The 137935-nt window shown below is 38.1% G+C and overlaps 10 protein-coding genes, 1 long non-coding RNA gene and 34 other non-coding genes across 47 annotated transcripts; 40 read left to right on the forward strand and 5 right to left on the reverse strand.

Annotated features, from left to right (window-relative positions):
- Positions 1–30373: 30373 nt before the first annotated feature.
- Positions 30374–39271, reverse strand: LOC149708887 (uncharacterized). The gene is made up of 4 exons (XM_089864373.1): positions 38797–39271; positions 37424–37814; positions 33176–33326; positions 30374–31385 (listed from the first exon to the last, which is right to left on the reverse strand). The coding sequence occupies exons 1-4, from the start codon at positions 39164–39166 to the stop codon at positions 30441–30443; spliced, it is 1857 nt and encodes a 618-aa protein (XP_089720499.1). The 5' UTR covers positions 39167–39271; the 3' UTR covers positions 30374–30440.
- A 1079-nt stretch (positions 39272–40350) lies between these two features.
- Positions 40351–42526, forward strand: LOC149708888 (uncharacterized). Its single transcript, XM_089864376.1, has 2 exons — positions 40351–40756; positions 41281–42526. The coding sequence occupies exons 1-2, from the start codon at positions 40469–40471 to the stop codon at positions 42445–42447; spliced, it is 1455 nt and encodes a 484-aa protein (XP_089720502.1). The 5' UTR covers positions 40351–40468; the 3' UTR covers positions 42448–42526.
- A 460-nt stretch (positions 42527–42986) lies between these two features.
- LOC149708889 (acyl-CoA synthetase short-chain family member 3, mitochondrial-like) lies at positions 42987–47815 on the reverse strand. Of its 2 annotated transcripts, XM_089864374.1 has the most exons (16): positions 47204–47813; positions 46951–47139; positions 46623–46757; positions 46422–46565; positions 46312–46361; positions 45977–46100; positions 45812–45922; positions 45665–45705; positions 45493–45596; positions 45318–45413; positions 45183–45246; positions 44578–44659; positions 44357–44479; positions 44166–44265; positions 43487–43662; positions 42987–43421 (listed from the first exon to the last, which is right to left on the reverse strand). In XM_089864374.1, exons 1-16 carry the CDS (start codon positions 47324–47326, stop codon positions 43338–43340), a joined length of 1746 nt encoding a protein of 581 aa, XP_089720500.1. In that variant the 5' UTR covers positions 47327–47813; the 3' UTR covers positions 42987–43337. The 2 variants fall into 2 exon arrangements, with proteins under 2 accessions (XP_089720500.1, XP_089720501.1); XM_089864375.1 differs by lacking the exon at positions 42987–43421 and having other exon boundaries at positions 43506–43662; positions 44176–44265; positions 47204–47815.
- Positions 47816–55022: 7207 nt separating this feature from the next.
- Positions 55023–56599, reverse strand: LOC149708890 (uncharacterized). Of its 2 annotated transcripts, none has more exons than XM_089864377.1 (2): positions 56278–56599; positions 55023–56193 (listed from the first exon to the last, which is right to left on the reverse strand). In XM_089864377.1, exon 2 carries the CDS (start codon positions 56155–56157, stop codon positions 55720–55722), a length of 438 nt encoding a protein of 145 aa, XP_089720503.1. In that variant the 5' UTR covers positions 56158–56193; positions 56278–56599; the 3' UTR covers positions 55023–55719. The 2 variants fall into 2 exon arrangements, with proteins under 2 accessions (XP_089720503.1, XP_089720504.1); XM_089864378.1 differs by having other exon boundaries at positions 56274–56599.
- A 2176-nt stretch (positions 56600–58775) lies between these two features.
- Positions 58776–58847, forward strand: TRNAE-UUC (transfer RNA glutamic acid (anticodon UUC)). Its single transcript has one exon. It is a non-coding gene; the product is annotated as a tRNA-Glu (tRNA).
- Positions 58848–58925: 78 nt separating this feature from the next.
- Positions 58926–58997, forward strand: TRNAE-UUC (transfer RNA glutamic acid (anticodon UUC)). Its single transcript has one exon. It is a non-coding gene; the product is annotated as a tRNA-Glu (tRNA).
- Positions 58998–59378: 381 nt separating this feature from the next.
- Positions 59379–59450, forward strand: TRNAE-UUC (transfer RNA glutamic acid (anticodon UUC)). The gene has a single exon. It is a non-coding gene; the product is annotated as a tRNA-Glu (tRNA).
- Positions 59451–59529: 79 nt separating this feature from the next.
- TRNAE-UUC (transfer RNA glutamic acid (anticodon UUC)) lies at positions 59530–59601 on the forward strand. The gene has a single exon. It is a non-coding gene; the product is annotated as a tRNA-Glu (tRNA).
- Positions 59602–60213: 612 nt separating this feature from the next.
- TRNAE-UUC (transfer RNA glutamic acid (anticodon UUC)) lies at positions 60214–60285 on the forward strand. The gene has a single exon. It is a non-coding gene; the product is annotated as a tRNA-Glu (tRNA).
- Positions 60286–60817: 532 nt separating this feature from the next.
- Positions 60818–60889, forward strand: TRNAE-UUC (transfer RNA glutamic acid (anticodon UUC)). The gene has a single exon. It is a non-coding gene; the product is annotated as a tRNA-Glu (tRNA).
- A 230-nt stretch (positions 60890–61119) lies between these two features.
- TRNAE-UUC (transfer RNA glutamic acid (anticodon UUC)) lies at positions 61120–61191 on the forward strand. Its single transcript has one exon. It is a non-coding gene; the product is annotated as a tRNA-Glu (tRNA).
- Positions 61192–61270: 79 nt separating this feature from the next.
- TRNAE-UUC (transfer RNA glutamic acid (anticodon UUC)) lies at positions 61271–61342 on the forward strand. Its single transcript has one exon. It is a non-coding gene; the product is annotated as a tRNA-Glu (tRNA).
- Positions 61343–62024: 682 nt separating this feature from the next.
- On the forward strand, positions 62025–62096 carry TRNAE-UUC (transfer RNA glutamic acid (anticodon UUC)). Its single transcript has one exon. It is a non-coding gene; the product is annotated as a tRNA-Glu (tRNA).
- Positions 62097–62175: 79 nt separating this feature from the next.
- On the forward strand, positions 62176–62247 carry TRNAE-UUC (transfer RNA glutamic acid (anticodon UUC)). Its single transcript has one exon. It is a non-coding gene; the product is annotated as a tRNA-Glu (tRNA).
- Positions 62248–62476: 229 nt separating this feature from the next.
- On the forward strand, positions 62477–62548 carry TRNAE-UUC (transfer RNA glutamic acid (anticodon UUC)). The gene has a single exon. It is a non-coding gene; the product is annotated as a tRNA-Glu (tRNA).
- Positions 62549–62627: 79 nt separating this feature from the next.
- Positions 62628–62699, forward strand: TRNAE-UUC (transfer RNA glutamic acid (anticodon UUC)). Its single transcript has one exon. It is a non-coding gene; the product is annotated as a tRNA-Glu (tRNA).
- A 231-nt stretch (positions 62700–62930) lies between these two features.
- On the forward strand, positions 62931–63002 carry TRNAE-UUC (transfer RNA glutamic acid (anticodon UUC)). Its single transcript has one exon. It is a non-coding gene; the product is annotated as a tRNA-Glu (tRNA).
- Positions 63003–63533: 531 nt separating this feature from the next.
- On the forward strand, positions 63534–63605 carry TRNAE-UUC (transfer RNA glutamic acid (anticodon UUC)). The gene has a single exon. It is a non-coding gene; the product is annotated as a tRNA-Glu (tRNA).
- A 79-nt stretch (positions 63606–63684) lies between these two features.
- Positions 63685–63756, forward strand: TRNAE-UUC (transfer RNA glutamic acid (anticodon UUC)). The gene has a single exon. It is a non-coding gene; the product is annotated as a tRNA-Glu (tRNA).
- Positions 63757–63836: 80 nt separating this feature from the next.
- On the forward strand, positions 63837–63908 carry TRNAE-UUC (transfer RNA glutamic acid (anticodon UUC)). Its single transcript has one exon. It is a non-coding gene; the product is annotated as a tRNA-Glu (tRNA).
- Positions 63909–63987: 79 nt separating this feature from the next.
- TRNAE-UUC (transfer RNA glutamic acid (anticodon UUC)) lies at positions 63988–64059 on the forward strand. The gene has a single exon. It is a non-coding gene; the product is annotated as a tRNA-Glu (tRNA).
- Positions 64060–64290: 231 nt separating this feature from the next.
- TRNAE-UUC (transfer RNA glutamic acid (anticodon UUC)) lies at positions 64291–64362 on the forward strand. The gene has a single exon. It is a non-coding gene; the product is annotated as a tRNA-Glu (tRNA).
- Positions 64363–64440: 78 nt separating this feature from the next.
- TRNAE-UUC (transfer RNA glutamic acid (anticodon UUC)) lies at positions 64441–64512 on the forward strand. Its single transcript has one exon. It is a non-coding gene; the product is annotated as a tRNA-Glu (tRNA).
- Positions 64513–64591: 79 nt separating this feature from the next.
- TRNAE-UUC (transfer RNA glutamic acid (anticodon UUC)) lies at positions 64592–64663 on the forward strand. The gene has a single exon. It is a non-coding gene; the product is annotated as a tRNA-Glu (tRNA).
- A 217-nt stretch (positions 64664–64880) lies between these two features.
- Positions 64881–64952, forward strand: TRNAE-UUC (transfer RNA glutamic acid (anticodon UUC)). The gene has a single exon. It is a non-coding gene; the product is annotated as a tRNA-Glu (tRNA).
- Positions 64953–65636: 684 nt separating this feature from the next.
- TRNAE-UUC (transfer RNA glutamic acid (anticodon UUC)) lies at positions 65637–65708 on the forward strand. The gene has a single exon. It is a non-coding gene; the product is annotated as a tRNA-Glu (tRNA).
- Positions 65709–65787: 79 nt separating this feature from the next.
- On the forward strand, positions 65788–65859 carry TRNAE-UUC (transfer RNA glutamic acid (anticodon UUC)). The gene has a single exon. It is a non-coding gene; the product is annotated as a tRNA-Glu (tRNA).
- Positions 65860–65938: 79 nt separating this feature from the next.
- Positions 65939–66010, forward strand: TRNAE-UUC (transfer RNA glutamic acid (anticodon UUC)). The gene has a single exon. It is a non-coding gene; the product is annotated as a tRNA-Glu (tRNA).
- A 230-nt stretch (positions 66011–66240) lies between these two features.
- TRNAE-UUC (transfer RNA glutamic acid (anticodon UUC)) lies at positions 66241–66312 on the forward strand. The gene has a single exon. It is a non-coding gene; the product is annotated as a tRNA-Glu (tRNA).
- A 78-nt stretch (positions 66313–66390) lies between these two features.
- Positions 66391–66462, forward strand: TRNAE-UUC (transfer RNA glutamic acid (anticodon UUC)). The gene has a single exon. It is a non-coding gene; the product is annotated as a tRNA-Glu (tRNA).
- A 79-nt stretch (positions 66463–66541) lies between these two features.
- TRNAE-UUC (transfer RNA glutamic acid (anticodon UUC)) lies at positions 66542–66613 on the forward strand. The gene has a single exon. It is a non-coding gene; the product is annotated as a tRNA-Glu (tRNA).
- A 217-nt stretch (positions 66614–66830) lies between these two features.
- On the forward strand, positions 66831–66902 carry TRNAE-UUC (transfer RNA glutamic acid (anticodon UUC)). The gene has a single exon. It is a non-coding gene; the product is annotated as a tRNA-Glu (tRNA).
- A 229-nt stretch (positions 66903–67131) lies between these two features.
- TRNAE-UUC (transfer RNA glutamic acid (anticodon UUC)) lies at positions 67132–67203 on the forward strand. Its single transcript has one exon. It is a non-coding gene; the product is annotated as a tRNA-Glu (tRNA).
- A 232-nt stretch (positions 67204–67435) lies between these two features.
- Positions 67436–67507, forward strand: TRNAE-UUC (transfer RNA glutamic acid (anticodon UUC)). The gene has a single exon. It is a non-coding gene; the product is annotated as a tRNA-Glu (tRNA).
- Positions 67508–68038: 531 nt separating this feature from the next.
- On the forward strand, positions 68039–68110 carry TRNAE-UUC (transfer RNA glutamic acid (anticodon UUC)). Its single transcript has one exon. It is a non-coding gene; the product is annotated as a tRNA-Glu (tRNA).
- Positions 68111–68189: 79 nt separating this feature from the next.
- TRNAE-UUC (transfer RNA glutamic acid (anticodon UUC)) lies at positions 68190–68261 on the forward strand. The gene has a single exon. It is a non-coding gene; the product is annotated as a tRNA-Glu (tRNA).
- Positions 68262–68340: 79 nt separating this feature from the next.
- Positions 68341–68412, forward strand: TRNAE-UUC (transfer RNA glutamic acid (anticodon UUC)). The gene has a single exon. It is a non-coding gene; the product is annotated as a tRNA-Glu (tRNA).
- Positions 68413–68491: 79 nt separating this feature from the next.
- Positions 68492–68563, forward strand: TRNAE-UUC (transfer RNA glutamic acid (anticodon UUC)). Its single transcript has one exon. It is a non-coding gene; the product is annotated as a tRNA-Glu (tRNA).
- Positions 68564–69256: 693 nt separating this feature from the next.
- LOC149708925 (synaptic plasticity regulator PANTS) lies at positions 69257–76019 on the forward strand. The gene is made up of 5 exons (XM_089864380.1): positions 69257–69407; positions 71332–71417; positions 72324–72369; positions 73001–73119; positions 75801–76019. Exons 1-5 carry the CDS (start codon positions 69401–69403, stop codon positions 76017–76019), a joined length of 477 nt encoding a protein of 158 aa, XP_089720506.1. The 5' UTR covers positions 69257–69400.
- Positions 76020–76053: 34 nt separating this feature from the next.
- Positions 76054–78632, forward strand: LOC149708926 (uncharacterized). Its single transcript, XM_089864379.1, has 2 exons — positions 76054–76892; positions 77956–78632. Exons 1-2 carry the CDS (start codon positions 76054–76056, stop codon positions 78584–78586), a joined length of 1470 nt encoding a protein of 489 aa, XP_089720505.1. The 3' UTR covers positions 78587–78632.
- Positions 78633–100706: 22074 nt separating this feature from the next.
- On the reverse strand, positions 100707–102269 carry LOC149708927 (uncharacterized). Its single transcript, XM_089863884.1, has one exon. The coding sequence runs from the start codon at positions 102267–102269 to the stop codon at positions 100707–100709; it is 1563 nt and encodes a 520-aa protein (XP_089720010.1).
- A 42-nt stretch (positions 102270–102311) lies between these two features.
- On the reverse strand, positions 102312–102761 carry LOC149708928 (uncharacterized). The gene is made up of 3 exons (XR_016380036.1): positions 102684–102761; positions 102508–102608; positions 102312–102449 (listed from the first exon to the last, which is right to left on the reverse strand). It is a non-coding gene; the product is annotated as an uncharacterized LOC149708928 (long non-coding RNA).
- Positions 102762–102794: 33 nt separating this feature from the next.
- LOC149708929 (vascular endothelial growth factor receptor 1-like) lies at positions 102795–111741 on the forward strand. The gene is made up of 10 exons (XM_089863885.1): positions 102795–102815; positions 103822–104074; positions 104335–104454; positions 104510–104693; positions 104908–105025; positions 108492–108614; positions 108692–108762; positions 109727–109867; positions 109946–110051; positions 111126–111741. Exons 1-10 carry the CDS (start codon positions 102795–102797, stop codon positions 111375–111377), a joined length of 1389 nt encoding a protein of 462 aa, XP_089720011.1. The 3' UTR covers positions 111378–111741.
- A 3144-nt stretch (positions 111742–114885) lies between these two features.
- LOC149708930 (vascular endothelial growth factor receptor 2-like) lies at positions 114886–116940 on the forward strand. Its single transcript, XM_089864382.1, has 4 exons — positions 114886–115154; positions 116108–116235; positions 116313–116502; positions 116611–116940. The coding sequence occupies exons 1-4, from the start codon at positions 115007–115009 to the stop codon at positions 116922–116924; spliced, it is 780 nt and encodes a 259-aa protein (XP_089720508.1). The 5' UTR covers positions 114886–115006; the 3' UTR covers positions 116925–116940.
- Positions 116941–117516: 576 nt separating this feature from the next.
- Positions 117517–126050, forward strand: LOC149708931 (vascular endothelial growth factor receptor 1-like). Its single transcript, XM_089864381.1, has 13 exons — positions 117517–117558; positions 117637–117941; positions 119196–119342; positions 120022–120575; positions 120678–120930; positions 121031–121150; positions 121203–121386; positions 121543–121660; positions 122375–122497; positions 122575–122645; positions 124678–124818; positions 124909–125014; positions 125737–126050. The coding sequence occupies exons 4-13, from the start codon at positions 120120–120122 to the stop codon at positions 126016–126018; spliced, it is 1854 nt and encodes a 617-aa protein (XP_089720507.1). The 5' UTR covers positions 117517–117558; positions 117637–117941; positions 119196–119342; positions 120022–120119; the 3' UTR covers positions 126019–126050.
- The last annotated feature ends 11885 nt before the right edge of the window (positions 126051–137935 follow it).

Here is a 137935-nt window from a genome sequence, read left to right on the forward strand (position 1 = left end):
AGCTAGAATTTATGGAACTGAAGATTCAACAAGTAACTTCTGAGTTAGAAAAACTAAGGATAAACCTTCAAGATGCAGAAAATTAAAGAGAGACATTTAAAGAGGAATTCAAAGCTGAGATGAGTAAAGTTGCTAATTTTGAAACAAATTTAAAAAAGTTATGTCATGATGTAGAGTTATACCTAGGAGACAATGATAAAGTTAAATTTTTTACTAGGTTAGAAAACTTTGATTACTTAAAAGCAATATTTCAGGAAGTGGAAGCTTATTTGTTCGCCTGCATAGATTTTTCGGGTTTGTCGAAAACGAGGTGGCTTGTTATAACCGACAGTATAAATCGCGTTTTAATACAGTGGGACGAGCTAAGATTATACTTTGCGATATTTGTTACCCAAGACAATGAAAACGATGCGCGAGCGATACATGGTATGTTCAGCGACCCGTTAACTCAACTATATTTGGACTTATTGCAACCTAATTTAATATAGTTGAAAGGGCTGACATAATTTTCTCAAATGGAAAACCATTGAAAATATTTAGCGAATTTCAGAACTTCTATGGCATGTTTTGGTCACGTACTTAAAACCAGGAATTTTTAGATTGAACCAATTCAGAAAAGAAAACTTCCAAGAATATGAAAACCATATTTCGATACGTGAACAACTGTGACTTGGGCCCGACTTTCATTGAGTACATAAATTAAAAAAATGTCAGTAACAAAAACGATGTAACTTTATAAAGGCTGTTTGTATACAATGTCAAATAAGACTGCCAAATGCAAATAGCTTTTTAGATGTTACGGCGAATATCGATCGAAACAAAATTCTGTCGGGAATCGAATCTTTAAAAACACTACCCAAAGAATTTTTCAACACTGACTTTCTAAACTTAGAAAACCAAATAAGGACTGTAAATTCTCTGATAAGGGTAAACAAACAAGACCCAATAGAGTTTTGGAAAGAGGTTTATGTGTTTGAAGATGCCGCCGGGAACACCATTCTCAGAGGACTCGCTGAAGGTGCAATAAAAGCACTATGCATGCCAATATCAAATGGTTATGTGGAACGCGTTTTTTCACAAGTGAATTTAGTAAAAGATAAACATATAAATTGCATGGGACTAGACTTGCTAGAAATCCTCAGATCTCCTTTCGTCATCCTCAGATGATGAAATTTATCCCATCGATTTATCCACAAAATTCCGGCCAGAACTATATTTCTAGATAGACAAAATATCTATCCGTAAATCTAGGAAATATAAGTGTATTACCACAGAATATAATGTTAAATTCCGTAACTTAGAAGAACTAAAATTAACAAAAATTCACGACCAACTATCCCAAATATTGAATTCTCTCATAAATCAAGTCACGCTAAATAATTAAGAGTATAATTTAATTAGATTCGCCATAAGCCCCGACGCGCTAGAGAACCTTCTAAATTTAAGATTCCTTACGATAAATTAGTTAACTCCAGAAACTCCTGATCTACTACTATATAGCATTGAAAAGTTAGTTCAGTCCAAACGTAATGTTTTATTATAGGTTCTCTGAAAATTGATGTTATTCTTTTAAAATGTAATGTTCCAATGACAGGTAGAAAAGCGGTGCATAATTGAACTATAGCTGAACTGGATAAATATATTGGTCAAGGTTATGCTTACATACCTATTAGAAATAATTATAGTCTATGTGTTTCTAGAGCCTTAGCCGTGGGTAAAAGCCTAGCTGATCGAACTTATTTAAATTCAATAGGAAAGCTAAACGAGTTTAATCAATGGACTTTCCGATTGATTATTAAGAAATGTGGACAATCGTTCCCAAAAACCGTGGCTTTAGAGTTACACGCATTAGCCGAAGTCCCGGAGGGTCCTGTAGATTTATTGGGTGTTCGAAAGTTTCAAAATGTCCTGACAGATTATCAAATTGTAATTTTTTCCGCAGAAGAGAAGTTTGAGAAAATATTTGTAGGTCCTCACGAGGATAAAAACTTTCCTCCTCAAAGTTGGGAACCATATGCATGTTGTACGGTCTTATATCTCAATGTTCGCGGTTAAGGCCTCTTGTCAATACTGTTACACACTATTTTACGGTCCGGATGAAAAATCTACTCATTCTTGTACGGAAACGGCCAAGTGTTACCGCTGTCAAACAACGTAGGCTTATCATGAAAAAGACTAGTATAAAGTCATCCGATGCGAGGGGTGTAATAGATATTTAAAGGGAACCGAATGTTTCAATAACCATAAGAGAAACGAAACATGCGATTCTTTGAAACGAAGCGGAAATTGCGCTCGCGAAATAAAACCAAAGTCTGATACAACTTGCAAAAATTGTAGAATTACAAATGAAAAAAATCATTGTTGGGTGATGCCCCTAGATATTGATTATCCTCCTGTACGTGTTCTATACTTCGATTGTAAAACAATCCCTTTAAATAATGAACACACTCCAGTAGGTTTCCTCTGCGCGAGAATCCGTTGATTCAAAAGAATTTACCATTCGTGTCTTCAGGGGTTTTGATTGTATAAAGGATTTTATAGACTATCTTTTCCTATGTGAGACAAGAACTATTAGAAGGGAAATAAGAAAGTAAAGGTTGCACAATGTTGTTTTCCGATGTTGTCTGCTGCGCTCATAACGGGGCAGGGTTCGATTTTTTCTTTAGATTGAAAGGACTATAGTTCCTTAGTTAGAATATCTGAACAGGCGCACTCGTAGTGATGATAGTACGGACCTAATCGTTAAAGAACTGGCCATAACCACCATCGAGTCAAAGCCGGCAACCGTTTCCTGGACATTCGTGCCATCGTACAATAAATCCCACGTAGCCATTTCAAAACAACGCCAGAACCAATGGGTGTCGCGTAATCTACACCTACTGGATTGGAACGCTGGGTTAACATCTTACAGCAAAATCGACGAATGCCTCGCCGCTGGTCTTCAAGGGGTCGACTTGATCTTCTCCATGGGCGACGCCAAAGTCGCCTTTCTGTCGGATCGCCTTAACAGAACAGTTCACGATCTGAACGATTTTAAGTGTCCGAAAGCCGCGATCGCGGACATCGCTTCTCTTCCCGTGCGCTGCTTATACCCACACCCTGTCGGTGAGCACCAAACGACTTGTGTCTTTGAAAAGGCTTCAATTTACGCCCAATGGGCTCATTCTAACAAAGCCGAAATTAATATTTCGTGCAACCTAGACATTCTTAACGAATTTTATATGTAAAAATTAATAAATGTCTTCTAGTTCTAGTTATAGGTATAGTTTGAGTTTAGTTTTTTTTGGTCGGTTCTTGTTAAAGTTAAAGTTACCATCGGGCCTCTTTCAGGGGGAAGGAATTGTCCAATAGAGAAGAGGGCGAACGAGTCTGGGCATGAATTATTTTAGCCGCTAGGCGTGTGGTGTGGGGCTACATGTTTTGTCCGAATTATATAAGTTAACGGGAAAGACCGTCGGGGTTCATAACCTAGTATGAACGCCGAGGCGAAAAGACGTGAAAGTTTCTATCACTGGAAAGCACCGTATTCAAACCCCAGAGGTCAAGCTAGAGACGGATGTTTTATTTATATACATATGGTCACGATACCGCAGAGTGTTATTTTTGTCACGGTATATTAAACGATTGGAAAATTCGGGACTCTGTGCACGAAGAACACAAACGTCATTTTCCTAGTTGTCCCTTCATCTGCAGACCTCCAACAAACAACGTACCGATCGAAGACTAACTGCACGACGCTCCACCCACCGCCAGCTCTGACTATAAGGAGTTTCGCATTCCAAAGATTGTCATTCAAAAATTTACTTTTTGTCCTTTAACCGTAATATATATAATACCCTACGAGGATCGTTTTAACTATTATTATATCGATAATTCATCCCCCCTTTGCTGCCCGCGGGTATAGAGGCTTATTATTCTCTCCCGGTAGATATTCTAGAAATATATCATTGAACTGTTCTTATATTGTTATGTTTAAAAATCCTAGTGATAATAACCAGGTTAGATATTTAAGTCATCAGCTTTTTCCTACAGAGACTAAACGCCTAACAGAAGCGTACGAAGAGTGTACTGAAAAAGCGTATTCTTACATATTAATATATTTAAACGAAAATACTGATAATTTTATTAGACAACTATATTTTATTAGCCATCACCTCTTCTTTACTCATTCCATTAAAAGTCTTCTTAATATAAAATTATAAAATTTAGGTATTTTTCTAGTATTTTAAAACGGTTAGACAATAGTAACCCTTATTTTCCTGTCTTTTAGTTTCTAACATCTCAACTTCGTTTCGTTCTAAAATTTAAAAATATATATAATGTACGTATTTTTCTATTAGATTTAAACCCTTGATTAAGAGATACATTTTTAAATAGGGAGTCTCTCATCTTTATAGCTGTAAGCTTCGCCATCGTTTTTTAGTCGTAGTAGAAATCTACGTTGTAGGTTTCTAGTTAAAGAGGTATTAAATCTTAACTAATATTTTAAAATTTTTCCTTATACGTGTGTTTTCATTTTATTAGACAGGATGTATACACGATAACGGAGAACGTAGTGCTAGGAATTTTCAAATTCCTGAGGAGCAGTGTTTCCATAGAAGGGATAACACAATTATTTATAACAACCTCAGACATTCTGGTTTGGGGAGTGATGGTGAATACGGTCAAGACGAGATCCGAACCGTACTTCAACAACTAACCCAAGGTTGTGCTACCGCTTGCATAAAAGGGCCTGATTAAAAAGAGTTTTTAAACTTTTTTGTTAGGGTTGAGGTCTTTTTCATCGCTCAAGAAACGGCAGCTCAGGTTTGGGGTTTAGCTGAGGCTTCGGTTTCGCTGGCACCCAATCATAATATAATTCTCGCCGGCGCTGAATCTCCTTATTCGTGGGAGAGTAATTAAGGTGACGATAGTAATTATAGCGTCATAGACATACCCATTTTACGTAACGTTAGTAATACCCTAACATCCTTCCTCCCGGAGATCCGCTTGAGAAAATAACTCATCTACCCCAGGCGCTCGTTAAATCCTACCCGGTTTGACTCTCGATAGGGGATATGCTAGAAGTAGGAAAATTTTCCCAATAGAAAAATCTCTCTCAACCTGAACACAGAAAATACATAATGTTAGGGTAGAGCCTAAAGAAAGCGTTACTTTCAATTCTCCTTTGAAAAAAGAAAGTCTATCTTATACAGTTAATTTACGGTGTAATAGTTTATTTTTTTTAAATCAGCGTAATTTTGAGTATTTTGTATTGAATATAATTTCTGATTTAAACAGTACAAATAGTCGTTTCATGATAAATGGCCGTAAATAGTGTAACATGGCTGCTTGATCCCATGGAGTTTCCACTCCTTGGATCTGGCAGGACCTATTGCCTCCATGTTGCATGCCACTCCGCCATCCCTAGAAGTAAATTTTTGTGATAATTTCAATTTTAGACCGTTGTTAGTTCCCTCCAATTCTAAGATCCTGAAACTGGCGTGCACACTAATCGAATTGAAGGTGCTTGGGCGCAAGCCAAAGCTTCTTTACCGAGAGGGGGTCGTTGGAAGCAATTCATTGCAGGGTATTTAGCGATGCATATGTTCAGGCAAAAGGCCAAGAAAGGAAAAAAAAATATTCCTAGCATTTCTTGAAGCTATTGCAATAGTGTACAATCCAGAAAATCATGAAAACCTTCGAGAAATATTGGAAGTTGAATAAACTTCAACATTATTATAGTTCTTTTCTAGTTTTGTATTAAAATATTTCATTTTCTGTATTTTTCCAAGTTTTTTCATTTTTTGTGTAAAATTAATAAAACTTGGAGTTTTCGAAATTTACAAATAGAACTGTTTACTGTCTTGCTATTTTTCCCCTTTCCCACCCTTTTATTACCTTTTCCAAAACGCTCATGTTTACAGTAGGTTAGGTTAGGTTTGGCCGAAAATAAGCAGACATTTTTATAGCATAAATTTGCCGTCTTCTGCCCTGGGCAATTAAAATTAAAACAGCTCTATCTTCCTTAATAATTGTTTGCCCCAAAATATTTTTCACCATAATTTGTGTTGCATTTTTGTCTTTCAGAGGAAAAAAAATTTTAAAATCCGTCATCGGGAGCTATTCTTGAAAACTCCCGACCTCGGGAAGAAATTCCCTTTATCAAGAAATTACCTAAGGAGGGTTACATAAATGGCGTACGGACTTTAACCCTGAACCGTTAGGTTAAGAGCCTCCTCTTATCCTCCACACCAATCAGGATATGCGAGCTTTCCTTCAGACAAGAAATAAATTTTTAAAACTTTACAGCGCAACGGAAGAATGGACATATAGGCAAATTGATTTAAAGTAAAGCAAAAAAATGATTATTTAAAAATTCAAGACAATAATACATTTTTTTACAGTGCTATCTACCCTTATCCTACATTCTGTTCTTATTGTTTCTCCTCCCAAACAAATTGTCACACCCTTTTTCACACCAATACATCCTCCTATATATTATACTTTTGCTCTAATCCTAATTGCAATCTCTTCCAAACTGTCATTTCTCTTACCTGGGACCAGTGTAATTTCTATTCTATTAACATTTTCCTAGACACCCTTTTTCCTTTCTAAATATAACGAGACCCGGCTTCCAAAAAAACGAAAAAGATCTTCAAATTGATTTAAAGTAAGTTGAAATGAATCTTATTTTATATAAAAAAACTAATTTAACCTTTTTTTATAGTTCAACCTACGATATTTCTACTCGCTGCCCTCACTGCAATCGCCGTTCTCCAAGCCACTACACTATCAGGGAAACATTTTTACAATCTACAACTGTCTTCGAGCTTTACTTCTGTCCTACTGAAGAGTGTCCTTTACACCAACACCTCAACTGTTTCAACGATCGACAAAAAAATCATCCTGTACACATTTTAAATAATTCTCATTTCTGTTATCTTATTTCTCGTAGACGTTTACCTACATTATTATCCCAAATGAGATCGCAATAATAATATTTATAACGAAACATGTCTTATCTTCTTATATTAAGCTTAAACAGTCTATAAGGATCGCCTCTTTAAAAGACCGTAGCGCCAAACATTTCTAGTTTCTCAAAAAAGATGTAATCCTTGCCAACGCCCAATAATAATTCTTTAAATAGTAGATATCTCGGGGAAAACTTTACCATTTTCTTTTAACTCTTCATTCGAGAAACAGTCTTTAAAAAAAAAAACATGGGTCTGCCTAACGATATCGAGATACCTTCCGAAAACTAGTACGTTATTCTATCTAGCTAGTTTCTTATAGATTTTAAAGATTCGTCTTTTATTCTACAGTTCTCAAATTCCGGCTATTGATATTTTAATTCAAAATGAATTGCTTATAAATGAATTGGAAGGGGCTAGCATCTTTCGGTAAGCGAAAATCTCTTTTACTATAAATTTAAAAATTAATAGTTATATACATTTTGTAGATATAACCGTTTCTTTTATAAACAAACGCCTTGTTCTTTCTGTTTTTCGTCAGAATACCATCTTGTAACCTATACATCACAACGAAATTGTTGACGCGTATTATTGCGCTAATTTTAATTGTATCTATCATTTAAAAATATATTGTTTTTGTTTTTTCAATTATTTTTATTTTCCTTATCGCGGTTATATTGACGATTACATTACGCGAGTGGTTCAAGCTTTGGGTTTACCATTATTTTTTAATGTTTAAATTATTTTTCTTATTAATAAAATATACATTTTTTAAAATTCAATTAAGCAGTACGAAATCATTTGCAGAATACTTAAAACACATTGAATATTTTTAGGATTACGTAAATTATTTTCGAATGATTTAAACAGATCGTTTAAATTTAAGGTTTTTTTCCTCCCAGTAAGCCGTTGTTGAACGTGGTTTTTTTCCCTCCCAGTATGCCGTTGTAGAACGTGGTATTTTTACTTCCAGTACGCCATTATAGAGCGTGGTATTTTTTATCCCAGTACGCCGTTGTATAACGTGGTATTTTTTCCTTCCCAGTACGCCGTTGTAGAACGTGGTATTTTTACTTCCAGTACGCCGTTGTAGAACGTGGTTTTTTCCCTCCCAGTACGCCGTTGTATAACGTGGTTTTTTTTTCTCCCAGTACGCCGTTGTAGAACGTGGTTCTTTTCCTCCCAGTACGCCGTTGTAGAACGTGGTTCTTTTCCTCCCAGTACGCCGTTGTAGAACGTGGTTCTTTTCCTCCCAGTACGCCGTTGTAGAACGTGGTTCTTTTCCTCCCAGTACGCCGTTGTAGAACGTGGTTTTTTTCCTCCCAGTACGCCGTTGTTGAACGTGGTTTTTTTCCTCCCAGTAAGCCGATGTTGAACGTGGTTTTTTCCTCCCAGTAAGCCGTTGTTGAACGTGGTTTTTTCCTCCCAGTAAGCCGTTGTAGAACGTGGTTCTTTTCCTCCCAGTACGCCGTTGTAGAAGGTGGTTCTTTTCCTCCCAGTACGCCGTTGTAGAACGTGGTTTTTTTCCTCCCAGTACGCCGTTGTAGAACGTGGTTTTTTCCTCCCAGTAAACCAATGTGGAAAGTAGTTTTTTTCCTCCCAGTACGAAGTTGTAGAACGTGGTTTTTTTCCTCCCAGTAAGCCGTTGTTGAACGTGGTTTTTTCCTCCCAGTAAGCCGTTGTTGAACGTGGTTTTTTCCTCCCAATAGGCCGTTGTAGAACGACGTATTTTTCCTCCCAGTACGCCATTGTACAACGTGGTATTTTTTTCCTCCCAGTTTTTTCTTCCCAGTACTCCGTTGTAGAACGTGGTATTTTTACTTCCAGTACGCCGTTGTAGAACGTGGTTTTTTCCCTCCCAGTACGCCGTTGTATAACGTGGTTTTTTTTCTCCCAGTACGCCGTTGTAGAACGTGGTTCTTTTCCTCCCAGTACGCCGTTGTAGAACGTGGTTCTTTTCCTCCCAGTACGCCGTTGTAGAACGTGGTTCTTTTCCTCCCAGTACGCCGTTGTAGAACGTGGTTCTTTTCCTCCCAGTACGCCGTTGTAGAACGTGGTTTTTTTCCTCCCAGTACGCCGTTGTTGAACGTGGTTTTTTTCCTCCCAGTAAGCCGATGTTGAACGTGGTTTTTTCCTCCCAGTAAGCCGTTGTTGAACGTGGTTTTTTCCTCCCAGTAAGCCGTTGTTGAACGTGGTTTTTTCCTCCCAGTAAGCCGTTGTTGAACGTGGTTTTTTCCTCCCAGTAAGCCGTTGTAGAACGTGGTTCTTTTCCTCCCAGTACGCCGTTGTAGAAGGTGGTTCTTTTCCTCCCAGTACGCCGTTGTAGAACGTGGTTTTTTTCCTCCCAGTACGCCGTTGTAGAACGTGGTTTTTTCCTCCCAGTAAACCAATGTGGAAAGTAGTTTTTTTCCTCCCAGTACGAAGTTGTAGAACGTGGTTTTTTTCCTCCCAGTAAGCCGTTGTTGAACGTGGTTTTTTCCTCCCAGTAAGCCGTTGTTGAACGTGGTTTTATCCTCCCAATAGGCCGTTGTAGAACGACGTATTTTTCCTCCCAGTACGCCATTGTACAACGTGGTATTTTTTTCCTCCCAGTTTTTTCTTCCCAGTACTCCGTTGTAGAACGTGGTATTTTTTCTTCCAGTACGAAATTGTAGAACGTGGTTTTTTTTCCTCCCAGTGCGCCATTGTATAACGTGGTATTTTTCCTCCCAGTACGCCGTTGTAGAACGTGGTATTTTTCTTCCCAGTACGTCGTTGTAGAACGTGGTATTTTCCCTCCCAGTACGCCGTGGTAGAATGTGGTATTTTTCCTCCCAGTACGCCGTTGTAGAACGTGGTATTTTTCCTCCCAGTACGCCGTTGTTGAACGTGGTTTTTTCCACCCAGTACGCCGTTGTTGAACGTGGTTTTTTCCTCCCAGTAAGCCGTTGTTGAACGTGGTTTTTTCCTCCCAGTAAGCCGTTGTAGAACGTGGTTCTTTTCCTCCCAGTACGCCGTTGTAGAAGGTGGTTCTTTTCCTTTCAGTACGCCGTTGTAGAACGTGGTTTTTTCCCTCCCAGTACGCCGTTGTAGAACGTGGTTTTTTTCCTCCCAGTACGCCAATGTGGAAAGTAGTTTTTTTCCTCCCAGTACGAAGTTGTAGAACGTGGTTTTTTTCCTCCCAGTAAGCCGTTGTTGAACGTGGTTTTTTCCTCCCAGTAAGCCGTTGTTGAACGTGGTTTTTTCCTCCCAGTAAGCCGTTGTTGAACGTGGTTTTTTCCTCCCAGTAGGCCGTTGTAGAACGACGTATTTTTCCTCCCAGTACGCCATTGTACAACGTGGTATTTTTTTCCTCCCAGTTTTTTCTTCCCAGTACGCCGTTGTAGAACGTGGTATTTTTCCCCCCAGTACGAAATTGTAGAACGTGGTTTTTTTCCTCCCAGTGCGCCATTGCATAACGTGGTGTTTTTCCTCCCAGTACGCCGTTGTAGAACGTGGTATTTTTCTTCCCAGTACGCCGTTGTAGAACGTGGTATTTTTCTTCCCAGTACGCCGTTGTAGAACGTGGTATTTTTCTTCCCAGTACGCCGTTGTAGAACGTGGTATTTTTCTTCCCAGTACGCCGTTGTAGAACGTGGTATTTTCCCTCCCAGTACGCCGTTGTAGAATGTGGTATTTTTCCTACCAGTACGCCGTTGTAGAACGTGGTATTTTTCCTCCCAGTACGCCGTTGTAGAACGTGGTATTTTTCTTCCCAGTACGCCGTTGTAGAACGTGGTATTTTTCTTCCCAGTACGCCGTTGTAGAACGTGGTATTTTCCCTCCCAGTACGCCGTTGTAGAATGTGGTATTTTTCCTACCAGTACGCCGTTGTAGAACGTGGTATTTTTCCTCCCAGTACGCCGTTGTATAACGTGGTATTTTTTCCTCCCAGTTCTTTCTTCCCAGTACGCCGTTGTAGAACGTGGTATTTTTCTTCCCAGTACGCCGTTGTAGAACGTGGTATTTTTCTTCCCAGTACGCCGTTGTAGAACGTGGTATTTTTCTTCCCAGTACGCCGTTGTAGAACGTGGTTTTTTCTTTCCAGTACGCCGTTGTAGAACGTGGATTTTCCTCCCAGTACGCCGTTGTAGAACGTGATATTTTTACTCCCATTACGCCAATGTAGAACGTGATATTTTTACTCCCATTACGCCAATGTAGAACGTGATATTTTTACTCCCATTACGCCATTATAGAACGTGATATTTTTACTCTCATTACGCCATTATAGAACGTGGTATTTTTCCTCCCAGTACGCCGTTGTAGAACGTGGTATTTTTCTTCCCAGTACGCCGTTGTAGAACGTGGTTTTTTTCCTCCCAGTACGCCGTTGTAGAACGTGGTTTTTTTTCTCCCAGTACGCCAATGTGGAAAGTAGTTTTTTTCCTCCCAGTAAGCCGTTGTAGAACGTGGTATTTTTCTTCCCAGTACGCCGTTGTAGAACGTGGTTTTTTTCCTCCCAGTACGCCGTTGTAGAACGTGGTTTTTTTTCTCCCAGTACGCCGTTGTAGAACGTGGTTTTTTTTTCTCCCAGTACGCCAATGTGGAAAGTAGTTTTTTTCCTCCCAGTAAGCCGTTGTTGAACGTGGTTTTTTCCTCCCAGTAAGCCGTTGTTGAACGTGGTTTTTTCCTCCCAGTACGCCGTTGTTGAACGTGGTATTTTTCCTCCCAGTACGCCGTTGTAGAACGTGGTATTTTTCCTCCCAGTACGCCGTTGTAGAACGTGGTATTTTTCCTCCCAGTACGCCGTTGTAGAACGTGGTATTTTTCCTCTCAGTACGCCGTTGTAGAACGTGGTATTTTTCCTCCCAGTACGCCGTTGTATAACGTGGTATTTTTTCCTCCCAGTTCTTTCTTCCCAGTACGCCGTTGTAGAACGTGGTATTTTTTATCCCAGTACGCCGTTGTAGAACGTGGTATTTTTCTTCCCAGTACGCCGTTGTAGAACGTGGTATTTTTCTTCCCAGTACGCCGATGTAGAACGTGGTATTTTTCTTCCCAGTACGCCGTTGTAGAACGTGGTTTTTCCTTCCAGTACGCCGTTGTAGAACGTGGTTTTTCCTCCCAGTACGCCGTTGTAGAACGTGATATTTTTACTCCCATTACGCCAATGTAGAACGTGATATTCTTACTCCCATTACGCCATTATAGAACGTGATATTTTTACTCTCATTACGCCATTATAGAACGTGGTATTTTTCCTCCCAGTACGCCGTTGTAGAACGTGGTATTTTTCTTCCCAGTACGCCGTTGTAGAACGTGGTTTTTTCCCTCCCAGTACGCCGTTGTAGAACGTGGTTTTTTTCCTCCCAGTACGCCAATGTGGAAAGTAGTTTTTTTCCTCCCAGTACGAAGTTGTAGAACGTGGTTTTTTTCCTCCCAGTAAGCCGTTGTTGAACGTGGTTTTTTCCTCCCAGTAAGCCGTTGTTGAACGTGGTTTTTTCCTCCCAGTAAGCCGTTGTTGAACGTGGTTTTTTCCTCCCAGTAGGCCGTTGTAGAACGACGTATTTTTCCTCCCAGTACGCCATTGTACAACGTGGTATTTTTTTCCTCCCAGTTTTTTCTTCCCAGTACGCCGTTGTAGAACGTGGTATTTTTCCCCCCAGTACGAAATTGTAGAACGTGGTTTTTTTTCCTCCCAGTAAGCCATTGCATAACGTGGTATTTTTCCTCCCAGTACGCCGTTGTAGAACGTGGTATTTTTCCTCCCAGTACGCCGTTGTAGAACGTGGTATTTTTCTTCCCAGTACGCCGTTGTAGAACGTGGTATTTTTCTTCCCAGTACGCCGTTGTAGAACGTGGTATTTTCCCTCCCAGTACGCCGTTGTAGAATGTGGTATTTTTCCTACCAGTACGCCGTTGTAGAACGTGGTATTTTTCCTCCCAGTACGCCGTTGTATAACGTGGTATTTTTTCCTCCCAGTTCTTTCTTCCCAGTACGCCGTTGTAGAACGTGGTATTTTTCTTCCCAGTACGCCGTTGTTGAACGTGGTATTTTTCTTCCCAGTACGCCGTTGTAGAACGTGGTATTTTTCTTCCCAGTACGCCGTTGTAGAACGTGGTTTTTCCTTCCAGTACGCCGTTGTAGAACGTGATATTTTTACTCCCATTACGCCAATGTAGAACGTGATATTTTTACTCCCATTACGCCAATGTAGAACGTGATATTTTTACTCCCATTACGCCAATGTAGAACGTGATATTTTTACTCCCATTACGCCAATGTAGAACGTGATATTTTTACTCCCATTACGCCATTATAGAACGTGATATTTTTACTCTCATTACGCCATTATAGAACGTGGTTCTTTTCCTCCCAGTACGCCGTTGTAGAACGTGGTTCTTTTCCTCCCAGTACGCCGTTGTAGAACGTGGTTCTTTTCCTCCCAGTACGCCGTTGTTGAACGTGGTTTTTTTCCTCCCAGTAAGCCGATGTTGAACGTGGTTTTTTCCTCCCAGTAAGCCGTTGTTGAACGTGGTTTTTTCCTCCCAGTAAGCCGTTGTAGAACGTGGTTCTTTTCCTCCCAGTACGCCGTTGTAGAAGGTGGTTCTTTTCCTCCCAGTACGCCGTTGTAGAACGTGGTTTTTTTCCTCCCAGTACGCCGTTGTAGAACGTGGTTTTTTCCTCCCAGTAAACCAATGTGGAAAGTAGTTTTTTTCCTCCCAGTACGAAGTTGTAGAACGTGGTTTTTTTCCTCCCAGTAAGCCGTTGTTGAACGTGGTTTTTTCCTCCCAGTAAGCCGTTGTTGAACGTGGTTTTTTCCTCCCAATAGGCCGTTGTAGAACGACGTATTTTTCCTTCCAGTACGCCATTGTACAACGTGGTATTTTTTTCCTCCCAGTTTTTTCTTCCCAGTACTCCGTTGTAGAACGTGGTATTTTTACTTCCAGTACGCCGTTGTAGAACGTGGTTTTTTCCCTCCCAGTACGCCGTTGTATAACGTGGTTTTTTTTCTCCCAGTACGCCGTTGTAGAACGTGGTTCTTTTCCTCCCAGTACGCCGTTGTAGAACGTGGTTCTTTTCCTCCCAGTACGCCGTTGTAGAACGTGGTTCTTTTCCTCCCAGTACGCCGTTGTAGAACGTGGTTTTTTTCCTCCCAGTACGCCGTTGTTGAATGTGGTTTTTTTCCTCCCAGTAAGCCGATGTTGAACGTGGTTTTTTCCTCCCAGTAAGCCGTTGTTGAACGTGGTTTTTTCCTCCCAGTAAGCCGTTGTTGAACGTGGTTTTTTCCTCCCAATAGGCCGTTGTAGAACGACGTATTTTTCCTTCCAGTACGCCATTGTACAACGTGGTATTTTTTTCCTCCCAGTTTTTTCTTCCCAGTACTCCGTTGTAGAACGTGGTATTTTTACTTCCAGTACGCCGTTGTAGAACGTGGTTTTTTCCCTCCCAGTACGCCGTTGTATAACGTGGTTTTTTTTCTCCCAGTACGCCGTTGTAGAACGTGGTTCTTTTCCTCCCAGTACGCCGTTGTAGAACGTGGTTCTTTTCCTCCCAGTACGCCGTTGTAGAACGTGGTTCTTTTCCTCCCAGTACGCCGTTGTAGAACGTGGTTTTTTTCCTCCCAGTACGCCGTTGTTGAATGTGGTTTTTTTCCTCCCAGTAAGCCGATGTTGAACGTGGTTTTTTCCTCCCAGTAAGCCGTTGTTGAACGTGGTTTTTTCCTCCCAGTAAGCCGTTGTTGAACGTGGTTTTTTCCTCCCAGTAAGCCGTTGTTGAACGTGGTTTTTTCCTCCCAGTAAGCCGTTGTAGAACGTGGTTCTTTTCCTCCCAGTACGCCGTTGTAGAAGGTGGTTCTTTTCCTCCCAGTACGCCGTTGTAGAACGTGGTTTTTTTCCTCCCAGTACGCCGTTGTAGAACGTGGTTTTTTCCTCCCAGTAAACCAATGTGGAAAGTAGTTTTTTTCCTCCCAGTACGAAGTTGTAGAACGTGGTTTTTTTCCTCCCAGTAAGCCGTTGTTGAACGTGGTTTTTTCCTCCCAGTAAGCCGTTGTTGAACGTGGTTTTTTCCTCCCAATAGGCCGTTGTAGAACGACGTATTTTTCCTCCCAGTACGCCATTGTACAACGTGGTATTTTTTTCCTCCCAGTTTTTTCTTCCCAGTACTCCGTTGTAGAACGTGGTATTTTTTCTTCCAGTACGAAATTGTAGAACGTGGTTTTTTTTCCTCCCAGTGCGCCATTGTATAACGTGGTATTTTTCCTCCCAGTACGCCGTTGTAGAACGTGGTATTTTTCTTCCCAGTACGCCGTTGTAGAACGTGGTATTTTCCCTCCCAGTACGCCGTGGTAGAATGTGGTATTTTTCCTCCCAGTACGCCGTTGTAGAACGTGGTATTTTTCCTCCCAGTACGCCGTTGTTGAACGTGGTTTTTTCCACCCAGTACGCCGTTGTTGAACGTGGTTTTTTCCACCCAGTACGCCGTTGTTGAACGTGGTTTTTTCCTCCCAGTAAGCCGTTGTTGAACGTGGTTTTTTCCTCCCAGTACGCCAATGTGGAAAGTAGTTTTTTTCCTCCCAGTACGAAGTTGTAGAACGTGGTTTTTTTCCTCCCAGTAAGCCGTTGTTGAACGTGGTTTTTTCCTCCCAGTAAGCCGTTGTTGAACGTGGTTTTTTCCTCCCAGTAAGCCGTTGTTGAACGTGGTTTTTTCCTCCCAGTAGGCCGTTGTAGAACGACGTATTTTTCCTCCCAGTACGCCATTGTACAACGTGGTATTTTTTTCCTCCCAGTTTTTTCTTCCCAGTACGCCGTTGTAGAACGTGGTATTTTTCCCCCCAGTACGAAATTGTAGAACGTGGTTTTTTTCCTCCCAGTGCGCCATTGCATAACGTGGTGTTTTTCCTCCCAGTACGCCGTTGTAGAACGTGGTATTTTTCTTCCCAGTACGCCGTTGTAGAACGTGGTATTTTTCTTCCCAGTACGCCGTTGTAGAACGTGGTATTTTTCTTCCCAGTACGCCGTTGTAGAACGTGGTATTTTTCTTCCCAGTACGCCGTTGTAGAACGTGGTATTTTCCCTCCCAGTACGCCGTTGTAGAATGTGGTATTTTTCCTACCAGTACGCCGTTGTAGAACGTGGTATTTTTCCTCCCAGTACGCCGTTGTAGAACGTGGTATTTTTCTTCCCAGTACGCCGTTGTAGAACGTGGTATTTTTCTTCCCAGTACGCCGTTGTAGAACGTGGTATTTTCCCTCCCAGTACGCCGTTGTAGAATGTGGTATTTTTCCTACCAGTACGCCGTTGTAGAACGTGGTATTTTTCCTCCCAGTACGCCGTTGTATAACGTGGTATTTTTTCCTCCCAGTTCTTTCTTCCCAGTACGCCGTTGTAGAACGTGGTATTTTTCTTCCCAGTACGCCGTTGTAGAACGTGGTATTTTTCTTCCCAGTACGCCGTTGTAGAACGTGGTATTTTTCTTCCCAGTACGCCGTTGTAGAACGTGGTTTTTTCTTTCCAGTACGCCGTTGTAGAACGTGGATTTTCCTCCCAGTACGCCGTTGTAGAACGTGATATTTTTACTCCCATTACGCCAATGTAGAACGTGATATTTTTCCTCCCATTACGCCAATGTAGAACGTGATATTTTTCCTCCCATTACGCCAATGTAGAACGTGATATTTTTACTCCCATTACGCCATTATAGAACGTGATATTTTTACTCTCATTACGCCATTATAGAACGTGGTATTTTTCCTCCCAGTACGCCGTTGTAGAACGTGGTATTTTTCTTCCCAGTACGCCGTTGTAGAACGTGGTTTTTTTCCTCCCAGTACGCCGTTGTAGAACGTGGTTTTTTTTCTCCCAGTACGCCAATGTGGAAAGTAGTTTTTTTCCTCCCAGTAAGCCGTTGTAGAACGTGGTATTTTTCTTCCCAGTACGCCGTTGTAGAACGTGGTTTTTTTCCTCCCAGTACGCCGTTGTAGAACGTGGTTTTTTTTCTCCCAGTACGCCGTTGTAGAACGTGGTTTTTTTTCTCCCAGTACGCCAATGTGGAAAGTAGTTTTTTTCCTCCCAGTAAGCCGTTGTTGAACGTGGTTTTTTCCTCCCAGTAAGCCGTTGTTGAACGTGGTTTTTTCCTCCCAGTACGCCGTTGTTGAACGTGGTATTTTTCTTCCCAGTACGCCGTTGTAGAACGTGGTTTTTTTCCTCCCAGTACGCCGTTGTAGAACGTGGTTTTTTTTCTCCCAGTACGCCAATGTGGAAAGTAGTTTTTTTCCTCCCAGTAAGCCGTTGTAGAACGTGGTATTTTTCTTCCCAGTACGCCGTTGTAGAACGTGGTTTTTTTCCTTTTTTTTGTTTTACTCCCATTACGCCAATGTAGAACGTGATATTTTTACTCCCATTACGCCATTATAGAACGTGATATTTTTACTCTCATTACGCCATTATAGAACGTGGTATTTTTCCTCCCAGTACGCCGTTGTAGAACGTGGTATTTTTCTTCCCAGTACGCCGTTGTAGAACGTGGTTTTTTTCCTCCCAGTACGCCGTTGTAGAACGTGGTTTTTTTTCTCCCAGTACGCCAATGTGGAAAGTAGTTTTTTTCCTCCCAGTAAGCCGTTGTAGAACGTGATATTTTTCTTCCCAGTACGCCGTTGTAGAACGTGGTTTTTTTCCTCCCAGTACGCCGTTGTAGAACGTGGTTTTTTTTCTCCCAGTACGCCGTTGTAGAACGTGGTTTTTTTCTCCCAGTACGCCAATGTGGAAAGTAGTTTTTTTCCTCCCAGTAAGCCGTTGTTGAACGTGGTTTTTTCCTCCCAGTAAGCCGTTGTTGAACGTGGTTTTTTCCTCCCAGTACGCCGTTGTTGAACGTGGTATTTTTCCTCCCAGTACGCCGTTGTAGAACGTGGTATTTTTCCTCCCAGTACGCCGTTGTAGAACGTGGTATTTTTCCTCCCAGTACGCCGTTGTAGAACGTGGTATTTTTCCTCTCAGTACGCCGTTGTAGAACGTGGTATTTTTCCTCCCAGTACGCCGTTGTATAACGTGGTATTTTTTCCTCCCAGTTCTTTCTTCCCAGTACGCCGTTGTAGAACGTGGTATTTTTCTTCCCAGTACGCCGTTGTAGAACGTGGTATTTTTCTTCCCAGTACGCCGTTGTAGAACGTGGTATTTTTCTTCCCAGTACGCCGATGTAGAACGTGGTATTTTTCTTCCCAGTACGCCGTTGTAGAACGTGGTTTTTCCTTCCAGTACGCCGTTGTAGAACGTGGTTTTTCCTCCCAGTACGCCGTTGTAGAACGTGATATTTTTACTCCCATTACGCCAATGTAGAACGTGATATTCTTACTCCCATTACGCCATTATAGAACGTGATATTTTTACTCTCATTACGCCATTATAGAACGTGGTATTTTTCCTCCCAGTACGCCGTTGTAGAACGTGGTATTTTTCTTCCCAGTACGCCGTTGTAGAACGTGGTTTTTTCCCTCCCAGTACGCCGTTGTAGAACGTGGTTTTTTTCCTCCCAGTACGCCAATGTGGAAAGTAGTTTTTTTCCTCCCAGTACGAAGTTGTAGAACGTGGTTTTTTTCCTCCCAGTAAGCCGTTGTTGAACGTGGTTTTTTCCTCCCAGTAAGCCGTTGTTGAACGTGGTTTTTTCCTCCCAGTAAGCCGTTGTTGAACGTGGTTTTTTCCTCCCAGTAGGCCGTTGTAGAACGACGTATTTTTCCTCCCAGTACGCCATTGTACAACGTGGTATTTTTTTCCTCCCAGTTTTTTCTTCCCAGTACGCCGTTGTAGAACGTGGTATTTTTCCCCCCAGTACGAAATTGTAGAACGTGGTTTTTTTTCCTCCCAGTGCGCCATTGCATAACGTGGTATTTTTCCTCCCAGTACGCCGTTGTAGAACGTGGTATTTTTCCTCCCAGTACGCCGTTGTAGAACGTGGTATTTTTCCTCCCAGTACGCCGTTGTAGAACGTGGTATTTTTCTTCCCAGTACGCCGTTGTAGAACGTGGTATTTTTCTTCCCAGTACGCCGTTGTAGAACGTGGTATTTTCCCTCCCAGTACGCCGTTGTAGAACGTGGTATTTTTCCTCTCAGTACGCCGTTGTAGAACGTGGTATTTTTCCTCCCAGTACGCCGTTGTATAACGTGGTATTTTTTCCTCCCAGTTCTTTCTTCCCAGTACGCCGTTGTAGAACGTGGTATTTTTCTTCCCAGTACGCCGTTGTAGAACGTGGTATTTTTCTTCCCAGTACGCCGTTGTAGAACGTGGTATTTTTCTTCCCAGTACGCCGATGTAGAACGTGGTATTTTTCTTCCCAGTACGCCGTTGTAGAACGTGGTTTTCCTCCAAGTACGCCATTCTACAACGTGGTTTTCCTCCAAGTACGCCATTCTACAACGTGGTTTTCCTCCAAGTACGCCATTCTACAACGTGGTTTTCCTCCAAGTACGCCTTTCTACAACGTGGTTTTTCTCCCAGTGCGCCACTCTACAAAGTTATTTTTCCTCCCAGTACGCCACTCTACAACGTGGTTTCTTGCTCCCAGTACGCCATTCTACAAAAGGGATCTTTCCCTCCCAGCACGCCATTCTACAAAAGGGATCTTTCCCTCCCAGTACGCAATTGTTGAACGTGGTTTTTTTTCCTCCCAGTACGCCATTCTACAAAGTGTTTTTTTTCCTCCCAGTACGCCATTCTACAAAGTGGTTTTCCTCCAGGTACGAAATTCTACAACGTAGTTTTCATCCAAGTACGCCATTCTACAAAGTGGTTTTTTCCTCCCACTACGCCATTCTTCAAAGTGTTTTTTTCCTCCCAGTACGCCATTCTTCAAAGTGTTTTTTTCCTCCCAGTACGCCATTCCTCAAAGTGGTTTTTTTCCTCCCAGTACGCCAATCTACAAAGTGGCTTTTTTCCTCCAAGTACGCCATTCTACAACGTGGTTTTCCTCCAAATACGCCATTCTACAACGTGGTTTTCCTCCAAATACGCCATTCTACAACGTGGTTTTCCTCCAAATACGCCATTCTACAACGTGGTTTTCATCCAAATACGCCATTCTACAACGTGGTTTTCCTCCAAGTACGCCACTCTACAAAGTGGTTTTTTCCTCCCAGTACGCCACTCTACAAAGTGGTTTTTCCCTCCCAGTACGCCATTGTTGAACGTGGTTTTTCCCTCCCAGTACGCCATTCTACAACGTGGTTTTCTCCTCCCAGTACGCCGTTGTAGAACGTGATTTTTCCCTCCCAGTACGCCGTTGTAGAACGTGATTTTTTCCTCCCAGTACGCCGTTCTAGAACGTGGTTTTTTCCTCCCAGTACGCCGTTTTAGAACGTGGTTTTTTCCTCCCAGTACGCCATTGTAGAACGTGGTATTTTTTCTCCCAGTACGCCGTTGTAGAACGTGGTTCTTTCCTTCCCAGTACGCCGTTGTAGAACGTGGTATTTTTCTTCCCAGTACGCCGTTGTAGAACGTGGTTTTTTCTTCCAGTACGCCGTTGTAGAACGTGGTTTTTCCTCCCAGTACGCCGTTGTAGAACGTGATATTTTTACTCCCATTACGCCAATGTAGAACGTGATATTTTTACTCCCATTACGCCAATGTAGAACGTGATATTTTTACTCCCATTACGCCAATGTAGAACGTGATATTTTTACTCCCATTACGCCATTATAGAACGTGATATTTTTACTCCCATTACGCCATTATAGAACGTGATATTTTTACTCCCATTACGCCATTATAGAACGTGATATTTTTACTCCCATTACGCCATTATAGAACGTGGTATTTTTCCTCCCAGTACGCCGTTGTAGAGCGTGGTATTTTTCTTCCCAGTACGCCGTTGTAGAACGTGGTTTTTTTCCTCCCAGTACGCCGTTGTAGAACGTGGTTTTTTTCCTCCCAGTACGCCAATGTGGAAAGTGGTTTTTTTCCTCCCAGTACGCCATTCTACAAAGTGGTTTTTTTCCTCCCTGTACGCCATTCTACAAAGTGGTTTTTTTCCTCCCTGTACGCCATTCTACAAAGTGGTTTTTTCCTCCCAGTAGGCCGTTTTAGAACGTGGTATTTTTCCTCCCAGTACGCCATTCTACAACGTGGTTTTCCTCCAAGTCACCATTCTACAACGTGGTTTTCCTCCAAGTCACCATTCTACAACGTGGTTTTCCTCCAAGTCACCATTCTACAACGTGGTTTTCCTCCAAGTCACCATTCTACAACGTGGTTTTCCTCCAAGTACGCCATTCTACAACGTTTTTTTCATCCAAGTACGCCATTCTACAACGTTTTTTTCATCCAAGTACGCAATTCTACAACGTAGTTTTCATCCAAGTACGCCATTCTACATCGTGGGTTTCCTCCAAGTACGCCATTCTACATCGTGGGTTTCCTCCAAGTACGCCATTCTACAACGTAGTTTTCATCCAAGTACGCCATTCTTCAAAGTGTTTTTTTCCTCCCAGTACGCCATTCTACAACGTGGTTTTCCTCCAAGTACGCCATTCTACAACGTGGTTTTCCTCCAAGTACGCCATTCTACAACGTGGTTTTCCTCCAAGTACGCCATTCTACAACGTGGTTTTCCTCCAAGTACGCCATTCTACAACGTCGTTTTCCTCCAAGTACGCCATTCTACAACGTACTTTTCCTCCAAGTACGCCATTCTACAACGTGGTTTTCCTCCCAGTGCGCCACTCTACAAAGTGATTTTTCCTCCCAGTACGCCACTCTACAACGTGGTTTCTTGCTCCCAGTACGCCATTCTACAAAAGGGATCTTTCCCTCCCAGTACGCCATTCTACAAAAGGGATATTTCCCTCCCAGTACGCAATTGTTGAACGTGGTTTTTTTTTCCTCCCAGTACGCCATTCTACAAAGTGGTTTTTTTCCTCCCAGTACGCCATTCTACAAAGTGGTTTTCCTCCAAGTACGCCATTCTACAAAGTGGTTTTCCTCCAAGTACGCCATTCTACAAAGTGGTTTTCCTCCAAGTACGCCATTCTACAACGTAGTTTTCATCCAAGTACGCCATTCTACAAAGTGGTTTTTTCCTCCCACTACGCCATTCTTCAAAGTGTTTTTTTCCTCCCAGTACGCCATTCTTCAAAGTGTTTTCTTCCTCCCAGTACGCCATTCCTCAAAGTGGTTTTTTTCCTCCAAGTACGAAATTCTACAACGTCGTTTTCCTCCAAGTACGCCATTCTACAACGTCGTTTTCCTCCAAGTACGCCATTCTACAACGTGGTTTTCCTCCGAGTACGCCATTCTACAACGTGGTTTTCCTCCGAGTACGCCATTCTACAACGTGGTTTTCCTCCGAGTACGCCATTCTACAACGTGGTTTTCCTCCAAGTACGCCATTCTACAACGTGGTTTTCCTCCAAGTACGCCATTCTACAACGTGGTTTTCCTCCAAGTACGCCATTCTACAACGTGGTTTTCCTCCCAGTGCGCCACTCTACAAAGTGATTTTTCCTCCCAGTACGCCACTCTACAAAGAGAGTTTTCCTCCCAGTAAGCCACTCTACAAAGAGAGTTTTCCTCCCAGTAAGCCACTCTACAACGTGGTTTCTTGCTCCCAGTACGCCACTCAACAACGTGGTTTCTTGCTCCCAGTACGCCATTCTACAAAAGGGATATTTCCCTCCCAGTACGCCATTCTACAAAAGGGATATTTCCCTCCCAGTACGCAATTGTTGAACGTGGTTTTTTTTCCTCCCAGTACGCCAATCTACAAAGTGGTTTTTTTCCTACCAGTACGCCAATCTACAAAGTGGTTTTCCTCCAAGTACGCCATTCTACAACGTAGTTTTCATCCAAGTACGCCATTCCTCAAAGTGTTTTTCCTCCCAGTACGCCAATCTACAAAGTGGTTTTTTTCCTCCAAGTACGAAATTCTACAACGTCGTTTTCCTCCAAGTACGCCATTCTACAACGTGGTTTTCCTCCAAGTACGCCATTCTACAACGTGGTTTTCCTCCAAGTACGCCATTCTACAACGTGGTTTTCCTCCCAGTGCGCCACTCTACAAAGTGATTTTTCCTCCCAGTACGCCACTCTACAACGTGGTTTCTTGCTCCCAGTACGCCATTCTACAAAAGGGATCTTTCCCTCCCAGTACGCCATTCTACAAAAGGGATATTTCCCTCCCAGTACGCAATTGTTGAACGTGGTTTTTTTCCTCCCAGTACGCCATTCTACAAAGAGGTTTTTCTCCTCCCAGTACGCCATTCTACAACGTGGTTTTCCTCCCACTGCGCCATTCTTCAAAGTGTTTTTTTCCTCCCAGTACGCCATTCTTCAAAGTGTTTTCTTCCTCCCAGTACGCCATTCCTCAAAGTGTTTTTTCCTCCCAGTACGCCAATCTACAAAGTGGTTTTTTTCCTCCAAGCACGAAATTCTACAACGTGGTTTTCCTCCAAGTACGCCATTCTACAACGTGGTTTTCCTCCAAGTACGCCATTCTACAACGTGGTTTTCCTCCGAGTACGCTATCTACAACGTGGTTTTCCTCCAAGTACGCCATTCTACAACGTGGTTTTCCTCCAAGTACGCCATTCTACAACATGGTTTTCCTCCAAGTACGCCATTCTACAACGTGGTTTTCCTCCCAGTGCGCCACTCTACAAAGTGATTTTTCCTCCCAGTACGCCACTCTACAAAGTTATTTTTCCTCCCAGTACGCCACTCTACAACGTGGTTTCTTGCTCCCAGTACGCCACTCTACAATGTGGTTTCTTGCTCCCAGTACGCCACTCTACAACGTGGTTTCTTGCTCCCAGTACGCCATTCTACAAAAGGGATCTTTCCCTCCCAGTACGCCATTCTACAAAAGGGATCTTTCCCTCCCAGTACGCCATTCTACAAAAGGGATATTTCCCTCCCAGTACGCCATTCTACAAAAGGGATATTTCCCTCCCAGTACGCAATTGTTGAACGTGGTTTTTTTTCCTCCCAGTACGCCATTCTACAAAGTGGTTTTTTTCCTCCCAGTACGCCATTCTACAAAGTGGTTTTCCTCCAAGTACGCCATTCTACAACGTAGTTTTCATCCAAGTACGCCATTCTACAAAGTGGTTTTTTCCTCCCACTACGCCATTCTTCAAAGTGTTTTTTCCTCCCAGTACGCCATTCTTCAAAGTGTTTTCTTACTCCCAGTACGCCATTCCTCAAAGTGTTTTTTCCTCCCAGTACGCCAATCTACAAAGTGTTTTTTTTCCTCCAAGTACGAAATTCTACAACGTGGTTTTCCTCCAAGTACGCCATTCTACAACGTGGTTTTCCTCCAAGTACGCCATTCTACAACGTAGTTTTCCTCCAAGTACGCCATTCTACAACGTAGTTTTCATCCAAGTACGCCATTCTACAAAGTGGTTTTTTCCTCCCACTACGCCATTCTTCAAAGTGTTTTTTTCCTCCCAGTACGCCATTCTTCAAAGTGTTTTCTTCCTCCCAGTACGCCATTCCTCAAAGTGTTTTTCCTCCCAGTACGCCAATCTACAAAGTTGTTTTTTTCCTCCAAGTACGAAATTCTACAACGTGGTTTTCCTCCAAGTACGCCATTCTACAACGTGGTTTTCCTCCAAGTACGCCATTCTACAACGTGGTTTTCCTCCAAGTACGCCATTCTACAACGTGGTTTTCCTCCAAGTACGCCTTTCTACAACGTGGTTTTTCTCCCAGTGCGCCACTCTACAAAGTGATTTTTCCTCCCAGTACGCCACTCTACAACGTGGTTTCTTGCTCCCAGTACGCCATTCTACAAAAGGGATCTTTCCCTCCCAGCACGCCATTCTACAAAAGGGATCTTTCCCTCCCAGTACGCAATTGTTGAACGTGGTTTTTTTTCCTCCCAGTACGCCATTCTACAAAGTGGTTTTCCTCCAAGTACGCCATTCTACAACGTAGTTTTCATCCAAGTACGCCATTCTACAAAGTGGTTTTTTCCTCCCACTACGCCATTCTTCAAAGTGTTTTTTTCCTCCCAGTACGCCATTCTTCAAAGTGTTTTTTTCCTCCCAGTACGCCATTCTTCAAAGTGTTTTTTTCCTCCCAGTACGCCATTCTACAAAGTGGTTTTTTTCCTCCAAGTACGAAATTCTACAACGTGGTTTTCCTCCAAGTACGCCATTCTACAACGTGGTTTTCCTCCAAGTACGCCACTCTACAACGTGGTTTTCCTCCAAGTACGCCACTCTACAAATTGGTTTTTTCCTCCCAGTACGCCATTCTACAACGTGGTTTTTCTTTCCTCCCAGTACGCCATTCTACAACGTGGTTTTTTCGTCCCAGTACGCCATTCTACAACGTGGTTTTCTCCTCCCAGTACGCCATTGTTGAACGGTTTTTTTTCCTCCCAGTACGCCATTCTACAAAGTGGTTTTTTTTCCTCCCAGTACGCCATTCTACAAAGTGGTTTTTTCCTCCCAGTACGCCATTATAGAACGTGGTATTTTTCCTCCCAGTACGCCATTGTAGAACGTGGTACTTTTTCCTCCAAGTACGCCATTGTAGAACGTGATATTTTTCCTCCCATTACGCCAATTTAGAACGTGATATTTTTACTCCCATTACGCCATTATAGAAAGTGATATTTTTACTCCCATTACGCCATTATAAAACGTGGTATTTTTCTTCCCAGTACGAAATTGTAGAACGTTGTTTTTTTTCCTCCCAGTACGCCATTCTAGAACGTGGTATTTTTCCTCCCAGTACACCGTTGTTGAACGTGGTTTTTTTCCTCCCAGTACGCCGTTGTAGAACGTGGTATTTTTTACTCCCAGTTTTTTCTTCCCAGTACGCCGTTATAGAACGTGCTTTTTTCCTCCCAGTATGCGTTGTAGAACGAGGTATTTTTCCTCCCAGTACGCCGTTGTTGAACGTGGTTTTTTTTCCTCCCAGTACGCCATTGTAGAACTTGGTATTTTTACTCCCAGTACGCCATTATCGAACGTGGTTTTTTCCTCCCAGTACGCCGTTGTAGAACGTGGTTTTTTTTCCTCCCAGTACGCCGTTTTAGAACGTGGTTTTTTTCCTCCCAGTACGCCATTCTACAACGTGGTTTCTTGCTCCCAGTACGCCATTCTACAAAGTGGTTTTTTTCCTCCAAGTACGAAATTCTACAACGTGGTTTGCCTCCAAGTACGCCATACTAAAACGTGGTTTTCCTCAGAGTACGCCATACTAAAACGTGGTTTTCCTCCGAGTACGCCATTCTACAACGTGGTTTTCCTCCGAGTACGCCATTCTACAACGTGGTTTTCCTCCAAGTACGCCATTCTACAACGCTGTTTTCCTCCAAGTACGCCATTCTACAACGTGGTTTTCCTCCAAGTACGCCATTCTACAACGTGGTTTTCCTCCAAGTACGCCATACTACAACGTGGTTTTCCTCCAAGTACGCCATACTACAACGTGGTTTTCCTCCAAGTACGCCATTCTACAACGTGGCTTTCCTCCAAGTACGCCATTCTACAACGTGGTTTTCCTCTTGTTGCTTCTATGATTGAACCCGCTGTAGACCCCATTTTCAACTTCCATGCCTTCTCATATCACCCAACCCAGGTCATTTATTCATGTGCAAACACGCTTCAGTTCATGTTAGGTATTCAGTGCACATAATAACATGTTTCAGCCTAAATTCTTATCACCTTAATTGCCCAGTTTCCCCAAGCGATCCCTATAATTAATATATTTCCCATTAAATTTCAATTATCTACACACATATTCCCCACTTGTAAGCCACGAAGTGAGTGGCGCTAGGCAAAAAAGGCTTAAAAACATCTTTGTCTAACATAACATCAAGGTTTAAGCCAACCAAGGCTTTAAGGTTTCTTTAATGCCATATTGGAAATAAGCACTAAATATATTGATAACTGTAGTCTGGAGGAATTTCCAAATAGAAGCTCAAATCCAGCAAGTATAAGTCTGGTAGTCGTTATTACTAAGCAACAGAATCGTTTAAATAGTCATGAAGTACTATGCTAGGTCTCATATCACATTCCCCATGTTCCACCATCCGTTCCAATTTAAAATATACGTTTCAAGGGTCAAATATTGGTACATTTTATCCAGATAATAACGGCTCGAAAAAGTGTAACACCAACAAAGGCTTATTTAATAACCAGATGTTGGTATGGTTATTTGAAAATATATATACATCCTTCAACAAAACGCTCACATATTTTCAAGGAATCCAAAAATAACCAGTGTTAACTATTTCAGTCAAACAACTGGGCAGAAGCATGCCACTAAGCCTAGGCCAAGATGCAACGTTATTTGCATTTAATCGATGTACTGATTTTGCTCTTATCTTATCACATAACAATAATAACTTGGATTTCTACTCGGAAAGCGCATTAAGGCCTCTCAGAGAGGTCCGCACTTCTTCCCAAGTTCCATCCAATTAATTTTATTTCTGAGCTCAAGAAATTTAAACCTATCGCTTTCACTGCCCAGCCGAAAATGGCGTCGTTAGACGCTCGCTGTTATAATTTTAGCTTGAAGGAGAGAGGAAGAGAGTTTATGACGTTATAGCACACTGGATCACGCACTCGGCAACGCAAGCTGAGCGCCAGTAGCTTGGAAGTATTGCTTGTGTCGTGTTGCGCGAGATCGAGTAGGCTACTATCATGTGATCGTTAGTTTTCAATCAGGGCTGTACATAAGTTTTTAAATATCAAAAATATTGTTGAAAATCTGAATTTACGAAGATTGTGATATAAATAAATTACTTAATAATAAAGAAGATAATTTAGTTTTCGTAATCATTAATTAATTATTGAATATAGCCGGAGTTTCAGATTATAAAGTTTTAATGCCCATTTATTAAATGGGCCACCGCCCATCGAGCTATTTCTTAACAGAGCTAGACATAATCCGTTTATGAAAGATTGGTTTGTGATGAGGCTTAAGTTAACAAATTCATAGCAGGCTTCGAAATAAGGATTTTTTATAGACGAAATTCACAGTGAATGTCGTTTATAAAAAATTGTGGGAATCACAATGCGCAGAGCTGCAGTGAGTGGGTACGTTCAGTAACCCTCTTTGATGACAGCGCTTACAAAGCTATGTCAGATTTTGCCTACTGTACAAAAAACACCATCTAATCGACAGGCTGGGAAATAAGGATATTTTTTAAACTAGTCCTTTGGACCAGTGACCCCTAGTGTCTGAAATAATTTACTGGTCTCCGGACTGGTCCCAGTCTTTGCTCTCCAATAGATTTGCAATTAATAAACTGGTCCCGAGGACCAGTAACCCCCACTTCTTGAATTAAAAAACTAGTCCAAGCAATTAATAAACTGGTTTTGGACCAGAGGAAGTGTGCTATTTCCCAGCCTGCTAATCGATATGGTTTTTTTTGATGGCGTGACGATTAGATGGTTTTTTTTATGGCGTGACGTTGAACACTTGACAGACGAAAAGTTGGCGCGAGTTTTAAAAAATAAATTCCAATAAAGCTATTCCTACAGTAATTGTAGTAGTTTTCTTTACAAAACTACTTCTACCATTCAAATAGACATAATTTTCTTAAACAATTTCATTATTTGCAAGCTCGTTAATAATTGAAGAGAGAATTTTGTGCTACGTAACGTTTTGAGGGCCAGTAAGACGTTTCTTCAATAGGGAGCTAACAGTTCTGACTCTGAAACGTCACACCCTTCTATCTCTTACTGGAGTTTCATCCCCCCTAACGGTTGGAAACAGTATTCTACGCGCAAAAATGCCAACCAGAGAGGGGCTGCGTGACGTCAGATTATCTCTTCCCCCAACCAGTTGTTAGCTCCCTATTCCATTCTCAAAAACAGAGCTAACTTCAAAATGTCACTTTTCCGTTCAACAACCTTTTACGTTACTGTGAGGTTTCGAGCCCATGCCCATCAACCAAACATCAAGAAAACAGCGATTTCCTTGATATTTTCGTTACTGAACGTACCCAATGATTCACTGCAACTCTGCACATTGTGATTCCACTAGGAGTCGACTTGCCTCAATAACAGAGAAAAAGAAGTCTACATGCTAACCTAACAGAGGTTAACGGTAATAGTTAGTATAGGGCGCTGTAGGTTAGCTGTGGCATAGGGGCTGGCCACCACCCCTCTATGCATTGTAAAGGGACCCACCTGTAAACAAGCCACAGGCTTAGTGTGGATATCCCTTCATAGACAAAAGCTTAGATTATTATTAGATTATAATGCTAACCAAACGCATTTAATGCGACTGTTTTAAGCAATCATTTTTATATAAGAAACCATTAAAGGGGCTGTCCGACCCCTCTCCTTTTTTACCCACCCGCTATGTTAAGCTCTATGAGGAAGATCGTCGTTTGTCCCACTGTCCGAACAGCCCCTTAGAAACCGCGACACCAAACGACTTTTCAGCATATGGTCCATAAGTATGACCCTACCTATACTTTGTAATGTCAGGGACTTACTGAGAGAGCTAGTTCAAGAACAACGCGAGAATTGACTATACTCGGTTTTGCAGTCCATCTTAATCCTATTCAGCCTTTGACAGCGCCTCACCAGGCGTCGCTTTACGACAATCAATGACGTTTCAACTACGTCACTTCATGACAAGCTCTCAGTAACCAGTGACAAGCTTATGGAACATATCTTATGAACTTACGGTCTTTGCAATAGAGTTATATCAGTTACAGGGAGGGTGACATTAAACTCCGCCCATTCGCCCTTTTGGAGGCAGAATTTAACATGAGCTCTATAGCCACCAGAAGGTGACGCCATCTGTTGTCTTGTTAATTTCATTGGCTGAAAAACCAATGACGTCTCACCCCCCTCAGCAAATATAACTCTACAGAGCCTCCGGGATGAACTAGGCCCATGCGTGTGGCGAAGCGAGAATATTTTTTGAACTAATTTAGTTCGCCGTGTTTTCCCTTTTGGGGGCGCTGATACGACCGAAAAATAAACAAAGTTCAACCCCGTGACCCTGTTGACTGCTTAAGTATTTGGGCCAAGGTCGCGGATTGTAAATTGAAATAATTTATTCTGGTGTCATCAATACCATCTAACCGAAAGATTCCGTAAAAAGTGAATTGCCCCAAAAACATTTACGTTAATTTTAGGATGAAACTTTTCTCTATCATAAACATTTTATGACTGACCCCTAACATATCAACGATAATTTAAGGAAGACCCCTGTCACAACGGAAAAATAAGCGCCATCTATGGTGAAAATATTTTTCCTAACAAACTGGATATTTCCCCACATAAAATTTGACATGCATGGGCCTAGTTCATGCCGGAGGCTCCGAACTCTATAAAAATATACACACTAGATTATGAAAAATGACGTCAGCCATTGAAACTATGAAAATTTATATAAAGTTAACAGAATAAATTTGGTAGGTATTGAAAAAAATAGTTGTCAGGCTGAGAGAGGGGAAAGAACTTTTTCGAGCCCCTTTATATAATAATGAGAATTGAGACACGAAACTTTATTTATTAGAGGTAGAGATTTACACTATCTTACAAAAATAACAAATTCCATCAGAAACAACGGTATTCATCGAAATTAACAAATTGAGAGTAACCACCAAAGTTTAATGACTTATGAAGTGTTACTGGTACTGACGCTGTTTCAGGCTGTTGCAATTCAGAATAAGAGCTAGCTTGTTCACTATTTGAACTGATATCGGCCCCACTTTTACGGAATGTGCCCGTATTCTGAGCTTCTAACTCAGTTCCGCGATGATTTTGACTATTTTTTAACTTAGATCGCCGAAGTGCACCGTTTGATTCTTTGTCGCCGTGTACTTTGACGTGCGCTCTTAGCTCCTGTTTAGTCAGAAAGCCCTTATCACACGAGCTACAAAAGTGATGTTTGATTCCTTTATGGCGAGCGATATGTTTCGACATGTTTGACTGCGAAACAAAGGCTTTACCGCAAAAATGGCAAATGTTTGGTAAATGTTCTTTGTGAGTGTTCATGTGCGATTGTAAGCCAGATTCGGAACGATAACCTTTTCCGCATTGGTCGCATTTGTAATGAGGTTCGTCCGAATGCGTCAGAGCGTGTCTTTTTAACTGAGAGACAATATGAAAGGCTTTACCGCAGATGCTACACAATTGATCCATGGCGCCGTGATCTTTTTTCTTGTGCCGATACAAAAGGCAGTGATGTTTGAAAGTCGCGCCGCAAACGTTGCAAGGATAAAGCTTCCCTCCTTTATGAATTAAACTGTGATTTCTTAAGGATTCCCTGGATTTAAATGATTTCCCGCAAACTTCGCAAGCAAAGTTCCTCTCGTTTGTATGAACTAATCTGTGAGATTTAAGGAGGTTTCGCAAGTGAAATCCCTTGCCACAGTCCTCGCATTTAAATTTTATTTTACGAGATCCGTGTGTTCTTCTCATGTGCGTCTTCAAGGCAAATGAGCTTGTTATTTTCTTGCCACATTCTTTACATTCAATTGGGTTTTCAGTGTGTGTTAACTAAAAATATATAAGTAAGTTGAAGATATAATATACCGTGTTACAAAAATAAAATTAGAGATGGCCGATACCAGGCTTAACCCGATACCGATCGATACCGGTACAAACATGAACCGATACCGATCGATACCGATATGGTATCGATTCATCCCTACAGGCGCGTACTAAGAAAGATTTTCGCTTATTAGTTGTTAGATAAACTGAATTCAGGTACTTTTTATATAAATGAGAACTCGTCACGATTGTAATTCATAGAAATGAGATATTATCACTATCATTACGTTACGAAAAGACCTAAAAATGTCATGAAGCGTCATATAACGCATTTTAAACGAGTATCGGTTTAGTATCGGTATCGAACCAACCGATCCGATACTATCGGGAAACCATGAGTATCGGTTCCGATACCGATATGGTATCGGTACCGGTTCATCCCTAAATAAAATATAACAGCTGGGTGGCCGCGGTTCAGGAATTTAACAAGATGGGCCCCTGCCATATTCAGGGTTGCCACGGAATTTTCAGAACCAAATTCCCTGACTTTTCCCTGACCTTTTCCAGAGATTTCCCCTGACCTTTTTAGGCCGAAAGTGTAAATGATTACAGCATGTTTAAAGTGCTTCTAATTAAATAAACTATCTGCATTAAGTTTTCCAATGTAATTGTTGCACCAAAATGATTAAGAAATATTTTAACTATAACTAACAGTCTAAGAGATTTGTTTAGAGAGCATTTACTTTATAAAAACAATTCTAGACAGCATTTTTAAGGATTGCTCTAGAGTTTTCTGTGTTAAGAGAGGATGAGGAGAAACTTTCATTACTCTTTCAATAAAGACTTATCCACAGACATTTTAACCACTAAAATCAAATTCCCTGACTTTTCCCTAACCTTGCTGAAATTTTTCAAATTCCCTGACTTTTCCCTAACTTTGCTGAAATTTTTAAAATTCCCTGACTTTTCCCTAACTTTGCTGAAATTTTTAAAATTCCCTGACTTTTCCCTAACTTTGCTGAAAATTTTAAAATTCCCTGACTTTTCCCTAACTTTGCTGAAATTTTTAAAATTCCCTGACTTTTCCCTAACTTTGCTGAAATTTTTAAAATTCCCTGACTTTTCCCTAACCTTGCTGGATATTTTTAAAATTCCCTGACTTTTCCCTAACCTTGCTGAAATTTTTAAAATTCCCTGACTTTTCCCTAACCTTGCTGAAATTTTTAAAATTCCCTGACTTTTCCCTAACCTTGCTGAAATTTTTAAAATTCCCTGACTTTTCCAGCTTTTCCCTGACCCGTGGCAACCCTGATAAGATTTGTTTTGAGTGGCATAGTGACTATAATCGAGTATTAGTATGGTTTAATTTATTTTAAAGGGACTGCAAAGAAGGCATTGGCGGGTGGGTTAAAATTATTTGAAATACGTCACAGACATCAGGTGATGCCAAGATACAAAGGCCCCTCATGGAATGGAACTAGTTAACATCTAGCCCTTGTTTTTCGTGAGATTGCAGCGCCAATTTCACGACATGAAGTGGTAGTTTTCGAAATAAAACGAACTAAGCTTCTTTAAGCCACGCCTACCTTGGTCACGTGCCTCTGACGTATTTCAAATAATTTTTACCCACCCGCCGATGCCCTCTTTACAGTCCCTTTAAGGTAGCCCAGACTTATTTTTACATAGTTTTCAGACTAGGAGGATTGATAGCATTTACACCAGGAGGCCATTCTACTTGGCAGACAAAGCGTAGTAAAAAGTACCCTGGCCTCCTGGTGTAAAGTTTTAAATCTTACCATGTGTGTTTTGAGTGTACTGGCCATCAAATATTCCTTTTTGCAAATCTCACACTGGAATTTTTTACCCTCGTGAAACGCCTGAATGTGATTCTCTAATTTTCCTGGTCTTGGAAACAGTCGATTACAATATTGGCATTTGAAAGGCTTTCTAAGAAATAATAAAATAAAATATTAAGAATGAATATTCCCAGTATCAGTTTACCAATATATCGCCGTTTTACCGATATATGGGTTCAAGATTAGTTAACCAATCATTTACCATTAAAGGGTATGAGAAGCTTCGTTTGAAAAACCTTTGCCATGAATTTATTTATTAACATGAATATATATGTGTATCATTAGCCTTTCTATCATGTTATTCAGGGATGGGAGGGACCTTTCTATTACATACGCGTTTAACGTCATCGCGGTAGCCAATCAAAATCGAGGCATCTGGAAGTTCGAACAGCAGACGACCACTTTAACAAAATTATACGAGGGATACAATTTTCGGTTAGGTTTACCAAACTGCGTCAACTGCCGGGAGTGTGGCGCACTCCTGTAAGCCAAGCTTCTGGGCGGCAAAGTTTGAGGGAATACGACACATGTCGGCGATCCTACCCTATAGGGAAACAGCACGAACAATTCAGTGACGTCACCGGTTTGTAATTTTTTACCGCCCGATTTGAATTTTGAATCGGCCGCCATATTGTATGTGTCGCCCTCTACAAAAATACATTGAACTCTCGAAAGATGGTGCTATACTGTTGCGTTTTTGAGTGTAAAAGCAAAGCTGTTGCTGAAAGTCGTGAGATATTCTTTAGAATTCCAAGAATAATAAGAAATCAAGGTAAAAAAACCTTGGATTTATCAACTTTTGGGACGTTATGGCCGGGTAATCATTTAAGCCTTGGCTCCAATTTACCGTATTTTTACAGTAAGGATCCTCATAATTAACCAATGAAATTTTTTCTATAGGCCTATACCTTTTTTTAGTTGTTTCGGCTAAAGTTTCTAAATAATCTGATGTATCGAAATTAATTTGTTGATTTGCCATGTCTTCCACTATATTTATAAGGTGCTTTTTACCAATAATTCACATACAACATGGCGGCCATTAAATAAAAACAAATCCAGAGGTCGCGGCTTCCGGGCGTGACGTCACTAGAAGGTCAAAAACCGCTTCATGCTGTTTCCCTATAGGTGCCGGCTGTCCCGTGTCCGCCGGAGGTGACTTACCCCAATTCCACCTTCCGTCACCTCCCCAGTAAACCTCATTCCTTCCCTGCTTCTACACATACGACCTAGCGGCCCCCGTCAGTGCTGGGCCGCGTAGGGTCTCCCGCTCAATTCTTCCTGGTGCTAAAGGCCTAACGGCTAAGCACTAGTGTTAGTAGGTGGTAAAAAAAAAAAAAACTGCGTCAACTGAATATTAAAAATGATCGCCGATACGTTAATAAATATCTCAGCACGATGTTCGAAGGTGATTTTGATCTTTGAAAGGAAATTATATAAATTATATAAATTGTACAATGTTTTCCCTAATCTAAAACTGAAAACTTTTGGTAAAGTGCTAAGCCTTGGCCATAAAAAAAATGAAACGGTTGACAATTAACTAGCAACATCTGAAATGGTGAGAATTGATCATGCTGTTTTTTTTTCCTGCTGTTGAAGGTAAAATTAATGCGGTAGTTGATCAATTGACAAGCATAATAAGCCTTTCGCATGACAAGAGCTTTAGCTTTAAAACAAACCGACGGAAATTTTCTGACGTCATGCAAACTAAGCCCCTCCCATCCCTGAATATGTAGTTTAACTAGTCAATGCAGATATATATTCATGTTAATAAATAAATTCATGCCTTTGCTTTATATAATTAATTACTGTAAATTCAAAAATATCAAGCTTTTAATTCTCCGATTTCTGGTTATTTGGCAATATGCATTTGAAAATGTTTCATATGAAATTATTTGAAACCCACTTTTTAAGAAAGGCTAAAACGTTTCCCGTAGGCTGACGTCACAGATATATTTTTCCCCTTAGAGATGGTGCCACTCTCTCCGCTATCAGACCCAGAGTTTAAACTGGCGAGAAGCTCGAGACGCGTATAGGATTCCCGCGCTTTTATTTCCCCTCACGTCATAGTGATGTCATAAAACGGGCAAACAAGCTCGACAAGACAACATTGTTGATACATCGAAACTGAGTTTTCGTGATTTTTCAAGGGATTTTAAAAATAGCAACTTTGCTTCAATTATATTAAACACTTGCTATTTTGAAAGTAGAGACTCGAAAGTGTAACATAATACCACTTTCGTGCTAAAATATGAAATTGTAAATTCCCATACCCTTTAATTGGAAAAAGAATTGTAAGCGATTTTTTTTACTGATATTCTAAAAATGTTTAAAGATGGCGCTTATAAATTGGATACCCTATATTTATGATGCTAGCAGGGTGGGAAATAAGTATTTTATTAAACTGTACATTTGGCCAGCGACCCCCCTCGCATGTAATAAATAAACTGGTCCATGACCATTGACCAGAGCACGTCGTCTGCTAAATTAAATAAGTGGATAATTAAAATAGTTGAGTTAATGTCTGAACTCTGGTTACCCTTGAAATTTCTTAGTGGTCCACGACCCCCCTCCAATTTAATTTTTAAACTGGTCCAGGCAATTCTTAAACTGGTCATTTGCCCTGTGCCACCGCCGTATTTCCCACCCTGGATGCTAGACCATGGCGCCATTACCCGCGTTATATCGGTAAAAATCGGTTAATATTGGTCTGGTAAAAGTAAAACTTTGATATCATTATCAGTGGTGTGCGAGTACTCATTAAATTCGTCTCAACTCGATACTCGATAACAATTGAAATACTCGAGAAAGGTTGGAGTAGCATAATTAACTCCTTAAATGGTCGACAATTATTCGAATCCGAGACTTATTACTTAAGCAGACGATGAGCTCATGAGTATTTATTTTGAAAATAACCAGGGTTCATACAAAGATAGAAAACATGGAAATATCAGGGAAATTGGTATAGAGGAAAAAGATCAGGGAAACTTCAGGGAAATTTAAAATTACTTCGAAAATTCTGGGAAAATGATTTTTTTTCTCAAAAAATCAGGGAAATTAAACGAAGTGAAACAAAGACACTTCAGTGGGACCCATAATCTAATTCGGGGCACGAGAAAAGAGATATTAGCAAAAACGGATTTATGTGAGAAGAATGTTGAACGTAGCAAATTCACTACCCATCCTCGCATACTTTATTGAGAAACTTCGTCTGCTTATATTTTGGCTCCACCCACAAATTTTGTATATAGCGACTTCTAGAGATCGAAAATATTATTCTTATCTCTATTTTCGTGGTTAAATGTTTTTTTTTTGAAATTGCGCCAGTGGTAAAAAAGCAAAGTGGACAACAATGCGATATAACTCCGGATTTAGTGGAATTATGTTTTAAAGTTAAGAATTTAAATAATTGATGTTGAAGAAAAACTAGATACTTCAAAAAAGAAACGTCTATTATTTATATTCTTAACTTAATTCCACTAAATCGGGAGTTATATCGCATTGTTGTCCACTTTGCTTTTTAACCACAGGCGTAATTTAAAAAAAAAAGAAATATTTAACCACGAAAATAGAGATAAGAATGACATTTTCGATCTCTAGAAGTCGCTATATACAAAATTTGTGGGTGGAGTCAAAATATAAGCAGACGAAGTTTCTCAATAAAGTATGCGAGGATGGTACTAGAGAGTGCTGTCAGTTGTGACGTCAGATCCAAGGTTAAACGTCACGAGTCTGCCTTTAGCAATGGGCGGCCATGACAGTTACCGTTTTTTCTTTATGGGAAAACAGCATGGGCGACGTCACACCGGCGCTTCTGACAGCACTCTAGAGGCTAAAGCTACGATCCGACGTTCTCAGTACATAAATCCGTTTTTGATGGTGTATGGAAGTAAATATTGATTACTCGGAAAAAACAAAATTTGACCTGTCTAAATAGAGTGCTGTCAGAAGCGCCGGTGTGACGTCACCCATGCTGTTTTCCCATAAAGAAAAAACGGTAACTGTCATGACCGCTCATTGCTAAAGGCAGACTCGTGACGTTTAACCTTGGATCTGACGTCACAACTGACAGCACTCTATACTCGATATGAAATTAGTTTTGATACTCGGACTCAGCTCGAAACCGAAAAAAGGAACTCGCAAACCACTGGATGTCGGTCATCACTAAAAAAAATAGTAATCAGATATTACCTGCCATTTTTAGTTTTCCCACTAGTTGATACTGTAGCAGAGTCTTCTTTTTCGTTTGAATCGCTATTTGGTGCATCATCATCAAAAACATCAAAACCAACAGCCTCGTTTTCATCTGTTTTGCCTTCCATAGAGTCATCAGTATCGTAAGAATCTGTGCTACTCAAACCATCTTCAGTTGACCCCAATTTTTTATCTGGATGACTAGGGATGTCTCCACTATTTGACGAGACACTTGGCGGCTTGGAACTCTTTTGAGTATCATCCTGGATCTCACTAATCTCCCGTTTATCTTGTCGAGAGTCACTTTTTATTCCCTGAGAAAGTCTTTTTCGTAAAGAGCTTATGAATGACGGAGATTCCGTTTCTTTTTTCTTCTTTGCTTGGATTTCTATGAGAAACGTTTTTTCAAAATGAAAAGACGACATAAAACAAGTGCAAGTCTCGGCTGTGTTTAAATTTAAAAAATGCCACTAAATGCTCCTATAGTCGAAGAGGGGCGTTAACTGGCTCACTAAGCTTAGAAAAGCCTAGTTCAGCTCTCACCCTTGTGGACGAGTTCTAACTGGTTCCTGGATTTGTTAACGTGAAATTGCTGTATAAGATTAGCCAGAATCAGTCTGGGAAATAAGGATGTTTTTTAAACTGGTCCTTGGGACCAGTGACCCCCTAGGGTCTGGAATAATAAACTGCTCTCCGGACTGGTCCCAGCCTTTGTTCTCCAATAGATTTGCAATTAATAAACTGGTCCCAAGGACCAGTAAGCCCCACTTCTTGAATTAAAAAACTAGTTCCAGCAATTAATAAACTGGTTTTGGACCAGAGGAAGTGTGCTATTTCCCAGACTGGCCAGAATGTAAGGGGTCCCACAGGAGCCAACCAATGAGATAGAATATATGTATTAAACCTAGAGTCACAACGTGGGATCTCGAGATCGACCGTTTCGCGAATCGCGATACACTTTTTGTCGAGCATGAATCTTTATCAAATACGGGGGTGGCGCCACCTATTAATCACTCGAAGAACGTTTTTATTACCATCTGCTGCTATAATCTGCGTAACAAGCTGTCAAGATAGTTTTTTAAACGTGTTAAATAAAATACGCCAGTTAAATAATAAAAACTCCAGTCCTTTTTAATCTAATAAATAGATGAAATAAAAATCATAACGATGTTTCTGATTGCAAATAAGCAACAAGTAAAAGTTGTAATTAGTTCCGCTAGAGGCTCACAGATGGCGCTGTCATGTTTTGATAAACGTGCTTGATAAAAACAATGTGTTTCGCGGAAAGCCGATTTGAATTGTAACTCTATCTATCTCATTGGGTTTAATTAGAAAGCAGAGATTATTTCCACCCTCATTTACACCTGTACCTTTTTTATTTTTGAGTTTCCTATCATTTTTGGGAGCAGTTGCTGTTGTAGCATCCAAGTTTGCTTTAGACACATAGCACTCTGCGCAGTGCAATTGGTGTATGAGCAGAAGATGGCTCGCAAAATACTCATTGGCATTGGGATGATTTTCAACTGACGTTCCAAAGTTCTGTTTGTCAGGGAACAACACGGTTCCAAATTGAGATGGTGTGAGGGACGAATTAGTTGGTCTTTCAATTGGTTGTTCATTGCCACTTTTAATGTTGAACCATTTACACTTGGATTCTTGCCAAATAGGAAATGCAGAGAGAATATTAATATTTGCTTGAGACCCTTCAACTTGGTTTTCTTTATCAATTTCAGACTCCATAACCACTGTTCCCACAAACTCGACCTAGATTTTATTTACATAAATATCCAAATAAAGCCGATTCAGTTCAGTTTCATTGTTTCAAGCTCCTCTAGAGAAGCCAGAAATATAAGTGCGTGATCTAGTGGGCTATGGTTACGAGGCTCCAAAAAAAAGAGAGAGATAGAAGCAGGGCCGGATATAAGCACAGGACACTGGACATTGTCCAAAAACTAAGGGGGTCACTGGACGATTGACCAGTAAATGTTTCCGACGTTTTCACAGCTTGACTATATGAAGACGCGACGCTATTATTTGCACACTCTAGTGGATAATGTCCAATAAATTTTCCAGTCAAATAGGGGGGGGGGTCGCTGACCACTAGTCCTATAAGAAATTTTTCTTATTTTCGGCCCTGGATAGAAGGCGAGGAGGAACAAATGTTTTTATTTTTATTATTTTTACTATTTTATTTTGATTGCTGCGCTCCCCTTTTGAGGGAGCCGCCCTGATATTAATGGGTGTATTTTTTCTTATACGGCAATAAAGAAACCTTGAAACTTCCTCTCTAATGGAGCTGAAGGGTTGCGCTCATTTTATCGTGGGGTTGGAGATTTTACGGACCGTGGGGCTTTCCTCACATTTATTTCAAACTTTGTCAACATTATCTAATGGTATGATTGGCATCACTTGTCGTCTCCCATCATGCTCCCATAGCGGGACATGGATAGAGTGAAGAACAGGGTGGGAAATATGGATTTTTTTAAATTGAACATTAGTGCACGTTGTCTGCTAAAATAAAGAAGTGGATAATTAAAATATTTGAGTTAATGTCTGGACTCTGGTTACCATTGCATTGTCTTAGTGGTCCCGTGTACCACTGATCCCCCTCTGAATTAATTTTTAAACTGGACCAGGCAATTATTAAACTGGTCATTTGCACTGTGCTGCGCGTTAGCATCTAAAAAATTTTTCATTCATATAGACGCTCATATCAAAAGTTTCCCATAAGAATTCTAATCACGCCAAATTTGTATTTTGCCTAATTTTATATCACTTGCAGACTCGATAAAACTCAAGTTATATATGCTTATAATTTAGCGAGTAAATTTAAACCTTAATGGCAAGGGTTTCACTCATTCACAAGTTTCACGGTATATTTGTATGCCTTTTAGTGGTGTCCGATGTGGGACCCAATATTATGTCGTCTGCTCTATTAGTGATGTTGGTTTATTTGATAATGATTGTACTGTTAGGTTTTTCGCATTTTACGTTCGTTTTCAATTCATGTAACTAAGTTATACGATTAGATTAGATATTAACATGCCAAGCATGAGGTGCGCTTACGGAATTTGTAAAAATGACAAACGTTTTTCTGATAAACCCCACATGAAAGGCATTAGTTTCTTCAAAATACCAAACCCAAAATATCATCGTCCTAAAACTGAACTCTGGGTTAAAGCTTGTGGCCGAGAAGATTTTAAGTTGGAAGACCTTCTAGTTCGCTATAAAGGCAATAAAACGAGACAATTTTACATATGTTCCAAACATTTTGTTAATGGAAATGGACCATCTGATGAACACCCTAACCCTATACCAAACCCTAAAGTTGTAAGACAAGTACTTTACAATGAGATAGAATATATATATTAAACCTAGAGTTACAATTCAAATCGGCTTTCCGCGAAACTCATGGTTTTTATCAAGGTTAGGACGTTTATCAAAACATGACAGCGCCATCTGTGAGCCTCTAGCGGAACTAATTACAACTTTTACTAGTTGTTTATTTGCAATCAGAAACATTGTTATGATTTTTATTTCATCTATTTATTAGATTAAAAAGGACTAGAGGTTTTATTATTTAACTCGCGTATTTTATTTAACACGTTTAAAAAACTACCTAGACAGCTTGTTACGCAGATTATAGCAGCAGACGCTAATAAAAAAGTTCTAAAAGTGATTAATAGGCGGCGCCACCCCCGTATTTGATAAAGATTCATGCTCGACAAAAAGTGTATCGCGAAACGTCGATCTCGCGATCCCACGTTGTGACTCTTGGTTTAATACATACTGTATATTCTATCTCATTGGTACTTTCTTATCATCAGGGAAACACATTAATCATAACGTTATAGGTTCAAACGAAGAATAATAGGAGATCTGAAAATGTGACTGGTCATGTCCGTTTAAATCGCCAGGAAATTGAGATGGCTGATATAAGTGACGATAAAACGTTAGAGGAAGGAAGTCAATTTTTAGATGGAAATATAACTGGTTCCTTGATATTGGAAGTTGATTCTGTGGAATCTACACATGTTACTAGCGAGGACATCGTTATTCAACAGAATTTACTTACAAAACTGAATTCAGCAACTCAAGAACATCCTCCTAAGATCTTTGTAGATTCTAACGTTGTATTTGAAAATGTGACTGGCGATGACGTCTGTATAAATCGCCAGGAAATTGAGATGGCTGATATAAGTGACGATAAAAAGTTAGAGGGAGAAAGTCAAGTTTTAGATGAAAATCTAATTGGTTCCTTGATATTGGAAGTTGATACTGTGGAATCTATACATGTTCCTAGCACAGATATCGTTATTGATCAGGATATATCTATGAAACAGAATTCGGCAAATAAGATCTTAGTAGATTCTTACGTTGTGCCTGAAAAAGAGGAAGTTACTTCTCTAAGAGAACTCGGGGATATTATTGAATGCACTTCTGGCTGGCATAAAAATCTCAATGGAAAAAATATCGAATTTTTCAAGCTTAATTACGAATGCACGATAGTTGTTATGAAGTTCATCGTAGATGAAAATTTTAATTCGTCCTTTTTCATTTTAAATAGCCAACTTGACTATCCTGATCATGAGCTACTTTTTAAAATACCTAAATTTATCAAGAACAAAACTACGCTGTTAAAGACATTTTTGGAGATTAACAAATGGCGTGTTTGTTGCGGAAGCCAAGACAATCATTTAAAAGCTGAATATATGTCCAAGAAAAGAAATAGCGGCTACATTTGTCCCGTTACGCAAGCCGTAAGATCTTCCAAATGCCTAAAGATATTTTTGCCATTTAAAAATGGAAACAGATGCAAGTTTTGCATCGCTTTTCGTTCACACCTGAGATCAATGGTCTTTAAACAAAAGAAAAGATTACAGGAAAATAAGGTTTCTAAAGTCAAGTACAAGACTTTAAGAAGAAAAGAATTGATTAAAAAGATAAAAGATGGTAAGAAAAAAGAGATAGCGTTACAGCGAAAGTTAAGAACTCTTGAGAAAAAAATTAAAGATACGTAAATTGAGAAGGTGAAAATCTCGGGTTCAACAAATGAGCTGGAACTCATTTCAGATTCATAATAAAGCTTTTTATTATCATGTTGTTACTATTATTTTGAATGAAAACATATACAAAGAAATAAATTCATTTGCCAAAGAATTCTTGACTGAACAATCAAAATTGTTGAACACACCCCTTGACACACCCTAAAGCTCGAAAATGGGGCACCCCTATAACCTTTCATTATCGCTTGAAGGGGGCTTGTAAAATAAGCTAGGGCGCGCAACTCTCCTACTGTCTTTGCAACCCTCTATCAAAGAGGGTAGAAAGAGGGGGAGTAGAAGCTAGCGGCTTTGGCAAGGCATTTTGGGTGTTCTCGCTTTTCTTTTTTATTTGTTTGTTATATTTTCCTATTAATATCCGGTTCACCGTATTTCGACCAATAAGAGGGCAGAGAAAGATGCGCGCGCACACCGGAAGCTTAGAGGTAAACTTTCAAAGCGAGAACACTCCAGCCAAACCTTCTACTCCCCCTCTTTCTACCCTCTTTGCCTCTATCAACAAGCAATTGTAGGCCAGGCAGTATAGTATCAGGCTGACCATTCGAAGGTCCCGGGTAAGATAATAAATAATATAAATTTAAAAATCGTTGATGAAAACTTTATTGCTGATACAGCTAGGAGACAGCGCCACCTAGCGGTGGTTCTGCGAAGTTCGATTTGAAAATAACGATCGAAACATCATCATCATCTAATTATTATTCTTCTATACGCTAGGTCAAACTAATAGTCCATCGTTTTATTAACCCGACCTTTATTTATTCCGGGAAATATTTCAATTCATAAATTTCACAAAACTCTTTATCCTTTTAATTTGCATGTAAGCATATATATATATATATATATATAAGTTATTCGCAAAATTTGACGTAACCAGCTTCGTTTAAAGCCGCGCCAATATCATTTAAAACTTCCGGGTTTTCCACTCCGCTGGCCTAAATTTAACCAACTGGTCAGTTAATCAGTTAGTTATTGTGAGAGTTAATAATATAAAAGCTACCAGAATTTTCATTCCTTTGGTCAAGGCCGTTATACTTGATCTGTTAATTTTCCCAGTCGGGGTTCGAGGTAAATCTTTCACAGGAATTATTTTACCGAAAGTCACAGCTTCGCCAAACTGTCTCGACAATATTTCCAATATCTCTTTCGAAATTCTTTTCAGATCATCATTGTTTCCTTCACAAATATTTAACAAAAGTTGAATGTTATCTTCATTACCCAGTACCATCATATTGAACTAGATATGTTCCATAAGTTTTGTCACTCGTTACTGTGAGCTTGTCGTGAAGTGACGTAGGTGAAACGTCATAGATTCTCGTAAAGCGACGCATTACAGAATAAATAGTAAGATGGATTTCAAAAGCGATAGTGTAGTCCATTCTCGTGTCGTTCTCGGACTAGCTCTCAGTAAGTCTCTAGCATTACGAAGTGCCATATTTTGGAACATATCTTATAAACTTAAGATTTAGTCTACTAATTATCGCCATATATAACATGATTAGGTTAAATTTGGCACTTCCCGTTACCATAATGCTAAATTTATGAAGATCGAAGATTTGTTCCCATGCTATAGATAGGGAGTTTTGAGTGTAAGCCGAATAGGCAAGTTCGGGCAACTCTAAATCTTTACTTCACCTTGGCAGCTGTTATCACCGATTATTTCATAAAAACAGTTTTACCATTTTTTACCATAAACAATGTGACTGGAACTTCTTTAAGGATTAGATGTGGAGTCGAAATAACTGCGCATTCTGAGACTTCAGGATGACTCATCACTGCCTGAAAAACAACCAATACACTTGATACTTTATGTAATATTTTAAATATTTAGTACTAATTATTTTCGCGTCAATATCTCGTTTAGAATTACCTCTTCAACAGCTTGAGCGGCTAAATAAATGGAACCATGTTTCATCATAAAATCAACCCTACCCTCAATAAACAGTCCGCCATTTTCGTCTAAATAGCCCTCATCTTTCGTATCAAAGAAACCCTTTAGAGAAAATAGCGTCAGAATTTTTCACGTATTAGTCAAGAAATCGAGTTCATTTTATTGGTGCAATTAAGATAAAGGACACTAAAGATGGTTACCAGAAACTCTTCGAAGTAATTCTTTTTACATTTATCATGTTCTTTCAGGAGACTAATTAGTCCTCCTGGTGGAAGGGGTAATCTATAGAAGAATAACGTCGTTATTGCCAAGCAAAGCCTACCTTAAAGTGAATGTGAAAAGGAAAATCAATTGATTTTTTATCGATTCTTTTACCAGTCTGCTTAGTGAAACATTCAGGAAATACCTCCGAATGATTTTAAAATTCAAATCAGGTACAGATTTTATCGTAATTTGAAATAAGCACCTCCAACCAATCACGTAACGCCCTGAATTCCTATTAACAAAATTTCCGTTGCACGCTCTACATCTCGCACCACGATTGTCACATCACGCGCAATTTTTGTCAAATATTGCGCTAAATTTCATTTGCCATTTATCGTGCCACGAGAATTTTTTTAACAAGGAAGCAGGGCGTTTCGCGATTGGTTGGAGGTGCAAATTCCAAATTATCCATAAAATCTCAACCTAATTTGAATTTTAAAATCGTTCGGAAATATTCCCTGGATGTTTCACTACGCAAATTGGTCTTATAATTAGTAGAAAAATCGATTAAAAATTTTTCTTTAAGCTTCAATAAACTCACTTTACTAATATCCTTCCTATTTCGTAAGGTTTCGCGGCTGAGTTGTCAGCTTTCTTTATGACAACTATGTTAAATGATTCTATATTATATTATTTTTATTATCTATGTTTATAAAAGAATAATAAAGAAACAAACATTCAATTCCTGGTAGTGGAAATGCCGCATTGAATACCCTTTTAACAGATCTCTTTGGAACAGGATTGACTGCAGCAGTAACGTAACTCGATAGCTCTGATATAATAAATTGATTCCACTGTTTTAATTTTTTTTCTATCGTCGAATACATGCATTAAGTGTTTTTACTACACACCAGTTTGACCGTAAACATTCCAAACTGTGGTGTTAAAAGTATCAGCTGCCCATTCTGAGGTTAACTTATCTAATCTTTCACCTCCGTATATTAGTTGCCGAACACTGAAAATATTCACTTGCGTCGGAGTTATGGAAACATGCCTACTAAGCAATTACGAGCGATCACTTACGACTTGAGATTAAACTGCGAAGCGACCTTTCCTTGAGGATCCTTTAAGGATAATTAAAAACAGATAGTGTCGCCAATTTCCTTAGGTCACATGAAACGCAACTCGACGTGTAACCGAAGGGTTACCAACACAAAATTCACAACTTACCATTGATTTCAGGATTTTCAAAACTCCAGCTCTTAAAGATAATCTAGTGACTTGGTTTATTTCGACCATTTTGTAAAGTGCTGTAACGTCAGAGGTCAACAGAGGATCTCCCTGTTATGAAACATAATTATCTAATATTTTAAATATTTGAAATTAATAGTATACCTCGTAGATGACTGTTTTGTATTTCATCATTAATGGCATATAAACCAGAATGCTATGACTAGCTATCCATCCGAAGTTGGAAGTCATGTATATAACTTCATCTTCCTGGTCACACATTATTAACCTTGGAAACATTTTATATTTTTACAGTTGTTTCTATTCTTCATTATTACAAAATATATTAGTTATTTTCTAAAGTAAAACATTCCCACGCTTCATTCTTTGGAACAATATATTTCATTTCATATCAAACCATGAATTTTTTCACTAAAATTAATATGTCTATCCATCCGAAGTTGGATGGAACATATGATAAAAGTCATAGTTTTGCTTACGAGTCGCTAACGAGCTTCACCGCGTAACTTCCAATTGAATGAACAATTCCCTGCGCGATATAAAATTAGCTATACTTAAATCATAGTAAGGCCATGCATGACGTTCATACCTTTGGTGCTCCTGTAGACCCTGACGTGTACACTACGAAGAGTGGTTGATTGGCTTCTACGGAAACACACTCTAGAGATGGTTCTGTATTATTTACTTTAGTTTCCCAATCATCGTCCCTTCCGTCCGTCATGGGCACCGGAATCTAGACGTGAATTAGTTTCATTCAACTTACTTGCAGTTCAGTGGTCTTTGTAAATACCTTTCCGTGGTGTTTAAACACTAATATATTATCCGGTTTATGTTTTGACAGCTGGCACGCTTCGTCAAGCATAATCTTGTAGTTAACCCAACCATTTGCATGGTATCCATGTGTAGCCGTCAATACGACTTTAGGCTTTCGAAATGATTAAAAAACAAATAAAAAAGCTGTAAAACCCATTTTCACATTTCTTCTCGAAACTGAAAGACTGGTAAATTTTGTACACCGATATCCAGTTATTGAACTTTTTAAGGAAACTAGTAATTCCTGATTTCGCGATTTTGCGCACAGAAGTCATGACTTTCCTCTCTCATAAAACCTGTATTACTTTAGAGTGATCCATTCTAGTAGCCAAATCTTTCGCTGGTAGACCACTTGGCATGGCGCAATGAATAGCCCCTACTCGACAACATGCCAACATTGCAAATACACCTTCAGCTATCATTGGCATGTATATCATGACTTGATCTCCTTTAATAACCCCGTATTCACTCAGGACTCCTGCCAGACGAGTTACCTAACATACATTAAAAGAATTTAGCTTCTAATTTAAAAAAAAAAGCTCCTTTTTAACTTTCTACCTCTTCGTAGATCTGATTATAAGTGTAAGTCTTCCTTGTCTCCGTAACAGGACTATCGTAAATTAAAATTTCCATATCTCCATATCCATTCTCGACATGTCTGTCCACGCAATTGTAACACATGTTTAGTTGCCCGCCGGTGAACCATTTCGTTATTGGGGCATCGGACAAGTCGCAAACCTTGTCCCATGGTTTAGTCCATATTATTTGACTGGCAACTTTACTCCAGAATTTATCTGGTGTTTCCCAGGCTTCTTGTCGAAGTTCATCCAATTGGAGTTTTTTCAACTCAAACACCCCTAAGTTGTCTGTTGAAGCAGAAATTGAAACATTATTCTAACCGAGCTACCGCTCTCTTGGATAAGACTATTTGATTCGATGTAACTTTTTGTATTCTATTGTAATATTCTAATAGCTGTGGTTGAAATTTCGAAAATTGGCAGCTTCAACAATTGTGCCTATATCACGTGCTTTTCAGTTAATATATTCGCTACGCCTTTGTTCTTAAATATTGGAATACTGATTGCATTAATAATTAATAGCATTATGGCAGGTGATTAGTGAATACCGTCGTAAATAAGGATGAAAATGCTTTTAAATTTATATATTTTGTTCATATTTTTTTTTTTTTTCTAAAATAACTGGCTTTCCAATTCACCAAAGCCGATTTAAAACTGACAGTGATTTTTTATAAAACGACGTATTATCTTTACATTTCCGTATGCCCAAATTTCGTTATACATTAATACACTGTTAAAAAAAATGGAACTGTCTGACACCTTTAGAGGTGTTTCCTAATGCATCCCCAGTAGCACCTCTATTGGTGTTTAAAAGCACCATTCGAGAGGATGTCAATACGCACCTTTCAAAACGATGCGAAATAATACCTTCTCTGAAGGTGCTTTTTAAATCCTGTTAGGTGTTTTAATCACTTTGAATAGAGGTGTATATACCAGAAAAAGTGTTTATAAACCCTTTAAAAAAAGGTCTTTCTTAGACTAATTTGGTGTTTTTAAATTCCATTGACGTTGGTGCTTTTTAATTCCTGTTAGGTTTAAAACATCACCCTTTATAGAGGTTTATAATTATACCAGAAAGGTGTCTATAGACTCTGTAAAAGGTGTTTTTTGAAATAATTGTTTTTCAAAACACATGAGTTATCATAGATTAGTCTTTCAAAATAGCTGCTCAAATCCAGTGGATTAAGGGTAAACGTTTTTTCTGCTGTAAGCCTTATTCAACCGTGTAAGAATTGATACGCGTGCGAAATGGTTACGTTTAACCTTTACTGTATATCCTCAACAGTTATATTGAAGGACCTGATTTATATCCTTCAAAAGTGTATTTAATTTTCGGCTCACTGTGAACCGTCAAGACCTCTTCAAAGACACACGAACTCATGGAACCAAACCGAACAACGCTTACTAAAATCTTTTAATGTAGCATTCAGTGTAACTAGGAAAGTTTAATTTCACGTTTACACTGTATATAAATGTAGTAAAGCTGAATTAAAAAGTAAACAACAAATTTGAAATATTAATATAAAAGATGTTCTTGGAATATTGAAATGAAACAGAGCTTTTTAGCTACAAAACTACAAAAAGAATCGTAATGCCGAAACATACTAAATATTTTCATTTAATATTCTACAATAAGAAAATGTTATGGTTTTGTAAGAGATAATTTCATTTCACTCGCTTTATATTAACTTTGATATGCGCATAGTTTTTCGATTCAGATGCAATCTTCATTTCTCGTTCTATATAAACTTTCACTTGTGTCGTTCCCAAGAAAGAAGATTATCTTAAATAATTAAATAAATATAAATGATATTAATTTTTTTTAATCGTCAGTATTTTACCTTAATTCTAGTTAAGTGATTTAAAAAACATTATTCTTAAAATGATTTTAAATATAGCTATTGTTGACGTTTGACTTTTCACAAATTTTGGAAATTTAGGGTATATAAGGCGATTGATTGACAAATGGTAGGAATAAGCGCTGTTGCGTGAACGTTTGGTCGAGGCCCTGCCATTGGGAGGCTAGTCGTTTCTCGTAACTTAAGCCGATCGCGCGTACATCTTAATCTCAACGATGATAATGGAGTAGAAGCCAATGTTTCAGATTGGCGTGTATGTGGTAAACACAGAAGACTATATGATGGTGTTGTTTGAAGCCAAAATGTACAGATAAACGTGTATGTCGTATATACCATTAGAAAAACAAGTGTGGAGATTGCGTAATGAAGTAGAATTTTTACCTCTCCGAGTGACGATGACGTCACGGAGAGGTATTGCACTGGATGTATCTGTGTGTCTGTCTGTCACCGTGTTCGCAGTTGGCAAATCGAAGCAAACGCGTTCGCAATTTCCGGACCGCGTTTGCAGTATACAGAAATTCGAAAAATGTTACTTCGTTGCTATATACAACTTATTTAAGGTCAATCATTAATTATCCGTTACACCTTCATCTGCTGTCTAACCACCAATTGTTTCACCCAATTCCAACCGGTATTTAATGGCTTCTAACAACAACACCATGCAATAGTCTTCCGTGTACACCACATACGCCATACGCGGCGAGCGGCTAGGGTTACGAGAAACGTATAGCCTCCCAATGGCAGAGCTTCCACCAAAGGTTCACGCAATTGCGCATTTTCTTACCTCTTGGTGTGAATCATTCACCTTTTATACCCTTAATTTACAAAAGTTCTGATATAGGTGTTCCCTACAAGTATAACGTTAAAGATAGCTATGTTTAAAATTATTTTAGGAATTAAGTTTCTTAAACCAACTTAACTATAATTAACGTAAAATTCTGACTATTAAAATAATTAATATCACTTATATTTATTTAATTATTTAAGATCAACTTTTTTCTTTGGAGTGACAAAAGTGAGAGTTTATATAGAACGAGTAATGAAGATTGCATCTGAATCAAAACGCTACACATAGCAGAGTTAATATAAAGCGAGTAGGATGAGAAGATATCTTACAAAACGATAACATTTTTTTTGCAGAATATTAAATGGAAATATTTTAAATATTTTTCGGCATTACGATTCTTTTAGTAGTTCTGTAGCTATAAAGTTCTGTTTCATCTCAGACACACAGATACGTCCAGTGTAATACCTTTCCGTGACGTCATCGACACTCGGAGAGATAAAAACCTGTGTCAAGAGGAAATTAAAGTATTTTTTATGAATTACTCTAATTCCAAGACATTCCAGCATATTGAACTCTTCGAGAATTATTTTCCAATGATTGAAAAATCAAAATAAGTATGAATTCCTTCAAATATTTGGTATAAGGTAGTCCAAAGCAATTTTTTAAACCTTTGGGATATTTTTAGGATGCTTCACTATGCAGGTAGAATTAATAGGTGATTTCCCTCTAAAGTCATATCAAAAACCTTTCACTTAAAAAGCACCATATCAGCTAAAAAGTGTTAAGTAAAGCCCAAAGGTGTTTATTCGGTATCGTTCCTTTCAACCGAATTCCCAATGGACCGAAATCCCATTCGACCGAATATCCCGCAATGATTTTAGATTTCCAGCCCAATGGCTATATTATATAAAAAAGACTTGGTTTGCCCAAGCCATAAAAACAAAACGATAAGAGTTTTTCCAGTTGACTGAAGCGCGGATATTATTTTTCTCTATTGAATTTTAAAGACAATCCGTATTTTACTACTCTTTAGAATTTAATTCAATCACCTGATTTTACTGCTAATGGATTAGTTTCCTATAAATTAATTGAAATAAAAAACTACTTATCTCAGATTTTTCAACAACAATTCCAATTTCCTGAAACATTTTATCATGCATTTATTATTTTGAGTGATATCGTGTAAATTTAATCAAACTGACACTATCTTTTTTAATTTCCGTGAATTTTCTTTTCAAAAGGTTTTAAACACATCAAGTTTTCATAATGTAGTCAACTAAACAGCAACTCAACCAACACTCCTTAAATCTTCCCCACTAGTACTGATATGCACAGTACAATAATTGTGACTGTGCTAAAAGAAACGAACCCCTTTATAAAATATAAGAAAGGTTATAACAGCCCCCTTTTGCATTCAAAAAGAACGCATATAATCATGATATAATATATTATTACTGAGAGTATTATTTGAAAATTAAAGTACGTTCTCCCTTGAAAAGAAAAAAATTCATGATAAAATGTTTGAGGAAAATGGAATTGTTCTTGAAAAATCTGAGATAAGTAGTTTTTTATTTCAATTAATTTATAGGAAACTAATCCATTAGCAGTAAAATCAGGTGATTGAATTAAATTCTAAAGAGTAGTAAAATACGGATTGTCTTTAAAATTCAATAGAGAAAAATAATATCCGCGCTTCAGTCAACTGGAAAAACTCTTATCGTTTTGTTTTTATGGCTTGGGCAAACCAAGTCTTTTTTATATAATATCTGTTCCTTCAGCCTTAATTTGTATTAATCTACTATAAAAATAATAATATGCTTGTCAAACGTCATTAATTCGACGTTCCAGTAAGATGTTCGTGAGCATATTGGCTCACTCCGAGTGCCTCTCATTATTTTATGGGAAAGATTAAAATTTTAAATCATTTGGCAGGGGAGTGGTAAATTAATTCACAATTGGTAGGCGGGTGGTAAATTAGTTCACCATAGATAGGCGGGTGGTAACTTATTTCATGAAAAAAAGGCGGTTGGTAACTCAATTAAGTTTAGCTGACCTTTTTGTATAGATTTAAAAAAAAGGTTGTTTCTAAACCACGCGCCAGCACGCGCACATTTCATTGAAAGTTTGTTATTTAAGAATTTTGCCTTCTATATACTAAGATTCTTCATCAAAAATAGACAACGAGCTTTCCAAGACTCGAACCTGCGATGTTTTGCCTCGAATGCAAACGCGTTATCCATTACGCCACATGCCCGTACTTCGTAACAAAAAAAAATATCCAAACATTGTGTTTATAGGATTATTTCATTTATGTTGAATAAAAGATCTGTAAAAATAAACACCGAGCTTGCCAGGACTCGAACCTGCAATCTTCTGCTCCGTAGGCAGACGCGTTATCCTATGCGCCACAAACCCGATGGAGGCTAAACATAATGTTATGCAAACAGTGTAATATATGTAACGGTTTTACCATGATTTATAAATTAATTAAAATAAAATACTTAGACTTAATTGTTCTTAATCAAACTTCAGAAGTTCAACATTCAATAGTTGCTTGATAATTCAAAAGTGTTCCGAACCTTAACTTCGCAGTAGTTTCTGAGTTATTCGATGGAGTGGACCACCAAAAATCCCATGCTTTTTCTATGGGACGCTAAGCCTAAAATCTGTGAATTATTTCTTTAACATTACGGGAGAGTGTGGGTTCTTATCTAGAAGGGCCTACCGGCCCTCTAGAATTCCCGATGGACCGAAATCCCAATCGTCCGAATATGCCCCTAAAAAATACATGAATATAACTTGAAACACTGTAACCGTCAGCGATTCGGTGGTGTAGTGAATACGATGTTGGACTGCGAAGCGATAGGTTGTTGGTTCGAATCTACGAAAGGTATGTTAATAATATTAAAAGTAAATGTTTCGTGATACTAATTAAAACGCTCACTTTCATTCCTATCAAGGCAAGAGATATATAGAATTAATAAACAAATTGTGCTTAAAATGAAGTACAGTAGTTCCATCAATGTCTTTAAATTTTAAATTAAAATTTTAATATTTTGGTTTCGGGTGGGTTAGGTTAGGTTAGGTTTGGTTAGGTTAGGTTAGGTTTGGTTAGGTTAGGTTAGGTTAGGTTAGGTTAGGTTAGGTTAGGTTAGGTTTGGTTTGGTTTGGTTTGGTTTGGTTAGGTTTGGTTTGGTTTGGTTTGGTTTGGTTCCAATAATTCGTTGACACCTTTTCCAAAATATGCTCCTTTTAATTAGCTACCACCTTTTCCAAAATATTCTCCCTTTAAATAGCTACCACCTTTTCCAAAACATTCTCCTATTAATTAGCTGCCACCTTTTCCAAAAGATTTTCCTATTAATTAGCTGCCACCTTTTTCAAAATATTCTCCTATTAATTAGCTGCAACCTTTTCCAAAACATTCTCCTACTAATTAGCTACCACCTTTTCCAAAATATTCTCCTATTAATTAGCTGCCACCTTTTCCAAAATATTCTCCTATTAATTAGCTGCCACCTTTTCCAAAATATTCTCCTATTAATTAGCTGCAACCTTTTCGAAAACATTCTCCTACTAATTAGCTGTCACATTTTCCAAAATATTCTCCTTTTAATTAGCTACCACCTTTTCTAAAATATTCTCCTATTAATTAGCTGCCACCTTTTCCAAAAGATTTTCCTATTAATTAGCTGCCACCTTTTCCAAAATGTTCTCCTATTAATTAGCTGCCACCTTCTCCAAAATATTCTCCAATTAATTATCTGACATCTTTTCCAAAATATTTCTATTATTGCTAATAAATTGTTCGTGGTAAGAGGCGAGCTTTTAATACTCATATAAATAGTCTTTTTACCACCAAACAAGGTTGGGTTGGGTTAGGTTAGGTTAGGTTAGGTTAGGTTACGTTTGGTTAGGCTAGGTTAGGTTAGGTTAGGCTAGGGTAGGTGAGGTTCGCCGTAATTAAAACGTAGTTAAAATAAGTGCAGTAATACATTTTCAACTCACATTTATTTTAACAATAATAAGTTGTGAAATTAAAAAAATATTTAATGCAAAACCACACAGTATGTCTTCTTCCAGTTCAATAGAATTTCGGTCCAATGGGACTATAATAAAATCGCACCTTTGGCTACGTTCGGTCGAATGGGACCCCAAAAAAAACCCCCTTCTGTCGAATGGGAATTCATTTCAATGGGACCAAAGCGTTTATTCGCACCATTCCAACAGATTTATATTAAAAACACTATTTCCGTTTTTAAAAAAATTGATTAGGGTCAATTAACACCTAAAGGTGTTTATACGTATACCAGTGAATCACCATTTCCTTAAAAAATACCTAAAAAGAGTCAACTAGCACCTTTTTACGGAGAAAACACCATCTCAGTTAAAAAACACTCTAAAAAGAGTATATAAACACCTCAAGGTATTTTCGAACACCCATGAAACACCTTTTTTTCTAACAGTGTATAACTATTCTGGGAAAATGTAGTTTTCCACAAAAATATACTATCTTTCTTAGAGAAATAAATGTCCTCATTTTGTCCAACTTTTACGCGTACCCGCTGATATTAATTGGCGGTATATTTTGTCGCAGTTTTGATTATGATAACGGGAACGCTTTTATCCTATTCCTGTACACAGCCCTCATGTTTGTTCATTACATGCAAGAGAAAGCCATAAACTCATAAACTAGGTACTATGGCCGTACCCATTCATACGTGTGATGCTAAAATGTGATCTTACATTTTCGAAGACTTACATTTAAAAAAACCTGTTCAATAAAAGTACCGAAGTCCAGTTCACTCTAAGTTATGCAATAACCAATAGCAAAGAAAGTACTAAAACGTATTTCCCGAGGGTCTAATCCCCACATTACAATTATTTAACATTTTTATGACTATCAATTTCTACTGTTTGAACCGTTTCGGAGAGGCCTTACTCCTTTTTAAAATTAATAATTGCATTGAAACATCTCTATGGTTAACACCAAAAGGTTGCATTTCGACCGTTGAAAATATTTTTAAAGTATATAGCATGGATAAAGAGTGCGTGTGAGGAAATTTGTTTTCACGCTATTGGAAAGACAACTCCCTATCTCCGACGGAAAATTATTATTATTATTATTCAACATACAGGGTGTTTTTGAAAGGTCCATCACAAATTAAGGAGCGTGTTTATTGGACCAAACTGAGTGAAACGTATCAAAGAACATGGGGTCTACAACATTTAGTTTCGGAGATATGGCCCCCCAAACATTTGCCCCAAAAACGAGAAAATATCCCAAAATGTGGAGTAAGGGTTATTACCATTACCCAACTTGTTTCGAAGTCATAGACAATTTCAATAGCCTTGAATTTGAGAAACACTACTGTAACTTTAGATAGCAGAAGGGTATAAATGGGTAGAAGTACGCGTACGGCGGTAATGTAAAGCTAATACCAAGTGTCATAGTGTTTTAAGATTTCTCAGCACCCAGTAAAATGGTTGCGATTGAAGGTTGTGTTTGTTCATTACGTTAGTGTTTGATGTGTCACAGAGAAAACGCCATGATACGATCCCAATGTAAATGTATTCTTTATTAGTTCTTCATTCTTAATCTGTAACAAATAACTACTACGAGAATTGTTCAAAGTGTTCACCACCCGCGTTAAGGCAAACTTGAACACGCCTTACAAACGATTCCCTAGCACGTTGCAAAATGCCTGGAGTATCGCGAATAGTTTGACAGGCATTAACGATTCGTCGACGAAGCTCGTCCACATCAGGTACTTCACTCTGATAAACTATGTCCTTCAAGTGGCCCCAAAGGAAGAAATGGCTCGGGTTAAGGTCGGGTGATCGAGCAGGTCATTCCACGGGTCCACCTCGACCTATCCACCGAAAAGGGAACGTCGCGTTAAGGTGAGCTCGGACAGCGAGACTGAAATGTGGTGGTGCACCGTCATGCATGAACCACATTCTGCGCACCAAACCTAAGGGCACGTCGTCAAGTAATTCCGGTAAAACGTCTTGTAAGAATTGTAGGTACGCCTCACCGTTTAACCTGGGCTGTAGAAAATACGGTCCAATTAAATTTTCACCTACAATACCGCACCACACGTTTAAACTAAATTGTACTTGGTGAGATTTAACGAACGTTGCGTGAGGGTTTCTTGGGGACCATTGATGCTTATTATGCAGGTTAATAATACCATCTCGCGAAAAGATAGCTTCGTCTGTGACTAACAGACTACGCGGGAAAACAATGGCGTTTATCTGAGGCTGAAACCACTGGCAAAACGCCATGCGTCGTGGGTAGACCGCGGGATTCAAACCTTGAACCTTTTGAAAATGGTAAGGATGAAACTGGTGACTTTTGAGGATTTTCCACACGAGCACGTGACCAAAGCCTAATCGCTTACCCACCTGGCGGGTACTTGCTGCTGGTTCGTCCTCGAAAATAGTAAGGACTTCGTCTTCTACGGCCTCTGGGACTTCTTGCTCTCTAGGTTGAGGTCCAGCCGGTTGGATTCATCCGTCCTGTCGTAAACGTCTGTCCACAGCCTCGAACGTCAGTCGGTTTGGTAAGCGTCTTTGCGGAAATCTTTCCTGATAAAAACGTACAGCTGCAGCAGCATTCCCCTCGGCTCGTCCATACATTAGGTTCATATCCGCATATTCGGCCCAGGTTAAACGGTGAGGCGTACCTACAATTCTTACAAGACGTTTTACCGGAATTACTTGACGACGTGCCCTTAGGTTTAGTACGCAGAATGTGGTTCATGCATGACGGTGCACCACCACATTTCAGTCTCGCTGTCAGGGCTCACCTTAACGCGACGTTCCCTTTTCGGTGGATAGGTCGAGGTGGACCCGTGGAATGACCTGCTCGATCACCCGACCTTAACCCGTGCGAATTCTTCCTTTGGGGCCACTTGAAGGACATAGTTTATCAGAGTGAAGTACCTGATGTGGAAGAGCTTCGTCGACGAATCGTTAATGCCTGTCAAACTATTGGCGATACTCCAGGCATTTTGCAACGTGTTAGGGAATCGTTTGTAAGGCGTGTTCAAGTTTGCCTTAACGCGGGTGGTGAACACTTTGAACAATTCTTGTAGTAGTTATTTGTTACAGATTAAGAATTAAGAACCAATAAAAAGTACATTTACATTGGGATCGTATCATGGCGTTTTCTCTGTGACACATCAAACACTAACGTAATGAACAAAACACAACCTTCAATCGCAACCATTTTACTGGGTGCTGAGAAATCTTAAAACACTATGACACTTGGTATTAGCTTTACATTACCGCCGTACGCGTACTTCTACCCATTTATACCCTTCTGCTATCTAAAGTTACAGTAGTGTTTCTCAAATTCAAGGCTATTGAAATTGTCTATGACTTCGAAACAAGTTGGGTAATGGTAATAACCCTTACTCCACATTTTGGGATATTTTCTCGTTTTTGGGGCAAATGTTTGGGGGGCCATATCTCCGAAACTAAATGTTGTAGACCCCATGTTCTTTGATACGTTTCACTCAGTTTGGTCCAATAAACACGCTCCTTAATTTGTGATGGACTTTTCAAAAACACCCTGTATACTCTGATCCAGCTTCGGTTGTCAGCACACGCAAAGCTAGGTAGCTTTGTGCGTACTGGCAGTAGAGGAAAGAAATTCTCATTTTCAGGAACTAAATTCAAGGTATTTAAATCCTTAAAAAGAGTAGTTCTTTTGTCGTTGGCCAGCACGCACAAAGCTTAGTTACAAATAAGGCTTGGGTTTACGCGTGCTGACAACCGAAGCTGGAACAGAGTATATATCGAATAAGCGGCCGTTGGAGATAGGGAGTTGCCTATCTTATAGCGTGAAAACAAACTTCCGCACACATATTCTTTTTCCATGGTGTGAAGATTAACGCTGCTGTAGTGACCCGATTGAAATAAAGTATAAGCAAGGGTCCCGGCGAAACTGTATATTTAAATTGAGGTATGAAGGGTAGCTCAGCTACCCTTCAAACCTCAATTTAAATATCAAATAACTCAATGGTTTTGTATGCATTTGAAAGCGTACGTAACACCAAGATAAATAAATAAATTAGTGTGGAAATGTTTTATATGTTACAAGTTTTCACTCAGACAAGCAGAGAAGTCAAGTTAATAAAAGCGTGTAAAAAATAAATAATTTTAAGAAACTTTAAAATTATTGGACGTGATTACAAATGGCAAAACGAAAATGACATATAGTTTTTTAGATGCTTACTCTGTTGGGCAGTCATCTCTAAACGCGTCTTCTTATTAATAAAAGATTTTACTTGTTTGGTCTAATGTTTATTTCTTCAAGATAAGGTTTTTAATGCGTTTCTTATCTTTTTACCTCTATAGTGTAAGAGTAATACAGATGGTACCATAAGTTCACATTTTCCATAAGTTTTTCACTATCTGTATTACTCTCATACTATATGGAACATATCTTATGAACTTATGGTCTCTCTAAGTCTGTATGATTAAGTAGTATAGGAAGTGTCATATTTAAGGAACATATCTTATAAACTTATGATATTACAAAAGGTATCAACATCGAAAGCTGTAGATTCAGTTTGAAGAATTACGCAATTGCTGAAGCCAGGAATTTATTAGCATTTTCAGGTATTTCAAACGAAAAAATGTTTTTTTTTTCACAGATTTCCCTTTTTAGAATGGTAAAATTTAATGCAGCATATTCAATTCACGATCGCAGCGTCAACGAGTATTGTTCTGTTTCAATAATATGTTAGCTCCCTATAAGTTACTCAGGCAATTCATATTTATACCCTGAAGTCCAGGGTTCGATTCCTGGTATCGGAGCGATTGGTTTTTACCGTTTTTTAAGATTAAACATAAGGAGTCAGTTATATGAAAAGTATTACGGATTGTTGAACAAGTCCGATATGGTCTAGTGGCTAGGATATCTGGCTTTCACCCAGAAGGCCCGGGTTCGATTCCCGGTATCGGAGCGTTCGGTTTTTACCGCTTTTAAAGATTAAACTTAAGGACACAGTTATATGAAAAGCATTACACATTGTTTGAGCAAGTCCGATATGGTCTAGTGGCTAGGATATCTGGCTTTCACCCAGAAGGCCCGGGTTCGTTTCCCGGTATCGGAGCGATTGGTTTTTTACCGTTTTTTAAGATTAAACATAAGGAGTCAGTTATATGAAAAGTATTACGGATTGTTGAACAAGTCCGATATGGTCTCGTGGCTAGGATATCTGGCTTTCACCCAGAAGGCCTGGGTTCGATTCCCGGGATCGGAGCGATTAGTTTTTTTACCGCTTTTAAAGATTAAACTTAAGGACACAGTTATATGAAAAGCATTACGGATTGTTTGAAAAAGTCCAATATGGTCTAGTGGGTAGGATATCTGGCTTTCACCCAGAAGGCCCGGGTTCGATTCCCGGTAACGGAGCGATTAGTTTTTAACCGCTTTTAAAGATTAAACTTAAGAACACATTTATATGAAAAGCATTACGGGTTGTTTGAACAAGTCCGATATGGTCTAGTGGCTAGGATATCTGGCTTTCACCCAGAAGGCCCGGGTTCGATTCCCGGTATCGGAGCGATTGGTTTTTTACCGCTTTTAAAGATTAAACTTAAGGACACAGTTACAAGGAAAGCATTTCGGATTGTTTGAACAAGTCCGATATGGTCTAGTGGCTAGGATATCTGGCTTTCACCCAGAAGGCCCGGGTTCGATTCCCGGTATCGGAGCGATTGGTTTTTTACCGCTTTTAAAGATTAAACTTAAGGACACAGTTATATCTTGGATGAGACTGTAATGGATTGGAAAAGTTCGGTACCTAAGCTCGGGACACGTGATTGCGCAATATCGTTTTTATTTCGGTCGTCGTTTAGTGCTGCCATCATGGAGAAGAATTTTAAATTTGAGAAATTATTTCACCTTGTAAATGACGTAGGTTCGGCAATTTGTCTCTAAGCCTTGAACTAAAAATCCTAACTCAGACTTAAATGTTCATCTACATCAAATTCAATAATTTCTTAGTACATACTAAATTGAATTAATATTTTATACCGTTATTAAGTTAATATCTCTTCAAACCTGAGACTGAGACAGTCTCATCCAAGTTAAAACCGTTAACACTTTACTTTTAAAAAAGATATTGTGAAAAAAACAGACGAGTTTTGAAAAAATTCTACAGTAGGTGTCTCTCAAGTCGTACGACCGAACTAAAAACCCCCAAACAGCCCCCCTTCTGTCCCGAGGTGAGGTACCCGCCGCCCGTGTTAGATGTATGCTATATTCCAATCCATTACAGTCTCATCCAAGGTTATATGAAAAGCATTACGGATTCTTTGAGAAAGTCCGATATGGTCTAGTGGCTAGGATATCTGGCTTTCACCCAGAAGGCCCGGGTTCGATTCCCGGTATCGGAGCGGTTGGTTTTTACCGCTTTTAAAGATTAAACTTAAGGACACAGTTACAAGAAAAGCATTTCGGATTCTTTGAACAAGTCCGATATGGTCTAGTGGCTAGGATATCTGGCTTTCACACAGAAGGCCCGGGTTCGATTCCCGGTATCGGAGCGATTGGTTTTTTACCGTTTTTTAAGATTAAACATAAGGAGTCAGTTATATGAAAAGTATTACGGGTTGTTGAACAAGTCCGATATGGTCTCGTGGCTAGGATATCTGGCTTTCACCCAGAAGGCCTGGGTTCGATTCCCGGGATCGGAGCGATTAGTTTTTTTACCGCTTTTAAAGATTAAACTTAAGGACACAGTTATATGAAAAGCATTACGGATTGTTTGAAAAAGCCCAATATGGTCTAGTGGGTAGGATATCTGGCTTTCACCCAGAAGGCCCGGGTTCGATTCCCGGTAACGGAGCGATTAGTTTTTTTACCGCTTTTAAAGATTAAACTTAAGAACACATTTATATGAAAAGCATTACGGGTTGTTTGAACAAGTCCGATATGGTCTAGTGGCTAGGATATCTGGCTTTCACCCAGAAGGCCCGGGTTCGATTCCCGGTATCGGAGCGATTGGTTTTTTACCGCTTTTAAAGATTAAACTTAAGGACACAGTTACAAGGAAAGCATTTCGGATTGTATGAACAAGTCCGATATGGTCTAGTGGCTAGGATATCTGGCTTTCACCCATAAGGCCCGGGTTCGATTTCCGGTATCGGAGCGATTGGTTTTTTACCGCTTTTAAAGATTAAACTTAAGGACACAGTTATATGAAAAGCATTACGGATTGTTTGAAAAAGTCCGATATGGTCTAGTGGCTAGGATATCTGGCTTTCGCCCAGAAGGCCCGGGTTCGATTCCCGGTATCGGAGCGGTTGGTTTTTTACCGCTTTTAAAGATTAAACTTAAGGACACAGTTATATGAAAAGCATTACGGATTGTTTGAAAAAGTCCGATATGGTCTAGTGGCTAGGATATCTGGCTTTCACCCAGAAGGCCCGGGTTCGATTCCCGGTATCGGAGCGGTTGGTTTTTACCGCTTTTAAAGATTAAACTTAAGGACACAGTTACAAGAAAAGCATTTCGGATTGTTTGAACAAGTCCGATATGGTCTAGTGGCTAGGATATCTGACTTTCACCCAGAAGGCCCGGGTTCGTTTCCCGGTATCGGAGCGATTGGTTTTTTACCGTTTTTTAAGATTAAACATAAGGAGTCAGTTATATGAAAAGTATTACGGATTGTTGAACAAGTCCGATATGGTCTCGTGGCTAGGATATCTGGCTTTCACCCAGAAGGCCTGGGTTCGATTCCCGGGATCGGAGCGATTAGTTTTTTTACCGCTTTTAAAGATTAAACTTAAGGACACAGTTATATGAAAAGCATTACGGATTGTTTGAAAAAGTCCAATATGGTCTAGTGGGTAGGATATCTGGCTTTCACCCAGAAGGCCCGGGTTCGATTCCCGGTAACGGAGCGATTAGTTTTTAACCGCTTTTAAAGATTAAACTTAAGAACACATTTATATGAAAAGCATTACGGGTTGTTTGAACAAGTCCGATATGGTCTAGTGGCTAGGATATCTGGCTTTCACCCAGAAGGCCCGGGTTCGATAACCGGTATCGGAGCGATTGGTTTTTTACCGCTTTTAAAGATTAAACTTAAGGACACAGTTACAAGGAAAGCATTTCGGATTGTTTGAACAAGTCCGATATGGTCTAGTGGCTAGGATATCTGGCTTTCACCCAGAAGGCCCGGGTTCGATTCCCGGTATCGGAGCGATTGGTTTTTTACCGCTTTTAAAGATTAAACTTAAGGACACAGTTATATGAAAAGCATTACGGATTGTTTGAAAAAGTCCGATATGGTCTAGTGGCTAGGATATCTGGCTTTCACCCAGAAGGCCCGGGTTCGATTCCCGGTATCGGAGCGGTTGGTTTTTACCGCTTTTAAAGATTAAACTTAAGGACACAGTTACAAGAAAAGCATTTCGGATTGTTTGAACAAGTCCGATATGGTCTAGTGGCTAGGATATCTGGCTTTCACCCAGAAGGCCCAGGTTCGTTTCCCGGTATCGGAGCGATTGGTTTTTTACCGCTTTTAAAGATTAAACTTAAGGACACAGTTACAAGGAAAGCATTTCGGATTGTTTGAACAAGTCCGATATGGTCTAGTGGCTAGGATATCTGGCTTTCACCCAGAAGGCCCGGGTTCGATTCCCGGTATCGGAGCGATTGGTTTTTTACCGCTTTTAAAGATTAAACTTAAGGACACAGTTACAAGGAAAGCATTTCGGATTGTTTGAACAAGTCCGATATGGTCTAGTGGCTAGGATATCTGGCTTTCACCCAGAAGGCCCGGGTTCGATTCCCGGTATCGGAGCGATTGGCTTTTTACCGCTTTTAAAGATTAAACTTAAGGACACAGTTACAAGAAAAGCATTTCGGATTGCTTGAAACAGTCCGATATGGTCTAGTGGCTAGGATATCTGGCTTTCACCCAGAAGGCCTGGGTTCGATTCCCGGGATCGGAGCGATTAGTTTTTTTACCGCTTTTAAAGATTAAACTTAAGGACACAGTTATATGAAAAGCATTACGGATTGTTTGAAAAAGTCCGATATGGTCTAGTGGCTAGGATATCTGGCTTTCACCCAGAAGGCCCGGGTTCGATTCCCGGTATCGTAGCGGTTGGTTTTTACCGCTTTTAAAGATTAAACTTAAGGACACAGTTACAAGAAAAGCATTTCGGATTGTTTGAACAAGTCCGATATGGTCTAGTGGCTAGGATATCTGGCTTTCACCCAGAAGGCCCGGGTTCGTTTACCGGTATCGGAGCGATTGGTTTTTTACCGTTTTTTAAGATTAAACATAAGGAGTCAGTTATATGAAAAGTATTACGGATTGTTGAACAAGTCCGATATGGTCTCGTGGCTAGGATATCTGGCTTTCACCCAGAAGGCCTGGGTTCGATTCCCGGGATCGGAGCGATTAGTTTTCTTACCGCTTTTAAAGATTAAACTTAAGGACACAGTTATATGAAAAGCATTACGGATTGTTTGAAAAAGTCCAATATGGTCTAGTGGGTAGGATATCTGGCTTTCACCCAGAAGGCCCGGGTTCGATTCCCGGAAACGGAGCGATTAGTTTTTAACCGCTTTTAAAGATTAAACTTAAGAACACATTTATATGAAAAGCATTACGGATTGTTTGAACAAGTCCGATATGGTCTAGTGGCTAGGATATCTGGCTTTCACCCAGAAGGCCCGGGTTCGATTCCCGGTATCGGAGCGATTGGTTTTTTACCGCTTTTAAAGATTAAACTTAAGGACACAGTTACAAGGAAAGCATTTCGGATTGTTTGAACAAGTCCGATATGGTCTAGTGGCTAGGATATCTGGCTTTCACCCAGAAGGCCCGGGTTCGATTCCCGGTATCGGAGCGATTAGTTTTTTTACCGCTTTTAAAGATTAAACTTAAGGACACAGTTATATGAAAAGCATTTCGGATTGTTTGAACAAGTCCGATATGGTCTAGTGGCTAGGATATCTGGCTTTCACTCAGAAGGCCCGGGTTCGATTCCCGGTATCGGAGCGATTGGTTTTTTACCGTTTTTAAAGATTAAACTTAAGAACACATTTATATGAAAAGCATTACGGATTGTTTGAACAAGTCCGATATGGTCTAGTGGCTAGGATATCTGGCTTTCACCCAGAAGGCCCGGGTTCGATTCCCGGTATCGGAGCGATTGGTTTTTTACCGCTTTTAAAGATTAAACTTAAGGACACAGTTATATGAAAAGCATTTCGGATTGTTTGAACAAGTCCGATATGGTCTCGTGGCTAGGATATCTGGCTTTCACCCAGAAGGCCTGGGTTCGATTCCCGGGATCGGAGTGATTAGTTTTTTTACCGCTTTTAAAGATTAAACTTAAGGACACAGTTATATGAAAAGCATTACGGATTGTTTGAAAAAATCCGATATGGTCTAGTGGGTAGGATATCTGGCTTTCACCCAGAAGGCCCGGGTTCGATTCCCGGTATCGGAGCGGTTGGTTTTTACCGCTTTTAAAGATTAAACTTAAGGACACAGTTACAAGAAAAGCATTTCGGATTGTTTGAACAAGTCCGATATGGTCTAGTGGCTAGGATATCTGGCTTTCACCCAGAAGGCCCGGGTTCGTTTCCCGGTATCGGAGCGATTAGTTTTTAACCGCTTTTAAAGATTAAACTTAAGAACACATTTATATGAAAAGCATTACGGATTGATTGAACAAGTCCGATATGGTCTAGTGGCTAGGATATCTGGCTTTCACCCAGAAGGCCCGGGTTCGTTTCCCGGTATCGGAGCGATTGGTTTTTTACCGCTTTTAAAGATTAAACTTAAGGACACAGTTACAAGGAAAGCATTTCGGATTGTTTGAACAAGTCCGATATGGTCTAGTGGCTAGGATATCTGGCTTTCACCCAGAAGGCCCGGTATCGGAGCGATTGGTTTTTTACCGCTTTTAAAGATTAAACTTAAGGACACAGTTACAAGAAAAGCATTTCGGATTGTTTGAACAAGTCCGATATGGTCTAGTGGCTAGGATATCTGGCTTTCACCCAGAAGGCCCGGGTTCGATTCCCGGTATCGGAGCGTTCGGTTTTTACCGCTTTTAAAGATTAAACTTAAGGACACAGTTATATGAAAAGCATTACACATTGTTTGAACAAGTCCCATATGGTCTAATGGCTAGGATATCGGGCTTTCACCCAGAAGGCCCGGGTTCGGTTGCTGGTATCGAAGCCATTGGTTTTTTACCGTTTTTTAAGATTAAACATAAGGAGTCAGTTATATGAAAAGTATTAAGAATTGTTCGTACAAGTCCGATATGGTCTAGTGGCTAGGATATCTGGCTTTCACCCAGAAGGCCCGGGTGCGATTCCCGGGATCGGAGCGATTAGTTTTTTACCGTTTTTTAAGATTAAACATAAGGGCACATGTAATATGAAAAGTATTAAGGATTGCTTGAAACAGTCCGATATGGTCTAGTGGCTAGGATATCTGGCTTTCACCCCGAAGGCCTGGGTTCGATTCCCGGTATCGGAGCGATTGGTTTTTTACCGCTTTTAAAGATTAAACTTAAGGACACAGTTACAAGAAAAGCATTTCGGATTGCTTGAAACAGTCCGATATGGTCTAGTGGCTAGGATATCTGGCTTTCACCCAGAAGGCCTGGGTTCGATTCCCGGGATCGGAGCGATTAGTTTTTTTACCGCTTTTAAAGATTAAACTTAAGGACACAGTTATATGAAAAGCATTACGGATTGTTTGAAAAAGTCCGATGTGGTCTAGTGGCTAGGATATCTGGCTTTCACCCAGAAGGCCCGGGTTCGATTCCCGGTATCGGAGCGATTGGTTTTTTACCGCTTTTAAAGATTAAACTTAAGGACACAGTTACAAGGAAAGCATTTCGGATTGTTTGAACAAGTCCGATATGGTCTAGTGGCTAGGATATCTGGCTTTCACCCAGAAGGCCCGGGTTCGATTCCCGGTATCGGAGCGATTGGTTTTTTACCGCTTTTAAAGATTAAACTTAAGGACACAGTTATATGAAAAGCATTACGGATTGTTTGAAAAAGTCCGATATGGTCTAGTGGCTAGGATATCTGGCTTTCACCCAGAAGGCCCGGGTTCGATTCCCGGTATCGGAGCGATTGGTTTTTTACCGTTTTTTAAGATTAAACATAAGGAGTCAGTTATATGAAAAGTATTACGGATTGTTGAACAAGTCCGATATGGTCTCGTGGCTAGGATATCTGGCTTTCACCCAGAAGGCCGGGGTTCGATTCCCGGGATCGGAGCGATTAGTTTTTTTACCGCTTTTAAAGATTAAACTTAAGGACACAGTTATATGAAAAGCATTACGGATTGTTTGAAAAAATCCGATATGGTCTAGTGGCTAGGATATCTGGCTTTCACCCAGAAGGCCCGGGTTCGATTCCCGGTATCGGAGCGGTTGGTTTTTACCGCTTTTAAAGATTAAATTTAAGGACACAGTTACAAGAAAAGCATTTCGGATTGTTTGAACAAGTCCGATGTGGTCTAGTGGCTAGGATATCTGGCTTTCACCCAGAAGGCCCGGGTTCGTTTCCCGGTATCGGAGCTATTAGTTTTTAACCGCTTTTAAAGATTAAACTTAAGAACACATTTATATGAAAAGCATTACGGATTGTTTGAACAAGTCCGATATGGTCTAGTGGCTAGGATATCTGGCTTTCACTCAGAAGGCCCGGGTTCGATTCCCGGTATCGGAGCGATTGGTTTTTTACCGCTTTTAAAGATTAAACTTAAGGACACAGTTACAAGGAAAGCATTTCGGATTGTTTGAACAAGTCCGATATGGTCTAGTGGCTAGGATATCTGGCTTTCACCCAGAAGGCCCGGTATCGGAGCGATTGGTTTTTTACCGCTTTTAAAGATTAAACTTAAGGACACAGTTACAAGAAAAGCAATTCGGATTGTTTGAACAAGTCCGATATGGTCTAGTGGCTAGGATATCTGGCTTTCACCCAGAAGGCCCGGGTTCGATTCCCGGTATCGGAGCGTTCGGTTTTTACCGCTTTTAAAGATTAAACTTAAGGACACAGTTATATGAAAAGCATTACACATTGTTTGAACAAGTCCCATATGGTCTAATGGCTAGGATATCGGGCTTTCACCCAGAAGGCCCGGGTTCGGTTGCTGGTATCGAAGCCAATGGTTTTTTACCGTTTTTTAAGATTAAACATAAGGAGTCAGTTATATGAAAAGTATTAAGAATTGTTCGTACAAGTCCGATATGGTCTAGTGGCTAGGATATCTGGCTTTCACCCAGAAGGCCCGGGTTCGATTCCCGGGATCGGAGCGATTAGTTTTTTACCGTTTTTTAAGATTAAACATAAGGGCACATGTAATATGAAAAGTATTAAGGATTGCTTGAAACAGTCCGATATGGTCTAGTGGCTAGGATATCTGGCTTTCACCCCGAAGGCCTGGGTTCGATTCCCGGGATCGGAGCGATTAGTTTTTTTACCGCTTTTAAAGATTAAACTTAAGGACACAGTTATATGAAAAGCATTACGGATTGTTTGAAAAACTCCGATATGGTCTAGTGGCTAGGATATCTGGCTTTCACCCAGAAGGCCCGGGTTCGATTCCCGGTATCGGAGCGGTTGGTTTTTACCGCTTTTAAAGATTAAACTTAAGGACACCGTTACTAGAAAAGCATTTCGGATTGTTTGAACAAGTCCGATATGGTCTAGTGGCTAGGATATCTGGCTTTCACCCAGAAGGCTCGGGTTCGTTTCCCGGTATCGGAGCGATTGGTTTTTTACCGTTTTTTAAGATTAAACATAAGGAGTCAGTTATATGAAAAGTATTACGGATTGTTGAACAAGTCCGATATGGTCTCGTGGCTAGGATATCTGGCTTTCACCCAGAAGGCCTGGGTTCGATTCCCGGGCTCGGAGCGATTAGTTTTTTTACCGCTTTTAAAGATTAAACTTAAGGACACAGTTATATGAAAAGCATTACGGATTGTTTGAAAAAGTCCAATATGGTCTAGTGGGTAGGATATCTGGCTTTCACCCAGAAGGCCCGGGTTCGATTCCCGGTAACGGAGCGATTAGTTTTTAACCGCTTTTAAAGATTAAACTTAAGAACACATTTATATGAAAAGCATTACGGATTGTTTGAACAAGTCCGATATGGTCTAGTGGCTAGGATATCTGGCTTTCACCCAGAAGGCCCGGGTTCGATTCCCGGTATCGGAGCGATTGGTTTTTTACCGCTTTTAAAGATTAAACTTAAGGACACAGTTACAAGGAAAGCATTTCGGATTGTTTGAACAAGTCCGATATGGTCTAGTGGCTAGGATATCTGGCTTTCACCCAGAAGGCCCGGGTTCGATTCCCGGTATCGGAGCGATTGGTTTTTTACCGCTTTTAAAGATTAAACTTAAGGACACAGTTACAAGAAAAGCATTTCGGATTGTTTGAACAAGTCCGATATGGTCTAGTGGCTAGGATATCTGGCTTTCACCCAGAAGGCCCGGGTTCGATTCCCGGTATCGGAGCGATTGGTTTTTTACCGCTTTTAAAGATTAAACTTAAGGACACAGTTACAAGAAAAGCATTTCGGATTGTTTGAACAAGTCCGATATGGTCTAGTGGCTAGGATATCTGGCTTTCACCCAGAAGGCCCGGGTTCGATTCCCGGTATCGGAGCGATTGGTTTTTTACCGTTTTTTAATATTAAACATAAGGACACAGTTATATGAAAATATTAAGTGTTGTTTGAACAAGTCCGATATGGTCTAGTCACTTGGGATTGCTGTCATCCTCTCCAAAACGCCCGCCAGTAATGGTGCCGTTGGCCTCGATTTTTGGGTCTGCCACATTTATATTGTGTATCTCTCACGTGAGACTGCGGGTAAGGGAGCGCGGAGCGTGCAGCTGAGCTTGTTATTGATTGGGTTTGGGATCAGGCTGCGCAATAAGGTGTCGGCCCTTTAAAAACCTGCTCGGCCAGTTTAAAAGTAAAGTGTATGCTTGGGGGCATACTGGCCCTAAGGACACTTAATTAATTTAAATAAAAGTTCCACTGTTTTACTACTGTGAGTGGTCAATGTCCAGGTTTTAAATTAAAAGTGCTATGGCTCTTCTGCAGTCTGGGAAATAGCACACTTCCTCTGGTCCAAAACCAGTTTTTTAATTGCTTGGACAAGTTTTTTAATTAAAAAAGTGGGGTTTACTGGTCCTCGGGACCAGTTAATTAATTGCAAATCTATAGAACTAAGGCTGGGACTAGTCCGGAGACCAGTTTATTATTTCAGACACGAGGGGGTCACTGGTCCAAAGGACTAGTTTAAAAAATATCCTTATTTCCCAGACTGCTCTTCTGGCCAGTTTAAAAAAATCCTTATTTCTCAGCCTAGTCTCAAGTTCTCATTTTGAGCTCGCCTACGTCTGCCTTGCGTTCTGGTCGAATTTATTAGCCAAGTTAACTTGCCAGTTGCCACCCGTCTTTCACGGCAATCATGCGGCAATAAAGCAGATGGATTAATGATGGGTGAGGTCCTATATTTTTATTTTTGTACATATAAATAGTCACAGATTTCAATTAAAAGGTTTTTTTACGGAATAACACAAAATTTACTATCAAAGGGTTGAAAGTTACTTGGAGAAGTGAAGGTTTTAGCCTATGTTAAAAGGAAAATATAGAAAGCATGCTGTGAAAACCTTATTCATAAACTAAATGACCAATTTTTGTTATCAGAAAGTCATTAAGAAGGTCGGCTAGATCAGTTTAAAGTGATCTTATTGTGCATTAGGGCTCTTGTAAATAAGATCTAACATTCACCTGTAATGGTTGAGGTGCATTTTCTTTACCTGCAATTGCTAGTGTTGCTTGTTTCTTTTACAATCCCTTCTCAGCAAGGACAGTTCTATGTCCCAAGTTATTTAACAGAGGAAACAGGTCAATGTGGATAACACAAAGACTTTGTTTCTGAGAACCCAGATTACAGAAATATGTCATGAAGCCCAAACATTTAACTTCCCACTTTAAACTCTCAGGAAAAAGAAGTAGTAATTTATTTCTTGACCTCAGGAAATTGAGCTCAGATGATCTAAATTTGCTATAGAGTGTTACCACGAACTTTGTAGTGACGTCACATGCTCTTATCTCTTATCTTATTTTCAGGCGACCATATTGGAAGTCGCGAGACGTCGTCAGCTTGGGCAATACAAATTCGGGACCCAATATTGACGTCACAGTTTTTCCCCCCAGCTTCGTGGTAGCACACTATAGGGAGCTAACAGTTCTGACCCTGAAACGTCACACCCTTCTATCTCTTACTGGAGTTTCATCCCCCCTAACTGTTGGAAGCAGTATTCTACGCGCTAAAATGCCAACCAGAGAGGGGCTGCGTGACGTCAGACTATCTCTTCCCCCTAGCCAGTTGTTAGCTCCCTATCCAACTTTGTTCAAAGCATGAAGCAATATGAAAGCGAAGTGTTGTTCCGGTGGTGCCCCTTATAGATTGTTTTCCTTTTCCCGAGGGGTCGGACGTTTGTCAAAATCCCGTACACTTCGTTTGAAATCTGTTTAAAATCTCTCTCGAAAATCTCGAAATCCCGAAATCTCACGTCAAAATCTAAAAATCTTAAAATCTCACGTCAAAATCTGAAAATTTTAAAATCTCACGTCAAAATCTAGAAATCCCAAAATCCCTACCTTAAAATCTGAAAATCCCGAAATCCCTATTTTAAAATCTGAAAATCCCGAAATCTTCACCTAAAATCCCGAAATCTCACATTAAAATCTAGAAATCCCGAAATCTCATCCTAAAATATCAAAATCCGAAAATCTCCTCGAAATCCGAAAATCTCCTCGAAATCTGAAAATCTCCTTCAAAATCTGAAAATCTTGTTCCAAAGCCCGAAATCTCCTTCAAAATCTGAAAATCCTGAACAAAATCCCGAAATCTGAAAATCCTGAACAAAATCCCGAAATCTTCTTCGAAATCTGAAAATCTCCTTTAAAATCCCGAAATCTTAAAATCTTGGACTAGATTTCCAGATTTCTAAAATCTGAGTCAGGCTCTCAAAATCTGGGGCAAAATCTCAAAATCTTTGTCGAAATCTTGAAATCTCAAAATCCCGTACACTAAAATGCCGAACGTCCAACCCCTTGAAATTTGTTATCCAACTTTGCTCAAAGTATGAAGCAATATGAAAGCGAAGTGTGGTTCTGGTGGTGCCCCTTATAGATTGTTTTCCTTTTGCACAGCATGCTAAGCTTTGCAAAAGCCAGCTTTAGCTCCACCATCATCTACTGGTTCTAATTGGTTTCTGCATTTGTGAAGATAAAATTGCTTTGTAGAAGATTAGCGAGCACGCTAAGTGCTTAATACAAGCTTGTGTTAGCTTTTTCCTCCCTAATTGAAACCTTATCCTTCATAAAGTATGTTTTTCTTATTATTTTCATTCAGATTCTGGAGTAGCTGTCAGTGAAGTTGAAAAAGTTCTTGTTGAAGACAAGATACTTGCTAATGATTTAAATCCAAAAGCTTGGATGGTAATATATTGATATGGCTTATGATGTTGGCGTCCCTAGCATGTTACTGCCTTTCTGTTTAAAGGCAGGAACTAATAAGCAACTTTGAGCTAGCAGAATAGAAAGAAAGAGTAACATTTAGCAAGCAGCAGAATTGAGTGAAACATGAGTTAGGGGAAGACATTGATGTTAGCAAAAGTGGATGAGGGCAAAAGTATGAGAATGGCCAAAAGTCGCGAGTCATCAGAGTTTCGCCGTAGTTGACCGTTTTAGTGGCGTAGCTATACTATAGCCTGTTCACTCGCTTAAAATAGGTCTTGTGTTAATTCGCGGTTACGCGGTTACCGTCGTCTGCTATTGTGTATGCTAGAACTTCCTCGATTTGTGTTTGTAGTCAGGACAGAGTAGCTGGTAATGTTTTAAAAGGTATTTGAAGGTATAATATGGATTTTAGTAAGGTTATCGAAGTAATAGAAGAGCGCGTAAAACTAGATACGTTTAAAACAAATCTCGGTATTTTAGCTATAGCGCGAGCAGCTTGCGTCGTGATTCGCGTGATCGAGTGGGTTATGGTTAAACCAAGGAGCATAAATGTCTGAACTACTTTCAGTCGCGAGTTTGCAAGTCCATCAGTCACTAGTAAACTAAATAGTTATTGGCGAAACTTTTGTCCGCGTTTTTTAACACAGGCTCTATGGCCATTGTCATACTTTCCCTCTCATCCACATTTGATGTTAGATATAGTACGGTTTTACATTATAGGGTGGGGAAACTATAATTTAGGCGGAGTATTAGGTTTTTCTGCGTATTTTTCTCTTTAAAAGCTACTGTCACCAAAGTTTCCCTTGCAACAGTTTCCAAAAACAATTTTTTTTATAATAGTATAAGAACTTATTTTTTGTTATCATTTATGTGCTTGATTTTTAGGTTAGACCTTGTGAATGGTATAAAGAGGAACTAAACGATTGTACTAGTAAGTGTAATCTAGAATGGATTTAAAGTACCAACTACCAAAAACGTATTCAAGATATCATGCATGGTTACACTCTTCCTTTAAATCCGTTTCCAGCGCCATCTGGTGCTTAAACGTTCAAAGATTGACTTTTTGAAGTATTTTTTAATAAAAGTACTTAGCCAGTAGAGGGAGCCAATGAATTCCCAAAATAAGCTGCTCTCTCATAGTCATATTATGAGAAAGTATAACTTTATACAGTGTGGGAAATAAGGCGGTGGCACAGGGCAAATGGCCAGTTTGAAAATTAAATCGGAGGGGGGTCAGTGGTCCACTTGACCACTAATAAAATTCAAGGGTAACCAGAGTCCAAACATTATCTCATTTATTTTAATTATCCACTCCTTTAGTTTAGCAGACTACGCGCCATGGTCAATGGTCATGGACCAGCGTATCTCTATGGGACCAGCTTATTTATTCCAGACCAGATAGGGTCGCTGGACGCTGTCCCAATGTCCAGTTTTAAAAAAATCCTTATTTCCCACCCTGACTTTATCCCCTTGTTTTGATAATCTTGTTGGTATCTTGAATAAGTTCTAGAGGGTTTGACCGATACAATTACAAACTGTTTAAATTTCCTGTTCATTTAAAGGCATTAAAGCGAGGTTTCATCAGTATTTCATTCACGGAAAATCTGTAAGCTGTGATAATTGGAAGGCTGATTATGACAACTGTATGTCTTATAGGAAAACCAAGGATACTAAATTTTTGGTTGGTATATTTTTAATAATGTGCGGGGATTAATTTGTGCAATGCCATAGTCAATTAAGAAAGACTCTTAATTTAAGCGAAAATAGAGCCCCATTATTAATTTTTTGAGATACGGAGATCCGTAATTAAAATTCGAAGCTTCTTACCATTGAGTAATGCCAAAAGCCGATCAACGTTTCCATAGCTTTGGCTATGGATTTTATGACGTTTCTGCTGTATAAGCTAAACAAACGAACGAAAAAGCGGTTAACCAATCATAAGCCTTTAACCATAGAAAACCTCTTCAATGCTAGACCAATTGGCGATGGCTCCAAAGCAATTTTCTTTCATCAAACCTCGAATAGAGTGGCTTTCGCTATCGATTCGCGTCGAAAGAAGCGGCAAGGTCTGAAGGCGAATTTACAGTGTCCTTCTATAGGGACTTGGCAGTACTACGTCATGCAACGTCAGGCTACCTTCCACTAGTGTTAAAAAACATACCAGGAGGAGGGGCTTATATAGCTTTCATTCTGTTAAAAAACATACCGTAATGGCGCTGGGGGCGGAGTTAAGCCCGAATTGCCAAGTCCCTATAGTCAAAAACCTTCAACATTTTCAAGCTCAAATAATTAAATTTTAACATTTTATGGTGACTTAATAAGTCTTTGCCAGCCCCAGACGAGAAAAAAAAATCGCCTTGTTAAACTACATATAGGGCCTACCGTGATTTCAAGATTGACAAAGCCTTAGTGCCTTATACCCGAATAGACTTTGAAATTGTTTATAATTTCATCTAAAGAATATTTTAGACACTCTACTCCGTCTTTTTTGCAGTTCTAGAATTTATGTACCAGGTAAACAGGTTCTTAAGGTTGTAACTGATTGGGGCAAAAAGCAGGCTTACAAGGTTGAAATAATGAACTCAAGACAGATATTTAGTGCTTAAAGGAATAGCGACGTGATTTAAAAATTATCTCAAATCTAAAGAAAACCTTACTTTTTTGAGAGTTTAAACTCTTCTGATTCCAAAAATATGCTTGAATAATATTTAATTATGAGGGAAAACACAGAAAAAACACTTTGAAAACTTGAAATTTGGGGGACCAAGGCAAATTTGCGGAGAAGATTTTTGGCATGTTTTTCTCCTTGATACGTCACTCACGGCATCTCGCGGAAAAGCCAAGCGCGAGACTCCCGAGTCTACTAATGCGGCGCGCGCGCGAATCTGAATAAATTAGGCTTAACGCGGCGCGGCGACACTAACAGGCGCGTCACGTGAGCGACATCTAGAGTGAAAATTTCTCCTTACTACGTCATCAAACGAAAGAAAATCTCAACTAGGCCTTTACCAAACACAAAACTTTGATTGCAATTTAATAAATTGCTACGAAACCAAATAAAAAAGTAAACATATCATAATAAACTAGATTTTTCAAGGATTTTTTTCGCATTTTAAGTTTGAGGATGACGAAAATTATGTCACTAACACTTTAAGTTCTTTTTTATTGCTCAGGTACTTGTTAGTCATTGGTTTAGGTTATACAAAAACGATAAGTTAAAGGGGCTGGCCGGAGCTGTTGTGGTGAAGGGGGGGGTCAAACTGTTGGTTAGCATATTGCTTACCCGCCCACCGCGACGGTGGCTCCATTTCTTATGGCCAAAGAGCTGGGTGTTTTCCCCCTGAACTAAGGGCGGACTTCACCCCAACAGCGCCAGTTAGCCCCTTTAAATAATAATATGTTAGTTAAATTAATGTATGATATGTACAATGCCAAAAGTCAAAGTTGGGGTAGCGCCATAGCGTTTCTTCTTATTATAAATTAATTACACTCACAGAGGTGTGAAGAGCCATACTGTGTCCAGTGTATGTTGTTTAAAGCGAGACTAAAACTATGTGCTAGAGGGCCAAGAATGGACTACTCCGGTTGACCTGGCTAACTAGTTTAGCACTCTCACTACTAACTAGTCACCTTGACTCTGGTCTCCTTGACTATATATATATAGGGTCTAGATTATTACTAATTCGGCCTATCCACACAAGGGGGTGCGCAGGGACTGCAATAGAGCGCCCTCAAGTGAGGAGACTTAAAATATGTCATGATATGAGCCTAGGCATAAATTAGATAGACAGGAGCCTGAACGGTAAGCCTAATTTAAATATGTAATTATGCGTGTGTTTGTGAAGGCTCAGTAGCTGAACCGCTTCAAGGTAGAGAGAGCCGATGGAGCTGCGTCATCGAATTTTTCTAGCCTATGCGCTTTGAGCACGGATTAACTAACGGTAGGGATTGTTCGTTCCCCCTAAAAGATAAAGTATACATGTTCCAAACGCCCCCTAGCCGCAGCTACTATCCCTAACAGGAAGTTATAAAAAGAATGGGACCAAATGTCACGTGTCCTATGACGTCAAAAGTTGAAATCGCGCCTAAAATTGGGCGCCGCCATCTTTAAAGTCCGCAAAAACTATTCATTTTGCCTAGAGATGGCGCTATTTCTACATCCGTTTTGGTCCAATAAACTGTGGGAATGAAGAGGGGAATAATTCGGAACATGTAGTTGGCGACAGTATTACACGGGAAACACGGTTAGTGAACAATCCCTAGCGTTAGTTAATCCATGCTTTGAGTGTATCGTGTAGCTCGCCCATGGCTATGAGTGTTGACCAGGCATCCCTAAAGTTGCATTCACTTGCATCTTTACAGAATTTGGTTGTTGATAGCGAAGTTGAAAGATACCAAGATAGGATGAAAGCCACTTTAAGAAACGATGTATGGGAAAGACGAGAAACTCCACCTTCAACTTGGAATAGCGAACTACCAGAATGGTGTCTAAAGCAGCAAGAACATAGTCTTTTCAATCAACAAATGCCATCTAATAACAATAACAATACCACCACTACTACATCTTGCTCAATTCAATAGTTAATATAGTTATAAACGAATTAATAGTTAGAAAATGTTTCCGAATATAAAAATTACAAATCTAGTTGATAGAGAAATTCTGCCCCATTCTTTAGCAATAATTCACGGGAAAATATTGTCGGACACTATAATATCTCGTGACCAAGTCTTAGTAACAACAAACGCTTTAAATTCAAACTGTTGGCCATTGCTTAGTAATCACTTTAAAGCTGTCGTAAAATTATCTCCTGGTAAAAATACTCTGTCGTTTGAAGTCTGCGGAATTCAGAAAAGTCTCCTCGTATATTACAACCCAATTCAAAGCCAAAAACTTATAAAACTAGTTTACATTCTTTGCGCTGACGGCGATGGATTGTTCCAAGCTCCGAGTTACGAAGACAATACCTTAGAAGCGGCTTGTAATAAAATTTCACTAGCAGCTTCATTGGTACAAGCTGTGATGTCCGAAAAATTAAGAGACCACGATTTGCCACGAAAATGCTTTAAACTAGAGGAAATTGATGGCAATGTCGGTTGCCATATTTTCAATTCTAAATTAAAAACGAGCGAGATGCACAATATGTCCAGCGAAGAACTCTGGACTCACTTTGCGACGGAACTCATGTCCTCGTCGCTTAATCAGGATTCCAATTGCAAATTTCTAGCGTTTCTTTCGGGAACTCGTTACGATTGTCCTTCTGGAAGAATTCCATCAAACCACGCTGAAATTATATCAAACACTAAAGGTCACGTTGCTTTAGGAGGAGGTGGATTGGCAATTTTTGGAACTGGATGTTTATATTCTTGGGCTTCCAATTTGGACGAGCTTAAGGAGAGATTAACAGACGAGAGAAAAGTTGACAGATTGATTTATATGGATGATAGTTGCAATAGGTAGGTCTTGGGTCTTCGAAATCAGGGATGCAAAATTTGTTTAGATATCTTGCAAAGGCAATTCCCTAAAATAGGCTAAAAACCCTCAAACAACAAAGTTTTCAAGAATAGCCTAAAAATCAAGGGTATTAGGCCATAGTCCAAAGATAAATTGTTCCAGCCAAATATGTCCATAGACCAAGTAACAAGGATTCCATCCAAATATTTTGCCTGTCCTGTAAGCCCAGCTTCCGCGTGACAAAGGTTTAAAGCAAAGCGCAGGTCCAGTGGATCCCCTACAAGTTGACTTTCCTTATGAACTCGAGATTTGGCTTGGCGAAGGCAGTTGGCATTTGTGGGCGGGATTTATAAGTGCACTTATAAATCCCGCCAGCCAAACCCGGAGTTCAGGAGGAAAATCAACTTGTAGGGGTTCCACTGGACCGGCACTAGCAAAGGGCGGCTCCGTTGATGCCCCTGAAAGATGTCTTTTTTGCTACACGTTGGCTAAGCTTGGCAAAGGCTAGTTAAACCAAAGGCAGGAACCAATGGGACCTAGTGCATTAGGTCTGATTGGTTCCTGCCTTTGGCAAGGTAAAATTCGTGTCCAGAAGATTAGCCAGCATGCTAGGGGTGGTAATGGAGCCGCCGGTTACTTTAAGGAATACAACATATGGCGGCACTCCTACCCTGTCCCGTGTCTGCCGGTAGTGACTTGACCCAAACATCCGTCCGTCAAAACCCAAGCAAACCTCATTTCCTTCCCTGACTAGCCACTTTCAATTGCGCTCTGAATAATAATATTTAGCCGACGTAGTTACGGCTTAAAAAACATACACCCCTGTGCAATAACAAAACGGGCCCGCGGGTCCCCTTTGACGTAGAAATAAAAAAATACATTTTGCCCGTACTAGCCCCAAAATCAAGAGTTCTCCCTTTAGCCCAACTCAAGTTCCATTCGATTTCGAAAAAGCCCAATAAACAGCCAATCACTCTTTAAAAACATCCCACTTGACCATTTTCAAGCCCGATCTGGGATCACTGATGAATAAAACTCTATTAACGCAAAAATATTCTAACCTAGGAGCGTCCACTGGGCATGTTACTCGTCGGGTCTTGGCGCTACCTTACACGAACTAGCCCACACATTCGATCTTGGACACTCTAAAAAAGGGATCATGGGCTTGGGATTTCACGAATTTCGTTGGGAACTGATCGAAGTTAGCCGAGACAGTTGCTGTCTCTGCTTCCATAAAATCAAATTATCGCCAACCAATGAGCTTTCGTGGAACTTCAAAATTAATTCTCCGAAAACGGCAACAAAAACCGTTAAAAATAAATCGTCAAAATGCCTCAGCTGTGGGGATGGCGCGTACTGGCTTCGTTCTCAGGCCCTTATGCTCTATTACAGTAAATGGTTTCAAAGTGTAAATGTTACGGGTAGCGCTAGCGAAATGAGTCTTCCTACTTTTAAAGGAAGAAGCATAAGTTGGAAGGCTGGGATTAAGTTGATAGAGATTCGTAATTTGGACGGAATGTGGCTTCACCATTTTGAATATTTAAATGAAGAAATATATGAATTAGATTTGAAATTATTAATTGATTCAATTCCTTCCTCGACAAATAATCGCATAATTGTTTTGGTTATTATGGATAGTTTTGGAAATGTTAGTAAAGTTGATGTCAATACCATGACTTACTCGGCTGTAATTTAAACTTTTCATCTAGGAACTTAATAAAATTAATTGATTGCAATCTCAATGGACGTTGGCTGTTGTTTAATTGAACATTAATATATGGTGGGGTACAAGTTAAGCATCGGTTAATTTGCTATGAGTATGGGTAATGATTTAACGCTGTTCAAAGTGTGGAATTTAACATCCACGATACTTTTCGCGATTACATATGTGCAAACAGATTTTCATTTACGCAAAAAAATACTTAGAATTACAGCCTCAAATACCACAACAACCCAAACTCTTTTCGTCCGAAAGAAGAAACGTATAACGTCATGAATTTTAGCTCTAATTGGTTGACCAAAACTGTTCTCTACGATAGAAACAGAGACCTTGTCGTAAACAGCTTGCCCCCTAGGCACTGCGGTAAACTTTCAACTTCCCGAGTGCCCAACTTTATGTTATTTCTTTGTGCCTTTCAGCATTGTTGACTGATACATATCCTTGGCGGTAGTTTATGATTATGACTGGATATTCATTTGAATGTTTATATTCAAATTAAGTACTATTTACAGATATTTTGCATTGTAAATTACACCTAGGTGAATGATATATTTTTCTTGGAAACTAGAAGCTTGAAACTACGTTTGTTAGGGATGCTAAAATGTTTTCGCACAACCACCTTCAGAATGATATTTGTAAAAAAATGTTCCACCCTACTGACCCACCCTACAACTAATCATACACACTGTAATAGTCAAGTCTAGTGTTCTTGTTTAACATATTTTCACCAAGTTCTAAAATGCAAAAAAAAAATCATTGAAAGATGTGTCATATATTTACAATCAAGTAAAACATGTGTCATTTATTATTATTATATATATTATTATACGTATAATGAACAGTCCTAGTGAAAAGAATTTTAAAGGGGTTTGAAATGCTTTCCGTCGTCAGAATATGGTTCATGCTAAGTTTCATAATATATGGACTTCTACCTGTTTTGAGCAAAGCAATGATGTTGATAATTTTGTCTCTTTTGTACAATTGTAACGACTCTCTTCTGTCAGCCGGTCATTCGCGCTCGTATAAGAGAAAGCTGCGCGATGGTTACGACACCCCAATTACGTCAGCTGAGAAATTGTATCTATGGAACAAAATTAATGTGGCACCGCTAAGATTTACCTTAATGAAAGCGGCCACTATTTATTTATCTTTCCTCGGAAATTTATTCGTGGCCTTGTTCTCTAACTTTCTATTTATACCTTCGATGTACCAAACTAAACCAACGACAAAGCCTTGTCCTACTCATAAACCAAGGAATAGAGTAATGGCAGTACTACGTATACAAACGTCATACCCTTCTAACTCTTAGCTTAGTGTCATCCCCCTACTGGGCGCGTACAGTATTCCCTCTTACAAAAGAGCGACCAGTCTTCACCCCTCTCTACCGCCACCAGTCTATTAAAAACAATAAAAACTTCGGCCTTAATTTTTTCCGAAAGACGAAATTATTTGATAGAGCTGTTAACATTTTACATAATTATTACAAAGAATTTTCTTCTAATCAATAATAACAATGTCAGGTTCTAAAATATAATCTGTTAAAGTAAAGGCGTAATATTCTATCAATTTCGTTTTGTTTTCGTACAGTGAATTGTTTGAAAGGAAAATTCCCTAGACAATTAAACCATTTCGGCCGTAGAACCGTGATCTAAAAACATTATTCGTAGTGGTCCATTTTGCGACTAATGAAAACCGAAAGTAAACTCTGTTTGCATCTTGATTTACGTCCGTAAAAAATTGTACACCGTTTTGTGACACTATTTGAAAACCGTGCACCAGCTTGCCAAGGCAAACACAAAATAAATAGTACGAAATAATTGTTAAAATGTACGGTGCTAAAGAGACTTGGCGCACTAAACGTCGAAAAACAAGAGTTCGCGCTTTTTACAACACGGAGAATTTTAAGAAGACCGAAATTGCAGCTTGCGTAAGACAAAATCAATTGTTTAACGTGTTGTTTCGCCTATTACAAATACTAGGAGTTTTTCGCAAGAACAATTGGCATCCAGGTTTTTGGATCACTTTAATAATAGTCAACGCCTATTTCTTACATGAAACTTGTCTCTTCTTTTACAATATATACTTTATAGATCCTAAAATATCACCTCGTCTCCTTTTAACATATTTTAACGAGAACTTGAACTTATGGGCAACCGCTTACACAATTAGCGTGTTCTTATTAAAGAAAAATTTAACTAAAAACATCTCGGAAAGCTTAAGAGTGTGTTCACCGATAAGTTCCAAATACAAAATACCTCGAGTTTTAAACATTATGATCGTGACGATATTCCTCTCAATTTTAATCAACGTCATTTACCATAGTTTCGTGTTTTTTCAGTACACTACAAACAGAGACAGAACAAGCGATTATTTAAGAACATTGTTCTACAACTTACAAGGTTTATCCTCACATCCGAATATACTGTGTGCTTTACGAATATTAGTAATAATAGGTAATAGGTATTCAAATCTGGTAGAACACGCAATTGAAGTTCTAGTAATCCTAACCTCGGAGAGCGTTAGAAATCAAGCCGAAAATCTAGCTAAACGCATTCCAAACCACAGGTTCAACGTCCGTCAACTAGGTGTCCAACACACGCAGCTTTTTGCAGTGGTAAATAAATTGGACTTAATGTTAAAATGGATTATATTCGTATCTTTGTTTAAATGGTTTGTTAATTTATTTTGTAACGTTGCATCGCTATATGCATACGCCAATATGAATTATTCAATGAGAGTTGAAGCGTTTTCCATTTTCAGAACAATCAACAGTGTAAGTTACATAATAAAAGAACTTTTACCCGTTTTGAGTAAAGCACTGATGTTGATAATTCTATCACTGATGTACAATTGTAACGGGTCTCTTTTGTCAGCCTGTCATTCGCGCTCATATAAGACAAAACTGCGCGATGGTAACGAGTCCCCAATTACGTCATCTAATGAACTTTATTTATGGAACAAAATTAACGTGGCCCCGCTAAGATTTACCTTACTGAAAGCAGCCACTATTGATTTATCTTTCCTCGGAAATTTATTCGTGTCCTTATTCTCTAACTTTCTATTCATACTTTCTATAATGCAAAATAAACTAACGCCCAACCCTTGTCCAAATTATTCTAATCATAATCAGTGAGTACGTATAAGAAGGAGAGTCAATTAGGGAAGGTAACTATAACCGCACAACCCGATATCACTCTCACGCGCACCTGCCTTGGCGCACAACCGAGGAGCCAGATGTCACGTGATCCTTTATGAAGGAAATAAAAAAAAGGGTAAATATGAAAAGACGGTTAGATGCTCACACCAGAGATCAGCGTGGTTAACTGTAGCCTCTAGTGCTTTCCCCTCTCTGTTGCGCCGATTGCGCATGTGCAGAACAGGTTTTGAAAGGGGGGGGCTGACTGAGAATCTGGTCTCTCCGAGCCTCCTTCTCATACATGCTCCCATACCATAACAAATACTTTAGTTTTAACTGTCTATAACATCAAATAAGCATGTCACTAAAGTGTTTTGAAAGCTGTTCTAAGTTGAAAAATTACTATTGGTTTGTAATCAATAATAACAATGTCACGCCTTAAAATCTAATCTGTCACATCTTTTTTTCATCAAAGTAATGGGGTAACGTAACATTTTATCAATTTCGTTTTCTATTGTTTGATAGGAAAACTCTGTAAACAATTAAACTATTTCGACCAAACCGTGAACAAAAATATAATTCGTCCTGTTTTAGTCTAAACCATAACTTGAGTTGCAGTACGCAAAATGGTGCATAAAAAGTTAAAAAGACTTTAAAATTTACTTCATGTGCTTATCTAAAATTAATGCAAATTTTGAAACGGTTCCTAAGAGTAAGAACCAATACCGAGCAGGACATAATTTGTGCAAAGTGTAACACAATATTTTGGTTAGCAACTAAAATTCCTGAACTTATATCGACTGATTCGTCACAACAAATCACAACTGACCCTTGGATTTTGAAAAAACATTGTGATAGTAAACTATTATACAATAGGCCTACGCTATACATGAAAGATCGTACATCAACATTACTTCTCTCAACATGGCGACATGGATAGTTACTGCTGGATTAGTTTTGATGAGTTTTCATGGCCAGAAATTAAATGCAAACACTTTCTTACGAAAAATGACAAAGCAATATCAAACCCATACTGAATGTTTTGAAAAACGTACTCGAAATACATTGTTGTTTCACGTAAATAAAGGTGTGGCACCTTGAACTGACAATAAAAATATCCCATAAATGTTTTTGTATCCCTGGCATTTAACAGTAGAAATTAAACTCGATTAGTCGTTAAAATATTACTTTTAAAGTATGTCGTTGCGCGACTCCAAAATTCCAAATTGTATTAAAGACAACTCAATATTTAACGCTGTATTTAGCCTATCAAATATATTGGGATTATTTAATTATGAAACAAAATCAATTAGAAGTCGTATTGGATTTTACATTACATTCGCGGTAATTAATTTATACATAGTCAAAGAATTATGCCAGTGTTTCTTCTACCACATTCAAGGCGTCGTTATAAACGATAACGCGCAATCTAATTTATACCTAATTCAAAGAATTATTAAGTTCGGTTCAATTGGATATACGGTAAACGTATTTTTATTAAATAAAAAATTTAACAAAAAATGTTTGGAAATTTTAAGAAAATGTACAATTCAGTTTGATTATGGAAATGGTAGAGTTAAAATACCGAAATTTTTTAATTACACTATGATGTTCTTTTTCGTTAACTTTATATACGTGTTTATACTTCGAGCTTGGATCAACAATAACAAGGGTGAAATGGCAATTACAAATTACATTCGTGATTACTTGTACAATATAAAGATATTCTATAATTATCCCGGTATTGTTCAATTTATAAGATGTATAAATTTGATATTTGTTATGTTCGCGTGCATGGTACAATTTCTAATCGAGGCGATGTTGATTTTCATTTCCGAATGCGTCAGATATCGCGTAAACCAATTGTCAAAACGCGTAAAATGTACGCGAAACAATGTGAAAGAGCTTTGTAAACAACACACGGAATTGTACTCGACTGTACTCGAATTGGACTCTACTTTGAGCGAAATTATTTGTATTTCACTGGTGAAATGGGCCGCTAATCTGTTTTACAGCATTGCCCTAATTTACGAACGTTTAGACAAATACACGATTCGTAATCAAAGAGATAGACAACCTGAAATACTAATATTTTATTTATCGAATTACTGCGTTCCCGTTTTAAGTACTGGAATATTTTTAATTACGCTTTGTTTTATGAGTAATTGTAACGGATTATTACTAAGCGCTTGTAATTGGCGGTACGGTAAAAAGGGTAATACGTCATCGCGACAGGCGTACACTTCATTGGCCGAGGAAAATTATTTTCGAAATAAAATATTATCTACACCATTTCAATTTACGCTTATGAAAAGTGCCAAGTTGGGTTTGGAATTCATAGGTGGCGTTTTTATGGCGTCGTTTTCTAATTTTCTCTTTATTTTGTCAATAATTCAACATAATTAAGCAATTGCTAGAGAAGACCCTTAATAAATTTGTTTGCAATTTAAAATAGCACAATGCTTTCATAGTGAATTTTATTTCTCCTTAAATAATTAAAAATTATGTAACGGAATGTTTGTCTTGAAATATCAAAGAAAAAAAATAAATTATGTTCAATTTGTAACGAAAAGTTTTATTTACTTTAAACTCTAAGATTTTCTTTAAACTCAGGATAATTTAGCATAGTAAAAATAAGACCGGTTGAAAACTTTTATTTTGTACTGGTTTATAGCAAAATACCTTTCATTGAGGTATAAAAAATTAACGAATTAGGAGTCACTACAGTTGGCGAAACACTACAACTTTGTTAGAAATCTGGGCATTTATTCGAAATATTTAGAATTTTTCTGATTACTCAGTAAATATGTTATCCTACATTTATAGCTATAGCATCTCCATTGACTAGTTAAACTACATATTCAGGGATGGGAGGGGCTTAGTTTGAGTGACGTCAGAGAATTTCTGGCGGTTTGTTTTTAAAGCTAAAGCTCTTGTCACGCGGAAGGCTAATTATGCTTGTAAATTGATCAACTACCGCATTAATTTAACTCCAACAGCAGGGAAAAACCAGCATCATCAATTCTCACGATTTAAAATGTTAGTAGTTTACTTTCAACCGTTACATTCATTTTCATAATGGCCAAGGCTTAGCACTTAACCAACAGTTTTCAGTTTCAGATTAGGAAAAACATTGCAGGCACTTTTTATAATTTCCTTTAAAAGATCAATATCACTTTCGGACATCGTGTTGAGATATTTATTCACGTATCGGCGATCATTTTTAATATTCAGTTGACGCAGTTTGGTGAACCTAACCGAAAATTGTATCCCTCATACAATTTTGTTAAACTGGTCGTCTGCTGTTCGAACTTCCAGGTGTCTCGATTTTGATTGGCTACCGCGATGACGTTAAACGCGTATGTAATAGAAAGGTCCCTCCCATCCCCGAATAACATGATAGAAAGGCTAATGATACACATATATATTCATGTTAATAAATAAATTCATGGCTATAGTACGAAACTTTCTCCATTCGCTGTGTATACATAACTTCAACCGTCTTTAAGTTAGCTTTGTCAACTCATGGATATATATAAATACTAACGTTTCATGGATTTCATCCCTTATGTTACACAAGGAATTTCGCTTTATCACTCATTCAGCAGAGAAAAAATATGATTTGTGAGCGAGAGGGAAATAAGTATTTTTTTCGTCGTAAGAGGGAGCTAACCTAGCTTTAACCATTTCGTAAAAAAACAGTGAAATTGTTTGCTGGAAAAGTTTAGATAAATGTAGAAATAAACGTAAAAACACTTTCCCCCGGATTCAGCAACGGACGGAAGTTTCTATATCTGCTATCTGAAATATACATCCCTTTTTCGTGAAAGCATTTAGTTCCTGAATATCATTGGGAGTTATAGAAAAACTTCAGTTATAATAGGAGCGTTTTACAATGCAGCGCTCACATTTCATATTATCCAGCATTATATTCTTATTGTTAATTTATCTAAAATTAATCACAGCCGCGCTACGAGTACCCCAACTATCCAGACAAAATCAATATGTTTGTACCATACCGTCGGAGTTTGAAGATTACGTAGGTATGACATTTGAAATGACCGTAAGATTATTTCGTACAGTATGCATACCTAGTAATGCTTTAAAAATTAAGATTATCATCGGCTATAAAACGTTTCGTAGAATCGTGCAACGCGTAGAGCCTAATTTCCTTCTATTTGTAGCCTAAGTTTTGATTTGATGTGACAGTCAATCAGGGGCTTTTAGAATAAGACTTAAATTAAGTGTTTTTCCCCAGTTTAATACCCACCCACAATGTTTTACATAATTTAGGGAATAATACCCACCCACAATAATTTACATCATTTAGGGCAAAACGGTTAATCTTAAGTGCTGTAAATTACCGTTCCATAAAAGTACGGTATTGGTGCGCAGCTTCTTGGTAATTTTCAGATATTCCTGTCGGTTTTGTGTTTCACTTGTTAGTAACTTGACAATCTGATGTTTAAGTTGCACAGCATATAAAATAAGTAAAATTAGATGATCCATTAATATCTTTAAACTTTAATAAAATACACGAGGTTTCTAATAAGTCTGTCACAAATTAAAAGGTGTGTTCTTTGGGTCAACCTGAATGAAGAGTGTTACAACATTTAGTTCCGGAGTTATACGCATCCAAACGTTCGCATATGACTGTCCAGTGGAAATTTTCAACAGTACTTTTAAATAACTTTGAGCGAATAAAATATAAATGTATGATACCTTAACTCAAAACTCTTGTACTAGGTGATGCTGTGAGATCTTGAAACATTTTGACACTTGGATTTAGCTTTATTTTACAAGCGTATGAATACACAATTCAATTTATTTGTACCTTCTAGATAATTGTTCAGTATCGTTCTTAGATTGAAAGCTTTTCAAATTTTTTAATACTTTCTAATAACAAAATGGGCGACCTGCTTCACATGTTCAATGTTGCTTTAGGGGTTTTTGTGTTTGATAGCCCATGTTTCTGGAACTAAATGTTGTAAACCCCATGAGTTTAAACACTTTCCATTCTGTTTGACCCAAAGAACACACCCTTAAATTTATGGCAGACTTCTCAGAATACCTGTTTTTACTTAACAGATCCAAAAGAAGTCTTTGGTCCTCCATTTCTTAATATCGATAATTTCTATCAAGAAATTTCTCCAAAAAATTCATTTGAGGTTCAATGCGTTGGCCAAAAACCCTTAATATGGGTCATAAATAACTATGTAATATTTTATATCATATTCACTTTTTCGTTTGAAAAATTATTGTAATTGTCTCATTATCTCGTATTGCAGGGACGTAAATTCAATACCGCAGTATTGAACATTACCGAAACTCGATACCTTACAAATATTCGATCAAAATTGTATAAGAGTATACTAGTAATAAATGAACCAAGTTATCTTGACACAAGGCTGTATGCGTGTTTGTATGATAAACACGATAAGTGGACCAAGTTCAACTCATTTTACCTTTTCGTCAATGGTAAGCTATTTTACAAAATGCCCATAAAAATTTACATAACCGTCTAAATCCTAAACTTTCACTTTTGGGAAATATGGGTGGAAACTTAAACCACACGGTTTATTTCAGACCCTGAGAACGTACTGCTTCCAAGTCCATCGGAAATAATATATTGTGGATGGAATTTATTAATTCCTTGTAGATCAACTTATTCCAAAGCAAACATGACACTTTGGAAAGTTCTTGGCGAAGATAATTTTTTCCATGTTCCTGCAGAGACATCAAAAATTTCTTATCAGCCAACGGAAGGTTTTAAAATATTGCATAAATCTTTTTTTTTCGACGGAGAGTTTATTTGCCAAGCCGAAGTTGACGGACGTAAATATACAAATGCCATATATATTAATTCTTATGGTAAGTTTAATAGAAATTCAAGGGCATGAATAATATGAAAACTATTTGTCGTAAATGCATGTTGGTGGTTTAAAGGAGAAATTTGTTTTTCTTTGTGCCAGTTTGTACCACCAAGAAGTGATATTTAGTTTATAAGGGCGGAGGTACAAATTCGCCACAACCAACATCTCATTAGTTCTTGAAAACTCACGTCAGCGCGACGCGAATGACGAAAATTACGTACTTTCCGACTGAGGAGAGGCGAAATAGCTCGGCCTCTTTTTTTACGTCCCTCCCTTGTATATTTAAAGGGCAACTGTTACTATGGTGCTCGAATACTTAGGCATCTTTTACCTTCTCCCTAATAAACTAGATATCACTTCTTGGTACCACCAAAAGCAAATAGTAATAACTCAAAGTGAGGTAGTAAGAGTGGGCCACTTGTGATTTCCGTTTTTTCTGAGCCCAGGAAAATATTACTGCCCCCCTTCCGCGTTAGTTATTACACTAGGCGAACCAAATTACATTTTCAAGGTCTTTGGTTTGTGTGTGGAGGCTGGTTAGACCTTAAATTTGGTAAGACCTTAATGTACCCCAACCGTCAGGCCATCACGAATATTACCTTAGCGAGTTAGAAAATATGAATACTGTCCATACGAAACTAACACGCACTCCCCACCCCCACCACACATAGATAATACGTAATTGATTTACGTGACTTGTTTAAGGTTTAAGGTCGAAATTTGGTCGTATGAAGCAATTTAAAATCTTACGGCTAGATTCTTACCGTCAAAGCCCTGCGTAAAAGCAAATTTTTTGACTCAGCGCTCAAGTGTTTGGTCGTAAGAGGGAGCTCACTAAGCTTTAACCATTTCGTTAAAAACAGTGAAATTGTTTGTGGTAAAAGTTTAGATAAATGTAGAAATAAATGTAAAAAACACGTTCCCCCCGGATTCAGCAACGGACGGAAGTTTCTATATCTGCAATATGAAATTACATCCAGGGCCGGATTAAGCAATTTTGCACCCGGGGGCCGAGATAGTAAGCGCCCCCTTAAGCCGAGAAAAACAAAACAGCAAATGTTGCTGAGGGGGAATAGATTAACATAAAGCGCCCCCAACAAGCCTTGCGCCCGGGGCCAGTGCCCCCTTGCCCCTCTCCCTTTTAATCCGGCCCTGATTACATCCCTTTTTCGTGAAAGCATTTAGTTCCTGAATATCATTCTGAGTTATAGAAAAACTTCAATTATCATAGGAGCGTTTTACAATGGAGCGCTCACATTTCATAATATCCAGCATTATATTCTTATTGTTAATTTTTCTAAAATTAATCACAGCCGCGCTACCAGTACCACAATTATCCAACCAAAATCAATATGTTTGCACCATACCGACGGATTTTGAAGATACGGAAGGTATGATATTTGAAATTACCGTATGCATTAGTGCTTTGGAATTATGATTATCATTGGCTCTAAAACGTTTCGTACGAAGAATCGCGCAACGTGTAGAGCCTAATTTCCTTCTAATTGTAGCCTCAGTTTCGATTTGATGTGACAGTCAATCAGGAGTCAGGCTGACTTATCACCCAATTTACTCTAGTCAGGTCAAGGCCCGTTCAGATTACCCAACTATAGTCAGCTGACAAATCATAGACTTGTCACCCAATTTGGTCAAGTCAGGTCACACGTTCACACCACCCAACATGTCGGGCCAACTACCTTTGAAGCACAAGAAGGGTTAAAAGTGGAGTGATTTATTTTGGATTGCAAATGAACTCATATTCCCGAATAAATTCGATTAATTACGATCATCAGAGCTATTTCAACTAAATTTCTGCAGTTCAGAACATAATAAAGGTCAATAATATCAAAAGTAATATTGGAAATTTCCCTATTATATTACTTCTGATAATACTCAATGAGGAAGAACCATCAAAACTTAATAATTAACCCATGTTAAAAAATGGCCAAGGCCTAAAATCCTTTATCAATTTTTTCAGCGGCAATTAAATAATGGCCGCTACTCTCGGTTCTCTCTCTCGAGCTAAAAAAAACTACACTTGTCCCATGACGTAATAGTTTCGCCAATTGTGATTGGTTTGCTCCCTCTCTGACTTTAGTCGACCCGACTCCAATCGCCTTTCTATCCGATTAAAATCCGAGCTTTGACCTGACAATAGTACGGTTGGGTGAAACGTTCATATTGCCTGACAATCAGGCCTAACTGGTCAGTTCGGTTTTGTCAGCTGACTATAGTTGGGTAATATGAACGGGCCTGTTCCACCCACAATTAATTCCATTATTTAGGGCAAAACGGGTATTCCTAAGTGCTGTAAATTATCGTTCCAAAAAATTTACGTAATGGTGCACAACCTTTTCGTAATTTTTCAGATATTCCTGTAGGTTTTGAGTTTCATTTGTTAAGTAACTGAACAATCTGTTGCTTTAGTTGCACAGTAAATAAAATAAGTCAAATCAGGGATAGATTTAATTTTAGAAGTAGGAATGCAGAACGGTTAGTATTAGTCGTTGGTAATGCCGACTCATAGCCCAGTATAGAGCCCCTCCCTCCAACGCGTAACGAAAAGTTTAAATTATTTTATTGGCTCACTTAAACTACGTTTTGATGACGTTGCTGACGGGGACGGCGAAAAATATGTAATTCCTTTTTACCTCTGTCGCTATGACCCACCTCTTCTTTCATACCCCCTTCCCGGGGAAGGGGGTCCGGGACTTTGACGCGCGCCCAAATTACTCTGTTCTCCATTCCTGCTGCAAAAATTAAATCTATCCCTGGTAAAATTAGACGCTCCATTAATACCTTTAAATGTTAATAAAATACGTGGGGTGTCTTATAAGTCTATCTTAAATTAAAGGGTGTGTAATATTGGGTCAAACTGAATAAAAAGTGTCAATGAACATAAGGTCCACAACATTTAGTTCCGGAGTTATACGCATCCAACGTTGGCCCATGCAGTCATGGGCCAACGTTGGTAATTTTGAACAGTACCTTTAAATAACTTTGAGCAAATAAAATATAAATGTACAATACCTTAACTCAGAACTCTTGTACTAGGTGGTACTGTGAGATCTTGAAACACTTTGACGCTTTGATTTAGCTTTAGCTTTACTTTACCAGCGAATGAATACACTTATACCCATTTAATAGTACCTTCTAGATAATTGTTCAGTATCGTTCCTAGATTGAAAGCCATTGAAATTTTCAAATACTTTCTATTAAAGGGGCTAGCCGGAGCTGTTGGGGTGAAGGGGGGTCAAAGTGTTGGTTAGCATATTGCTTACCTGCCCACCGCGATTGTGGCGCCATTCCTTATGGCCAAAGAGTTTGGTGTTTTCCTTCTGAACTAAGGGCGATCTCCCCCCAACAGCGCCAGTGAGCCCCTTTAACAAAAGGGGCGAGCTGCTAAAACTTACTCCACATGTTCGATGTTGTTTTAGGGGTTAGTGTTTGGTAGCCCATATCTCCGGAACAAAATGTGGTAAACCCCATGAGCTTTAGCACTTTCCATTCAGTTTGACCCAAAAATCGCACCATTAAATTTATGGCAGATTTATCAGAAAAACCCAGGCACAATACTTGTTTTTACTCAACAGATTCAGTGCAAATCATGGGTCCTCCAATGCTTATTATCGATAATTTTTCTCAAGAAATTTCTCCAAAAAATTCATTTGAGGTTCAATGCATTGGCCAAAAACCCTTAATATGGGTCATAAATAACTACGTAATATTTTATATCATATCTGTTACAGTTTTTTGTTAGAATTGTCTCATTATCTCGTATTGCAGGGACGTAAATTCAATACCGCAGTATTGAACATTACCGAAACTCGATACCTTACAAATACTTCATCAAAATTATACACGAGTAAACTAGTAATAAATGAGCCAAGTTATCTTGACACAAGGCTGTACACGTGTTTGTACGATAAACACGAAAAGTGGACCGAGTTCAACTCATTTTACCTTTTCGTCAATGGTAAGCTATTTTACAAAATGCCCATAAAAATTTACATAACCGTCTAAATCCTAAACTTTCACTTTTGGGAAATATGGGTGGAAACTTAAACCACAAGGTTTATTTCAGATCCTGAGAACGTACTGCTTCCAAGTCCATCGGAAATAATATATTGTGGATCGAATTTATTAATTCCTTGTAGATCAACTTATTCCAAAGCAAACATGACACTTTGGAAAGTTCTTGGCGAAGATAATTTTTTGCATGTTCCTGTAGAAACATCAAAAGTTTCTTATCAACCAACGGATGGTTTTAAAATATTGCATAAATCATACTTTTACGACGGAGAATTTATTTGCCAAGCCGAAGTTGATGGGCGTAAATATACAAATGCCATATATATTGATTCCAATGGTAAGTTTAATAGAGATTCAAGGGCATGAATAATATGAAAACTGTTTGTCGTAAATGAATGTTGGTGGTTTAAAGGAGAAATTTGTTTTTCTTTGTGCTAGTTTGTACCACCAAAAGCAAATAGATATAACTCAAATTGAGGTAGTTAGAGTGGGCCACCCGTGATTCCCGTTTTTTCTGAGCCCGGGAAAAAGTATTACCCCCCTTCCGCGTTAGTTATTACACTAGGCGAACCAAATTACATTCTCAAGGTTTTGCATTGTCAAGAGCGAAAAATATTGTCAAGTCCCGAATTCCTTAAAAAAAGGAACCTTTGTCTGAGAGAAGGAAAATGTAACTTCACAAATTAGAGCGCTGATTGGTCGAATAAAGATGCTAATGTCCCTCCAGTAAACACTATACTATTTACAATGGACGGCTTTCATTCAGCCCAGTGTTTCACTTTCTGTTATTTTTATTTTACTTTGGTATCAATCTTAGCTAATTGGATCCTTCTACACTTTAAAATAGTAATTTATAACTGAAATTTTTAGGTTGAGTTTCTGTTTCTCTTTTAACACAATAAAACTATTATTAATTGTGTCTACAAAGTGTGCCAGGAATTTTGCAACACTGTATTAACAGGGATAGATTTAATTTTAGAAGTAGGAATGCAGAACGGTTAGTATTTGCTTCAGTCCGACTCATAGCCCAGTTAAGAGCCCCTCCCTCCAACACGTAACGAAAAGTTTAAATTATCTTATTGTCTCACCTAAACTACGTTTTGATGACGTTGCTGACGGGGACGGCGAAAAATACGTAATTCCATTTTACCTCTGTCGCTATGACCCGCCTCTTCTTTCATACCCTCCGTCCCGGGGAAGGGGGTCCGGGACTTTGACGCGCGCCCAGATTACTCTGTTCTCCATTCCTACTTCTAAAATTAAATCTATCCCTGGTATTAATAAGAACATGAATTACATTCTCCAAATTACAACTTGATATTACTCAGCGTTTAATTTTCATATTTTTTCGCAGCTACTTACCCTCATATAAGAACCCATACAGATATTTTGAAGTGAGAAAATTTCTCATATTTGCTTTTAAAGTTGTTTGTGCGCAACTTGCCATATTGAAAAAAAAAACTCTTTTTAGAATTGAAAATGTCAGATATGTCCCATCAAACAAGTTTCATAAAATAACGTGTTCCGTGGATACGTACGATGGAGACGACATTTGGTTTGAGTTTCGAAAATGTCACGATTCAAGATGTAGCACTTACGACACGGCCATCGTATTAGAAACAAAGGACCGTTTCAAGAAAAGTCCAAAATCAGACGAAATTTTTGAATTTGAATTAATAAAAGAAGTGCAAGTCAATGAGTCTGGAGAGTATCGTTGTGTTTGCGGTCTGAATAAGTTTGAAATTTCTTCCGCATCGGTAAATATCACAGTCACAGGTAAGAAGTTCATATTCAAAAATATTTTTAGAAAAGCTAATGCTATCACTAATGTTTTGTCTGTCAAGTAGTTTTATCGGTTATTTGCCGTTTAGGTCTAATCAAGAAAAGATATCTAGTTCATTAGGCAGAAGGTATAAATTCGCCACATTTCCAGCTTTATCTCCAGTCTAAACGTAGGTCCGGAGTTAATCCCCGCCTCTAAATTACAACCAGCATCTCATTGGTTCTTGAAAACTCACGTCAGCGCGACGCGAATGACGAAAATTTCGTATCTTCCGACTGAGGAGAGGCGAAGTAGCCCGGCCTCCTTTTACGTCCCCCCTTGTATTTTGAAAATGGGACTGGGACTATGGCGCGCGAATATTTAGGCATCTTATACCTTCTCTCTAATATACTAGATATCACTTCTTGGTCTAATCCAAATGTTAGGTATTTAGAAACAGCTGGGCAGATATACTGTGGTGCCATGTAGAACGAGGAATATCATACGGGTTGATAATGCTTTATATTTAGAAAAAAATAATTCAGCCTAATCAAAATTATCATAAGTAAAATAGCAACAACAAATATGACACTCATTGAAATACGTCAGTGAATGTTTTCCGCCAACCAACTTTTTAGGGTCAAATATTTCTCAGCCACCTCTTGTTGAGGCAGAACAAATATATGTAAATACGGTTCTTGAGTTGTTCGGATGTTGACCATTCCCGGTTTCGTGCAAAATGCCAGAATCTATAACAGGGAACAAGCCTTTTTAAAGAAATGTAGCTTTACAGCAATGGGAATTGCGAAGGGTCATACTTATATCCTCAACTCACATCTTTAGTCGCTATTCTTTTTGCAGTGCAAGATTTCAAACCTTCAGATCAGTTATTTAAAGATCTCTCAAAATTCGATCGAGGTCCACAGTAGGCTTTGGTTTTGGCTGCACGAAACTAAAATTTGCAGCTTATCAGTTGAGCATTGTTGCACGAGTTACCAAAAAGATAGATAAAGTGACATTGAGGGCCTGGGTATACAAAAACCAATAATTTTAGCTTAAAAATATTAAATTATCACTTAATGTGGTATTCTTATTATCTCCTAGAACTTCTTTTCTTCTATCGTAAAGATTTTTGAGAAAATGGTTTGTTTCTTTGTATGCAATTCCTTTTTCTAGTCACTTGAAACACCGGCGCCACGCCCCGGACAACTTAGCTATACAGTGTGGAAGAGATCAGAGCAACACCTACCTTTGTGGAAAACCCCCAAAACCCCTGACGGACTACTTCAATGCAGTACATTTTTGAGCTCGTACACAGGGTGTGACATGTGTCATTGTATACAAATGAGAACGTGCAACAAGTATCATAGTGAATATCGTTTAATGATACGCACTTTGAAACGTTAAAGACCTACGATTAAGCTTAGGAACTAAGGCATCACACTACAAATTAAAGGGCTGTTTGGTAAACCCATCAGCGTAAATGTTCGATGTGCCTACCGTCGTGGTGTAGGCACTCTTCAAGACGATTGTCCATGCCTTGTATTACGTTTTCTAGCATTTGAGGAGTGATTCGTTCAATTGCGCTTCGAATTCTGGCCGTCAAGTCGTCTACATTTAGAGGTTCTGTTGCAAACACCTTCCCCTTAACATATCCCCATAAGAAGAAATCAAGTGGGGTTAGGTCAGGGGATCTTGCTGGCCACGGAATTGGTCCACCTCTACCGATCCAACAGTTTTTTAAAGTGCTCAGTTAGCCATTGGCGAACATTGACCGCCCAATGTGGTGACGCACCATCCTGCTGGAACCACAGGTAACGCATCACTGCTAATGGTAATGCGTCTATCGCATCACTAAACTCGTGGCTTTGGCCTACTTAGATAAGGAATCCATACGAGGTTACGAAGGTCTGAAATTTCCGCGGCACTGAGAATTCGGCACATTATTCAATCAAACGTACTCGTCGTTACTAGCAGCTTAGTTCGTATAAACGTTGTAAGTCCTGTGTCGTAGACGAATGGCAGCCTACTCCAACCGAGAAAAATTGGACATGACGTTTATTTTGGGTGAATGTCGCTGTAACGTTCAACAAGCGGCATTGCTTTATGCCGAACGCTTCCCAAACCGACGAAGGCCGGTTCGAAGAACCTTCACGAACATTAGAGACAACCTACGAGATTTCGGGAGTTTCGTCGTGCAAGACCGTCAACGTAGAAGAGACCGTATAATTGGTAATCATGATAGGGAAGTCGACATTCTAGCGCGTTTTGAAGCCAATCCTCATACTAGTAGTAGAGCGGTCGGAGAAGAGGTTGGTCTAAGCCATTCAACCGGTCTTGCCATTTTACATCGGCATCACTACCGGCCCTATCATATCCACCTCCATCAAGTCTTAACGGACGATGACTACCTAAGACGTCAAGACTTCTGTCTTACCATGCGCGAGCTAATTGAAGCCGATCCATTGTTCTTAAGAAAGGTTCTGTTTTCTGATGAGGCGACATTTCACAGGGATGGTACGGTAAACCGACATAACTTACATTACTGGACCCAACGAAATCCATACTGGTTACGGCAACATTACCATCAAATTCGATGGAAGATAAATGTTTGGTGTGGCATTCTGGGGAACAGAATCATCGGACCTTTCTTCTTCGAGGACAACATTACTGGTGACAGGTATTTGCACTTCCTGCGCCACGAGTTTAGTGATGCGATAGACGCATTACCATTAGCAGTGATGCGGAACCTGTGGTTCCAGCAGGATGGTGCGCCACCACATTGGGCGGTCAATGTTCGCCAATGGCTAACTGAGCACTTTCCAAACCGTTGGATCGGTAGAGGTGGACCAATTCCGTGGCCAGCAAGATCCCCTGACCTAACCCCACTTGATTTCTTCTTATGGGGATATGTTAAGGGGAAGGTGTTTGCAACAGAACCTTTAAATGTAGACGACTTGAAGGCCAGAATTCAAAGCGCAATTGAACGAATACCTCCTCAAATGCTAGAAAACGTAATACAAGGCATGGAAATCGTCTTGAAGAGTGCCTACACCACGACGGTAGGCACATCGAACATTTACGCTGATGGGTTTACCAAACAGTCCTTTAATTTGTAGTGTGATGCCTTAGTTCCTAAGCTTAATCGTAGGTCTTTAACGTTTCAAAGTGCGTATCATTAAACGATATTCACTATGATACTTGTTGCACGTTCTCATTTGCATACAATGACACATGTCACACCCTGTATACGAGCTCGAAAATGTACTGCAGTGAAGTAGTCCGTCAGGGGTTTTGGGGGTTTTCCACAAAGGTAGGTGTTGCTCTGATCTCTTCCACACTGTATAGTGTGAAACAATAAATTTCTGTATCTGTTATAAGGTACTTTACTTTTCAGATATCGAAGCTGGTTTTGGAATCGTACCTCTGAAAACGAATGCTGTTGAAGGAGATAATATTACCATAGAATGCAGGGCTAATATATTTCACTATTCTAACATCACATTTTCACCTTCTTCGACACATCTCGATGCTGATAGCGTTGGTAATACTATAAGAATCGCAACGTAAAAGAAAAGGTATTTGAAATAAATGTACTGTATTATTATCCACGGGTTTCGCAGTAAGTAATAGATAAAGAGGTTTTAGTTTTGCTTTATTAGCGCCATTAAACCTAACTAGATTTAGTGGTTAGAACAAAAAAGGGTGCCACTTAACATATTCATAATGTTTTACTGCTATAAAAAGACTTACCAGCCTAGAACTATCTTTCCTTTGTTGACTGGTTAACGAGCTTCTTTCGTCGCCGGGGCGGTTAGTGTTGAGAGAGGGCACATGGAGAACACATCAATAGTTCAAAGTGTAATCTGTATTCGTTTAAGAGAATTGAGGTACTTAGTGTGGTGAAACGGAATCAAGCTACTCACACTGTACCAGACTATTTGAGGGCCGTGAAAGCTAAGTGGCCTTTCTTTTGGGGATATTTTTCTTTTAAATTGGTTTTACGATGCGACGTTTAACGGTACTTTGAAGTTGGTTGGACTCGCCTTTCCGTCCAGGGCCCATATATACATACATTACCAATTAAATTAGATAAACATGCAACTGCGATGGATATAATGTTACATAGATGCCATGTCTGAATATTTTACATTTATTTCTGATACCCGTGGTTAAATGTAATCAACCTGTACTAAAAGGCTACGTAATTTTAGAAATGCTTCAAGGCTCCACGAAGTACTCGTTAAGTTCGAGCATTACATTTTACAACATCACGAAGAATTTCAATGAAACTTTAATATGCACTGCCAAGATGTTCGACAGTAGGGAAGTGAAACGAAATAATATTACAATCGCTGTGTCTGCCTTCAAGCCGCAATTTACGTCTGAAAGATACAAGCAAAATATCAAAATCAGCAACCAATTTAGTCAACCCGTTCTCAACTGCTCATCCATTGGCTTACCAGTGCCAGTAACAAAGTGGTTTAAGGACGAGAAAGAAATAAATGTTACGAGTAATTCCACCGTGGAAATCTTCGGAAACGGGCAATTCCTTCGCATTAAGGTGTTGAAGAAGAATGAAGTCTGGGGTCAATATCGTTGCGAAGTGACCAATAGATTGGGATCTGTAAGAAGGTCATTCACCGTCTACTTTGAAGAACAAGTAGCTAAGGGAACTATTGTATGGGCGGTCGCCCTGGCTGTTGGTTTGGCTATCTTGGTTGTAGTTCTTATATGCTGCTTACGAACATTTCAACAAAAAAGGGTAATTCGTGGACAAATTATGAGACCTTTTAAAGGAAAATGTTATAATACTTGTGAACACGTAGAACGATGATGTAGAGAATAACTAATAACTTTGACAAGCTAAGCTAGATTTAGGTTTTACGCGACCTAATCACCAGAGGCAGCGGACTCTCTGGATCCCTTAAAGAAATGGTTCACCCTAGAATTTTTTAATTTTTATTGGAAAGATCATATAAAAGTATTGATATTTAAAATAGGGGATTGTAAAAAAGATTAGGAGGGGAAACAAATAGGGGGGAAGGCACTAAAAAGTGTTTCGTCACGTGGTGCAGCTGCTTTGAACTTTTGAGCAGACGCTCCTTTAGGTCAACTTTAAGAACCAAGGCTGGATTAAAAATATCGTTATGGATTCAAGGTAAGTAATTACTATTTATTATTAAATTTACTATGACCAGAAGTATATAATACTTCTCTTCGAGAGAAGTGTACCACAAAGCGGGGTAAGTGTAACGTCACTCTTCCCAACATCGGATCATTTGGAGCAAGGTTACTAAACCGAATCACATACACGATAAATAGTTCCCTCATCATTACTCTATTAGTGCTTAAATATTTGGTACGACGTGCTTGCGCATTTTTGTCCCACGTCAAGACGAGGTTTGTGGGATGATTGCAGGGGATTTAGTGCCAAACAATTATAGAATTCACCTTACGGTGCGATGCCCATCTGGAGTTTGATAAGCGGGAAAGCAAACTAAAAGGGTGAGCCTGGGAAGAATGACGTTACATAACTAAAGCATTAAGAGGATACAGAGTGTCATCCTTCTTCTATTATCCCCTTCTGCTATGACTGATTAATTAAAAAGTTTATTATATTATGGTTTAGTATTGAAGAAAAAGAAAACTTGGTTCTGCCAAAGGGAAACTGGACAAAACAATTAAAGTTTTTCCCAAAGAAATTCGATGAAGGATGTATTGAGAAACATTTCAATCGCAATAAAGCAAAGAAACATTTTCAAAACGGATACCGCATGTATAAAGCAGGCAAGGTATTAAATGTACAGCTCAGTATTGGTTTAAAAGAAGTTGACTTGGCCATCAACCAGGATTATACACTATTTATCAAAAGTAAAGTACAAGCCTCCTTCACCTTGGCTGCAAAATATGATGTCGCTACTACACTCAGCGGATCTACTGGAATGGTGGAGAGAGGAAAATGTAATTGCAAAGCTGGAAAAGGAGGTGTTTGTATCCATGTGTCTGCTCTCCTCTGGCATCTATTAGATTGCCATCGTGAAGGACTAAAATTTATTCCGGACGATCAAGCATGTACAGAAAAGAAGAGAGTGTGGGGTGTTCCCAATGCCAAGGGTGCCTCACTTACCAAAAAGTTTGAAAATCTAAATTTCGTGCGGCACGTACCTGGTAAATCCAGCGAATCTCTAAAGAAAACAAATGATAAGTTAAAGCTATTCAATTCTCTCCGGGATCATGGTAAAGATCATGATAATGAGAACATGAAATGTAGAATAGAGAAGCTTTGTAACAGGTTTAATAAGGTTCCTAAACGCAAATTCTTGAGTCGAATACAAGAAGAAAATAACTTTATGCCGGAAACAGCAGTTACGGTCGTAGGAGATAAAGAAGTACCGATTGTAGATGTACAAATGGATTTGGCCAGAAGAATACCGTTGCCAGTTCAGATTTTCGACATTCGACAGTGCAATGAAAATTCCCTGCGCAATATTGACGATGCTACAGCTAAAACTTCCTCCGTTCTTAAAATTACACTAGATGCAGCACAATCGTTGGAATGCAAAACAAAAGACCAGTCTAATTGTGAGATGTGGAAAGCAGAGCGACTAGAAAGGATTACTGCTTCCAAATTTGGAGCCGTTTGCAAACGGAAGAAAGAGGCAACTGAAAGCTTTTTAAAAAGTATTACCACAGGTACCGATTTATCCAGAAATAAATACGCCCAAGAAGGACTCAATAACGAGAAAGCCGCTACTGAAAAATACCAAGTGTTACGAGGAAATGTAGAAACATTTTCTGTCGGGTTTTGCGTGAACCCATCTTTGCCAATGTTAGGAGCTTCCCCCGACAGATTGGTATTAGATAAAACAATCGGTCAATATGGACTATTAGAAATAAAAACACTCTCAAAATGTAAATTTGGAAACATTTCTATCAAGGAAGCCGTAGAAAGAAAGGAAGCAACTGCAAAATTTTTAAAACTAGATGAAAACGATTCTTTAACGTGTGATAGGAAACATAATCACTACTTCCAGATACAGGGCCAAATGGGTATTAGTGGCCTTCCATGGTGCGATTTAATCGTCGATTGTGGTGATGACAAACCATTCTTAGAAAGAATAGAATTTAATGAGGATTTTTTTAAAAATGATATGTTGCCAAAATTAACAAATTTTTACGCTAGTCATGTAATACCTTTTCTAAAAAAGTGATATTGTAGAAGCAAAAAGTGATATTTTATTGTTCCTTTAAATAAGGAAAGAGTACTGTCAGTACTGTAAATCTCTTTGATTAAAGTTCACTATTTTCGACTTCGACTAGCGGTTCATTACAAAAATTATGCAAGTATGAACATATTCTCCAAACCTTTTCAAGTTGAGCGTTCATACTATTTGGAAAAAGCGTGTTAAGGAGATGGTATTTTTTTACACTTCTAATGACGCGTTCAACATGAATACGAATGCTAGCTATATCTCTAGTTCTCCTTTCTTCCTCTAAAGAGAGTTGTTTCTTTTTGCCTAGAAATGGTGGGATGTTCAGCCCTACATTTTTATCTTTTAATAAATCTCCAATGGTGAAACCTCGGTCAGCCATTACAGAGTCCCCTGGCTCTAGCAACTGAACAATTCCACTTTGCGCAGTTATCTCAATATCAGACATTCTTCCTGGCGATAGTTTAGAAACAAATGAAACAAAACCATTAGGACAAATTCCAATGAGGCCTTTCGCTGTGTTATGACTCTTGTATGACGACCAGGTGTCGCTTTGTTTAGTATAATCGTTCGGTGTTTGAATAAATAGCTCCGTACAATCTATTATACAACGGGTTGAAGGGTACATTGTTTTAAAAGCATCAGGCATGTCCTCGTTAACCATTTTTCTAGAAGGCCATATTTTAAGCCTTGATAGTCTTTTGTCCAAAAAATCGAACCAGGTAATACACAAGTTTGATACAGTCTTAACAGAAATTTCAAAGCGATACGCCAAATCTTCTTCAAAAAGGCCGACTTTGAGACGGCATAGCACCAAAAATAGCTGTTCTTTAAAATCTAAGGACATTGGTCTTCCTCTGTTATTCTCATCTTTTCTTTGTGTTTTACGCTCGTAACCTCCATTATAATAATAATTTAGATTTGGCAGATCTGGTTCTAAATATTCGTACAAATCGTTAAAATCTTCCATGGATTGAAAGCCTGTGTAAAACTGAAGCATAGAGGAACTCTTGATGTTACGCAGAGAAAAGTTTGTTTTTTTAATATTAACCTGTTCTTTTAATGTTTCAATTTCAAGTTTTAAACTTCTATTTTCAGTAGATAATTTTTCCACATCTTCATTTGCTTTTAATAGTTCCATATTCAGCAATTTAAATGTTTTGGATTCTTCAATTAGTTGATGGATTTGTTTTTCAGAACAGGTTTTTTGCTCTTTCAGGACAAAGTTCTCATGCGTGAGACTAGCCATTTTATCAAACATTGACTCCAACGTATAGATTGTCCCTTGCTGCTTTATAATTTTTCTTCTTAGCTCCCCATAGTCTTGATTAAGGCTATAATTGTGGTCTTCAGTCGACTCTGTTATCGTAGATCTTTGACCACCAGTAGCAATTTCTCCGGGAAGGCTTAGATTAACTAATGAACACACATTTGTTTCTATGTTTGGTGGTGAGATTTCAACATAGTTTGAAACGTTAATGAATCTTTCTGGTACTAGGTCATATTTGTGAGAACTCTCATCATTGTGGTAAAAATATTTTGGCATCTTGTCCCCGTACGTTTTCCGTCCATTCTGGTTGAAATGACGACCACATACAGACTGATGTTTTGACCCCAAATTCTTCTTACAGGCGTGCTCCATGGTCTTTTCCCGGAAGCAGTATTTGCAACAGCTTCTGTGTTGGTTAATATTATACTAACCCATTCTCTACGAAGAGCGTCATCCCGGGGAAAGGGGGAAAAAGTAACATTCGGGTTTTTATATGTAGAAGAAAAGCAACCCGGAACGCAGCATCTACGTCCACCAGCTCTTTTAGACATTCTATAGTAAAAATTAAAATTATTTGTGTGCAAATTTTTGTTTTCAAAATGAGTGTTACCTTAAACCTTGCTTGAACTCCCTTGGAGAGAAGAGAGTGTATGAAAAGGGAAATCAAAGTCTCTTTGCAACTTTACTACTTTAGCCTTCTTATAATTGGATCTTTTATTTATAAAAAATGAACATCAATGTAATGCAAACGTACTTCATAATGCACGTAGTAAAAGAAAAACTCACCTTCAGTAAGTTCAGTTTTAAATTAAAACGTTTAATTATCTGCAGCGCACAAATCCATATCCACAAAATAAAGTTTTCAGTTAGGCCTTGTCCCGCCAAAAAAAAAAGATTATGGGCGGGGGAGGGGGTGTAGTAGGACGTTTTAAATATGTCCAGCCTTCTTTTGAAAGTTATCTGGCAGTACTGAAAACACTTTCACATGACCTCTTTCTTTTTTACAATCCCCTATTGGAACCATATATTTATCCACAATATTAAGGAAGATATGAGCGTGTAACGTAATACACTGGCCCCTTCGCGTTCGGCCATACTGTGAGGTGCCTTTCTGTATTTTCAAAAATTTCGCCAATTTCCTAGTCTAAAATCTTATTGGCTCTTGCTCACCCTCTGTTGGCCAATAATATAACTTTAAAAAGAGTGAGACGATCCAGAAAACGAAACTGAAGGGAACGTTTCTAGCAGCAGACTACGTTTAAAACGAGCTATCTTACTGGCGGAGTGTATGAGCCAATCATCGTTTGGACTAACACGTCACACAACATACAAAGAAGCTTCATTACAGGGGTCATTGGCGGCGCCCATATTAGTTAATTAATGGTATTTAATTGAAAAGCTGGAATCGTAATTAAAAAGTAAAACCCGGATCTTTGCACTTACGCTACTTATAAATATATCAAGGAGAAAAAAAGTAGGCTTGTCTATTCCTTTAAGTTAGCAGATTTAACTTTGACAAGTCTAGGTTCAAAGTCTCAGAAGTTCGAGTATGATCGTGTACACTTTTCAGAATATGAAATATCCTTACCGTCTATAGTCAGGATATGTGTATCTCAGACCACCTTAGCATTAAAGTCACGCAAGTCTCTGTTCTGATCTGGTTAATGATTGAACATGAACTAAATAGGTTTTGCCAAAAAAGTAGTGAATGTACTTCTTTGAGTTGTAGGTTTCCCTATACTTATGATCAGACGCACTTGGTCGACACTACGTTCTTTATTATGATATTTAACATTGTGTTTTCTTTATGTTATAAAGTGCGCTTGATCTTAAACGTGATCAACTGAACATCGTGCGGTGGGAAAGTATTATAGCATTTTCCAGTTAAGATAATTAACTGAAACTAAGGAATACTAAATTTTAGGCCGGAAAAGCGGAATTGAAGGCTCTATTTGAAGAGCTAAATAACTTGAATCAATTGGATAAAGTCGATCCAAACCGTCCCTTAGACGAACAAGTTGAATACCTTCCTTATGATAAAAAATGGGAATTTAACGAGAAAAGATTAAAATTTGGTGAGATTTTGGGGGAAGGTGCATTTGGGAAAGTTGTGAAGGCGGAAGCAATTGGCATAGCCGGTGATGAAACTGATATAGTAGCTGTTAAAACCACGAAAGGTATGTATTACGCATTTAACGACACTGGCATATTGGCGAAAAAATATCACTTCCTAATAGGGAGTGGGCAAAGGGGTGAAAATCTCCCCTACTAAACGTCAGACCCTCACTTAGCCAATCATGAGCCTTTTCCCACTAGCCTTTCACTCTGTGAACTTTTCCGCCATTCTGGTAGAAAGGGGAGGAGCCATCTTATGCCACACCTCTCTGGCTGTTCCCTATACATCCTTCGGGGGCTCATTTAGTAATTCTTTTATCAGATCAAGCAACTATTTCTCAAATGAAACTTCTGATTTCGGAACTGAAAATACTAATGCATTTGGGACCACATTTAAATATAGCCAATCTAATGGGTGCCGTAACGAAAAATATCGTAAATGGTAAACGTATTCTGTAGCTTACGATCCAAATGTATAAAAAACCATTTTATTTTAGGTGAATTAATGATTATAGTGGAATATTGTCGTTTCGGAAATCTTCGAAATTTCTTAATTGAAGCAAAAAATAAATTTGTTAACCTGATAAATCCGGAAACCGGTTTAATTGATCTTAAAATGAACAAAGAAGAGGATACGACAAGTCAGGAAGTTCAAAATGAAAACACTGACAGTGATGGCGGGTAATACTAATGTCCTGTCTATAAAAAACTGGGTTTAAACGGAAACCTGTTCCCCTTAGCTAACACCGTGTGTTAAGTTCGGGTTGGATTTGGATTAGGGTTAGGTTAAGGCTGGGTTCAGTTTAGATTAGGTTAGGTTCGATTCAAAGAGGGATCCAGTTGTCGTCTTCTGTCCATGAAAATTAAACTTATATTATTAAAAATTAAATTACAGACTTATAAGCTCGGCAAATCCATATATCTATGTTGAAATGAAACCCTTATCGTCAACTGATCTGTTAAGTTATAGTTATCAAGTTGCAAGAGGCATGAACTTCCTTGCATCAAAAAAGGTAATTTCATTATTTTTTTCTGATAATATGGAGCGCTATAGAAACAAGATAATGCTTATGAAATGACACTTTCCATCTGAATTGAACATATTGTTTAAACTAATTAACGGAACAGTAAATTTTTAAGGAATTGCTGCATTGTGATAAACTTTCATATAGATTATAAGCAGCGAAGGGACGAATAGAGTCACCCATCCATCGTTATTTAGTCTGGAGGATAACTGTCGATTTTTAATAAAATCATGCACTTTTTCAAGAAAGCATGAAACTTGGTATAAAGTTAGTTTGAAGTATATTAAGTCAATTAAAGATTGGAGGCATTCCGTATCTCTGTTGTGACAGCCGTGACAAGCCGTCAAAGCGGCCGTGAAATTGTAAACTCACCTAACATCATTTTAGGTAGCACCCCTCGAGATACGCAGCCTTCGAGCTATAGAGAAAATGTAGGGGTCGTGTATAAAGCAAAAATCTCTCCGATTCGTAGGAGCTCAGTAAGGAATGAAAGAAATTTTCAATAGAAAATCAAACCACGCGCTACAAAATGAAAAAATTACTTAATTCTTAACTGCTATTATTGAACATTTTAAAATAACAATTTGGCAACATAATTAAAGGCATAATTTCGTATAAGCACAACTCCAAGTAACACCTGTTACTATTATTAATAAAAATAGTTAACCATAAATATTATTAGAGTTGTAAACAACTTTTTTTTAATCATTCATATGTAAAACCCTCTATGGTTTAAATGAATTCCATTTTCATAGCAGTAAACACAATAGGAAAAAAGTTACGTCCAATAAAAGAAACCCTCCTTATACATGAAAGCCAATATGAAGTCTTATCTAAGAGAGCTACCGCTCTCTTAGAATTATTGAACATTTTAAAGTAACAATTTCGCAACATTTAAGAATAAACAACTGTCAACATTTTAAGTAATAATTTGAGAATATTTTAATTATTCTTCACATTTTAAAGACTGAAAAATATTTTTATGATACAGGCATTCAGAAATTCGGTATCCCAATACTGCTAATTTATGCTTGTTAAGTTGTAAAGATCTGAAAATTCATGGCAAATTTTGGTATTGTGGTGATAGAATGGAATTTTTTCTGGTTTTTTGGGTTATTTACTGGGTTTTAGTGATCTTTTGCATGACAAAAAATATTAGGACTTCATATCATAGTTGTTTAGTGCAGAGCGTGGTTCACGTTAAGTTACCGGAATTTTTCTTTTATAAAATTATATTTTAGTTCCCGTCATAAAGATCGCTTACGGTAGTTAAATCCAAGTTAAATTATACTTCGGCTTAATTATGAACAGGTTCGTGTTAGTGAAAGACGATTCTCTAAATTTAAAAGGAAACGAAGAAACCAAGATAAACTAGGAAATTTGCTTCTTATGTAAAAAATACCACTTAAAAACTGACTTACCAAGCGGGCCATATTTGGGGGCAGGTACCTGTCGGATGGAACAAAATATAAAGCCAAAATGGGTTATTTGAGTATGAACCTTGTTTGTTGGATGGCCTTGCCGCCAGCAGGTGATGTGTGCAGAGAAATAATTAAGTGCGGTTGCGTCAAAGGCTGTCGAGGTAATTGTAAATATCAGAAAGCGAATCTACCGTGCACTGCGCTTTGTAAATGTGGAGGGTGCCTAGAGTTGTGAAGCGCTAATTATTTAAAGAGCCATAGACTTCTCTATCTTTAAACATAATTTGTTTATAAATTTTGGAATACATTTAAACCATAGAGGATTTTACACATGAATGATTAAAAACTCTAATTATGTTGCAAAATTATGACTCTAATCATGTTGCGAAATTATGACTCTAATTATGTTGCGAAATTATGACTCTAATTATGTTGCGAAATTATGACTCTAATTATGTTGCGAAATTATGACTCTAATTATGTTGCGAAATTATGACTCTAATTATGTTGCGAAATTATGACTCTAATTATGTTGCGAAATTATGACTCTAATTATGTTGCGAAATTATGACTCTAATTATGTTACGAAATTATCACTCTAATTATGTTGCGAAATTATCACTCTAATTATGTTGCGAAATTATGACTCTAATTATGTTGCGAAATTATGACTCTAATTATGTTGCGAAATTATGACTCTAATTATGTTGCGAAATTATGACTCTAATTATGTTGCGAAATTATGACTCTAATTATGTTGCGAAATTATGACTCTAATTATGTTGCGAAATTAATTACTCTAATTATGTTGCGAAATTATGACTCTAATTATGGTGCGAAATTATGACTAATTATGGTGCGAAACTGTTACTTTAAAATGTTCAATAATTCTAAGAGAGCGGTTGGCTTTCATGTGTAAGGAGGGTTTATTTTATTGGAAGTAACTTTTTTCCTATTGTGTTTACTGCTATGAAAATCATTGGAATACATTTAAACCATACACATTTACACATACACATTTACACATGAATGATTAAAAAAATGTTTACAACTCTAATAATATTTATGGTTAAATATTTTTATTAATAATAGTAACAGGTGATACTTGGAGTTGTGCTTATACGAAATTATGCCTTTAATTATGTTGCCAAATTGTTATTTTAAAATGTTCAATAATAGCAGTTAAAAATTAAGTAATTTTTTTCATTTTGTAGCGCGTAGTTTGATTTTCTATTGAAAATTTCTTTCATTCCTTACTGAGCTCCTACGAATCCGAAAGATTTTTGCTTTATACACGACCCCTACATTTTCTCTATAGCTCGAAGGCTGTGTATCTCGAGGGGTGCTACCTAAAATGATGTTAGGTGAGTTTACAATTTCACGGCCGCTTTGACGGCTTGTCACGGCTGTCACAACAGAGATACGGAATGCCTCCAATCTTTAATTGACTTAATATACTTCAAACTAACTTTATACCAAGTTTCATGCTTTCTTGAAAAAGTGCACGATTATTTCAGCTATCCTCCAGACTAATTATTGAAATCGTTTTAAAGCAAGTCTCGGCTGTGGTTTAGTTTAAGGAAATGCCACTTGATGCTCCCATAGTCGAGGGGTGGAGTTGACTGGCCCGTTAAGCTTTGCTCCGCCCTCATGAACGAGTTCTGATTGGTTCCTACCTTTGGCAAGGTAAAATTAGTTTGTAAAAGATTAGCCAGCATGATAGGGGAGCCGCAATAGCCGACATTTGCTTTAAGCGTACGGACCTTAATCAGTTAGAAAAGTTTTCTCATATCTACCAACCATTTTTAAAGATGGTCACGGATTCAATAAACACTTCTTAATGTGTATCGTTTCTGGCAATTGCACTTTCTTAGGCGAAGTGCTTTTGACTGAGCTTTGATTATCATTCAGTCAGGAGATTTACATAGATTATTTTATAAATGTTTCGTGTTCATCACTATACAACCATGCCTACGGTTCCTTAACTCTATGTTAATTAATAAAATAGAGAATAAACTAAACGATGATTTCAGATATTGCACCGTGATTTAGCGGCGAGAAATGTACTTTTATCAGGAAATAACATTGTCAAGATATGCGATTTTGGTCTGGCGAAGGATGTCTACCAGAATAATTATTATAAACTACAAGGAAATGTAAATTTCTGTTATTATTACAGTAATATAACGAATATATTTCATTCTTGTAAAAAATTCATAATTTAACACTTCAGGGTCCGCTGCCTATCAAATGGATTGCCCTGGAATCGCTCGAGAAAAAGATATTCACTGTTCAAAGTGACGTGTATGTTTATCTTTATAACTTTCTACGAATATGAGGGATTAATTTAAATTCAAACCTTAACGTCTGGAACTAGCCTCCATCCGTTGCGCGTTTCTTCATTATTTCATATGAAACGTTTCAGCCATGATGACCATTACTAAGTTCGTTAAATTTGTCCTGCTTTAAGATTAGTCTAGTATATTAAATTGGCTCAGTATTCAAACAGATATTTTGAGTTATACAATACACCATTGATATGTATAAATACTAACCCAGCACGGATTCCAATCTCTTACCTTCCACAAGGCCATCTCAGTATCTCTTACCGCCCGCTGAGGAGAGAAAAATATGATTTATAGCCCTCCCATCCCCACTTTGTGAGTGAGAGGAGAGGGAAATTCGTATTTGTTCTCTTTGCGCATGGGCAAAATTTTAAACTTACCACTCAGGATTCTCCAAAGAGTGTTAGTTCATTTCCCCACATGACCTAGACTTGAAGGAGAGAGGAATGGGGTGGAAACCCCCATACCAATAGAGTTGCCTCTGTACCCCCACCTACGGCACCGAAGTCCTCCCACCATCCTCAGCGGTTAGGTAGGGTCGTACCAGAATAGAAGCTAGTTCTCATACAAATAAAATGGCGCTACGCGGCAGCACTTAGCAATCGCCTACCGAACGGTGGGGGCGTGCGCGAAGTACACTGGGAGAGATACAGTGACGCAGGTCGCCCATCATCATTTCCAATCCATCTCACCTCCCTTATCCCTGACCTAGATCATACAACTCCATTTAGAGCCACCTCACATCCGCGGATGTACCGCATATTTGGTGGCCAGTCTATTGACATAGTTTGACAATCCATAATGCATTAGTATTTAATTTATTTATTCAAATTAATGGCCACACAGTGATTAATATTAGCTGTACGGATTCAAATTTTGATTTCTAACATTTCAAAATGTTGGATTCTTACTTTATTCATCAGTTGGTCTTATGGTATCTTCATATGGGAATTGTTCTCATTGGGAGGAGATCCATATCCGGGCATGAATATCGACGAATTTTTTCTAAACAAGTTGCAAAGTGGCTACAGAATGGAAAAACCACAGTACGCTCCAAAAAACATGTGAGATTCATTTACTTTCTGATGCCAATTTTCACTTAATATAGAGTATGTAGATTATAATATTCCGGTTAATTTCAGATACAACATAATGTTGCAATGTTGGGCCCAAGCCCCAGAAGACAGACCGACCTTTGAAAAACTAGAAAACCTATTTGGAGATATAATTCAAGTGACCCATCACGACGTAATTAATTTAATACCATTAATAGCTAATAGTGCTTTAAACCAAACGCATGTAGTTGCCCTCAGTCTCGGAAACGCTTATACTTAGTTCTTGTGATGTTGTGCTTATATTTTAATTCCGAGTTTTGGGCAGGAATTTTACAAAAAAGGAAATTTGGTATCACCTGAACTTCCTGAAGTACATAATACTTCTCTTCGACAGAAGTGTACCACAAAGCGGGATAATTGTAACATGATTCTTCCCAACATCAGAACATTGGAAGCAAGATTGGTAAACCAAATAACATAAGCGATAAATAGTTCCCTCATCATTGCTCTATTAGCGCTAAACTGTTTGCCAAGGCACGCTTGTGGATTTTTGTCCCATGTCAAGACGAGGTTTGTGGGTTGATAGCTGAGGATTTTTTACCAAACAGTTATAGAATTCAATCCACGGTGCGATGCCCATCTGAAGTTTGATGAGCCGGAGAGAGAATAAAAAAGAATCATGTTACATAACTAAAGTATTAAGAGGATACAGAGTGTCATCCTACTTTTACTATCCCCTTCTGGTGTCACGTACCGTCAAAGTCCTTTCATTTAAAGTCATATCTAATGTAATTGGATCCACAAAAAAAGATGTTACGTCTAGGTGGTCAAACACACCTCTAATTTACCTCTGACATTCGAAAAAGATCTTTTCTGTTTTTTTAACGTTCTCGGGTTATGTGGGTTCATTATTTCTACGTCTAAGTAACCTAATATGAATTTTTAGCAAAATATAAGTAATACGATTTACTAGCAAAATTTAAGTAATATGATTATGAGTAGAGCTCGGCATTATCTATCCATTATCCACGTTATTTTATCTTTATCCATACTCGATAATTATCCACAAAACTTGCATGATAAATCGTATTATAATCCACAACTTTGTTTATAAATAATCGGTTATCCAACCAATTTTAGGATAATGGATAGAAAATGCCGAGCTCCAATTATTAGCAATTTTTAACTTATATTTGTTAAGAATTAGCTGGCAAATGATTTACTTGATCTATAACGAGTATTTATTGTTTTTGCTTTTATTCACCAGGCGTATATGCAGTTGGAAACTGAGTATGTTAAAATGAGCCAAGTTGAGAATTGCTTTGAATCGACATTATTAGAGAAGCAGGAAAACGATATGGGATATCTAAAAATGGGTAAAGGGGCCCAAGGATATGGAGAATTAACATCAGGGCCTTCTTCTATTGATGAATCTAAAACTGAACCAGAAGCCAAAGATGAAATTGAAATGATTAGGTTTAATGAAACTGGCAACGAAATAAAAATGGGAAAAAAGTGAGCTGTACCAGAATATTTAAGAATTTTTTAAAAACTTCATGTATTTAGTGAAATGTTTGTCACAAAAAACTTCACGTATTTAGTGAAACGTTTGTCACAAAAACTTCATGTAAAAGGTTTGTCACAAAGAATTTCATGTATTTAGTGAAATGTTTGTCGCAAAAAACTTCGTGTATTTAGTCAATTAGTGAAATGTTTGTCACCAAAAACTTCATGTATTTAGTCACTTAGTGAAATGTTTGTTACAAAAAACTTCATGTATTTAGTCACTTAGTGAAATGTTTGTCACAAATAACTTCATGTATTTAGTCACTTTGTGAAATGTTTGTTACAAAAAACTTCATGTATTTAGTCACTTAGTGAAATGTTTGTCACAAATAACTTCATGTATTTAGTGAAATGTTTGTCACAAAAAATTCATGTATTTAGTGAAATGTCTGTCACAAAAATATGTGACTGTTTCTAACTCTACAGTATAGGGAGCTAACAGTTCTGACTCTGAAACGTTACACCCTTCTATCTCTTACTGGAGTTTCATTCCCCCTAATGATTGGAAACAGCATTCTACGCGCAAAAATGCCAACCAGAGGGGGGCTGCGTGACATCAGACTATCTCTTCCCCTAGGATCTAAATAATTCTACGAGTTTATATGGGTAAATATTTTTTTTGAAAAAATCTGTTTTTCAACTGGTGTTTTGATTCTGTCATTTAAAAAATAATAAATATTTTTCTTTTGTTTGAGATGAGTTGTATTTACTCGAAGTATAGTTCGAGTTAGTGAATTGTCTTAAGTGTATACGTTTTGAAAGTCATTTTAAAGTAATTTTTTTAAATAAAGATGAGAAAAAAGCATTATTGATAAATGCAAGAAAGCTTCGCCTTATACATCACATGGTATTGATTAGTTACAGCTCTAGAAAATGTTTTAGGTACATGGTTCTTTGGGGTTTTCACTCGGAGTGACTCTAAGAACACGCTACCTAAATTTGGCCAGACTTTTCAAAAACACCCTGTATATCTAGATGTCACATATTTTTCTCTCTACGAGTGTGAAAGACATAGTGGCTTTTACGATTATGGTCTGTGAGTGTTTATGTTTGTGGTTTGTGTGTGGAGGTTTGTTAGACGAAAAGACCTTAGATAGGCGTGGTAAGACCTTAATGTACCCCAACCGTCAGGCCATCACGAATATTACCTTGACGAGTTAGAAAACATGAATACTGTACATACGAAACTAACACGCCCTCCCTACCCCCACCTAGTGCTGTGCGAGTACTCGACTCGATACTCGATAAGAGATTTTCTGAGACTCGAAAAAGTTTCGAGTATCAAACCAAGGCTCGATAAATACTCGAACCTGATTTTGGAAGGCCTTTAACTCTGGAAATTGTATGCAATATCTATAAAAATCTACTAAAAAGTCGCGCTTATTGGTTAACAGACGCAAGTTAGTACTCATCGGGTAGTTTAGAATACCAGTAATAATAATTATAATAATAATAATACTTTATTTTGTAACAGACGTTACAGGCAACCACAGAAGGCCCAGGCCTGTAAAGTGTGGTTACCGGGACAGATACACAAAAAACGACAAATAAAACTTAAACTTAAATTAAACAAACATTATAAATACAAATCTATGAATGACTAAAATTTTGAGTAAATTAAAGTAAAGAATTAAGCCAGTTAGTGTAAAGAAATTTAGAAACCCCAGTTTTGAAGGCCTGGAAAGACTCTTCCCGGCGAAGATCATCAGGAAGAGAATTCCAGGTCCTCACAACACGAAAAAAAAAATGAATTTTGAAGCGATAAACACCTAGCAAATTGTAAAGAATAAGTTAGAGTTGAATGTCTAGGGTTTATCCGGACAAAAGATTAAAATTTAAAATCCAAAAAACCCCGGAGACGCCAAAGTGTAACTACATCGGAAACTGCACGCCGCACCTCAAGGGGACTAAGACCAATCGTTTTCAATCGCTCAGAGTAGGGAACATGGCCAGCTCTATTGGCGCTAGGGCTTATTAGAGAGAAACGCGTGAACCCCCGCTGTACTGATTCTAAAGCCCGAACATCCTTAGCTAGAAAGGGATTCCAGACGGGGGAGGCATATTCCAAGATTGGTAAACAAAAGGTTCGGAATAGAGTTGTAGAAGCCTCAGTATGACCAGTGTTGCGTCTAATAAAACCGGAAAGGCGTCTGGCGCGATTGGAAACGTTGGTCACATGGTTAGACCATTTCAAATCAGGGGATATTATTACACCTAGTAGCCGTAGGGAAGAAACTCTATTTATCGGGACGCCGTTGATGGTATAACTAGCGTCAGGAAGACTAAACCTACGACTCAAAATGGTGTAGTTACTCTTCGTAACGTTCAGATGAATGTTATTTTCGATACCCCACTGGAAAAGGGAGTCAATGTCCTTCTGGAGGGTGATGACATCATCACTAGAACGAATGGCGAGGGAAACGTATATCAGTGTATTGATATATCGAAGAGTTGCCACTTAGGGAAGAAGGAAGATCGGCGACGAAGATGTTGAATAGCAGGGGGCCGAGAATGGAACCTTGGGGCACCGCAGAACGCACCGGACGGTACGTAGAAAACTCCCCTCGCTGGTACCGTTTCGTCAGAAAGTCTTCAAGCCACAGTAGTAAAGAACTTGAGATACCGGAAATTGCCAATTTATTAACCAGGCGTTTGTGGCAAACACTGTTGAACAGTGTAATGTAGTAAGATAGTAGCTCCTAGCTGGTTCAATAGTGTAAGTAAAAGTAATAAAATACAGGTAAAGGCACATTGACTATTATTTTTATTTACTTATTTATTTAGTTATCTTTTATTTTTTTTTAAAGTTAAGCTTAGTAATTTTCGTTTGGGACTTGCGCGAAGTAAACGAATGGCTAGAAGTGACTTCGGTGAGGAATGAGATTCCGAGGAAGATATTAATGAGGAATTAGGTTAGTTAAATTTAAAGGGAAGCGGACTAATACCGTCTTTGAATTGTTTGAAGTAGTTGTCGATGATCACTAAATGTCTATTATGACAGCCATAAATTAACAGAAAGTGTGAAAATACTAGAAAATCAATCCCCAATTACTCAATAAATACTCGAAACAAATTTTCCAACTACTCGATACTCGATTCGAGTACTCAAGACTCGGCTCGATACTCGATAAGAGAAAATTTCAATACTCGAGACTCGACTCGAAACCAAAAATTTAAGGCTCGCACAGCCCTACCTGGGCCCACCAAACATAGCTAATACGTAAATATTTTTACGTGACTTGCTTAAGGGGCAAGGTCGGAATTTGGTCGTATATATATGAAGCAATTTAAAATCTTACGGTTAGATTCTTACCGTCAAAGCCCTGCGTAAAAGCAAATTTTTTGACTCAAGAGGGAGCTAACTTAGCTTTAACCATTTCGTTAAAAAACAGTGAAATTGTTTGCGGGAAAAGTTTTGGTAAATGTAAAAATGAACGTAAAACATTTCCCCCCGGATTCAGCAACGGACGGAAGTTTCTATTTCTGCTATCTGAAATATACATCCCTTTTTCGTGAAAGCATTTAGTTCCTGAATATCATTGATAGTTAGAAAAACTTTAGTTATCATAGGAGCGTTTTACAATGGAGCGCTCACATTTCATATTATCCAGCATTATATTCTTATTGTTAATTTACCTAAAATTAATCTCAGCCGCACTACCAGCACCACAATTATCCAGAGAAAATCAATATGTTTGCACCATACCGACGGATTTTGAAGATACGGAAGGTATGACATTTGAAATGACCGTAAGATTATTTCGTACAGTATGCATACCTAGTAGTGCTTTAAAAATTAAGATTATCATCGGCTGTATAACGTTTTGTAGAATCGCGCAACGCGTAGAGACTAATTTCCTTCGATTTGTAGCCTTAGTTTCGATTTGATGTGACAGTCAATTAGGAGCTATTAGAATATGACTTAAATTACGTGTTTTTCCACCAGTTTAATACACACCCACAATGATTTACATCATTTGGGGCAAAACGGTTAATCTAAAGTGCTGTAAATTATCGTACCATAATATTACCGCAATGGTGCACAACTTCTTCGTAGTTTAAGATTGTGCGTTTCATTTGTTAGTAAATCTGATGTTTAAGTTGCACGATATTTAAAATAAGTCAATTTAGACGCTCCATTAATACCTGTAATTAAACTGTAATGAAATGCATGGGGTTTCTAATAAGTCTGTCACAAATCAAAGGGTGTGTTCTTTGAGTCAAACTGAATGGAGAGTGTCCAGTGGAAATTTTCAACACTTAGAGCAAATAAAATATAACTGTACAATACCTTAACTCGAAACTCTTGTGCTAGGTGGTGCTGTGAGATCTTGAAACACTTAGACACTTTGATTCAGCTATACTTTACCAGCTTATGAATACACTTATATCCAATTAACGGTACCTTCTAGATAATTGTTCAGTGTCGTTCTTAGATTGAAAGCTTTGGAAATCTTTTAATACTTTCTAATAACAAAATGGGCGACCTGCTGAAACTTACTCCACATGTTCAATGTTGTTTTAATGGGTTAGTGTTTGGTAGCCCATATCTCTGGAACTAAATGTTGTAAACCCCATGTTCTTTAAGACTTTCCATTCAGTTTGACCCAAAGAACACACCATTCAATTTATGGCAGACTTATCAGAAAAACCCAGGCACAATGCTTGTTTTTTAATCAACAGATTCAGTACAAATCTTTGGTTCTCCAATGCTTAGTATCGATAATTTCTATCAAGAAATTTCTACAAAAAATTCATTTGAGGTTCAATGCACTGGCCAAAAACCCTTAATATGGGTCATAAATAACTACGTAATATTTTATGTCATATCTGTTTCAGTTGTTTGTTTGAAATATTATTGTAATCGTCTCAATATCCCGTGTTGCAGGGACGTAAATTCAATACCGCGGTATTGAACATTACCGAAACTCGATACCTTACAAATATTTCATCAAAATTATACACGAGTAAACTAGTAATAAATGAACCTAGTTATCTTGACACAAGGCTGTACGCGTGTTTGTATGATAAACACGATAAGTGGACCGAGATCAACTCATTTTACCTTTTCGTCAATGGTAAGATATTTTACAAAATGCCCATAAAAATCTACATAACCGTCTAAATCCTGAACTTTAACTTTTGGGAAATATGGATGGAAACTTAAACCACACGGTTTATTTCAGACCCTGAGAACGTACTGCTTCCGAGTCCACCGGAAATAATATATTGTGGATCGAATTTATTAATTCCTTGTAGATCAACTTATTCCAAAGCAAACATGACACTTTGGAAAGTTCTTGGCGAAGATAATTTTTTACATGTTCCTGTAGAGACATCAAAAGTTTCTTATCAAGCAACGGAAGGTTTTAAAATATTGCATAAATCATACTTTTACGACGGAGAGTTTATTTGCCAAGCCGAAGTTGACGGGCGTAAATATACAAATGCCATATATATTGATTCCCATGGTAAGTTTAATAGAGATTCAAGGGCATGAATAATATGAAAACTATTTGTCGTAAATGCATGTTGGTGGTTTAAAGGAGAAATTTGTTTTTCTTTGTGCCAGTTTGTACCACCAAAAGCAAATAGATATAACTAAAAGTGAGGTAGTAAGAGTGGACCACGCGTGATTCCCGTTTTTTCTGAGCACAGGAAAATGTATTACTGCCCCCTCCCGCGTTAGTTATTACGCTAGGCGAACCAAATTAAATTTTCAAGGTCTGCGCTACAAAATCATTCATTGTCAAGAATGAAAAATATTGTCAAGACCCAATTGCTTTAAAAGAGGAACTTTTGTCGATAAGAAGGAGAGCGCTGATTGGTCGAATAATGATGCTAATTTCCCTCGAATAAACACTATACTGGTTACTACAACGGACGGCTTCCATAAAGCCCAGTGCCTCACTTTATGTTATTTCTATTTTATTTTGGTATCAATCGAAATTTTTCGGTTTCTCTTTAAACACAATTAAATTATTTTTAATTGTGTCTAGAAAGTGTGCCAGGAATTTTGCAACACTGTATTAATAAGAACATGAATTACATTCTCTAAATTACAATTGTGTGTAATTTTCATATTTTTTCGCAGTTGTTTACCCTTATATAAGAACCCATACAGATATTTTGAAGTGAGAAAATTTCTCAAATTTGCTTTTAAAGTTGTTTGTGCGCAACTTGCCGTATTTGAAAAAAAACGTACTTTTTAGAATTGAAAATGTTAGGTATGTCCCATCAAACAAGTTTCATAAAATAACGTGTTCCGTGGATACGTACGACGGAGACGACATTTGGTTTGAGTTTCGAAAATGTAACGATTCAAGATGTAGCACTTACGACTCGGCCATTGTATTAGAAACAAAGGAGCGTTTCAAGATAAGTCCAAAAAAAGACGAAATTTTTGAATTTGAATTAATAAAAGAAGTTCAAATCATTGAGTCTGGAGAATATCGTTGTGTTTGCGGACTGAATAATTTTGAAATTGCTTCCGAATCAGTAAGCTTCACAGTCACAGGTAAGAAGTTCTTATTCAAAAAATATTTTTAGAAAAGCTAATGCTATCACTAATGTTTTGTCTTTAATGTAGTTTTATCGGTTATTTGTCGTTTAATATGTATAATCCAAAGGTTAGGTATTTAGAAACACCTGGTGCCATGTCAAACGACAAATGTTATACGGGTTGATGTTGATTTATAATTAGAAACTGTAACTCATCCTAGTCAAAATTATCATAAGTAAAATAACAACAACCAGTGTGACATTCAATGAAATACGTCAATGAATTTTTTCCGCCAACCAACTTTTTACGGTCAAATATTTCTCAGGCCCAACCTGGTGAGGCATAACAAATAAAAGTAAATACGGTTCTCGAGTTAGTCGGAAGTTGACCATTTCTGGTTTCGTGCAAAACCCCAGAATCTATAATAGGGACCACGCTCTCTTGAAGAAATTTAGCTTTACGGCAATGCGAAGGGTCATTCTCAATTCACATCTTTATAGTTGCTATTTTTTTTTGCAGTGTAAGATTTCAAACCTTCAGATCAGTTATTAAAAGATCTCTTAAAATTTGGCTGCACTAAACATAATTTGCAGCTTATCAGTTGAGAATTGTTGCACGAGTTACCAAAAAGATATATAAAGTGACATTAAGTTCCTGAGAATACAAAACCTCTATTTTATGCTTAAAACATTAAATTATCACTTGATACTGTTCTTATTATCTAATCGAACGATTTTTCCTTTATCATAAAGATATTTGAGAAAATGGTTTGTTTCTTTGTGTACGTACAATTACTATTTCTAGTCACTTGAAACACCCTCGCTATGCACCGCATATCTTAGCTAGTGTGAAACAATAAATGTTTTACATTTTCCTTTCGAATTGTGTCAAAGTTCACCTGCTCTTTTTAGACAGTCAATAGAATATTTCAAATATTCAATATTGACACCTCAACACGTACTCCCTTCAAAATAATAATTTCATGATAAAATGTTTTCGAAAAATGTAATTGTTCTTGAAAAAGCGTAGATATGTAATTTTTTCAATTAATTTAGAGGGAATGGATCGGGTAACAGTAAAATCAGTTGATTGAATTTAATATTGATTAAGGATTAAATGGATAAAAATAACTAAAACAATTGCAATATCTGAACTTCAGTCAAATGATAAACCTCACACATATCGTTTCTTTTTTCGGCCTTGGTCCAAACCAAGACGTTTTTTTATATATTTTTAGATCTGTTTTAAAATACTTTACGTTTCATATAGATATCGAAGCTGGTTTTGGAATCGTACCTCTGAAAACGAATGCTGCTGAAGGAGATAATATTACCATAGAATGTAGGGCTAATATATTTCATTATTCTAACATCACATTTTTCCCTTCTTCGACACATATCGATGCTGATAGCGTTGGTAATACTATTAGAATCGTTACGTAATAAAAAAAGGTATTTGAAATAAATGTACTGTATTATTATCCACGGATTTCGCAGTGAGTAATAGATAAAGAGGTTTTAGTTGTGCTTTATTTGCGCCATCAAACCTAACTAGATTTTAGTGGTTGAAACGAAATAAAATGGTGGCACTAAACATATATGTTTTGCTGCTATAAAAAGACTTACCAGCCTAGAACTATCTTCCCTATGTTGACTTGTTAACGAGCTTCGTTAGTCGCTGGGACGGTTAGTGTTGAGAGAGGGCACATGGAGAACACAATAATAGTTCAAAGAGTAATCTGGATTCGTTAATAAAAATTGACGGAAACGGATTCAAGCAACTCGCACTCCTGTAGCAGACTACTTGAGGGGAAAACTAAGTGGCGTATTCTATAGGGGATGTATTTCTTGTAAGTTTGTTTTACGTTGTGTAGTTTCGCGACGTTTAAGGGTATTTTGAGGTTGGTTGGACTCACCTTTCCCTCCAGTGCCTATATACATACATTAGTAATGGGCCTCTATTTCTAATTAAATTAGATAAACATACAATTGCAGTGGATAATATTACATAGATGTCATGTCTTACGATTTTACATTTATTTCTGATACCCTTAGATAAATTTAATCATCCTGTTCTAAAGGCTACGTAATTTTAGAAACGCTTCAAGGCCACACGAAGTACTCCTTAAGTTCGAGCATTACGTTTTACAACATCACGAAGAATTTCAATGAAACTTTAATATGCACTGCAAAAATGTTCGACAGTAGGGAAGTGAAACGAAATAATATTACAATTATCGCTTTGCCAGCCTTCAAGCCACAATTTACTTCTGAAAGATACAAGCAAAAGATCAATATCAGCAACCAATTTAGTCAACCAGTCCTCAACTGCTCATCCATGGGCTTACCAGTGCCTGTAACAAAATGGTTTAAGGGCGAGAAAGAAATTAATATTACGAGTAATTCCACCGTAGAAATCTTCGGAGACGGACAATTCCTTCGCATTAGGGTGTTGAAGAAGAAAGAAGTCGAGGGTCAATATCGTTGCGAAGTGACCAATAGATTGGGGTCTATTGGAAGGTCATTCACTGTCAACTTTGAAGAAAAAGTAGCCAAGGGAACTATTGTATGGGCGGTCGCCTTGGCTGTTGGTTTGGCGATCTTAGTTGTAGTCCTTATATGCTGCTTACGAACATTTCAGCAAAAAAGAGTAAGTCGTGGACAAATTATGAGGCCATTTAAAAGGAAAATGTTATAATACTTGTGAACAGCTTAAAATAATTAACTGAGGCTAAGGAATATTAAATTTTAGGCCGGAAAAGCGGAATTAAAGGCTCTATTTGAAGAGCTAAATAACTTGAATCAATTGGACAAAGTCGATCCAAACCGTCCCTTAGACGAACAAGTTGAATATCTTCCTTATGATAAAAAGTGGGAATTTAACGAGAAAAGATTAAAATTTGGAGAGATTTTGGGGCTAGGTGCATTTGGGAAAGTTGTGAAGGCAGAAGCAATTGGCATTGCCGGTGACGAAACTGATATAGTAGCTGTTAAAACCACGAAAGGTATATAATGCGCATTTAAAAGCATTGCTACACTGGCATATATTGGCGAAAAAATATCACATTCTTCGGACGCTAATTTAGTAGTTTTTAATTTTATCAGATCGAGCAAATATTTCGCAAATGAAACTTCTGATTTCGGAACTAAAAATACTTATTCATTTGGGACCGCATTTAAATATAGCCAATCTAATGGGTGCCGTAACGAAGAATATCGTGAATGGTAAATAAATACTGTAGTTTACGATCCAAATGTTTAAAAAACCATTTTTTAGGTGAATTAATGATTATAGTGGAATATTGTCGTTTCGGAAACCTTCGAACTTACTTAATTGAAGCGAAAGATAAATTTGTTAATCTGATAAACCCGGAGACAGGCTTAATTGATCTTAAAATGAACAAAGAAGAGGATGCGACAAGTCAGGAAGTTCAAAATGAAAACACTGACAGCGATGGCGGGTAAAACTGATGTCTTGTCTATAAAAACGGGGTTTAAACGGCAACCTGAAACCCTTAGCAAACACCGTGTGTTAAGTTAGGGTTTGGTTTTGGTGATCCAGTTGTCTTCTTCTATCCATGAAAATTAATCATTTATTAATTAAAATTTAATTACAGACTTATAAGCTCGGTAAATCCATATATCGATGTTGAAACGAAGCCTATATCGACAACTGATCTGTTAAGTTACAGCTATCAAGTTGCAAGAGGCATGAACTTCCTTGCATCAAAAAAGGTAATTTCATGGCTAATTATAACAAGATCATGCTTATGAAATGGAATTTTTTGCCATCTGAATTGAAAATATTCTGTATAAAGTAGATAATGGAACAGTAAATATTTAAGGAATAGGGAAATGAGGAGATGTGCTGCATGATGATAAACGTTCATATTGATTTCTAGCAGCATAGGGACCTAGAGTCTCCCATGTTTCCATTGAAATAGTTTTAAAGCAAGCCTTGGCTATGGTTTGGTTTAAACAAATGCCACTATATGCTCGAATAGTCGAGGTGTGGGGTTGGCTGGCCCGCTAAGCTATGCAAAGGATAGTTTTAGTTCCGCTTTCTTGGACGAGTTCTGATTGGTTAATACCTTTGGCAAGGTAAAATTGGTGTGTAGAAGATTAGCCGACATGATAGTTGTTCCACAAGAGCCGACACTTGCTTTATTATTCTGTAAGGAAAGTTTTTTGTCATACCTGGCATCCATTTTTCAAGATGGTTACGGATTCGAGAAACATTTCTTAATGTGTAAAGTTTCGGGAAATTTCATATTCCTGAGTGAAGTGATTTTGACTGGGCGTTGATTATCAGTCACTCAGGACTTTCACAAAGATTGTTTTGTAAATTGTTAGTGCCTGTTCATCATTACACAACTATGCCTGTTGTTCCTTTTCTTATATGTTAATTCATCAATCGGAATTAGACAATTAAGTAAAAGATGATTTCAGATACTGCATCGTGATTTGGCGGCGAGAAATGTTCTGTTATCAGGAAATAACATTGTCAAGATATGCGATTTTGGTCTGGCGAAGGATGTCTACCAGAATAATTATTATAAACTGCAAGGAAATGTAAATTTTTGTTTTTACTACCGCAATACAACGAATACATTCCATTCTTGTAATAAATTCATAATTTAACACTTCAGGGTCCGCTGCCTATCAAATGGATTGCCCTGGAATCGCTCGAGAAAAAGATATTCACTGTTCAAAGTGACGTGTATGTTTATATTTATAACTTTCTACGAATAGTAGGGATTAATTTTAACTTCAAACTTAACATCTGGAACTAGGTTCCACCAATTGCGCGTTTCTTCATATGAAACGTTTCAGCCATGATGACCATTACTAAGTTTTAATATACATTGCTGGTTATACCTGTCGTTAAAGCAACAGGCGGCTCCATTATCACCCCTAGCATTAGGGATAACCTTCTGGAGGCGAATTTTATCTTGCCAAAGGCAGGAACCAATCAGACCTAGTACATTAGGTCTGATTGGTTCCTGCCTTTGGCTTAACTATCTTTACCAAGCTTAGCTACTGTGTAGTAGAAAAGCCATCTTTAAGGGGCAAAAACGGAGCCGCCCTTTACTTTAAATTCATCCTGCTTAAAGATTAGCCTAGCTTTGGAAAATGGCTCAGTATTCAAACAGATATTTTGAGATATACACTACACCATTGATATGTATAAATACTAGGGATGGCAAAAATTCCGGAATTCCGGAACATATCCGGAATTTTCCGAAAAATTCCGGTACGGAACTTTCCAAGTTGAAAACCGGAATTCCGTATCATACGGAATAACGGTTTGTACGGAATTCCGGATCATACGGGATACCGGTTTGTACGGAATTCCGGATCATACGGAATACCGGTTTGAACGGAATTCCGGATCATACGGAATACCGGTTTGAACGGAATTCCGGATCATACGGAATACCGGTTTGTACGGAATTCCGGATCATACGGAATGTTTTCAGCCAACATTACTCAAGAATCAAAAGTAAGACACACCACTTCAATCTTCATCTCTTCAAATAATACAAATGGAAACCTTCCATAAACGGCGTCACACTCTTAAAGGGGGGGAGTTTCTGAATTTGTGACAGTCCGTGACAAGGGGGGGGGGTTCGGAATTTGTGACAGTCCGTGACAAGGGGGAGGTTGGCGTAATGCTATTCGTGGCGTCACATTCAACTTTAATTTTGTTAGGAAGTCGGTGTAAAAGAGGGGCGGATTGGCTCTCTTTCGTGATAAAATAATAAAAAAAAATTCTAAATTCCACCGTGGGAAACAAACTCAACAATATACAATAATAGCTAATGGTGTTTAGCCTATTTTTCTGTCCATAATTTAACAAAATTTATTTTCCTTGCCTTGATTAGTCATATAGCTAATGTAAGTTATAGCTATATAGTTAATGTTAATAGCTCCGGTTTTGATATCGGTTAAATTCCGGATTTGGTGTCGGTGTAATTTTGGTTTTGATTCCGAAATTGAAGCCGGTTTGATTCCAGAATTGAAGCCGGTTTGATTCCAGAATTGAAGCCGGTTTGATTCCGGAATTGAAACCGTTTTGATTCCGGAATTGAAACCGTATTGATTCCGGAATTGAAACCGTATTGATTCCGGAATTGAAACCGTATTGATTCCGGAATTGAAACCGTATTGATTCCGGAATTGAAACCTTATTGATTCCGGAATCAATGCGGTTTGGTTCCGGAATTAAAACCGGATTCATTACGGGATTTTTCGGAGTGTCAAAAGATTCCGGAATTCCGGTAAATTCCGGATTTGACATCGTCAAATACCGGTTTCGGAATTTTCCGAAAACCGCCATCCCTAAATAAATACTAACGTATTCCAATCTCTTACCTTTCACAAGGCTATATCTTACCGCCTGCTGAGGAGAGACAAATATGATTTGTAGCCCTCCCATCCCCACTTTGAGAGTGAGAGGGAAATTCGTATTTGTTCTCTTTGCGCATGGGCAAAATTTTAAACTCACCACTCAGGATTCTCCAAAGAGCAGTACTTCCTTTCCCCCACATGACCTAGATACAATTTCATTTAGAGGCATGATCCGGGGTTGTACCCCTTATTTGGTGGCCAGTCTATTGACCTAGTTGGCATTCCATTAAACATTAATATTTATTCAGATTAATGGCTCCACACTGAAAAATATTAGCTATACGGATTCCCATTTTGATTTCTAACATTTCAAAATGATGGATTCTTGCTTTATTCATCAGCTGGTCTTATGGTATCTTCATATGGGAATTGTTCTCATTGGGAGGAGATCCTTATCCGGGCATGAATATCGACGAAGTGTTTTTCAACAAATTGCAAAATGGCTACAGAATGGAACAACCGCAGTACGCTCCTAAAAACATGTGAGTTCCTCTAGTCTAAAAATTTAATTTCTTAAACCAACTTTCACGGAATAAAGAGTAAGTACATAATATTTTTTCGGTTAATTTCAGATACAACATTATGTTACAATGTTGGGAAAAAGCCCCAGAAGACAGACCAACCTTTGAAAAACTAGAAAACCAATTTGGAGATATAATTCAAGTAACCCATCACGACGTAAGTATAACAAAATTAATACCATTAATAGCAAAAGTCATTAGTTAGTTGCCCCAAATAACGGAAACGAGAACGATCTGTAATAAAACTTGAGGATGATTTCATGGCATTGCGGTCATATAGACCCTTTCCAAATGCATGGCCGTGGTATCGTCTGCTTGACATGGAAAATGTGGATTCAAAGACGTTAGAGAGGGCTTAAAAGTTATCCGCGCACCAAAGTCCTTTTGTTCAAGTCATATTTAACGTATTTGGATTCACATCAAAGATATTACGCCTAAGTGGTCAAACACGACTCTAAGTTACCCCTGACATTTGAAAAGGATCTTTTGTCTTTGATTTTAAGTAATATGATTTATTAGCAAAATTTAATTAATATGATTTATTAGCAAAATTTAATTAATATGATTTATTAGCAAAATTTAATTAATATGATTTATTAGCAAAATTTAATTAATATGATTTATTAGCAAAATTTAAGTAATATGATTTATTAGCAAAATTTAATTAATATGATTTATTAGCAAAATTTAAGTAATATGATTTATTAGCAAAATTTAAATAATATGATTTATTAGCAAAATTTAAGAAATATGATTTATTACCAAAATTTAATTAATAAGATTATTAGCAATTTTTAACTTATATTTGTTAAGAATTAGCTATCAAACGATTTACTTGTTCTATAAGGAGTATTTATTGTTTTTGCTTTTATTCACCAGGCGTATATGCAGTTGGAATCTGAGTATGTTAAAATGAGCCAAGTTGAGAATTGCTTTGAATCGACATTATTAGAGAAGCAGGAAAACGATATGGGATATCTAAAAATGGGTAAAGGGGCCCAAGGATATGGCGAATTAACATCCGGGTCTTCTTCTACTCATGAATTGAAAACTACACCAGAAGCCAAAGATGGAATAGAAATGGTTCGGTTTAATGAAACTGGCAACGAAATAAAAATCGAAAAAAAGCGAGTTGTTCCAGAATATTTAAGAATTTTTTAAAAATATTTTATATTTAGAGCACTACCGAAGCTATATACATCTCGTCGGTAGTGGTTTGTCACAAAAATATGTGACTGTTCTTAGAAAATTGTCACATTTTCTATTTGACAAAAAAATATTTCTAACTCTACAGTATGATCTTAATAATTCTACAAGTTCATATGGGTAAATATTACAAAAATAAAGAACAAAAAACTGTTGATCAACTGGTGTTTTGATTCTGTCTTTAAAAAAAATCGACTTTTTCTTTTGTTTGAAATGAGTTGTATTTACTCGAAGTATAGTTCGAGTTAGTGAATTGTCTTAAGTGTATACGTTTTGAAAGTCATATTTTTTTAAATAAAGGTGAGAAAAAGGCATTATTGATTAATGCAAGAAACCTTCGCCTTGTATGGCCATGGGCATAGCACATGGTATTGGTTAGTTACAGCTCTTGAAAATGTGTTTATAAACTGCTCATAATAAAATAAATATTGGAATTTTTCTTTATCTGTTCATTTTGATTATTTTAAAAAAATCGTTTCAGAGGACATTTCTTCTTCCAAAATGCACTGAAAAATACAAAAAATGTATAAAACGTGTCCGTAAATGGCTTTTTACATTGTTATTTTCTGATAAAAATTAGAAACGTTACCCATAAACGCGATTCCTATATGACCATAGGCATAAAACATGATTTTGATAAGATTAAGATAACAGGATTTAGCTCTTGAAAATTTAACATTTGAACCTGCTTAGAATCAACACTTTGGGTATGAGTTTATTCGAGTTTACACGAAAATTTGAGACAAAACATTTACTGTGGCGATTTTTGGACCATTAAAAGAAAATAAAAATTTTCAAAACTGTTTAATATAAAATGAAACGTTATTAAAATTAAGATATTTCTGTAATAAAGAACAGAGCGCGGTTACTATGTCGAATTTCAGCCTCGTAATGACGTTGTTGTAGCAATATTAAACGTTTGCTGAAAAAAGAAAAACATGTCTATTATCACTTTTCATTTCCAATTTCCATAAGACAATTGGTCAAAGTGGTTTAATAATACATTAGCTTTAACACTTTTATGCATGGTACCATGAATTCGATTGCTTTTGAATAATGTTTAACAATTCGAAACCGTACGCGATTTATCGAAACGTGAAGTATTTTTCACGTAGAATCAAAAATAAATAGGGGAAAGTGTCGGACTGCCATATTTTCCTGCCTTTGCCTTAGCTTGACATGCATTTCGAGACGCTCAAGCGCGCGAGAGGTGTTTAAAATGGTATAAGCCAATCAGATTTGTAGTTGATGATGTCATTCTTCCCGAGAATAACGCTCGTTCGCCACCAAACCGGAGAATTTGACATAGGCGTATCTCAAGGAAGAGACTCCGCGCTCCGTTCTATTTTGTTGTTTGGTGTTATTTTCGCGTTTGAACGAGGTCAAAGTTTGTTTAAAACGTTAGGACGCCAAAAATAAATTAAAATTGTCGCGGATGTTCTTGAAATCACCATTTAATTATAAAAAAAACATCGTTAAAATCCTTTAGAATTTCGTTTAAACTTAGGCCCGAAATTAAATTAAAATTGCCGCGGATGTTCTTGAAATCATCATTTAATTATAAAAAACACATAGTTAAAATCCTTTAGAATTTTGTTTAAACTTAGGCCCAGGGTTGTCATTATAAGCTAAAACGTTTTAATATTAGTAAATAACATCAATATTAGCAAACTAAATTAATACAATTATGTACATCATCAAATTAAATTGTGGCGATAAACCGCAGTGGCCACGGTTAGCCTCAGTCAAAAGCGGCTAATGTAAAATAAAACCGCGCTATTTCTTCACGCGCAATATCACAAATTATCTTAGGTACGTGGTGAATAGGCGAGGGGGATGAAACAGATTTCGCGAGTATGTATTCACCCCTCCAAATGCATGTCACAGACGAAGGAGAGAGTCCGACACTTTCCCCTATTTATTTTTGGTAGAATCAGTTATTTGAGCATGTATGAAGGATGCGCGTGAAAAACATTCGACGCTCAACAGGATGTGCAACTCCCTATATTAAAAAGTAGACAAGTCGAAAATAGCGCCTCCTGGCTATCAGCGCTGGAAACCCTCGTGGGAAAAATAAAAAATACTGGACATCAGAAAAAAAAGGCGCTACCTTTCCTTAGCGTCGTCTGCTAGAAGTAAAGCAGTGTTTTTTTTCCTATGTACAGTATTTTTTTATTTTTCCAGCGCTGATAGCTAGTATCGACCTGTCTACATTTTAGTATAGGGAGTTGTACATCCTGCAGAGCGTCGAATCACTCGAATGTTTTTCACGCGCATCCTTCATCCATGATTTGAGCCTTTGGGTAAAATAACAGAATCAGAGAGAAATAAGAAAGGGAGTAGAAAATGGCGGGAAATGATATAGCTTTAACAAACCGCTTGATAAGATCTAGTTCCTATAGGTTCGCTCTCTCCAATCGCTTGAAAGCGTTAGATTTGTCTTGTGACCGGAAGTAATCCCCATTAGTTATTCGAGAGGCGGACGGTCGTTTGAACTGCATTGTGTAGCAGTGTGAAAAGCTGGAGTTTCCGCTCCCTTTCGTAATTCTCTCTGATAGGATCAATTTTGTTTTAAAAATTCTTGGAAATTTCTTAATAGTTCATAATATTGTGCAGAATTTTTCGAATTAAAAATTAAACCTAAGAGCTAAATACTAAATAGTTTGGTCTTAGAAGAGAAATACTTCTTCAACATAAATAAATTGAACAGCATAGTTTCAATATTGCTATTAAACATCGATGACATTTTATTAATCCATAATAATCAAAATCTGAAAGTTTCTTATCCCAAAATATTTAACTTACATTCCCAGAGTTTATACCTATGTTCTTATTCGAGGTGGTAATGGGCGTATCTAGCCAAATAAAACTCCTTATTATTATTGAGAGAAATTGATACTGACACTCATAGAACTTACTGTATGTCGTCTTTGATCCTTCGGTGTAGTTGTTATTATTTCCAAAATTCTGTGTGTAATAAAGAACGGCTTAGTCTCAGAATGAAATTGAAATATCCCTGTCATCAAGCACCAAATATAGTAAGCCGAAAGCATATAACGATGCTCGAAAATGTAGGGTCTTAAAACGTATTGCATTTATCTGCTCTGAGATCGCTCGCAATTTGTTCTATTACGTCATAAAATTTGACAGAGAGCGCTTTGATCGGTCACAAATAGATCTGGAAATAACACAAAAATCATTTCCAGAGCTGCTTTTACATTGATCAGCTACACGTCAATCGTGACCCGAGCGTTCGGTAAACGGAAAACGCTAATCCGAGCTGTAAATGTAACCGGCAAATTTTGTCAGAGTGCTCCGAGAGCGCCCCATTGCAGTAGATGAATTACGCTTTTAACCATCATGATTTGAAGGGGTCGACTAATCTGCAGGTCCTCTGAATGTCTGAAATGCAGTCCACGGTAGGAAACCTACTATTTGTAGTATGCAAGTTCGGTTCACATTTACAAATACAAGAAAGTAATTCTAAAATTCATTGCCTAACATACAGTCCAACAAAATTAGAGTTTCAACTCGAAATCTTTTGACTAAAATGCGGTACTCTGAAATGTAGTCCTCGAAAATTATAAATTACAACTCCGAAATCGGTTGACTAAAACCAAAAGTAATATAAGAACCTCCCTACGGGAGGAAAGTGTACAAAGGTGAACTTTTGCCGATACATCCTCGTACCGCGAATATCCCCGCGCACTTATACTGTCGTAAACAAAGTTACAAAAAATAGGGCCCCGGCGCGTAGAGCGTAGGAATATATTCTCTGATCTCGCGATTGCGTCGGCTGCTTAAGTTAGTCAATCTACCAGACTCATTGTAATTTTAAGCATTTCCAAAGAAGTAATTCATGCTGCGTTCTTAAATTTTGATGATAATCAATCATTAATAATCAGGGAGTGACTAGATTATGGGATTTTCATAGGTCTTTGCATAAAATTTGGATTAAACCCTTACCTTGCCAAGGTATATGCCTAACACTGTACATAGATAGATTTTAAAATGGTGTTATTATCTATCTCGAAATTGTATTCTTGTATTCATCATTTTCACCCTCTTGGCTTCACAAAAAAACTAGATTTTCTTTTCGAAATAACCGTTTGTGAATATTTATTAGTAAAAATAGGAATCCTCTATTTCTTACGACAGACGGCTTTGCAGACTACACAGCTCTTTTTCCTCTTTCCCTTTCCAACGACCATATCAAAGGACTAAGATCTACCGTACCATGTCCATGCGCAATAGTGTCTGAATATGGTATTTGGCGGTTCGAGGATGTCTCGCGTGTTTTAACGTTACGACTATGGCGTCTTGTATACTTCCCTACCGTAGGGAGCAGGCTGGGAAATAAGGATATTTTTTAAACTAGTCCTTTGGACCAGTGACCCCCTAGTGTCTGAAATTATTTACTGGTCTCCGGACTGGTCCCAGCCTTTGCTCTCCAATAGATTTGCAATTAATAAACTGGTCCCGAGGACCAGTAACCCCCACTTCTTGAATTATAAAACTAGTCCAAGCAATAAATAAACTGGTTTTGGACCAGAGGAAGTGTGCTATTTCCCAGCCTGGTAGGGAGGTTTCTTATATTACTTCTGCTAAAACGCAGTACTCTGAAATGCAGTCCTCGAAAATTATTATTTTGAACTCTGAAATCTTTTGACTAATAAAACTCTGAAATGCAGTCCTCGAAAACTATTAATTTGAACTCTGAAATCGGTTGACTAAAACGCAGTACTCTGAAATGCAGTCCTCGAAAACTATAAATTTCAACTCTGAAATCATTGACCAAAATGCAGTACTCTGAAATGCAGTCCACGAAAATAATAAATTTCAACTCTGAATTCGGTTGACTAAAACGCAGTACTCTGAAATGCAGTCCTAAAAATCCTAATTTCAACTCTGAAATCTTTTGACTAAAACGTAGTACTCTGAAATGCAGTCCTCGAAAACTATTAATTTCAACTCTGAATTCGGTTGACTAAAATGCAGTACTCTGAAAAGCAGTCCACGAAAATAATAAATTTCAACTCTGAAATCGGTTGACTAAAATGCAGTACTCTGAAATGCAGTCCTAAAAAATCCAAATTTCAACTCTGAAATCTTTTGACTAAAACGTAGTACTCTGAAATGCAGTCCTCGAAAACTATTAATTTGAACTCTGAAATCGGTTGACTAAAATGTAGTACTCTGAAAAGCAGTCCTCGGAAATTATTAATTTCAACTCTGAAATCGGTTGACTAAAACGCAGTACTCTGAAATGCAGTCCTAAACAATCCTAATTTCAACTCTGAAATCTTTTGACTAAAACGCAGTACTCTGAAATGCAGTCCTCGAAAACTATAAATTTCAACTCTGAATTCGGTTGACTAAAATGCAGTTCTTTGAAATGCAGTCCTCGAAAACTATAAATTTCAACTCTGAAATCGTTTGACTAAAACGCAGTACTCTGAAATGCAGTCCTCGAAAATATTATTTTGAACTCTGAAATCTTTTGACTAAAACGTAGTACTCTGAAATGCAGTCCTCGAAAACTATTAATTTGAACTCTGAAATCGGTTGACTAAAACGCAGTACTCTGAAATGCAGTCCTCGAAAACTATAAATTTCAACTCTGAAATCGGTTGACTAAAATGCAGTACTCTGAAATGCAGTCCTCGAAAATAATAAATTTCAACTCTGAAATCTTTTGACTAAAACGCAGTACTCTAAAATGCAGTCCTCGAAAATATTATTTTGAACTCTGAAATCTTTGGACTAAAACGTAGTACTCTGAAATGCAGTCCTCGAAAACTATTAATTTGAACTCTGAAATCGGTTGACTAAAACGCAGTACGCTGAAATCGGTTGACTAAAACGCAGTACTCTGAAATGCAGTCCTCGAAAAATATAAATTTCAACTCTGAAATCATTGACCAAAATGCAGTACTCTGAAATGCAGTCCACGAAAATAATAAATTTCAACTCTGAATTCGGTTGACTAAAACGCAGTACTCTGAAATGCAGTCCTAAAAATCTTAATTTCAACTCTGAAATCTTTTGACTAAAACGCAGTACTCTGAAATGCAGTCCACGAAAAGTATTAATTTCAACTCTGAAATCATTGACCAAAATGCAGTACTCTGAAATGCAGTCCACGAAAATAATAAATTTCAACTCTGAATTCGGTTGACTAAAACGCAGTACTCTGAAATGCAGTCCTAAAAATCCTAATTTCAACTCTGAAATCTTTTGACTAAAACGCAGTACTCTGAAATGCAGTCCACGAAAAGTATTAATTTCAACTCTGAAATCATTGACCAAAATGCAGTACTCTGAAATGCAGTCCACGAAAATAATAAATTTCAACTCTGAATTCGATTGACTAAAACGCAGTACTCTGAAATGCAGTCCTAAAAATCCTAATTTCAACTCTGAAATCTTTTGACTAAAACGTAGTACTCTGAAATGCAGTCCTCGAAAACTATTAATTTCAACTCTGAATTCGGTTGACTAAAATGCAGTACTCTGAAAAGCAGTCCACGAAAATAATAAATTTCAACTCTGAAATCGGTTGACTAAAATGCAGTACTCTGAAATGCAGTCCTAAAAAATCCAAATTTCAACTCTGAAATCTTTTGACTAAAACGTAGTACTCTGAAATGCAGTCCTCGAAAACTATTAATTTGAACTCTGAAATCGGTTGACTAAAATGCAGTACTCTGAAAAGCAGTCCTCGAAAATTATTAATTTCAACTCTGAAATCGGTTGACTAAAACGCAGTACTCTGAAATGCAGTCCTAAACAATCCTAATTTCAACTCTGAAATCTTTTGACTAAAACGCAGTACTCTGAAATGCAGTCCTCGAAAACTATAAATTTCAACTCTGAATTCGGTTGACTAAAATGCAGTTCTCTGAAATGCAGTCCTCGAAAACTATAAATTTCAACTCTGAAATCGTTTGACTAAAACGCAGTACTCTGAAATGCAGTCCTCGAAAATATTATTTTGAACTCTGAAATCTTTTGACTAAAACGTAGTACTCTGAAATGCAGTCCTCGAAAACTATTAATTTGAACTCTGAAATCGGTTGACTAAAACGCAGTACTCTGAAATGCAGTCCTCGAAAACTATAAATTTCAACTCTGAAATCGGTTGACTAAAATGCAGTACTCTGAAATGCAGTCCTCGAAAATAATAAATTTCAACTCTGAAATCTTTTGACTAAAACGCAGTACTCTAAAATGCAGTCCTCGAAAATATTATTTTGAACTCTGAAATCTTTGGACTAAAACGTAGTACTCTGAAATGCAGTCCTCGAAAACTATTAATTTGAACTCTGAAATCGGTTGACTAAAACGCAGTACTCTGAAATCGGTTGACTAAAACGCAGTACTCTGAAATGCAGTCCTCGAAAAATATAAATTTCAACTCTGAAATCATTGACCAAAATGCAGTACTCTGAAATGCAGTCCACGAAAATAATAAATTTCAACTCTGAATTCGGTTGACTAAAACGCAGTACTCTGAAATGCAGTCCTAAAAATCTTAATTTCAACTCTGAAATCTTTTGACTAAAACGCAGTACTCTGAAATGCAGTCCACGAAAAGTATTAATTTCAACTCTGAAATCATTGACCAAAATGCAGTACTCTGAAATGCAGTCCACGAAAATAATAAATTTCAACTCTGAATTCGGTTGACTAAAACGCAGTACTCTGAAATGCAGTCCTAAAAATCCTAATTTCAACTCTGAAATCTTTTGACTAAAACGCAGTACTCTGAAATGCAGTCCACGAAAAGTATTAATTTCAACTCTGAAATCATTGACCAAAATGCAGTACTCTGAAAAGCAGTCCACGAAAATAATAAATTTCAACTCTGAAATCGGTTGACTAAAATGCAGTACTCTGAAATGCAGTCCTAAAAAATCCAAATTTCAACTCTGAAATCTTTTGACTAAAACGTAGTACTCTGAAATGCAGTCCTCGAAAACTATTAATTTGAACTCTGAAATCGGTTGACTAAAATGCAGTACTCTGAAAAGCAGTCCTCGAAAATTATTAATTTCAACTCTGAAATCGGTTGACTAAAACGCAGTACTCTGAAATGCAGTCCTAAACAATCCTAATTTCAACTCTGAAATCTTTTGACTAAAACGCAGTACTCTGAAATGCAGTCCTCGAAAACTATAAATTTCAACTCTGAATTCGGTTGACTAAAATGCAGTTCTCTGAAATGCAGTCCTCGAAAACTATAAATTTCAACTCTGAAATCGTTTGACTAAAATGCAGTACTCTGAAATGCAGTCCTCGAAAATATTATTTTGAACTCTGAAATCTTTTGACTAAAACGTAGTACTCTGAAATGCAGTCCTCGAAAACTATTAATTTGAACTCTGAAATCGGTTGACTAAAACGCAGTACTCTGAAATGCAGTCCTCGAAAACTATAAATTTCAACTCTGAAATCGGTTGACTAAAATGCAGTACTCTGAAATGCAGTCCTCGAAAATAATAAATTTCAACTCTGAAATCTTTTGACTAAAACGCAGTACTCTAAAATGCAGTCCTCGAAAATATTATTTTGAACTCTGAAATCTTTGGACTAAAACGTAGTACTCTGAAATGCAGTCCTCGAAAACTATTAATTTGAACTCTGAAATCGGTTGACTAAAACGCAGTACTCTGAAATCGGTTGACTAAAACGCAGTACTCTGAAATCGGTTGACTAAAACGCAGTACTCTGAAATGCAGTCCTCGAAAAATATAAATTTCAACTCTGAAATCATTGACCAAAATGCAGTACTCTGAAATGCAGTCCACGAAAATAATAAATTTCAACTCTGAATTCGGTTGACTAAAACGCAGTACTCTGAAATGCAGTCCTAAAAATCCTAATTTCAAATCTGAAATCTTTTGACTAAAACGCAGTACTCTGAAATGCAGTCCACGAAAAGTATTAATTTCAACTCTGAATTCGGTTGACTAAAATGCAGTACTCTGAAAAGCAGTCCACGAAAATAATAAATTTCAACTCAGAAATCGGTTGACTAAAATGCAGTACTCTGAAATGCAGTCCTAAAAAATCCAAATTTCAACTCTGAAATCTTTTGACTAAAACGTAGTACTCTGAAATGCAGTCCACGAAAAGTATTAATTTCAACTCTGAAATCGGTTGACTAAAACGCAGTACTCTGAAATCGGTTGACTAAAACGCAGTGCTCTGAAATGCAGTCCTCGAAAACTATAAATTTCAACTCTGAAATCATTGACCAAAATGCAGTACTCTGAAATGCAGTCCACGAAAATAATAAATTTCAACTCTGAATTCGGTTGACTAAAACGCAGTACTCTGAAATGCGGTCCTAAAAATCCTAATTTCAACTCTGAAATCTTTTGACTAAAACGCAGTACTCTGAAATGCAGTCCACGAAAAGTATTAATTTCAACTCTGAATTCGGTTGACTAAAATGCAGTACTCTGAAAAGCAGTCCACGAAAATAATAAATTTCAGCTCTGAAATCGGTTGACTAAAATGCAGTACTCTGAAATGCAGTCCTAAAAAATCCAAATTTCATCTCTGAAATCTTTTGACTAAAACGTAGTACTCTGAAATGCAGTCCTCGAAAACTATTATTTTGAACTCTGAAATCTTTTGACTAAAACGCAGCACTCTGAAATGCAGTCCTCGAAAACTATTAATTACAACTCTGAAATCTTTTGACTAAAACGCAGTACTCTGAAATGCAGTCCACGAAATGTATTAATTTCAACTCTGAAATCTTTTGACTAAAACGCAGTACTCTGAAATGCAGTCCACGAAAATAATAAATTTCAACTCTGAAATCGGTTGACTAAAATGCAGTACTCTGAAATGCAGTCCTCAACAATCCTAATTTTAACTCTGAAATCTTTTGACTATAACGCAGTACTCTGAAATGCAGTCCACGAAAAGTATTAATTTCAACTCTGAAATCTTTTGACTAAAACGCAGTACTCTGAAATGCAGTCCTCGAAAATTATTAATTTCAACTCTAAAATCGGTTGACTAAAACGCAGTACTCTGAAATGCATTCCTAAACAATCCTAATTTCAACTCTGAAATCTTTTGACTAAAAAGCAGTACTCTGAAATGCAGTCCTCGAAAATTATTAATTTTATATTATTTAGGACTGCGTTTTAGTCAAAAGATTTCAGAGTTGAAATTAGGATTTTTAGGACTGCATTTCAGAGTACTGCATTTTAGTCAACCGAATTCAGAGTTGAAATTAATTCTTTTCGTGGACTGCATTTCAGAGTACTGCGTTTTAGTCAAAAGACTTCAGAGTTGAAATTAGGATTTTTAGGACTGCATTTCAGAGTACTGCGTTTTAGTCAAAAGATTTCAGAGTTGAAATTAATACTTTTCGTGGACTGCATTTCAGTGTACTGCGTTATAGTCAAAAGATTTCAGAGTTAAAATTAGGATTGTTGAGGACTGCATTTCAGAGTACTGCATTTTAGTCAACCGATTTCAGAGTTGAAATTTATTATTTTCGTGGACTGCATTTCAGAGTACTGCGTTTTAGTCAAAAGATTTCAGAGTTGAAATTAATACATTTCGTGGACTGCATTTCAGAGTACTTCGTTTTAGTCAAAAGATTTCAGAGTTGTAATTATTAATTTTCAAGGACTGCTTTTCAGAGTACTGCACTTTAGTCAACCGAATTCAGATTTGAAATTAATACTTTTCGTGGACTGCATTTCAGAGTACTGCGTTTTATTCAAAAGATTTCAGAGTTGAAATTAGGATTTTTAGGACTGCATTTCAGAGTACTGCGTTTTAGTCAATCGAATTCAGAGTTGAAATTTATTATTTTCGTGGACTGCATTTCAGAGTACTGCATTTTGGTCAATGATTTCAGAGTTGAAATTAATACTTTTCGTGGACTGCATTTCAGAGTACTGCGTTTTAGTCAAAAGATTTCAGAGTTGAAATTAGGATTTTTAGGACTGCATTTCAGAGTACTGCGTTTTAGTCAAAAGATTTCAGAGTTGAAATTAATACTTTTCGTGGACTGCATTTCAGAGTACTGCGTTTTAGTCAAAAGATTTCAGAGTTGTAATTAATAATTTTCAAGGACTGCATTTCAGAGTACTGCGTTATAGTCAAAAGATTTCAGAGTTGAAATTAGGATTGTTGAGGACTGCATTTCAGAGTACTGCATTTTAGTCAACCGATTTCAGAGTTGAAATTTATTATTTTCGTGGACTGCTTTTCGGAGTACTGCATTTTAGTCAACCGAATTCTGAGTTGAAATTAATACTTTTCGTGGACTGCATTTCAGAGTACTGCGTTTTAGTCAAAAGATTTCAGAGTTGTAATTAATAATTTTCAAGGACTGCATTTCAGAGTACTGCGTTTTAGTCAAAAGATTTCAGAGTTGAAATTAGGATTTTTGAGGACTGACTGCGTTTCAGAGTACTGCATTTTAGTCAAAAGCTTTCAGAGTTAAAAGTAATAATTTTCGAGGACTGCATTTCAGAGTACCGCATTTTAGTCAAAAGATTTCAGAGTTTAAACTCTAATTTTGTTGGACCCTATGTTAGGCAATGAATTTTAGAATTGCTTTCTTATATTTGTAAATGTGAACCGAACCTGCATACTACAAATAGTAGGTTTCCTACCGTGGACTGCATTTCAGACATTCAGAGGACCTGCAGATTAGTCGACCCCTGATTTGAAGATTGGGATTACCTCTATTTACTCTAATGCTATGATACCAAAGAGGGTATAAAGAGGGGGAGTTGAAGCTATTAGTTATGGCAAGGCGTTTTGATAGTTATGGCTTTCCATTTTTATTTATTTGTTATATTTTCCTCTTAATATCCGGTTCCCCGTGTTA

This window comes from Phalangium opilio, unplaced genomic scaffold (genome assembly GCF_054372755.1).
Source record: "Phalangium opilio isolate 3A_F unplaced genomic scaffold, DU_Popi_V2 ptg000013l_1, whole genome shotgun sequence".
In the NCBI taxonomy this organism is placed as follows: domain Eukaryota; kingdom Metazoa; phylum Arthropoda; class Arachnida; order Opiliones; family Phalangiidae; genus Phalangium; species Phalangium opilio.

What these genes read in the sequence shown, in the direction of transcription:
- LOC149708888 (XM_089864376.1), top strand. Translation starts at nt 40,469, where the DNA reads ATGCCAAGCATGAGGTGCGCTTACGGAATTTGTAAAAATGACAAACGT. An exon ending in CTATACCAAACCCTAAAGTT is followed by an intron (nt 40,757 to 41,280) that starts GTAAGACAAGTA and finishes ATAACGTTATAG; the next exon opens with GTTCAAACGAAGAATAATAG.
- LOC149708926 (XM_089864379.1), top strand. Translation starts at nt 76,054, where the DNA reads ATGTTTCCGAATATAAAAATTACAAATCTAGTTGATAGAGAAATTCTG. An exon ending in ATGGATGATAGTTGCAATAG is followed by an intron (nt 76,893 to 77,955) that starts GTAGGTCTTGGG and finishes ATTCTAACCTAG; the next exon opens with GAGCGTCCACTGGGCATGTT.
- LOC149708925 (XM_089864380.1), top strand. An exon ending in TAAATCCAAAAGCTTGGATG is followed by an intron (nt 71,418 to 72,323) that starts GTAATATATTGA and finishes CTTGATTTTTAG; the next exon opens with GTTAGACCTTGTGAATGGTA. An exon ending in GGAACTAAACGATTGTACTA is followed by an intron (nt 72,370 to 73,000) that starts GTAAGTGTAATC and finishes GTTCATTTAAAG; the next exon opens with GCATTAAAGCGAGGTTTCAT.
- LOC149708930 (XM_089864382.1), top strand. Translation starts at nt 115,007, where the DNA reads ATGGAGCGCTCACATTTCATATTATCCAGCATTATATTCTTATTGTTA. An exon ending in TATGGGTCATAAATAACTAC is followed by an intron (nt 116,236 to 116,312) that starts GTAATATTTTAT and finishes CCCGTGTTGCAG; the next exon opens with GGACGTAAATTCAATACCGC. An exon ending in ATTTTACCTTTTCGTCAATG is followed by an intron (nt 116,503 to 116,610) that starts GTAAGATATTTT and finishes GGTTTATTTCAG; the next exon opens with ACCCTGAGAACGTACTGCTT.
- LOC149708931 (XM_089864381.1), top strand. Translation starts at nt 120,120, where the DNA reads ATGTTCGACAGTAGGGAAGTGAAACGAAATAATATTACAATTATCGCT. An exon ending in GAACATTTCAGCAAAAAAGA is followed by an intron (nt 120,576 to 120,677) that starts GTAAGTCGTGGA and finishes ATTAAATTTTAG; the next exon opens with GCCGGAAAAGCGGAATTAAA. An exon ending in AGCTGTTAAAACCACGAAAG is followed by an intron (nt 120,931 to 121,030) that starts GTATATAATGCG and finishes TAATTTTATCAG; the next exon opens with ATCGAGCAAATATTTCGCAA.
- LOC149708887 (XM_089864373.1), bottom strand. Translation starts at nt 39,166, where the DNA reads ATGGAGTCTGAAATTGATAAAGAAAACCAAGTTGAAGGGTCTCAAGCA. An exon ending in GGGAAAACTAAAAATGGCAG is followed by an intron (nt 33,327 to 37,423) that starts GTAATATCTGAT and finishes ATTATTTCTTAG; the next exon opens with AAAGCCTTTCAAATGCCAAT. An exon ending in GTACACTCAAAACACACATG is followed by an intron (nt 31,386 to 33,175) that starts GTAAGATTTAAA and finishes ATATATTTTTAG; the next exon opens with TTAACACACACTGAAAACCC.
- LOC149708890 (XM_089864377.1), bottom strand. Translation starts at nt 56,157, where the DNA reads ATGGCGTTTTGCCAGTGGTTTCAGCCTCAGATAAACGCCATTGTTTTC.
- LOC149708929 (XM_089863885.1), top strand. Translation starts at nt 102,795, where the DNA reads ATGGGCGGGGGAGGGGGTGTA. An exon ending in ACTTCCTTGCATCAAAAAAG is followed by an intron (nt 105,026 to 108,491) that starts GTAATTTCATTA and finishes CGATGATTTCAG; the next exon opens with ATATTGCACCGTGATTTAGC. An exon ending in CAGTACGCTCCAAAAAACAT is followed by an intron (nt 109,868 to 109,945) that starts GTGAGATTCATT and finishes GGTTAATTTCAG; the next exon opens with ATACAACATAATGTTGCAAT.
- LOC149708927 (XM_089863884.1), bottom strand. Translation starts at nt 102,269, where the DNA reads ATGGAGCACGCCTGTAAGAAGAATTTGGGGTCAAAACATCAGTCTGTA.
- LOC149708889 (XM_089864374.1), bottom strand. Translation starts at nt 47,326, where the DNA reads ATGTGTTACAATTGCGTGGACAGACATGTCGAGAATGGATATGGAGAT. An exon ending in ATAATCAGATCTACGAAGAG is followed by an intron (nt 47,140 to 47,203) that starts GTAGAAAGTTAA and finishes AATGTATGTTAG; the next exon opens with GTAACTCGTCTGGCAGGAGT. An exon ending in ATTGTTTATGGTAAAAAATG is followed by an intron (nt 43,663 to 44,165) that starts GTAAAACTGTTT and finishes ATATTTGTGAAG; the next exon opens with GAAACAATGATGATCTGAAA.